At 47.7% G+C, this 142,701-nt stretch overlaps 1 protein-coding gene across 2 annotated transcripts; it reads left to right on the top strand.

Moving 5' to 3' along the window:
* Window positions 1-74,343: 74,343 nt before the first annotated feature.
* USP7 (ubiquitin specific peptidase 7) lies at window positions 74,344-139,892 on the top strand. Of its 2 annotated transcripts, none has more exons than XM_045874952.3 (31): window positions 74,344-74,517; window positions 106,946-107,050; window positions 112,836-113,034; window positions 114,782-114,920; window positions 115,545-115,633; window positions 117,743-117,851; window positions 118,773-118,903; window positions 119,510-119,564; window positions 120,543-120,623; window positions 121,011-121,101; window positions 123,530-123,612; window positions 126,293-126,402; window positions 127,963-128,119; window positions 129,171-129,315; window positions 129,581-129,711; window positions 130,560-130,694; window positions 131,162-131,263; window positions 131,426-131,531; window positions 132,275-132,367; window positions 132,457-132,524; window positions 132,871-132,971; window positions 133,804-133,957; window positions 134,707-134,774; window positions 135,254-135,362; window positions 135,450-135,527; window positions 136,223-136,323; window positions 137,101-137,200; window positions 138,079-138,198; window positions 138,370-138,441; window positions 138,582-138,672; window positions 138,885-139,892. In XM_045874952.3, the coding sequence occupies exons 1-31, from the start codon at window positions 74,436-74,438 to the stop codon at window positions 138,989-138,991; spliced, it is 3,312 nt and encodes a 1,103-aa protein (XP_045730908.1). In that variant the 5' UTR covers window positions 74,344-74,435; the 3' UTR covers window positions 138,992-139,892. The 2 variants fall into 2 exon arrangements, with proteins under 2 accessions (XP_045730908.1, XP_045730909.1); XM_045874953.3 differs by lacking the exon at window positions 74,344-74,517 and adding an exon at window positions 107,794-107,969.
* The last annotated feature ends 2,809 nt before the right edge of the window (window positions 139,893-142,701 follow it).

Below are 142,701 nucleotides of genomic sequence, written 5' to 3'. Positions count from 1 at the left end.
GAAGATAATCCAGAAATGGTCCTCGTAAACACTTGAAAAGATGCCTGAGCTCACTGGTAATCTGGGAAATGCGAAGCAAAACATCAAAAGAGCTATAACTTTCCCACCTCCCTCCAGGGGCCGTAAGCAGAAGCTGTACCCATCCAGCGCTGGCAAGAGTGTGGGGGTTGGGTGCTTATTCGCCGATAGTGGGGTGTAAACTGCAAATCGCTGTGAGTGCCCAGAGACATATGGACAAGTGATGAGGGCCAAAGGATTGCTTGTCAAAATGAAAGGGTAGAAACCCCTTGACGGTTTGTCTGCAAGAAATGGACAGATACATTACAGCATCTTAGTGCTGGGACACCATACAGTACTGTGCTGCCCTTGAAGTGAGGGAAGAAGACCTGTATGAACTGACATGGAATGTTCTCTAAAAGGTATCGAATGCAAACAGCAACATGCCAAGGATACACAAGGTATGATCCCCTTTATGGAAAAGAGAAAATTCTTAAGAGAGTAGAATGCAATGGTTAGGTATATAGAATCTGGGGCCAGGCTATCTGGGTTTGAATCTGAGCTCCTCCTCTCTGAAGCTGTGTGGCTTTGGGGAAGTTACTTCACCTCTCTGGACCTGTGTTTCCTCCTCTGTAAAAGAGATAATAGAGCAGTGCCTGGATGACTCAGCAGGTTGAGTATCTGACTTCGGCTCAGTTCATGATCTCAGGTCCTGGGATCGAGGCTTGCATTGGGCTCCCTGCTCAGCAAGGAGCCTGCTGCTCCCTCTCTCTTCTTTTGCCCCTCCCCCTGCTCATGTTCTCTCTCTTTCAAATAAATAAATAAAATCTTTAAAATAAATACATAAATGGGACGCCTGGGTGGCTCAGTTGGTTAAGCGTCTGCCTTCGGCTCAGGTCATGGTCCCAGGGTCCTGGGATCGAGTCCCACCCACATCGGGCTCCCTGCTCCGCAGGGAGCCTGCTTCTCCCTCTGCCTCTGCCTCTCTCTCTCTCTCTATCTCTCATGAATAAATAAATAAAATCTTTAAAAAATAAATAAATAAATACATAAATAAAAGAGATAATAGAATTTGCCTCATGCCATTGTTGTGGAGATTAAACAAATTAATCTATGTAAATTCCATGGAGCAGTGCCTGACAGGTAGTAAGTGCCCAATTAGTGTTAGCTAGGAGCCCTGTGCACATATCTACATAAATGCAAAGCAAAGAGGCTGTAAGGATGTGCTTCAAACTGTTGATAGTAGAAGCTGATGAAGAGGAACTTCATATTTTGCTCTACATAGATTTGAATTGTTAGACTCTCTCACAAAAATATATTCGTGTATTACTAGGGTAATTTTTTTTTTTTAAGATTTTATTTATTTATTTGACAGAGAGAGACACAATGAGAGAGGGAACATAAGCAGGGGGCGTGGGAGAGGGAGAAGCAGGCTTCCCGCGGAGCAGGGAGCCCGATGCGGGGCTCGATCCCAGGACCCCGGGATCATGACCTGAGCCGAAGGCAGACGCTGAACAACTGACCCACCCAGGTGCCCTTGGATATCTTCTGTTAGAGGCTGTGAATTTTTATTTTATTTTTATTTTATTTTATTTATTTTTTTTAAGATTTTGTTTATTTATTTGAGACAGAGAGAATGAGAGACAGAGAGCATGAGAGGGAGGAGGGTCAGAGGGAGAAGCAGACTCCCTGCCGAGCAGGGAGTCCGATGCGGGACTCGATCCCGGGACTCCAGGATCATGACCTGAGCCGAAGGCAGTCGCTTAACCAACTGAGCCACCTAGGCGCCCTGAGGCTGTGAATTTTTAATGTTTCTTTCTCTGCATATCCCAATTCCATCCGGTCGTGGCCACTTACCTTCTGCTGTCCAAAGCCTCTGGCCTTTCTTGGGATAACAGGCCCTCTGTCCCAGACCCTTTCAAACTCACAGCCTTTGACCTAAAGGGAGCCAACAGGTGCATTCTGGTCGCTGGGCCATGCTGATGGGTTTAGGGCAACGCTCAGGGCCCAAGAAGGGCCAGCCAGAGAAAATAAGTCTCCAATCCTTGACGTCTTTTCAAGCCATTGGACAGAGGCACTCTGTCTTCCTCTGCTTTGGGTTCAGTGATATGGAAAACCTGAAATGGCCTTAGAGCCCCAAGAGGAGCCAGGAAATGAAGACATCACAGAGAAGGCAAAGCTGAGGAATGCAGAGATTCTGAGTCTGGATGGTGTTGTCTGAGCTGCTGGGTCCAGCCTTGTCCAGAGTCAAACTATGCTTGAACTTCCTGGTGGTGTATAAATGAATGCATTTCTTTGTCTTAATTATCCTTATTTTTAAAGAGCTTAAGTTGAGATGGTTGGGTTTTCGTTTTTTGGGTTTTTTTTTGTTTTTTGGGGGGTTTTTTTCCCCCCGTTTCCCACCTTGCAATGCATCCTAATCCATCCTCATGCCCGAAGGAAGAAAACAGATTCACATTCAGCCAAACTCAGTCCTCCAGCCTGAAGGTGCACAGATGTGCTTCTAGGCATACCCAGGAAAAGTTAAGTGCGATTTTTTTTAAAAATGCTAAACCAAATGGAAGGAATGAGCCCCACTGTTTTGCGGGGAGGCGGGGGAGATAAGGTAGGCATAGAAAAGAGAATGCCTGCCTTGGCAGATGCTTGAAGACTTCATTTAAAAAAACAAGAAAACAAGAAAGAGGAGCCTTTGTGATCTGAGCAAAGAGCAGGGGCGGCAGGAATGAAGAGCCAGCCGTTCTCATCACTTTTTTTTGACTCAGGTTTTCTGGCGTGGGTGTGGGCGAACCGTGGGCTGGCCACTCTCCTTTGTGGAAAGAACCACATCTCTCACCAAGGGAGCCTCTTATACATTCTGCAAACAATCGTCTTTGAATTCTGGGTTTTCTTTTCCAAATACAAATGACTGCTCTTGAGATTAGTCCGAGGTTATTCCTAGGCTAGGAGAGGGGAGGCTCCTGACTGCTGACAACAGGGCAGGTTCACCAGGTAGCAAGGGCAGGGAAAAGGCAGAAGGAGAAAGGAAAGAGTCGGCGACTCCCAGTTTCAAACCCTGACTCCCCCACTTGCTAGCTGCTCCAGTCATTATGACTACAACACAATGTACCCCCAAACTTAGTGCCACAGAGAAACCAGTTATTATGCTTACCGACGCTGTGGGTCAAGAATTCAGACAGAGCACGCCAGCGATGGTGGCTTGTCTCTGAGCTTCCTTACCTGCAGGGCTGCAGCTGGAAGACATTGGGAGGCTCCCTCACTCCCATAGGTGGCGGTTGAGGCTGCTTGTAGGCTAGGCCTCAGTTTCTCTCCACACGGGCGTCTCCGCGTGGTTGGTTTGGGTCTTCATATAGCATGGTGCCTGGGTTCCAGGGCCGAACATCCTGAGAAACAGAGGCAGCTGGAAGTTGTACTGCCGTTCATGACCTAGTGTTGCAAGTCACGTAGCATCACTTCCCCCATGTTTTGTTTTATTTTATTTTATTTTATTTTATTTTATTTTATTTTATCTTTGAAAAATATTTATTTGAGAGAGAGAGAAAGAGCATAAGCTGAAGGAGCAGAGGGAGAGGAAGAGAGAATCTTTTTTTTTTTTAAGATTTTATTTATTTATTTGACAGAGAGAGACACAGTGAGAGAGGGAACACAAGCAGGGGGAGTGGAAGAGGGAGAAGCAGACTTCCCCACGGAGCAGGGAGCCCAATGCGGGGCTCGATCCCAGGACCCTGGGACCACGACCTGAGCCGAAGGCAGACTCTTAACAACTGAGCCACACAGGCACCCCTGAGTCTTGGTTTTGGCTCAGGTCATGAGCTCAGGGTCCTGGGGTCTAGCTCCGCATTGGGCTCCCTGCTCGGCGGAAAGCCTGCTTCTCCCTCTCCTACTCCCCCTGCTTGTGTTCCCTCTCTTGCTGTGTCTCTCTCTGTCAAAGAATAAAACCTTTAAAACAAAACAAAACAGGGACGCCTGGGTGGCTCAGTCATTAAGCGTCTGCCTTCGGCTCAGGTCATGATCCCAGGGTCCTAGGATCGAGTCCCGCATCGGGCTCCTTGCTCGGTAAGGAGCCTGCTTCTCCCTCTCCCTCTGCTGCTCCCCCTGCTTGTGCTCTCTCTCTCTGACAAATAAATAAATAAAAATCTTAAAAAAACAAAACAAAACAAAAAAACAAAACCAAGAGTCAGGTGTCCAACCAACTGCACCACCCAGCACCCCCCCCCCCATATTTTATTAATTGAGGCAGTTCCAAGGTCCTGCCCAAGGTCAGATGGAGAGGAAGTAGATTTTGCTTCTTGACGGGGAGTCACAAGGTTCTGGAAAGGCACATGGAACCGGAAATATTGCTGTGACCACTTTTGGAAAATGATAATCTGCCACACTAACTGTATGAGATACCAGGCATTTTGCTTCACCTCTCTGATCTCAGTTTTCTCATCAGTAAAATGGGGATAATAATAGTGTCTACTGTGTCGAGAAAGAATCACATAAAAGGATGTATTTATAGTACTTAGCACTGTGGCTATGATGTACCAAGTGGTCAGTGAAAATTAGAATTTATTGTTCATAATAGCTATTATTGAACAATGAGGCATCTTGGTATGGCTGAAACAGGGTGTTGTGAGCTGAACTCATATGTTCGAGTGTTGACCCCTGATGAATGTGAATGTGACCTTATTTGAAAATTGGGTCTTTTGCAGGTGTAAATTAAGATGCGGTCAAATGGGATTAAGGTGGGCCTTAAGTCCAATCATTGGTAACCTCATACAAAGAGACACAGACACACGCAGGAAGAATGCCACATGACAACGGAAGAAACCAGTGGGATGCAAAGAACTCCAAGGACCACTAGCAGCTCCTAGAAGGAGCAGAGGGAGAGGGAGAGAGAATCTTAAGCAGAGCACGGAGCCCAACTTGGGGCTTGATCCCATGACCCTGAGATCAAGACCTGAACCCAAATCAAGAGTCAGACGCTTAACCGACAGAGCCACCCAGGCACCCCACCACTCCCACCTTAATGTGACAACCACCATTAATAGTTTGGTATATATCATACATATTTCTTTTCTTTTTTCTTTTTTTAAGATTTGATTTTTAAGTAAGCTCTACACCCAACATGGGGCTCAAACTCACTACCCTGAGATCAAGAGTCACATGCTTTTCCGACTGAGCCAGCCAGACGCCCTTCCTTTTACATATTTCTATAAACATGTTCAGTAATTGGTGCCCAATGTGTATTCTACAAAAACGAATGTGCATACAATGTGTTTTTCAACAGTGAGATCAGTCGGTATGTGTTCTTTTCCTACACGTTAACATATGCGGTAGATCAGGCCCAGGGCCACTGAGTTGCCCCACTCCAGAGGGCATATTGGCAAAGAACACGATGTGAATGGATTGGAGACGAAGCATCACGGGAACTACCCAAGCCATGAAGATTCAGCACTGTGGACAGGGGCAGGCTCACTCCTCCACTCCCACTCCTGGTAATAGGTTTATTATGGCAGACACAGGTGACTAAGATGTACCATTGCCCTTGGGGAGCTTACAGTCCTATGGGAGAAATAGCCTATGTGGTTGAACAATGACTTAATAATAATATATGTGGATTACATTCTTTTTTTTTTTTAAAGATTTTATTTATTTATTTATTTGAGAGAGAGAGAATGAGAGACAGAGAGCATGAGAGGGAGGAGGGTCAGAGGGAGAAGCAGACTCCCTGCCGAGCAGGGAGCCCGATGCGGGACTCGATCCCGGGACTCCAGGATCATGACCTGAGCCGAAGGCAGTCGCTTAACCAACTGAGCCACCCAGGCGCCCTGTGGATTACATTCTTATTCAAGAAAAAAATAACACCAATAATGATAATTATTATCATTTCTTGGTGCACTGGGCTAAGCACTTCGGTGCATCATCTCAGCGAATCCTCATAACCACGCTATGGTGGAAATTGTGATCTTATTTTGCAGATAAAGGAACTAAAGTTCTGAAAGGTGAATTAACAGGAGGGAATGGTCATGATCTTACAAGTACACATCATACTGCCTTCCAGGAAAAGCTCTAGACACAGTATTTGGGACACAGATGCCTGTGGCCGGGTATGACATTCAGTCAGCTGGGCTTGGGGGGTTAAGCACATTCCCACAACAGATTTGCCTGTCGTCTGGCTATTTATTTATTCATGCTGCAGTAAGAACTCTGCTGAAACCCACTCATCTTTTACTTATTTCGGCACAGGGACAACGGACACGTGTCTCCTGTAACACCCTTGAGGACAATGGCCACGTCTTGTATGGGCATTTGTCTGTGGAGGCATCCAGAACAGGACACCCTTATTTGGGGTGTCCCCAGGCCTGCAGGTGGACGTCCCAGGATGACCTCTGCTGGCTTCCTCTTGCCCCCTGCTGTCTGTTTTCCATACTGCAGCCAGCGTCATCTTTCTACCAAATGGCTTATCTGACCTTCCTCAGGCCACCCACCAGACTTGGGGCGAAGTTAGAGATCCTCACCCTTGTCCCCAACCTGACTTTCAGGCTGCCCTCGTGCCCTGACCCTGCCTACCACTCCCGTTCTGCTCCCACAACGTGCCCTTGAGAGTGTGGCAATGCCAACCTGCCGAGGGCACCCACACCCCGACACTGGTCAGCCTCATCCAGCCTTGTCCAGCTAGCCTGTCTCCTGAGGGGGAGGCCTTCTCCACAGGAAAGAGTCTGCTCTCTATGGCTCCTGGCAGGCCTCCCAGCTAATTTCACCAAGCGAGCACATTTTGTCATTATCACCATCCCCATCAATAGCGGGAGGACATTAATCTGTGGATGCCTTTCCAGAGCTGCACATCATTCCCCAGGAGGTCCTGAAACAGCCTTGCTTCCTTCACTGGGTCAGTGCCCTGGGTGACCTGGGAGGGCCTCAGGACTCTGGTGACCACAGCCCCCCGACCCCTCTGTGCTTCTTCCTTTCTTTTCCGCCTTCTCAAAGCATCTCCCAACCTGCCTCTACAGATAAACCAAATCCTCAGAGACCTCAGGCCCCAAGGTGGACAGAGGCAAAGGCCAGGCCTCTCCCTACCTAAGCAAGAAATCAAGAAGTGGGACAGAATCAGAACCATAATTACTGTCTTAGTCCGATGGGCTAAGTCCAAGTCCAAGTCTGTATAGGACAGATTATAACAGAAATACCACAGATGGGGGCTAAGAGAACACACATTATTTCTCACAGTTCTGGAGGCTGGGGAGTCCAAGATCAAGGTGCTGGCAGATCCTGCGTCTGGTGAGGGGCTCTTCCTGGTTCACAGACGGCGTCTTCCCACTATGTCCTCACGTGGTGGAGAGAGAACTCTCAGGGTCTCCTTTATAAGGATACTAATCCCAGTCATGGGGGCCCCACCCTCATGACCACTCACCTCCCAAAGACCTCACCTCCTAAAACCATCACACTATGGGGCAAGATTTCAACATATGAATTTGAGGAGGACACAAATATTGTCTTTTTTCTCATAGTGAGTTTTGAAATCCTGTGTGTGTGTGTGTTTTTTCTTTTTTATACATCAGCACATCTCAGTTTGGGGACTCCCCACATTGCAAAGGCTCAGTGTGGCTGGTGGCACCCTTATGGGAAAGCACAGCTCTAGAACATTGGTTCTCAACCAGAAATGACCACCCCTCCCAGGGGAACATTTGGGGAATTTGGAATTTGAGAGGGCCCTTTTTTTGTTTCCACAGTTACTGGGGACCACTGAGTGGGCAACGGCTAGGGATGCTAAGTGTCCTATAATGCACCAGACAGTGCTACAAAATGAAGAACTGTCCTGGGTCCCCTATGTGACTTCTGAGTATCCCACTGAACATTCATTAAACAAACAAACCCCTATAAGCTTTGAACCTACCTCTGTTTTATGTATAATCACAAAGTACCTTTTGTATTGTTTCATTATACATGGAATATTCTAGGAAGTTAACTACCAATAAATCCCGGAAAGATCATGTTTTGGTTTTTGGAGTTTTTTTTTTTTTTTTGGAATTTTACCAAGAATCATCCATCATTCATCCACCATTTTGGAAACACACATCCCCATACATTATATATATATATATATAAATATTGAGTGGCTACAAGACACACCCTTATCACTTGACTCTGACTGCTTGTTTAAGTCTTCCAGAGCAGTTGTTCCTAAGCATTAACTTATAAGGGCACCTGGCCGGCTCAGTCAGTGAAGCGTCTGACTTCGGTTCAGGTTCTGATTCCAAGGTCCTGGGATGGATGGAGCCCCACATCAAGCTCCTGACTCAGCAGGGAGCCTGCTTCTCCCTCTGCCTGCCACTCCCCCTGCTCATGCTCTCTCTCTCTCTTGCTCACTCTCAAATAAATAAATAAAATCTTTAAAAAAAAAAGATAGGGGTGCCTGGGTGGCTCAGTCGTTAAGCGTCTGCCTTCGGCTCAGGTCATGATCCCAGGGTCCTGGGATCAAGTCCCGCATCGGGCTCTCTGCTCCGCAGGAAGCCTGCTTCTCCCTCTCCCACTCCCCCTGCTTGTGTTCCCTCTCTCACTGTGTCTCTGTCTGTCAAATAAATAAAAAATCTTAAAAAAAAAAAAGGTAAATAAACTTGAAGCATTTACTTACAAAAATGCATGCTCTTTTTATTAGAAATGTCTTTCTTTTATTTTTTATTTTTCAAATGGCTTTCTTTTCATTTTTCCTTTTTAGAATATAGTTGGGGAATTATCATGAGTCTTGTAAATTATGTGTAGAGAGAGGCTACCTTATTCACGAATTTTCTTTCAGCATAGTTAAGTGAGGTCATAAAATATTTGCACTAAAAGGGAGCTGTGGATCTAATGAGCTGTCCGCATGACCCAGGCTCTGACTTGGCCCAGCTCTAGGGTTGACCTTGAGGAGCAAAGTTGTTAATTGTCTTTCACATCTGGGTTTCTAGGCTGTCTACTGATGACACACTTTGATTGTATGTTCCAAACCTTAAATGATCTGGGAACAGTAGTCAGACCAGGAAGGACCTCGAACGCCATCCCAAGGGCTTTGAACTGAATTCTGAAGGCAGCAGGAAGCCACTGAAATTTTGCTATTTTTTTCTTTGTTTTGTTTGTTTATTTTAAAATAAACATGCCCAAAGTAGTTCTTCAGTTTTTCCCCATTTTTTCTTTAAGATTATTTATTTATTTATATGACAGAGAGAGAGATAGTGAGAGCAGGAACGCAAGCAGCGGGAGTGGGAGAGGGAGAAGCAGGCCTCCCGCCGAGCAGGGAGCCCGATGTGGGGCTCGATCCCAGGACCCTGGGATCATGACCTGAGCCGAAGGCAGACGCTTAACGACTGAGCCACCCAGGTGCTCCCCCCAGTCTTTTTTTTTTTTAAGACTTTATTTATTTGACAGAGAGAGACAGCAAGAAAGGGAACACAAGCAGGGGGAGTGGGAGAGGGAGAAGCAGGCTTCCCATGGAGTAGGGAGCCCGATGCTGGGCTTGACCCCAGGACCCGGGGATCATGACCTGAGCTGAAGGCAGATGCTTCACGACTGAGCCACCCAGGCGCCCCAGCCCTCCCCATTTTTAAAAATTAATTAATTTATTCTTTTTGGTAATCTCTACTCCCAATGTGGGGCTTGAACTCATGACCCTGAGATCAAGAGTTACACGCTCCACGGACTGAGCCAGCCAGATGTCCCTTCTCCATTTTTTTTTTTAAAGATTTTATTTATTTATTTGAGAGAGAGAGAGATAGCGAGAGCAGGAACACAAGCAGGGGGAGTGGGAGAAGGAGAAGCAGGCTTCCTGCTGAGCAGGGAGCCCGATGCGGGGCTTGACCCCAGGACCCTGGGATCATGACCTGAGCCGAAGGCAGATGCTTCACGACTGAGCCACCCAGGTGCTCCCCCCAGTTTTGTTTTGTTTTTTTAAAGACTTTATTTATTTGACAGAGAGAGACAGCGAGAAAGGGAACACAAGCAGGGGGAGTGGGAGAGGGAGAAGCAGGCTTCCCATGGAGCAGGGAGCCCGATGCTGGGCTTGACCCCAGGACCCTGGGATCATGACCTGAGCTGAAGGCAGACACTCAATGACTGAGCCACCCAGGCGCCCCCCCCCTTCTCCATTTTTAATAAAGTGTTTATTTGGAAATAATTTTAGGCTTACAAAAGGTTCCAAAAAAAATAGTAGAGAGATTTCTCATATACCTTCCACCCAGCTTCCCCTAATGATAACATCTCACATAAATAAATGTAGTCTGTTATCAAAACCAGGAAATTACCACCAGTATAATGCTGTTCGCCAAACTGCAAACCTCATCCAGTTTCACCAGTTTTTATATGCACTCTGTGTGTATGCTCCAACATATGGGATTCTACCACATGTCTACAGATCCCTGTAAACACCACCACAATCGGGGTCTGCTTCTCCACTACAAAATGTGTCTCTCTTTTTAAAAAAGCCCCACCTAATGTGGGGCTCGAACTCACAACCCCTGAGATGAAGAGTCACATGTTCTACTGACTTAGCCAGCCAGGCACCCCAAAATGTCTCTTTTTAACAGTTGTGTGCTTTACTGACGTAAAGGTAATTGTGCATTATTGGGGAGGTCATAAATATGATCAAAAATATTCACAGTAGGGGCGCTTGGGTGGCTCAGTCGTGAAGCATCTGCCTTCGGCTCAGGTCATGATCCCAAGGTCCTGGGATCGAGCCCCGCATCAGGCTCCCTCCTCGGCGGGAAGCCTGCTTAGCTCTCTCCCACTCCCCCTGCTTGTGTTCCCTCTCTCGCTGTGTCTCTCTCTGTTAAATAAATAAAATCTTAAAAAAAAAAAAATTCACAGTAGATCGCTGTATATAATGAAAGGGGAAAAAATCACGCTGCCCTTTTTTTTCTTTTGATCATGGAGTTGGTCGGATCTATTTTTTAAAGGGTTAGGAGATTTGTTTTCACATTTTATTTTTTTTAAGATTTTATTTATTTATTTTGAGAGAGAGAAAGCACAAATAGGCAGAATGGCAGGCAGAGGGAGAAGGAGAAGCAGAGAGCCCGACGCAGGGCTGGATCCCAGGACCCTGAGATCATGACCTGAGCTGAAGGCAGACACCTAACTGACTGAGCCACCCAGGCACCCCTGTTTTCACATTTTATGAAACTAAATCTCCATTCACTGCTCAGTAATAATAACCTTGTTGCATCAAAGTTCCTTATCTTTATCAGAGGACTTCAAACTAGGAACCAAATTATGTGGGATGTCATGACACATCCCCTTGTTGTATCCTTTTTAAAAGGAATCATAAGAGGGGCGCCTGCGTGGCTCAGTTGGTTAAGCGACTGCCTTCGGCTCAGGTCATGATCCTGGAGTCCCGGAATCGAGTCCCACATCGGGCTCCCTGCTCAGCGAGGGTCTACTTCTCCCTCTGACCCTCCCCCCTCTCATGTGCTCTCTCTCTTTCTCTCTCATTCTCTCTCTTTCAAATAAATAAATAAATAATCTTAAAAAAAAAGGAATCATAAGAATAATTAGTGAAATAATTTTTTTTTTAAGATTTTATTCATTTGACACAGAGAGAGACAGCCAGAGAGGGAACACAAGCAGGGGAAGCGGGAGAGGGAGAAGCAGGCCTCCCACAGAGCAGGGAGCCCGATGCGGGGCTCGATCCCAGGAGTCTGGGATCATGACCTGAGCCGAAGGCAGACGCTTAACGACTGAGCCACCCAGGCGCCCCAATTAGTGAAATAATTTTGATAATGATTCAGTAAAGTGAATCTCAGTCTTGACTGTACATTAGAAACATTACACTAAAAAGATTTTTTAAATCTTTTTAAAGATTTATTTATTGATTCAAAGGGGGGGCAAAGGGAGAGAGTCCTCAAGCAAACTCCTTGCTGAGCTTGGAGCCCAACCTGGGGCTCAATCCCATGACTCTGAAATCATGACAGGAGCCGGCTGCTTAACCAACTGAGCCACCCAGGGGCTCCAGTTTTTTTTAAGTAATCTCTACATCCAATGTAGGGCTCAAACCTACAACCCTGAGATCAAGAGTCGCACACTCTACTGACGGAGTCAGCCAGGTGCCCCCCAAAGATATTTATCTAACAGATTCACAGAGACACTGCAACACAGAGGAACTGCCAATTACAGAGGCAGGCCAACCAACAGGTTGGGATAACTGGATAACCACATGCAAAAGTTGCATCCCTACTTCACACCATATACGCAAGATCGATTCAAAGGCTCAATGACCAGGATCACTGTTCTTCCTTCCACACAGCAATATTTCTCAGCACCCACTTCTCTACCAAAAACAGGAAAGTTAGATGACAAGGCTCTTTGGCATTTGAAAATTAACCCTAAGAACTGTATTATGCAAAGTGAGATTACTCAAGGCTCCTTGGCATTTAGTTCCATGAACTTGCCTTTTTGAACTTCAGATTCTCTCTAACACCTGTCAGAAGCTGACAAGATGAGGAGGGAGGGACTGGGTGTGGAGGGAGAATAGAGAGCACGGAGGAGTTTCCAGGACTCAAATTTGGACTGCGGCGACAAAATCTAATATTGGGGCATGAAAGCAAGCTCTAGGAGGCTCTGAGGAACAGGAGGTGGACAGACTGCTGTTTTCTTCAAGCACCCAAACAGAGCCAGCAATTTTGGCAAGCCACTGAGTTGCATGAGAGCAGAGAAGGCATTTCTCAGCAATGTGCCTTACAGTGTAACCACTGGATTCTGTGCATTTTTTCCCCTCTCCAATAAGAAGTAGTGTTAATGCTCCTAAGGATCATTGAGCTGAAAGGTATTTTTTTATTTTTATTTTTATTTTTTAAAAGATTTTATTTATTTATTTGACAGAGACATAGCAAGAGAGGGAACACAAGCAGGGGAGTGGGAGATGGAGAAGCAGACTACCTGCTGAGCAGGGAGCCCAATGAGGGGCTCGATCCCAGGACCCTGGGATCATGACCTGAGCTGAAGACAGACGCTTAACGACTGAGTCACCCAGGTGCCCCTGAAAGGTATTTTTTTGAAGATGTGAGGAAAGAGCAAATAAGAAGGATGAGATTAATCATTTATCTATCACCTAGTTCACATGCTATGCACTTTATATACCCTGAGTTTTCTCCCTGGGTCTCCCCCTTCCTCTTCCCTGAATTCACACTGAAGTAAGCCTGGGGCTCACTGCCTCAGGGGGGAGAGATGTAGTAGGGGACAGCATAGAAGGAATCTTTGGGGCTTTCATTTTCCAAAGTCGAAAGCACGTATGTGGAACAATACCCAAGATACACCGTCTTGTGAAGAAGATGCAGAAGGCTTGGTTAGTTTGCTAGAGTTTGTGTGTGTGGAAAACAGAGCTCTGTAACCCTAGTGCCCAGATGGCTCCGTGGAGAAATGGCTGATTTTAGGTCTGGAGCAGAAAGTATACAAGGTGAGCATGGCAGCTACCAAGGATGACTGGAGTCCTACCAGATCACCTCCGGTGCCAAGTTCAAGAGTCTTCCATAGGCCAAAGAGGGGATGATTTGAGTAGCAATAAGGATAACTCAAACAGGCTGAAATGTAGTAAATATAATTAAATCAATAAACTTGGGGTGCCTGGGAGGCTCAATGGGTGAAGCATCTGACTCTTGATTTTCTCTCTAGTCATGATCTCAGGGTCCTGGGATGAAGCCCCGTGATCAGTGGGGAGTCTGCTTCTCCCTCTCCCTCTGCCCCTCCCCCTGCTTGTGCGCACTCTCTCTCTCTCAAATAAATAATCTTTATTTACTTCTTTTAAAGATTTTATTTATTTATTTATTTGACACAAAGAGAGAGACAGCAAGGGAGGGAACACAAGCAAGGGGAGCGGGAGAGGGAGAAGCAGGCTTCCCAGCTGAACAGGGAGCCCAATGTGGGGCAGACAGTTAAAGACTGAGGCACCCAGGTGCCCCTCAAATAAATAATCTTTAAAAAAAAAATAAATCTATAAACTCATAATCATACTTCAAAAAAAAAAAAAGCCTCACCTTGGCAGATGCCAATAAACTAACTCATGATTTTGAAAACTGGTAAATAAAAGCAAAGAAACGAGCATTTGTTCTGCCTTCTAGTTCTGAGGATAAGCAAAGAGCTGATTAAGGGAAGATCCCACCTAACGCAGGAAGAGGAATAGAGGCAGTCAGCATGTCACGGTTTTCAACTGCTAATGAATTAGTAACAGATGGAGGCAAAGAGCACGAACGGTGTCCAGTGTGACGGACAAGCTGCATGCACCACCCTGAGGAAGCAGTCTCGCACAAAATCTGAATCTGATTCTGATGAAGCCATTAGATCTCTAGATTGTGAGAGAGCCTGGCATGGATTGCGTCGCCAGGAGCCTTGTCATGCGGGTCAGATCTTAAGTGCCAACTTAACGGCAGCACAGGGAACAGAGGAGTATGTGAAGTGACATAACCGGGCATGCAGTCAGCAAACTCTTACAAGGGAAAAAGCCACAGATGGAAGGAACCAATATCAAAATGGACTTAGCCACATGGAGCAATTGTAACATAGGCCCTTCATTTGTATCTTGATCCAAACAAACAGTAAAACAACCTGGGACATTTGAACACTGATGTTTTATTGCATTGAGGAGTCCTTATATATTTGAGGTCCATTCTGAAATATTTACGAATGAAATACTAAAGTGTCTAGGATTTGCCTCAAATTAATCTAGGGGGTACACATGACACAAGGCTGGCCGTGAGTAGACAGTGGTTGATACCGGGCAATGGGCACAGGGTGGGGTCATTATGCTGTTCCCTGGACTTTGGCATGTGTTTGGAATTTCCCTCAAAAAATTTAAATAACGGGAGTGCCTGGGTGGCTCAGTCATTAAGCGTCTGCCTTTGGCTCAGGTCATGTTCCCAGGGACCTGGGATGGAGTCGTGCATTGGGCTCCCTGCTCAGCAGGAAGCCTGCTTCTCCCTCTCCCCACCCCCACTTGTGTTCCCTCTCTCTCGTTCTCTTTCTCTGTCAAATAAATAAAATAAAATCTTTAAAAAAAATTTGAATAACAGTGTGTACACATGGGAGAGGGAGGCTATATAGAACTAGTTGCTAGGATCTGCATGGATTGTCTCTGGAAGGACTAAAGGAGTTGGTTAACAAGGTTGACATCCGGGGTCAGGAGTTGGAGGGAAATGGACAGGCGAAGGAGGAAGGAGGAAGACTTTTCACTGTATCCTTTTATGTATGTTAAGCATATAAATGGCTTTCTTAAAAAAGTAAAATGTATTTACTAGTCAAGTCAGAAAGCCAAAGGCAGAGACAGAAATAAGGGTAGTGCTTCAATCCAGAGCAGAAACAGACTTCCTTTGGCTGAGGGCAGAAGGAAAAGAAGTGGTGGGAGCAGAGGTCTGTGGGTCTCAGAATCGAGGGCTCTGCCTTGGGCAGAGTTAGGGAGTAGGATGCAAGATGCTGGGGAGGGATCGGTTGGGTGGTGCACCCCAGCAAAAAGGACTGCAGAATCTTCCATCCCCATCTCACAGGTGAGGAAGCCAAAGCCCGGAGAGGTGAAAGGACTTGCGAGTGGCAGAGCGACGATTGAACGCAGGCTTCCTGGAGCCCTGAACAGGATGTAGAAGCAGCAGAGAAGTCTGGAGCCTTAGACGCCAAATACACCAAGATGGTGGGTGTCTCCACGGCAACTGGTGTGGCTCAATGACAGAGGGCCACTTCGGCAACGCTTGAGACCCCAAGACCGCAGCACAACCACGGAGAGAGAGGAGTGGGAGTCCCCGGAAGGACTGGGGTTTGGGTGAACCTGAATCCTAGAACACTAAGGAAGTAATTGCTTTTGCACACCTGCATTTGTGGCCTGTATATTGTGGTAATGGGCCCTGGAATTAGACTAGCCTAGGAGACCATCTCTCTGTGGCTCTACTTTCTCATCTGTAAAATGGGATTAATGAGGATCTGCCTCCTAAGATCTGAAAAACTTCAAAGATATAGTGTATATAAGATACTTAGCACACTAGATGAAGGCATAGGTACGAAGGGGGACCTATTTTAGATATGAAGATGTTAGAGAAGACTTCTTTGAGGAAGTGATACTTTTAAATCTTTTTTTTTTTTTAAGATTTTATTTATTTGTCAGAGAGAGAGCACGCACAAGCAGGGGGAGTGGCAGGCAGAGGGAGAGGGAGAAGCAGGCTCCCCGCTGAGCAAGGAACCCGATGCGGGAGTCCATCCCAGGACCCTGGGATCATGACCTGAGCCCAAGACAGATGCTTAACTGACTGAGCCACCCAGGCATTCCGAGGAAGTGATATTTTTATTGAGGTTTGAAGAGTAAGTAGATATTAGCCAGGGAATGAGTGGTATGTTAGTTAGGATATTGGTTTGGATGTTGCAACAAAGGTCAAATTAATGGGGGACAGAACAAGATAGAAGTTTCTCTCTCTCTCTCATTTAACTTTTTTTTTCTCTCTCTCTCTCGTCCTTTCTCTCTCTCTCTTATTTAACTTACCTCAGTCCAGGACTGATAGGGCAGCTCCTCAGTGTCAGGGGTTCAAATTGTTACCTCATAGTCCAAAATGGCTGCTTTAGCATCGGCCATCACACTAACATTCCAGCCAGCACAAAGAAAAATGGAGAGCACACTTTTTTTCTTTAAGACCATGACCTAGAATTTGGACATCACAGGATTCACATTCCTTTAACCACAATTCAATCAAGTGAGAAATATAGCCTTCCTCTGAGTGTCTGTGTACTCCGTTATCACTCAGGGATCTAGTACTAAAGGAATCAGAAAAGAATGAATACGAGAGGGTAGTTAGTGGTCTCTGCCACAAGCAAGAGGAAGAGGGAACTACATGTGCTCACAAGGGCTTTCAGAGCAAGAGATACTTGAACTGGATATTGAAGACGGATTGGAGGTGAACAACTCAGGGAAGATAGTCCAGGTAGAATCATGAAGACCTGAGAAGTGCCAGTCTCCGGGGACATGAAGTCCAGTGTGGCTGGAGAATTCAGAGCAAGAGAAGTCTCTGGAGACGCTGCTGCTGCCCGCCTCCCCCCCCCCCCCCACCATGTTACAGATAATTACAGATCAGGGAGATCATGAAATCTGGCCAGTGTATGGTCTGGCCCCTGTGACGTCCAGGTGAAGTCAGGACCCAAACCCAAGTTTATAGGATGTTTGCGGTTTAAAGCCTCCATTCATTTGTGTTTTCTTCTCTGCATTAGATCGTAGCCCCCAGACTCCTTGGACATAGAATCCAGGCATCAGGATTTTTTTAAGCTCCCCAGGTACTTCCAAGGTGCAGTCAGGATTGAGAACAACTGGGTGGACAATCCTCCTATATCCTAGAGTATGTTCTGGTGATGCCAAATTCCTATTTCCACTGTCCAGATGCTTGCGATTTCATCATACCTGCTTAACGTGGTGTGCCAAAGCAGAGCACCTCACTCTCATTCCTCAGCAGAAGAGGCCTGGCTGATTTATTCCCACGTCTCTGCATCCCTTATGCAAGAAAAGGAACTGAGGGTATCTTCCCTCCCCTGTGTGTGAGTCTTTTTTCCAGTAGGACTCCCACCCAGTGAGAAACCGGGAGTCGGGCTTGGCTGGGCAGGCAGGCAGGCAGGCAGGCAGCTAGCTGCTGGGGCCGCCTCTTCCCTGGCGCCAGCTCCAAATCCTGACTCCCCAAATGGCCCAGCCCCCACTGCCACACCTCCCCCCAGGGGGAGGTTGCACAGATGCAGCGCCACCCAGCTCACCTGCTGCACCTGCCCCCGCCCCAGTGCAGGCGGGGAGGGGAGGGGACAGAAGGGGAGGCTGGAAGGGAGAACCTGTGAACCAGCCCTCTGGCTCTTGCACTCTCCTGCATGAATTCCTCATCCTAAGGAGCACAGGCAGGTGGCCCCAAGGACTCTCCTGTTTGGAACCACCCCTTCCCCTGTCTCAGGCAATATGGGAACCCCACCTCCAATGTAAGGTGTAACAGGCTGCAGCCTACTTCTTCAGGAGCTGCGGGCTCCTGCACCTGCTGCCCCTTCTCACTTACCCAGGGTCTCTGTCTCTCTGCTTCATTCCCACATCACACCATAAGCCCAAGATGATTGTCTGGAGCAGAATGCTCCCCCAGCTTTGAGACTGACCCAAGGTAAGGGCCTCCCAGGGCAGGAAACTTCATATTTAGCCTTAGCACCCTTAAAATGTGGGTGGTTACTTCTGGGTTAGCTAGGAGTCTTTTGGCTACAAGTGAGTTACAAGTGAAACCCACCTGAAACGGGCTTAAGCTAAAGAGGGAAGTGATTGGAAATCACTTAATTGGAAAGTTCAAGGGGAGATTTCAGGTCTGGCTGGATCCAGCACTCATGCGAGGCTTGGCACCTTCCCCCCCCTTCTCTTCTCCTGTCTCCTTTTGTGTCTCTTATCTCTTCTAACCTCTTCTCTCCAGCCCTCTTCTCTTCCCCTTCTCTCTCTCCCTTTCCCCCTCAGTCCCCTCCTCTACAGCACACACATACCCTAGTTGTGGCAACCAAAAACACACCTGAAGCATTGCCGGAATGGATTTGTGTGTGAATCATCCCTCCTTCTCCACCCCTGTTTGAGAACCACTAGTCTGGGGGCGTCTGGGTGGCTCAGTCTTTGGGGTCTGCCTTCTGCTCAGGTCATGATTCCAGGATCTTGGGATCGAGCCCTGCATTGGGCTCCCTGCCAGGCAGGAAGCCTGCTTCTCCCTCTCCCACTCCCCCTGCTTGTGTTCCCTCTCTCGCTGTGTCTCTCTCTGTCAAATAAATAAATAAAATCTTAAAAAAAAAGAACCACTAGCCTAAAAGAAGAAACTTTACCTGTGAGGTAACTATGGGCTGGAATGGTGGGTAAAGAAGTGTTTGGATCCTGAATCTGGATTTCCCTGGAGATAAGATTCCTGGTGCTGATGTGGGGAGAGCCTGCATGCAGGAAATCACTTCTTATCAGTCCCTGAAGCTTTCTGGGTCTTTGCTGTTGTTTGTTTATATTTTAATGCTCTAAGAATAAAAGAGATGTTGATTTGAAAATTTAAAGCAAGGCACAAAAATGACAAGACCTTTTTTAAGGTCAAGTAAACCAGTCCTCGGAGCAGGGTTTGATTGTCATCTCTGCATCAAATTCGTGGCTTTTAAAGACGCATTAAATTGTGCCTTTGATCTGATAATTGCCTTTTGCAGCCGGAATGCCTCCCTGCTGGAACTGAAAGCCACTGTTACTTCCTCCAGCTTAAAGAAAAATGAGATTTCCGAGGAGCTCAAGTTTAGGAAATGACAACTCATCCAGACTTGGGTTTAACGTGACCATTTTCTCCCTGAATTTGGGTTGAGGAAAACATCTGGCTCCCCTTCTGAACTTAATTCCTTTTTCTGACAGCAAAAAAAAAAAAAAAAAAAAAAAAAAAGCCTACGCTCTCTGAATTTCCCTCTTCACCCCGGATTCCTGGAAATAACTGTACGTACAGAGACTATCAAGTTCATTGATTGTCTCATCCTGGGCTCCCAGTACAATTATCCTGCCTTCCTTTTAAGTGGTTAGAGGTGACTCTTTTTTCTTTGTTTTGATGTCGTTGCCCACTTTGGGTCATATTATTTCAGGAAGGAGTATCTGTAGATCCCTTTGGGGAAATGAGTAAGTAAATATGTGACTTACTGGATTCTTAGGCTGAATCCTATGAAATTGACTTTTCCTGAGTCAAAAATAACTGAATATAGGCAATTTCATATGTCACAACTTAGTGTTGAGGGGGCCCTGAAAAGGCCACAGGAAAAAAAAAAAAACAATGCTCCTAGCTTCTGGACACAGGCAATAGTGTTGCTAGGTTAGAAATGGTCCCCAGGAGGGGCGCCTGGGTGGCTCAGTCGGTTAAGCGACTGCCTTCGGCTCAGGTCATGATCCTGGAGTCCCGGGATCGAGTCCCGCATCGAGTCCCGGGATCGAGTCCCGGGATCGAGTCCCGCATCGAGTCCCGCATCGGGCTCCCTGCTCGGCGGGGGGGGGGGGGTCTGCTTCTCCCTCTGACCCTCCCCCCTCTCATGTGCTCTCTCTCATTCTCTCTCTCAAATAAATAAATAAATAATAAAATCTTTAAAAAAAAAAAAAAGAAATGGTCCCCAGGGGCATCTGGGTGGCTCAGTCGTTAAGCATCTGCCTTCGGCTCAGGTCATGATCCCAGGGTCCTGGGATCAAGCCCGCATCGGGCTCCCAGCTTGGCGGGAAACCTGCTTCTCCCTCTCCCACTCCCCCTGCTTGTGTTCCCTTTCTGGCTGTGTCTCTCTCTGTTGAAATATAAATAAAATCTTTTTTAAAAAGTGCAGATGTCTGGGGGGTGCCTGGGGGGCTCAGTCGGTTAAGCGGCTATCTTAGGTCATGATCCCAGGGTGGGATGGAGACCCCATTGGGCTCCCTGCTCACGGGGAGCCTACTTCTCCTTCTCCCTCTGCCGGCCGCTCCCCCTACTTGTGCTCTCTCTCTCTCTGACAAATAAATAAATAAAATCTTAAAAAAAAAAAATCCTCAGCACAGCCCTATGAAGTAGACACTATTGCTATTCTGTACTTTATAAATGGGAAACTGATGCTCAGGGAAGTTAAATGACCTGCCGGAGGCCACACCAAAAGTTTGAATGCAAGCCTTTTGGATGCAAAGCCAGCTCTCTTAACCACCATCTCCCTCCTAGACAGCCCTCACCCTCCTCCGCCCATTCATTCCCAGAATTCCTGAATGGGCCTTTTCTTTGTTCCCTCCCTTGTGGAATGAATGGCACAAGGTCCCAGCCCTGGAGATCTGGCAGTTTCATGCCATAAACAGGTGAGTAAATGGACAGTGGATTTAATCTCCAACCCGAATTCAGCCCTTCAAATATCATGCAGTCACTGAAAATCATGTTTTCCTCAAATACTTAATGACATGGGGGCAGTGTTTATAACAGGAAACTTTTCATTACAAAAATAGTACTTGTTCAACGCAACATACTCAAACAACGAAGACATAAAAGGTTTTCCTACCATTTTCCTATTCCATCTTGCCAGACATACGGACACTATTGACATGTTGGTGTGTATCCTTCCGGACATTTCTCAGTGCAGATACGAATATAAAGTAGATTATGGGGCGCCTGGATGGCTCAGTCGGTTAAGCCTCTGCCTTCGGCTCAGGTCATGACCCCACGGTCCTGGGGTCGAGTCCCGCATGGGGCTCCCTGCTCAGCGGGGAGCCTGCTTCTCCCTCTGTCTGTTACTAATTCCCACCACTATCAGGGAAAAAGTCCTCTTTCTCTCCAAAGACAAAGCAGATGAGTTTTTAGTGTGAAACAGATCACACCAAGAACACCTTTGAGGACAACCCTCTCAGGTCCCCTCCTTCTTTGGGAGGTTTGTATTATTGCTCAATAAATTTTGCTTTGCTGCCCACCAAAAAAAAAGAAGAAGAATATATTTGACTATTCCCCTCCTAGACCTCCAAGCCAATTTGCAGTTCCTTGACACTGTATTATAGATGTTTTGGTTAATCAGAGATGCTTTCCCTGGAAGCCCCTGCACTTGGTGTCATCTCTCTCTCTCCAACACACTTACTTTAAGATGGGCTAATGTCTGCTTAACCTCTGGATGTCTCGAAAATGTCCATTTCCACAGCCCTAAAACCTGTGTGAGCTACCAGGCCACTTGGGAGACTAGCAGCTCCCAGGAGCAAACACTTCAGCTGTGTTTTACTTTCTCCCTCACTGGAGGCAGGTGCCACTGGTTGTCTGGAGTGGGTGGTGGGGGTGCGGGGTATGGGGGGGGAAGAGTGGAAGGGAGGGTCACAAAGGACACGCGAACTTGAGGGGGTGACGGAGATGCTCACCCTCTTGATCATGGCGATGGTGTTGCAGGTGTATGTATATATGTCGAGCTCACCAACAGGTACCCTTAAAATAGGTGCCCTTTATTATATGCCAGTTATCCTTCAAATGAAGTAACTACCACGTTTTGAATGCACATCGAGCACTGTGCTCACTGTCTTATATACATCATCTCGATGAACCCTACTCAGCTCTACTTCACAGACAAAGAAACTGAGGCTCCGGAAGTGAAGGCCATGTGGCTGAGGGCAAGACCATCTGACTTCCAACCCCATTCTCTTCCTATGCTCAGTGGAGAACAGCGTCCCCTGCCAAAGACAGCTGGCCCTTGAACGACATGGATTGGAACTGCACAGGTCCACCTACGCGTGAATATTTATTTCAATAAATATAGTTCAGGGGCGCCTGGGTGGCTCAGTCGTTAAGCGTCTGCCTTCGGCTCAGGTCATGGTCCCAGGGTCCTGGGATCGAACCCCGCGTCAGGCTCCCTGCTCGGCGGTAAGCCTGCTTCTCCCTCTCCCACTCCCCCTTCTTGTGTTCGGCTCTCGCTATCTCTCTCTGTGAAATAAATAAATAAATAAATAAATAAATAAAATCTTTAAAAAAAAAGTTATATGCTGATTTTTGACTTGTGGGGGTCAGCACCCCTAACCCCTGTGTTATTGAAGGGCTAAATGTATACATATGGCTGTTACTAATCGCCACAAGCTAAGTACTTCACACACATCAGCTCATTTCATCTTCACAGGACCACGACTTGGAGAATTTGTGTCTGACTCAAGGCAGACAACAAGTAGACCTGGGATTTGAACCCAAGGAATCTGAGGCCAGAACAAGCCCTAAGCGTGAGACAGCCTTTTTCAAGAGCCCTTCTTGAAAAAAATGCTTGTCCACAAATCTTTGTCACAAGGTCTGCTTCTGAGCAAAGTGGCCTAGACAGCGTGAGGCCAAGAGGCTTTCCTCTGAGCACAGGTATCCCAACCAGCAAGAGGAGGGGGGTACCCCTTCTGGGGTGGGAGTCACTGCCGTAACAACAGAAATCAGAAACACAGCATCTTGAGACCAGGGGATGCTCTGTGAGAAGCAAAGTTCAGGGATGGGGCTGGCGGAGGGGGGTGGGGGACTTGCGGCAAAGCCCACCTCGGATCCCGAGCAGAGGGTCTTTCCCAGTTCCTCCAGCATCGTAGACTACCTCGAGGGGCCAGCTCTGCCGCTGATCAATTTGGCAATTTCAAATTGTCCCCCAACCCCACTGTGGCTCAGCCAGGGGGCCAGAAGGGGGAAGCTCAAATTACAAAGGAGGAGACTCATCTATTATTCACACCACAGCATTCCCTGAGCTCCTACTCTGGGCCAGGTATTGTGTTCGGGCTGGAGGAGTCCCAACAATGAACAGATGCAGCCGCCTGGTCTCAGGGAGACTGGGAGACAGCCCCAGGAATGAGCCATGTCAGCCACACAGTGATTTGATGGAGGAAAGCACGGGGGGCTACGGACATGAGGTGAGAGGCATCTGACTCTTTGTTCCACCAAATTCAGTCCATGGACCAGCAGCGCCGGCATCACCGGGGCATCTGTCAGCAATGCAGAATCCCGGGCCCCACCCCAGACTCACTGACTCCGAATCTGCATCTCAAAGTCCCACAGTGATTTGATGGCACATTATAATTTGAGGAGCATTAATCTAATGGAATCAGGGCCAAGGAAGGCTGAGGCATGGTGTGTGTGTGTGTGTGTGTGTGTGTGTGTGTGTGTGTGGCAGGAGGGGGGCTAAGCCCCTGAGATGTGGGGGTTGATTTACACAGTTAGTTGTCCTCTCCCCACTAATACAGCAGGCAAGGAAGGAGGGTGACTTTTGTTTATCTGTTTTTGGTTTTGGAAGGTGATCAGAGGTAGGAACAGGCTGGATCATGAGGGAGGGAGAGGCCATGCTAAGAAACCAGGATTTTCAGTGATTTTCTTAAACTTTTGAGGGGGTTGGAGTCAGAGACCCCCTACTAGCAGCTGATGAAGACACTCTTCCTCCCCCAATCCACTCAAACAATTTAACAGACGATTTCAGAGGATTCTCTCTCTGAAGCCCATTTGGGGATACTCTGGTGTTCCATGGCTCCAGATTGAGAAACACTTTGGGTGATGGGAGCCACTTGCAAAAGGGAAAGTCATGTCAGATGTATCTAGAGAACGCTTTCCCAGTAGTCAACTAAGAGTTGGTTTTTACGTTTGTTTTGTTTTTTGTTTTTAACTCACGAGAATCCATCTTTGATTTTATGGTGAAAAACAATGAGAAAAGCAACAGAGACACATCACTACATACCTGTTAGAATGGCCAGACTCAGGGGGCAGCTGGGTGGCTCAGTCGGTTAAGCATCTGCCTTAGGCTCAGGTCATGATCTCAGGGTCCTACGATCCAGCCCCGCATCGGGCTCCCTGCTCGGCGGGGAGCCTGCTTCTCCCTCTCCCTCTGCAGCTCCCCCTGCTTGTGCTCTCTTGCTCTCTCTGTCAAATAAATCAATAAATATAATCTTCAAAAAAAAAAAAGAACGGCCAGACTCAGGAACACGGATAACACCAAATGCTGGTGAGGATGCGGAGCAACGGGAAGTCACCTACTTTGCTGATGGGGATACATACAGTAGCATCTTACAAGGTTTCTTACAAAAGGAAACATCCTCTTGCTATATGATCCAGCAGTCTCGCTCCTTGGTATTTACTCAAACGAGTTGAAAAGTGACGTCCACCCGAAAACCTGCACACAGACGTTTAGAGCAGATTTACTCATCATTGCGAAAACTTGGAAGCAACCAAGATGTCCTTCAGTAGGTGGTGAATGGATAACTGTACATCCAGATGATGGAGTATCATTCAATGTCAAAAAGAAAGTATCGAGCCATGAAAAGACACAGAGGAACGTTAAATGCACAACACGAAGTGAAAGAAGGTAGACTGCAAAGGCTGCATACTGTATGATTCTAACTATGTGACCTTCTGGAAAAGGCAAAACTATGGAGACAGTAAAAAAAGATCAGTGGTTGCCAAGGGTTTGGGGAGGGAGGGAGGAATAGGGGATTTTCAGGGCAGTGAAACTAGTCTGCATGATACTGCAATGATGGACACATGTCATTATGCATGGTCCAAACCCATGGAATGCACACCACCCAGAGTGAACCCTGATGAAAACAACGGACTCTGGGGGATGATGATGTGTCCATGGGAGCTCATCCATCCTAACAAATGCCCCACTCTGGTGGGGATGTTGAGAGTGGCCGTGCAGGTGTAGGGGCAGGGGATGTATGAGAAATCTCTGTAGCTTCCCTTCAATTTTGCCGTGAATTTGCACTGCTCTACAAAAAATAATACAGTCTTAAGAAAAAACAAATGAGAAAGCAAGATTCCCTTCACAGCTAATTTATTCGAGAAGGCCGTGGACACCTGCATTCATTCAGCGCCAGAGAAGAGAGGTCTGACTGGGGCCCTCTGTTCTTCTGAATTGTCTCTTCTGTTTACTGGTAGCGCAGGGACAGGAGAGTCTGACTTTGCAAAGTCGGCGGGGACAACCTCCCAGCTCCCCGATCTCCGCGGACCTGTTACCAAGCGGCCCTTTTCTCCCCACGGCCACTAGAGGGTGCAAGGACCACGGGCTGCCGCGGGACCTTGGCGCAGCCCAGGCTGCTGGAGTCAGGCCCAGGGGAGCGATCAGCCCCGGGAGGCCCCCCCACACTGACAGGGGAAGCAACAGCAGGTTCTGGAAAGCCCCAGGACGGCAGGTAAACATTTTCCGCGGCAGAGCATCTGTTGGCGGCTCCTCTAGCCAGGCTGACTGGCAGTGTGGGGTGGCAGTTCCTGGAGACCCAGAGCAACACCCTCTGTGGTCCCCTCACATCTGCCTTCCTGAGCCCGGACCCCAGGAGCAGCCACAGGGCAGCCTGAAACCCTCCCGGGCCCTCTCCAGACTGGCTGCGTCTGAGAGCACGCAGGTCCATTCCGGGCTAGAGTAACCCTGTAATGGATCAGGCTGTGCTTCCTCTCGAAGTCTTGGTTTTCACTTACTGTAAGTAATCCTGCTGTGCCTCTGGTGAGTCTTGAGAGCAAGAGGGAAAAGGGGGCAAGAGCGTAGCTCTGAGTTCGCCTGAACCAACGTGGCGGCCCCCGTGGGCGGCTGAAGCTGCGAGCTGGGCCAGGCCTAGGAGCATAGAGGAGAACTGGCACCGGGAGGTGCTAAGGGCCTGGGGCTCTGGAGGTGGCCGCACTTGGGTTCAAACCCAGCTCTCCCATCTACCAGCAGCTCTTGTCACTTTCCCTCTGCGGGCCTCAGTTTCTTCATCCTGGAAGTGGGGGTGACATTCAGGACAGTGATAGGAGACCATGGCTCCCCAGCACTCCCCACAGCAGGGCCTCAACTCGTGGTAGCTAAAATTAGACAGTGGCTTAAAACAACCGTGTTATTATCTTTCCAGTTCTGTGGGTGGGCCCAGCTGGCTGGTCCCGCCTGGGGTCTGACAGGCTGGGGTGACTTGGAGGCTCCAGGAGGACCCTGAGAAGACTGGGCCCCTCTCCACTCCAAGCTGCCTGTCTCAGGATCTCTCCTGTGCACCAGCTTCCTCCAGCAGGACCGCAGAGCTTTATCTCCTGCACCTGGGGTCTCCCCAAAAGTGCAAGGTGGAGCCACCAGCCCTTCTGAGGCTTGGATCTGGAGCTGACCTCGAATCTCATCTGTCATTGCCCACTAGTAAGCCCCAGGCAGTGCATACTCAGTGTGGGGGGGAGCTACCCCTGTTGGGGTCTGGACACCAGAGATGATGTCCTAGTGTCCCATAGCTGTTAGAACAATGCACCACAAACTTAATGGCTTAAAATAACACGTATTTATTGTCTGACTGTCTTGGAGGTTAGAAGTCCAAAACAGGGGGCGCCTGGGTGGCTCAGTTGGTTAAGAGACTGCCTTCGGCTCAGGTCATGATCCTGGAGTCCCGGGATCGAGTCCCGCATCGGGCTCCCTGCTCGGCAGGGAGTCTGCTTCTCCCTCTGACCCTCCTCCCTCTCATGCTCTGTCTCTCATTCTCTCTCTCTCAAATAAATAAATAAAATCTTTAAAAAAAAAAAAAAAAAGTCCAAAACAGGAGTCACCGGGCTAAATTCAGAGTGTGCCCTGGATGCCTTCCTTTCTGGAGGCTCTAGGAGAGAATCCTTTCTCTTGGCTCTCCCAGCTTCTAGACACCAGCAACATTCCTTGCTTTGTGCTCCCTTCCCCCTCCTCAAAGCACATCTCCAGCCTTTGCATCCACCAACACATCCCTTTTTTTTTTTAAAGATTTTATTTATTTATTTGAGACAGAGAGAATGAGAGACAGAGAGCATGAGAGGGAGGAGGGTCAGAGGGAGAAGCAGACTCCCTGCCGAGCAGGGAGCCCGATGCGGGACTCGATCCCAGGACTCCAGGATCATGACCTGAGCCGAAGGCAGTTGCTTAACCAACTGAGCCACCCAGGCGCCCCCCAACACATCCCTTTTTAATTCTCTGATTCTCCTGCCTCCCCTTAGAAGGCCCCCTATGTGGATCGAACTGAATAATCCAGATATAACCTTCCCATCTCAAGGTGACCTGATTAGTGATCCTGATTCCATCTGCACCCTTAATTTCCCCCTTGCCAAGTAACATATGTCTTCATAGATTACAGGCATTAGGACGCGGACATCTTTGGGGGACGTTCTTCTGCCTACCGTACGGTAGGAAGAGAGGCACTTGACTGCTCTTACTACATTTCTTCCCAAACCATTTTTGGAGATTCGACTGATCCTGATTTGTGTTTCAGGAAAAATGTTTTGCAAGCCTTTCCATAAACTACTCCCTTTGGTTGTTTTCATTCAACTAAACATTGCCGAGCTAGAAGCCCCTGTGCTAGAGACTGTACAAAACTAGATGAAGGAAACACTCTTTCTGTCTTCGAGAAGTTCACCATCATGCCCGCCACCCCCCCCACCACCCCCCTGCCAGCAAACCATTTCTCTTTCTTCTGGCTCACAGCATCCTGATGTCGTGCGGACTGAAATGGGCCCAGCTCCAGTGAATCACACTTGGTTTGGGCCGGGGTCAGAAAACTATGGCTCACAGGTCAAGTTCAGCCTGCCACCTGTCTTTGCAAACAAGGTTTTATTGGAACAGAGCCACACCAATTCACCCACTACTGTCTGTGGCTACAACTCTGTAGAACGGAATAATTGCAAGAAAGCCTGCCCTACAAAGCCAAAGAAATTGACTCTTTGGCCCAGTGTAGAAAAATTTGCTGATCCCTGGTTTATTTTATTTATTTATTTTTAAAGATTTTATTTATTTATCTGACAGAGAGAGCTTACAATTGGGGGAGTGGGAGAGGGAGAAGCAGGCTCCCCGCTGAGCAGGGAGCCCGATGCGGGGCTCAATCCCAGGACCTTGGGATCATGACCTGAACCAAAGGCAGATGCTAAATAAAATCTTTAAAAATAAAAAAAATAAAATTTATTTAGAGATGCAGAAAAATTGCAAAGATAGCATGAAAAGTTCCCATCTACCTGCACTCAGTTTCTCCTATCACTATCTTACATTAGTATGGTACATTTGTTACAATTGATGAACTAATACTGATCCATTTTTATTAACCAAAATCCAAACTTTATTCAGATGTTCTTAGTTTTTACCTAATGTCCTTTTTCTGTTCCAGGGTCCCATCCAGAATACTACTTTACAATTATTTGTCATTTTTCTTTAGGTTCCTCTCAGACTTTCCTTGTCTTTGATGACCTTGACAGTTTTGATGAGTACCGGCCAGGTGTTTGCAGAATGCCCCTCAGTTGGGATTTGTCTGACGTTTTTCACATGAAGAGCCTGGGATGATGGAGCTGGGGAGGAAGACCACAAAGATGAAATGCCATTCTCACTGCATCAAATCAAGGGTGCAGATCACCAACGTAACTTCTCAGTGTTGGTGTTGACTTTGATGATGACCTGGATAAGGTAATGTCTCTCAGGTTTCTCTACTGTCCGTGATTTTGTTCTTGTCTGTGATAAATATTTTTTTCCCACCTTTATTGAGATATAATTGATAGTGATATCTTTTTTTTTTAATTTTTTTTTTTTATTTGCGAGAGAGAGAATGAGAGAGAGCACGAGAGGGAGGAGGGTCAGAGGGAGAAGCAGACTCCCTGCTGAGCAGGGAGCCCGGTGTGGGACTCGATCCCGGGACTCCAGGATCATGACCTGAGCCGAAGGCAGTCGCTTAACCAACTGAGCCACCCAGGCGCCCGATAGTGATATCTTGATGAATGAAAAATGTTTGTCTCAGGGTGCCTGGCTGGCTCAGTTGGTGGAGGATGCAACTCTTGATTTTGAGGTTGTGAATTTGAGCCCCACATTGGATGTAGAGATTACTTAAAAATAAAATCTTAGGGGTGCCTGGGTGGTGTAGTTGGTTGAGCATCCAGCTCTTGGTTTCGGCTCAGGTCATGATCTCGAGGTTGTGGGATCAAGCTCTGTGTTGGGCTCAGCGTGGAGTCTGCTGGAGATTGTCTCCCTCTCCCTCTGCTCCTCCCCCTGCTCATGCTATCTCTCTAAAATAAACAAATAAACAAAATCTTAAAAAGAAGAAAAATGTTAGTCTCAGAAAAGGATGTAAAGTACAGATAGTTAAAAAATATATATATATATGTATGTACTATACATGTTATTTTTACCTACACTGCATTGATTCTTCTTTCTTCTGGTAACACCTTCCCCAGTTTTCTCTGGGGAATGACTGGTCCTTCATTCTCAGCTCAAGTTGTGTTTGTGGGGCTGATCCCATTCCTAGATTCCTGGGGTGGACCCATGACCCAACTTAACCAATAGGGCACCCCATCCTCATAATGGTTTGGGGGTGGACATATGACCCAAGTGTGTCCAATGAGCATCGGCCCTGGAAAGAGATACTGTCTACCCATTGGCCTGGCTAAACTGGTAAGGTATGAGCTTGGAGAACCAATGGGAGCAAAGCAGAGATGATAGACAGAGAAAGACAGATCCCTGACACATTACTTGGCACATGTATCCGACTATGCCCGAAGCTAGTATATTCCTTTTCAGTTGTGTGGGTCAATTCTTGTGCTCCTATTTTAAAAATTATTTTTTCCTGCATTTCTTTAGTTCTTTGTTGTGTTTGTCTATTACTGTCTTCAACTTAAAAAAAAAAAAAAAGAACGAAATTTAACATTAACACCCTACTGTCTTCTGATAGATAGTCCACAAGCAATTTGCCCCAGTTGTTCCCATAATGTCCTTCTTGTCTCCAGTTCAGGATCACGCACTGCACTCTCCTGTCAGATCCCCAGTCTCCTTCAACCCGCAACTTTTCTCCAACCATTTTTGCTTTTTGTGACACTGATGCTTCTGTCCAGAGAGTTATTTTGTAGAGTATCTCAGTTTGGATTTGTAAAATTGGTTTCTACTGCTGAGATTCTTTTTCAAAAAGTTTATTTATTTATTATTTATATTTTTAGTAATTTCTGTGTCCAATGTGGGGCTCGAACTCATAACCCTGAGATCAAGAGACACCTGTTCTTCTGACAGAGCCAGCCAGACGCCCCTCCACTGTTGAGATGCTGATGAAATGTTTTTAGTGAGAGTACTTCCTAGTGATGATGTGTCCCTTAGTTCCTCACCAACAGAGGGCACTTAATGTTGATTTTTCTCACCGTTGGTGATGTTAAATTTGGCCATTTATTGAAGGTGGCATCTTCCAGATTTATCCCCCATAAAAGGCACCTTCTGTCATTGGTACTTGATAGGTAACCTGTGGAGTGATAGTTTAAGACTCTGTATACCTCCACCCCTACACACACACACACACAGCTTTTTATTTTATTTTATTTATTTATTTTATTTTAAATTTTTTTTATTTAAAGTAGGCTCCATGCCTAGCATGGAGCCCAATGTGGGGCTCGAACTCATGACCCTGAGATCAAAACCTGAGCTATGATCAAGAGCCATAGGCTTCAGCGATCAAGCCACCCGGGTGCCCCAACACATATAGCTTTTTAAAAAATGTTATTTATCTATCTATTTATTTAAGATTTTATTTATTTATTTGAGAGAGAAAAAAAGAGAGCACAAGCAGGGGAAGTGGCAGGCAGAGGGAGAAGCAGGCTCCCTGCTGAGCAAGGAGCCTGATGCCGTACTTGATCCCAGGATGCTGGGATCATGACCTGAGCCAAAGGCAGACACTTAACGTCTGAGCCACCCAGGCACCCCCACATACAGCTTTTTAAAAAGCAGGTTTGAATTGGATATCTGTCCCTTGCCACCAGAAGAATTCTAATCATTATAGTGTATGCCAGTTACCAAAATTTATCCTTTTTATTGGCCCTGTGAAAATGGATCTGGGCCCTTTGAAACTTTGTTTCCCAGGCCACCTGGTGCTGAAGCTTTGTCAAGAGAGAGCACCGGAGAGACATTGCAGGAGGAAAAGGCTTTCCTTTCTGGGGCTGTGTGCTTACTTGGCAGGCCCTTGGAGTGTGCCCGGCTACTTCTCCAGGGCCCCGTTCCTCCGGCGTCCGGGGGCTAGCAGCAGCCAGCAGCCGGCAGCTTTGCCCAGCCTCTCAAATGTTAAATGGGTCAGGAATCATAAAATCTCCAAAATGACCAGCAATGCGCGGCTCAGGATATTGAATATGGTTTGATGACGCCTGCTATATCGTGTCTTTGGGAGATAGAAGTATTTGCCAATTTGGGTTGGATTTTACAGTAAATTATATAAATTTAAAACCATGCCACATCTTTAGGAAGGAATCCCAGACATGCAAGGTGCTCCATCCTGTCCCTGTTCCAGGCAGCTGTCGTGACAAATAAGTGAGACTGTGTTTAGGACAGTGTCCAGGGCTGATTCTCCAGTAGGCCTAGGTGCCCTGATACTTTTAGGGGCCTGTGGAACTATTAATTCATTTTAATATCAAGAAAAAATGAACATAATCCCACCTACCTTGGTTTTATCTTTGTATCAACACAGTCACAAGATGTAATATATTTTTTAAAAGGGAAAGGTCCATGAAAGTCTTTTTTTTTTTTTTTAAGTAATCTCTACCCCCAATGTGGGACTTGAACCCACGACCCCAAGATCCAGAGTGGCATGCTCTGCTGACCAGGCCAGCCCGGCACCCCAAGCCCATGAAAAGTGTTATTGTGTCTCTGACAGTGCCTGACACAGAATTGAGTTGTTTTATCATCCTCCTTATGGTTGGGATTATTGGCAAGAATGGGCCACTCCTCCTTAAGGTGTGGTCATGAGAGAAATCCCCGAAGGACAGTTGTGGGAGCTAGGTTTTGATTACACACATCACGAAACTGGGGGCTGGGGGAAGGAGCTAAGTGGGATTGAGGGAGATGAATTTGACAGCGGGGATTGGAGTCTTGGTGGGTTGCCATAATCATTCCAGGGAACATTCTAAGAGGTGTCCAAGATTGGCGAAGGGCCTTAGCCACGCAAAGGTAGGATTCATTCTCTCTGGAAAAAGTCCCGCTGGGGCACTGCTCTGATTTAGTAGTAAAGGGAAGTTAGAGTAATGTCAGCCCCACACCTGCCCAGCAATCATCTGGAAAATGACCTCTTTTAGTACCCTGACTTTGTGATAGGCAAAATGCTATAGACCCCACTCATTACCTGCATGATGGCTCTCCTAGAAATGATTGGGCTTTTATAAATGTTGATCTATTTTATTTATTTATTTATTTATTTTTAGAGAGTGTGCACATGAGCAGGGAGAGAGGGGCAGAGGGAGAGAGAAACTTTTTTTTTTTTTAAGATTTTGTTATTTATTTGACAGAGACAGACAGAGAGAGAGAGGCAACACAAGCAGGGGGAGTGGGAGAGGGAGAAGCAGGCTTCCTGCAGAGCAGAGAGCCCGATGCGGGGCTTGATCCCAGGACCCTGGGACCATGACCTGAACCGAAGGCAGACGCTTAATGACCGAGTCACCCAGGCGCCCCAGGGAGAGAGAATCTTAAACAGGCTCCACAGCCCCCGTGAAGCCCAACACAGGGCTTGAATTCATGACCTTGAGATCAAGACCTGAGCTGAAATTAAGAGTCAGATGCTTAACCACCTGAGCCACCCAGGTGCCCCCCACAAACCCTGATCTAAGAAACAAACCGCCACTACGTGCCTCATTTGTGCTGGGTAGCACATCACCAGTAGTGGGACACAATTTAGAAGACTGTCAAGTCTCTACCCTCTTAGAACTTATCAAAGGAGGGAGTGTGTCCCAAAGGAAACAGATAAGCAATCAAAATAGTAACAGATTGTAACCTGTGCTAGGAAATAAAGAGGAGGCTGCTTCTAGGAGATGGAACAGGGATGACTGGTTGTCTCTCCCATATCTCTTCTTTCTTTTATAGTCATAGAGTCCCCCAGTTTGTAGCTGGCCATGCACATGGCCATGCAACATTTCCCAGGCTCCCTTGCAGCAGGCATGGCCATATGACTGCGCCCTGGCCAGTGAGATGGAAGCTGATGGGGAAGTGTCATGAAAGAGCAGGCAGGTCCTTCTCCCGCTGGAAAGGCGAATGCTGGAGCACCCATCTTAACCATGTAAGGAAGGCTATGCACAGCAGAGCAACAAGTTAGAAGGAGCCTGGGATCCAGACACCAGGAAGCCCCATCCCAGCTCTGCACTGCCCACGTTCAGACTGATAGGTGACAGAGAACTAAATACCTGTGGTTAGAACCCATCTAAGGAGAAAGGGCTTACTCTAGGTGAGGTGGTTCAGGAAGGCTTCCTGGAGGAAGGGGCATTTGAAGGGTGACATCCAATAGAAACATAATGTAAGACATGTATGTAATTTAAACTTTTCTAAAAATAAAACGATAGGGCACCTGGGTGGCTCAGTCGTGAGGCGTCTGCCTTCAGCTCAGGTCATGATCTTGATCCCAGGGTCCTGGGATCGAGCCCCGCGTCGGGCTCCCTGCTCAGTGGGGAGTCTGCTTCTTTCTCTCCCACCCCCCCCTGCTGTGTTCCCTCTCTCGCTGTGTCTCTCTCTGTCAAATAAATCAATAAAATCTTTAAAAAACAAACAAACAAACAAACAAAAAATATATCTTGCTTAACCCATTACGTGCAAAATATTGTCATTTCAACTTGTAATCAGTACAAAAATTATAGAAATTTTATTTTTTTCTTAATGCTAAGGTTTTTTTGTTTGTTTTTTTAATTTTTATTTTTTGAAGCAACCAGCTACTAGATGGTTCGATTAGTCTTTTGCCCAATGCTAAGTTTTTGAAATCCATGTGCATTGAATGCTTACAGCACTTCTCAATTTCTCAATTTGGACTAGCCCCACTTCAAGTTCTCAGGAGTCATACCTGGCTGACAGCTTCCATGTTAAACAGCCCATCTTTGGAGGGTTGAAAGAGCCAATGAGAAAGGCTGCAAAGAGCTTTTTTTTTTTTTTTTTTTTACTTAGGTTTCACACTGGGCATGGAACCCAACACGGGTTTTGAACTCAAGACCCTGAGATCAAGATCTGAGCTGAGGGCGCCTGGGTGGCTCAGTTGGTTAAGCGGCTGCCTTCGGCTCAGGTCATGATCCTGGAGTCCCGGGATCGAGTCCCGCTTCGGGCTCCCTGCTCAGCAGGGAGTCTGCTTCTCCCTCTGACCCTCCCCCTCTCATGCTCTCTCTCTCTCATTCTCTCTCTCAAATAAATAAATAAAATCTTAAAAAAAAAAAAAATCTGAGCTGAAATCAAGAGTCAGATGCTTAACCAACTGAACCACCCAGGCACTCCTGCAAAGAGCATTTTAAGCTGAGGAAATCAGGGTTAGCACAAATGGCCAGATTGAGAAAGATCAGATCTGAGTTTATATAATTCTTCACTTGACAGGATCTTTAGCAAATACAGGATTGGCCCAGAGGTGGGGGATGGTGGCATGCTTGACTACTTCAAGAGCTCCCTGATACCATACAGATTGCACCTTTTTCCCCTTGTAAGTGCAATGCCAGGGTCCACCATAATGAGTGGTGAATCAGACTTTCTACATTCAAATCTTTGCTCTGTTGTGTATTGCTGTGTGACCTTGGTGAATTACTGAACCTCTCTGTGCCTCAGTTTTTTTCATCCCTAAAGGGTGGATGATGATAATAGAACTTGTTTCAGAGGTTGTTTCAAGGAGCATGTGTTGAGAACTTAGAACAGCTCTGGGCCTGTGGGAAGCATCCATTGGACAATGGCTATGGATTTGGAATTGCTTTCAGCTCCGAAGTTAATGATGTGCAAGAAGAAACAAGGAGGAGGGGCGCCTGGGTGGCTCAGTCATTAAGCATCTGACTTCGGCTTGGGTCATGATCCCAGGGTCCTGGGATCGAGCCCCGCATCGGGCTCCCTGCTCTGTGGGAAGCCTGCTTCTCCCTCTCCCACCCACTCCCCCTTCTTGTGTTCCCCTCTCTCACTGTCTCTGTCTGTCCAAAAAAAAAAAAAAAAAGAAACAAGGAGGAGATGAACCTCTTGCCAACTGGGTTTACTGAGCTTCAGACAGGAGAGGGAAGAAGGGAGGTGAATGTTCCAAGAATGTAATTCATTTTAAGTCATAACATACGGAAGTGGGTGGCAGTGCAGATACAAAAGCAAGCTGGAAAAAGCTAGCCAACAAGCAAAATCAACCAGGAAATAAATGGATATAGAAAAATAATGCCCATTATTTTTTGCCTCCCTGTTCTGCATCAAGGTTTGGAAAACTCTATGCCTTTAGGAGCTAGCTGGTTTTGCCAATAAGTGAATAAGCCTGAGTGTAAGGATAGGGTATTGGTGAGGTCTGTGGCCACAAGTTTCTTGGCTCAGCCAAGTGTCAGTCAGTTAAGCGACTGACTCTTGATTTCGGCCCAGGTCATGATCTCAGGGTCTTGAGATCAAGCCCCATGTCGGGCTCCGCACTGAGTGTGGAACCTGCTTGAGATTCTCTCTCTCCCTCTGCCCCTCTGCTCGAGCGTGCTCTCTCTCTCTCTCTCTCTCTCTCAAAAAGAAAAAAAAAAAAGTAACAATTTACAAAGGTGAATCACTTAGAACAGTACCTGGCACATAGACATTCAGTAAGTATTAGCTATCATAATTATTGTTATTGATGTTGTCATTAGTTGCATTGCAGAAATGGGGATAGTGGGACATGGATGCTCAAGCTAATCCTTATACTGGCATGATGGAAGGCATTAGCATGGAAGTCAGACAGCCCCAGATCCGGCACTCACTACCCGAGTGACTCATTTGCGTTACATAACATCTTTGAGTTCAGCTTTCTCAAATGTAAAATGAAGGTAAATATCTACATGCTTCAGTCAGATGTTTTTGTCTGGGAGGAACAGAAATTTATATTAACCATAAGAAAATGTATCATTTCACATAGCAGAGAGCCCAGAGATGGGGTGTCCTTCAGGTATGGCTAATCCAGAAACTGAATCTGGTCCTCAAGAACCCAGAAACTCCTTCTCTATCCAGGCTTTGCCTTCAGGCTAAGGTTGAGCTTCTTTTGTGGTCACTGGGTGGCTTCTCCTGGTAATTGAGGCTATATGCCTTATTCATACCCAATGAGCGATGGAGAGCTCCCCTCTCCCTCCAGATCTTTGCAGTGTAATTGGTCTTATACCTATCCATGGATTGGGAAGTGCCCAAAGCTGATTGGCTTAGGCCTGGATTCCTGAACCAATCACAGGCAGGGAAATAGGATCTTGAAATTTATTTTTTTTTTTTAAGGTTTTATTTATTTATTTGTCAGAGAGAGAGAACAAGCACAAGCAGGGGGAGCAGCAGGCAGAGAGAGAAGCAGGCTCCCCGCTGAGCAAGGAGCCCGATGCAGGGCTCAATCCCAAACCCTTGGGATCATGACCGCAGCCGAAGGCAGATGCTTAACTGACTGAGCCACCCAGTCACCCCACTCGGGTGTTTCACAGGGGGAAGGGAGAGAGTGCCAAGTTTACCCTGATGCTTGACATGGACTCATCATCCTGGGCTTTGTGACCCAGAAAAAAGGAGAAAGGCCTGGTGTCAGATTGTCTAGCAGGACTCTTTGGGGGCTCATCAAAGGCATTTTGTTTAATATACCCACAGAGCCTTCTCCTTGTTGCCAGAGCTGCTTTCCTAGAATAGCTATGGTGCAGGGGGTGGAAGTAGCTAAATTCTCATCCATCATCCACAGAGAATCCAACGTCATTTTTCATCATGACCTCCCGGGACACTAACTCCACCACACCGCTCCCCTTTGTACCCTGGGTATCGTCTGAATCTCACCTCCCAGGGGTGTTCAGCAAAAGAGTCTCCCTGTCAACCCAGGAGAATGATAGCTGTAACCAAATGCTTCCTCCTTTGTTAGGAGTCTGCTGGGGCTGGAATGCAGCTAGCTTAAGCAAAAGGGAGGGCTTACTATAAGGATATGGAGCGTCTTGCAGAACCTAAAGGCCTCAGGAGGGTCCAGAAATGGAAAGCCATCAGAATTGCAAACCAGATTTGTATTTCAGGAGCCTCTTGGCTCTGTTTTTCTCTGCAAGTTGGATTTCTTCTTCTTTCTTTCTCCAGCCTGACTTCCCAAGGGCTGTGGCAGGTCTAGAGCTCAGTCCTGGCCACATGGTGTCTTTCTCTCACTCTCTTTCTCTGTGGCCTGGCAAAGGATGTAGGGTAGCCATGGACAGTTAAGCAGGTTCCACACTGTACAAGGACCCCTGAGCTAGGAGACCCCCCTGTGTTTGTCAAGCCATGTGCACAGGCTCAGGGGGCACTTCCACCCACAGGGAAGGTCTTCCCCTAACTCAACAAAGCTGTTGGGTGGGTTATTGGCACCCAGAGTGAACTCTGGACTCATCTTCCAACCACAGCCCTTGAATCCCTTCAAAGAACTGTTCTCTCCCAGCTACTTGCAGCTTGGTTGGGATTGTCAATCAAAATTTCTAAGGATGTGCTGAAGTTAGGTCTATCTTGGAATTTCAATCTTGGAACCTACTTGCCCAGCAACAGTGCCTGGAGAGACTGTTTGATTCTGCCTCCTGGATCCCCAAGGCTGCTCTTGTCCCTGTTCATCTTTTCCTTTGATTGTCTGATCTATCCTTTCTCCTTCCAACAAATGCCTATTTGTTGCTTAAGATAGTTGGAGTAAAGTTGTATGCTGCTTACAGCCAAAGAACCCTAACTTACAACAGCTGTCACAAGACCAGACGTATCTGAGCACTTTTTATGTGCCGGGCCCTATTCAAAGCACATTTTGTGTAAACTCATTTACTCCTTATGACAACCCTATGAGGTATGTGCTATTGTAATTATCCCCATTTCACAGATGTGAAAGCTGAGGCTGAGCAGGCAAATAAGTTCCTCAGGACCCCCCAGGTATTAAGCTTGGATTTGGATTCAGGCAACCTGGCTCCAGAGTCCAATTCTTATTCAGTCCCAATTCCAAATTCCCAGGGAAAGGATTCCTCTTCACCCCAAAGGAGTCAGACGTACAACCCTAGCCCAGTAAGTGGTACAGGGGGCATGCCATCCAAACATGGCTTCCAGAAACTCTCTGCTAAGGGTAAGGAGGGTCGTGTGTTAAGTCATGTTCCCAGTTCCCCCTTTCTGGGGACACAGTGGGATGGCACTTCCTGCCCCCTGCTGTATGTGTGAGGCTCCCTGATTTGTCCGGCCGCTGAGTCGTGCATGAAAGGGACCGTGTAAGACATTTAGTGGCTCCATTCTCTCTGGCACTGTATCCAGCCATGTTAGCCTGGGTCCTGAGTCACCATGAGAAGCAGAGTCTCTGATGCCTGGCAATGAACGTGTAGTGTGAGCAAGAAGTAAACCTTTGTTGTTTTTGGCTGGAGTCACTGGACTCTCGGGGTAATTTGTTACACAGTGGAACCCTATCCTAACTGATACAGTTAATTGAGTCACCTTAAAAAGCTCTCTCTCTCTCTCAGATAATTTTTTAATTTAAAAAAAATTTTTTTATAAAGATTTTTATTTATTTATTCATGAGAGACAGAGAGAGAGAGAGGCAGAGGGAGAAGCAGGCTCCCAAGGAGCAGAGAGCCCAATGCGGGACTCGATCCCAGGACCCTGGGATCATGACCTGAGCCGAAGGCAGACGCTTAACCATCTGAGCCACCCAGGCACCCTAAAATTTATTTTTTTAAAAAGATTTTATTTGTTTATTTAACAGAGAGAGACACAGCAAGAGAGGGATCACAAGCAGGGGGAGTGGGAGAGGGAGGTGCAGGGTCCTGGCTGAGCAGGGAGCCTGATGTTGGACTCGATCCCAGGGATTTGGGATCATGACCTGAGCTGAAGGCAGATGCTTAACTGACTGAGCCACCCAGGCGCCCTGATAAATAAATGAAATCTTTTTAAAAATCTATCCTATTGTGGGTGGCATTGTGCTGCAAACAAACCTAGTGCTTTTTGGATACAAACTGTGGCCCTGGCCAACCCAGGCCCACACACAGAATTCTCAGCCAATTTCCCTTCCTGGTGGGAATGGTGTCCTTGGGATTGATGGGATGTCTGAGAGATGTCTCTGTGGCCACTGGAGGAAAAGACAAATGAGGTCTGGATGCCAACCCTATGCCCTGGGAAACATCTCCCTGGAATGCCTGTGCTTTCTGTTTGTGGTGCACATCGGAGCCTGCCTCCTGTTCAGGGTGCCCCAGGTAGGAAGGCAGCATGGCACAGTGGTTGAGCACTCAGCCCAGAGTTCAAATCCTCGCTCTGCCTCTTACTGGCTGGGTGACTTTGGTTAGGTTATTTTATTTTCTCCTCTCAAGAAACGGACATGATAATTATAGTACCGTCTCCTGGGAGTGTTGCAAGGGTAAAAATGCAAATGTCATGCAAATTTGCGTAGTCAGTCCTAAATAAATGTTTGCTCTTGGTTTTACTATTATCTCAATAGGAGCGATAGGAAACTAAGAGCGGGTACATTTTCTAGACCCAGGTGGTCCCATCGGCTGGTATAAACATGAATAAAGAGAGAGGAAAATCTATAGCTAGTTAGTTATCCCTATTTAAAATAAAAATGCCAGGGGCGCCTGGGTGGCTCAAATGGTTAAGTGTCTGCCTTCGGCTTGGGTCATGATCTCCTGGTCCAGGGGAGCCCCATGTCAGTCTTCTGGCTCAGTGGGGAGTCTGTTTCTCCCTCTCCCTCTGCCTCTCCCCCCCCTCCCCCGCTCATGCTCTCCCTCTCTCTCTCTAATGAATAAAGTCTTTTAAAAAATTAAATTAGGGGCGCCTGGGTGGCTCAGTCGTTAAGTGTCTGCCTTCAGCTCAGGTCATGATCCCAGGGTCCTGGGATCGAGCCCCGCATTGGGCTCCCTGCTCCGTGGGGAAGCCTGCTTCTCCCTCTCCCACTCCCCCTGCTTGTGTTCCCTCTCTCGCTGTGTCTCTCTCTGTCAAATAAATAAATAAAATCTTAAAAAAAAAGTTTTAAAAAATTAAATTAAAAATTTAAAAATAACTAAAATAAAATACCAATAATAATAATAATAAAATGAAAATCCATGCTGTATTCCTACATTTCCCTAAGCGTGGTCCAAAACCCACATCTATCCGAGTCATTTTGTGTGTGTGTGTGTGTGTCTGGCTGGGATGGGTTGGGTGCTGGTGGAAACTGAAGATGCCCAGACCTCAGCCCAGCCTGATCAGAGGTGGGATGTAGGAATCTGCATTTAAAAAAAAAAAAAAAAAAAAACTCCCCAGAGATTTGTAGGCTTATTGATTGAAAAACTGCTCTCTCTTCGTAAGAACCTCAGTAGGGAGAAGAAGATTACAGCCCATTGTTTGGGATGTCAAGAGCAGCTGGGCATAAGGCAGGCCAGGGAAACTGGACATGCCTGCTCATTTTCGTTTCTCGGGACACTGCTGCCTGGTATCCCTCTGATGGCAGATGAGCCGAGGGGACGCTGAGCGCTGGATCTGAATCACCTCCCGGCCAGCCCACACCAGGAGCAAATGGGTGCTTCCTGCCTTCCAGTCTGGCCACAGCTCAGCCCGTCAGAGTCACAGCTGGTCCCTCAGGGTCCCTGGGGCAAAGGCAATTCGAGGCTCAGCGACCTGTTAGCAGCCTAACAAGGTGATAGCTATGGTGTACAAGGCCAGACATCAAAGAGAAGGCGGGCAGAAGGAGGGAGGGGGATGCTTTCTGTACAACCGCCCTGCTTTCCTGCAAGCCAGTGGGTTGTGTCACCTACAGGGGGCACCTGGAGTGAGCCGAGAACACTGTCCCCTGTTTTCACTTGGGAAACTTGAACTCTTTGCTCTTCCCTGCTTCTGGGAAAACACGTAGGGCTCTGGGTTCACCTGAGCTTGGCATTGCACGGAGCCATCAAGAGTGTGGATTCTGGAGCCAGGTTCAACCCCTGGCTCTGCTGTGTGACGTTAGGCAAGTTAACGAACCGCTCTGTTTCCTTGGTTTCTTCATCTGTAAAACGGGGATCGTGGGGCCTGCACCACTTTGGGTTGAGGTGAGGACTGAATGAGTTAATGAGTGTGAATGTATGTCAGGGGCGCAGAGTGCTTGCTGCCTGTGATTCCGCAAGTGAGAATTAAGTGTTCTTGGTTCGATTGCCAGTACTGCTTAGTAATAATTAAACATACTTAACAAGCCCTCCTTGAACCCCTGAAAGCTTTAGGTACGTGATATAATCTTCATAAAAATCCAGTAGGTTCTGGGGGCACCTGGCTGGCTCAGTTGGGAGAGCATGTGACCCTTGATCTCGAGGTTGTAGTTCAAGCCCCACATTGGGTGTAGAGATTACTTAAAACAAAACAGTAAGTTCTGGAAATGCCAGATAATGTTGATGGTTGCACAATCCTGTGAATGTCCTCACTGCCTCCAAACTGCTAAATGTGTGCTTTAAATGGTTGAAACGGTAAACGCGATGTTATGTCTGTTTTCCCCACCCACGCGCACACACCTGGGCATAAGGCAGGCCGGGGAAACTGCACATGCCCGCTCCTTTCCCTAGGAGCTGTGGTGATCACGCCTATATGACAAATGAGAGGAAGCAAGGCTCAGCTGTGCTTGCCCAGGCTCACGGCGCTGGGAGCAGCTCAGCCTGCCTGGTGTCCCAGCGTGCTCGACACTGTCAGGAACACCAAGCACCATAGGGTGGTACTGCGGCTGCCCCCTCATCCCTTCATCCTTTAGTTCTTTCATTTGAGAAACATGAGCTGCACCCCTGCTATGTGCCAGGTCCTGTACCAAATGCTGGGGTTCAGCAGACAGAGAGAGAGACCGTTCACCCACTCACCCAGATGGATGTGTATTTACAACGGAGACACGTGCTGAGAAGGAAAGTACCTGGAAGAAGGCATGCAAACCAACTCCAGCTAGTCAGGGGAGTTTGGGGACAGCCTCCTGGAGGAAGTGACAGTCAGGAACTGGGACATGAGTAGGAGTCCCCGAGCAGAGGTGGGAAGGGAGGAACATTCTAGGTGGAGGAAGCAGCCACTTGTGCAAAGCCCTGTGGCCTCTGTGGCAAGGACAGGGTTGGGGAGATGGAAGAAGCCAGGAGTGGGAGGACCACAGAGGCCAAGTCACACACGCAGGCTGCCCCCCTTGGAAAGCTTTGTCTTTGTCCTAAGAGTAACAGAGACCTTTAAGGGTGTGAAGCCAGGGAATGCTGGGACCTAATTCGCCCCAGGAAAGACCACCTCTCCCCAGCCTGGACATCCCACCGGCAGCGATGGTGTCTGTCGGGGCTTGGACAAAACTCCCCACATCCTCATCCCCCCACCACACACACAAAGCACCTGACCCGTACACAGCCCTCTACCTCTGCCTCCCCCCAACTGTATTCCTCTCCAGAGACCCCTTGGGACTCTGCACATTTCACCTCTCAGCTTCTCTCTCTCCACCTACCTCAAAGCCAAGGACATTTCTCTTCACAGTGTCCCTGGCACATAAAACAGGGCCTGGCAGGGGCGCCTGGGTGGCTCAGTTGGTTAAGCGACGGCCTTCGGCTCAGGTCATGATCCTGGAGTCCCGGGATCGAGTCCCACATTGGGCTCCCTGCTTAGCGGGGAGTCTGCTTCTCCCTCTGACCCTCACCCCTCTCATTTTCTCTCTGTCATTCTCTCTCTCTCAAAAAATAAATTAAATAAATAAATAAATAAATAAAACAGGGCCTGGCATCTGATAGGTGTTCAATAAACAGACACTCAACTGTTGAAGATGAAGTCCTAACATCACCCTGCAGACGGGAGGGAACAAGAGTACCCATGGGGGCCAGCTAAGAGTCTACTACAGGAGTCTGGGTGGGGTGATGGTGCTTGGATGCTGGGCTGCAGAGAGAGGGAACATTCCAGATATGATTGGGAGCAGCCCTAGGAAGTCTTCTGAGGACCACCTTGGTAAGGAAGAGAAGGACATGTTTCCTTCTCAGAGGAAAGATGGTCCAAGGTCAAGCCCAAGGTGTGGGAGCAGAACCAAGATTAGAAACCTAATCCAATTTCCACTCTGCCACCCAGACTGATCGCACCAACTGACTGAGAGCCCGTCCTATTCTTCCCACGGCTTCAGGGGCTGCCAGAAACCTCCATCCTTGTCTTGCACCTTCTGGCGCTTCTGGGGGTCTTCTGCTCCTTCTTTGTGTAGCTTCAAGGCACAGCTTAAAAGTCAAGTCCTCAAAGAAGCGAGGGGTGGGAATGGAGGAGAAGGGGAAGGGAGGGAAGGGAAGAGAAGGAGGAAACAAGAGAATGAGAGGCGTTGCTTACATTCCAATGTTGTACCTTGAAGTGAGGTGTACGGCCAACTCACCTCTATACATAGGTCCATGATTATAACCATAATCCTCTGTTCGGATAGTTACTTCCCATCTCCCCCTTGACGGTCTGCTCCAGGAGACAGGAAGAGCTGCTTCTGCCTCCTCACCATCTCCTTGGGGCCTGCCCTTAACTGGGGCTCAAAAACTATCTGAAGATGGGAGTAAATGCTCACACATGGGGCACACTAGTGTGCTTTTACCCTAATGCAAAATGGAATAGGCTCCTGCCCTCCAAGGACAGAGAGGACCAAGCAGGACATCCGCTCACTTGCCCAGCACGCATTTATTGAGCTCCTGCTGTATGCTGGGGTGCAGAGAAGGAGGAGGGGGGTGGAGCACACATGTGCCTTCCCTGCTGGAGGCCCTGACTGGTCCTGTCCCCTTCCCCATTCACTTCCAAGGAAAAGAACACAACACATGGGTGTTTTCTCACCTCTTGTCTTAGACCCATCCATTCATTCATTCTCCAGATCAGTTTTGAGCCCCAAATATGGGCAGGCCCCACGGAGATGGTGAAGACGCAGAAGCAGCTCTTTCTGCCTCCTGAAGCTGACAGTCAAGGTGCAGATGGCCATTAACTAGATAGCTGAACAAATTATTATTTAGGACATTCTCTGTAGAGGTGAGCTGACCTCACTTCTTTTTTTTTTTTTTTTTTTTAAGATTTTATCCATTTATTTGACAGAGAAAGACACAGAGAGAGCAGGAACACAAGCAGGGGGAGTGGGAGAGGGAGAAGCAGACTCCCTGCCGAGCAGGGAACCCGATGCGGGACTCGATCCAGGGACTCCAGGATCATGACCTGAGCCGAAGGCAGTCGCTTAACGACTGAGCCACCCAGGTGCCCCGAGACTTGCTCACAATTTTTTTCTTTTTTTTTTTTTTTTAAGATTTTATTTATTTATTTGAGAGAGAGAGAATGAGAGAGAGCACATGAGAGCGGGGAGGGTCAGAGAGAGAAGCAGACTCCCTGCCGAGCAGGGAGCCCGATGCGGGGCTCGATCCAGGGACTCCAGGATCATGACCTGAGCCGAAGGCAGTCGCTTAACCAACTGAGCCACCCAGGCGCCCGCTGACCTCACTTCTTAATCTGTGGGCACAGTGTCAGGATCTGCAGGAAACATCCTGGAAACACAAGGTTCCCTGCCCGATCTGTGTACTCATGACAGTGACAGTGCTCTGGTCGTCTGTGCATTGCTTTGTTGCAACGGCAGAGTAACCCCAGGGGCTAGCATCGGCCATACCTCAGAATTCAGAATCCACGCTGAGGCCCTGGGCGGGGGGGCGGGTTGCCTCCCCTGACAAGTAGCAGGGCTGGTGGGCTGTGAAACCAGGGCTGTCTGAGTGTTGCTTTCTCCGGGCCCGCTTTAGAAGGCAGTCTGGTCCACCGTCTCCCAGAGGACCCCTTCACCACACTGGTCCCCTCAGCCTGCCTTGCTTCTTCCTCTTTACTGATGTAGTCGCTGCACGTCTGTCTCCTCTACCAGCGTGTGAGGCCAAAGGAAGGCTTGTAGATGAGTCATCCCTTGCTGGTGGCATGGTGCACAAGGCCAAAAATAATTGGATTTAGAAAGAAATGAGTGCAACTGACTTTGATTAGCCCTATAAGATCCTTTCGGTTCTGAGAGCTCTCCTATTAACGGAAGTGGTTGCTAGATGTGTGTGGTTTACACACGTTCCCAGGGCCTCGCACAACGCCAGGCGTGTAGTAGATGCTCAGTAAATACTCGTTGAGAGAATTCATTGAAGCTGTTTCAGTTTCTCCTTTCACTGCTAAATCATATCCACGCTGTCCTCATTCTCTTCCTCCCTCCTTCTATACTTCTCCCCTTCCTGCCTTCTTTCCTTCCGCAACTCGTGAGTCCCTACTAGATGTTGCACACTTTTCTCAGAGCCTTGGATCACAGATGAAAAGCGACATGAAGCTCACAATAGTGGGTTCCACAGACATATTTTTTAAAATTCCCTTTGGGGATGCCTGGGTGGTGCCGTCGGTTAAGCGTCTGACTCCTGGTTTGGGCTCAGGTCATGATCTCAGGATCATGAAATTGAGCCCCAAGTCAAGCCCCACGTTGGGCTCTACACTCAGGGTGGTCTTCTTAAGACTCTCTCCCCCTCTCCTTCTGCCCCTCCCCACTGCGCTTTCTCTATCTCTCTCTTTAAAATAAATAAATAATCTTTAAAAAAAAATTCCCTTTAATATCACTTACTTGCCTTTTTTTTTTTTTTTAAGATTTTTATTTATTTATTTGACAGAGAGAAAGAGAGAGTACAAGCAGAGGGAGAAGCAGGATCCCCACTGAGCAAGGAGCCCAAAGTGGGACTCGATCCCAGGACCCTGGAATCATGACCTGAGCTGAAGGCAGACGCTTAACCGACTGAGCCACCCAGGCTTCCCTTACTTGTTTTTTTTTTTTTTTTTTTCAGCTTTTGGATACTTGATCTATGCAAATGGCACTTACGTAATGTACACATCTCGACTCGGCACCTACGCACATACCCGCAATACCAATACTATCAGGGTAGGAGACAAAGTCATCACACCCCAAAGATTTCTTGGGTTCCTTTCCTTTTTTTTTTTTTTTTACTTTTTTCTCTTTTCTTTTTTGGTAGCAAAAACACTTAACCTGAGATCTACCCTCTTCACAAGTTTTTAAGTGCACAGCACTGTGCTCTTCACTACCACAGATCTCTAGAACTCACTGATCTTATAGTTAGAACCAAGTTAAATGGGGGACTAATCGGTTCTTTGGTGTGGGCGGGAGGGCGGGATGTCCTCACTGGGGAAGGCTTCAGAAGAGCTGTGGTTTGAGCAAGACCCTAAAAACTGACTGGGATTTCTCCTCATGCCAGTGCTGGTGGAAACTGCTAGAACAGAGGTGGAGGTGTGTAGCTGACCGCAGAGGACCTGCAGGGGCCTAGGGCAGCAGGGTGGGAGGGTTTCGCAGGGAATAACAGTTCGTCCTGCCGATGAGTCCTTTTGCAAGTAGTTCTTAGTCAAGTGGCTGCAGATTTTACACATCAATAGTAGAAGGGGTTTATTTTTTAACTTTATGGAGGTATGTATAATTTACATATCATAAAATTTACCCATTTAAAGTGTACAGTTCAATGATTTTTAGTATGCCTACAGAGTTGTGCAACCATCACTATAATCTAATGTTAGAACCTTTCCATCACCCTGAAATGATCCCTTAGGTCCTTTTACAGTTAATCCCTCCACCAGCCCTGGCCGCCTTGAATCCACTTTCCATCTCTATGCCTTTGCTGATTCTGGACATTTCGTATGCACGGAATCCCACAATCCATGCATGGTGTCTTGGGTCTGGCTCCTTTAACACTTTCAAGCTTCATCCGTGTTGTATCATGTATTGGTACTCCGTTCCTTTCTAGGGCCGTTGAATATTCCATTGTGTGGATGGGCTCTGTTTTATTTATCCGTTTACCAGCGGATGAACATTTAATGGCATCCAGTTTTGGGCTGTTGTGAATAATGCCATGAGCAATGTTCGCCTGCAAGTCTATGTGGGCAGTATGTTGTCATTTCTTTTGGGTAGATACCTAGGAGCGGAGTGATTGTATGGTGAATTAATACTTGTTACAAAACTGCTCATCCTGTTTGAGAAGTGTTGTTTTGTTTTGTTTTGTTTAAGTAAGCCCTATGCCCAACATGAGGCTTGACCTCGCGACCCAGAGATCAAGAGTCACATGCTCTACTGACTGAGCCAACCAGGCACCCCGCAAGAAGTGCTTTTTAAAGAAGGTGCAGAGGGTGCCTTGTTTGGGCCTCAAGGCGTCACAGCCAGATGGTGTTGGAATTGAGACTCCAACAGAAATTGTTAACCTGTAGGGGTCACACCCTTAACCACACTCACTCTCAGAAGCCCTTTGCGCATTTGGAAACTCGAGATCGACTGTCACTGGCATCCTTCTGGAAAAATCCCAGGCAATAGAGTCTGTTTCCATAAGGTAGAGTCTCTCTCTTGTTAAAGAGTAGCCTCAGGAGCTGTTGAGGAAAGTGATCAAAGTTTGGAAAAAAACCTCCTTTGTAGCATTATCTCCTGCTTAAATTAGGGTATCTGGAGTTGGGAAAGAGCCCACCGTACACACTTTGTTCAGCCTGTATATTTGCTGTTTCAGATTTTTGAGCATGTTTTTAAAAAGATTTTATTTATTTATTTGAGAAAGAGAGAGCCTGAGAAGCGGGGGAGGGGCAGAGGGAGACGGAGAAGCCGGTTCCCTGCTGACCAGGACCCTGGGATCATGACCTAAGCAGAAGGCGGACGCTTCACCGGCTGAGCCACCCAGGTGTCCCCACATTTTTGAGCATTTTTATTGTTTTGTGTGGTATATATAATTTGGTCAGTAGGGATTTTTTTTTCTCTAGACTGGCAGTTTGGACTGAAATGGTATAATCATGATAAATTATCTCCCTGCCCACCACCTCTCCCTGCCTATTAACAGAAGGATTGATAACAAATAGTCTCTGGTGTCACCTACACACATACAATTACACTGGAAGCTAACTAAGCAGGGAGGCCACTGAGAACGGCTCAGGTTTGTATCCATAGGGCTCACTGCCCGTCCCGCGCATGCTCTGCAGAATGACAACATGAATGCGGATAGTGTGGGATTTAGCCCTTCCTGGTGCTGATCTTCAACATTTGTGGAGGCCACCCTGTGTATCAGGTGCTTTGCTGGCTATACACACACAGAGGCACTGTCCTGGCTCCCATAGGGCCCTCAGGCCAGTGGGGAGTAGGTGAGGCCTTCTCTTCAACGATTATTAAGAATTTCAAGATGGCAGGAATGCCTGGGTGGCTCATTCAGTTAAGTAGCTGCCTTTGGCTCAGGTCATGATCCCAGGGTCCTGGGATCGAGTCCCGCATGGGGCTTCTTGCTCAGCGGGGAGCCTGCTTCTCCCTCTGCATGCTGCTCCTCCTGCTTGTGCTCTCTCTCTATTTCTCTCTCTCTCTGACAAATAAATAAATTAAATCTTAAAAAAAAGAAGAAGAAGAAGAAGAGGAATTTCAAGATGGCAACAGCAGAGCATTAAACCAGAGTGAAGCCTGGGAGCATGGGCTTACATGCCCCTGTGCAGGTTGCAAGCCCAGGAAGGTAGCCTTGAGCGTAGGTCTATATATGCATGCAAACTTTCTGAAAGGATACACTATATATTGTTAACACTGTGTGAAGGGGGTCAGATAATATTACTTCTATGCACAAAAATTCTTGGTTGATACCCCATGTCATTCAGAGTAATAGCCAATGTCCTGACTATAGTCTACAAGTCCACCCCACGCACTTCCTAGTTCTTGGCTCTCACCTACTCCTCCTTGCTCTCTCCACTCATCTGCTGTGCCTTGTTGGGCTTTTTCTCCAGTAAACCTTCCACAGTCCTGCCTCAGGGCCTTTGCACTTGCTATTCTTCTCCTCCTGGCCAACTTTCTTTGTGCAAAGGTCACCTCCGCAAAAGCATTGCTTACCTGGTCTGGTGAAAGCTGCCATCCTTTTCAAAACTTTACCTACCCCCCAAACTCCCTAGTTCCCTGATTTCCTTTCCTTTTCTCCATAGACCTGTTAGCTTCTAATAGACTTAATAATTGACTTGTTTTGTTGGCCCCCCACTTGACGTAAGCTCCAAATCCATCAGGGATTTGTATGTGGACGTGTCTTTTTTTTTTAATCTCTGCTATAGCCCCAGTGTCTACAATAGCACCTGGCCTATAATCGGTGCTCAATAACTGTTTAATGAGGGAAGGAAGACAGACCTGCCACGTACAGGCAGGTGGGTTAAGCCTTTGAGTTAAATACTATGATTGGTCCTGTCTTACACGTGAAGAAATGGGAGGCTTATCAGGGAGATCTGCTGCCGAGCCAGCTCAGTTAACTACTGCTGTATGTATTGTACACAACCCTGGGACTATGGGGAAAGCCTTTGTTTTCCTTTCTATGCCTTTCTATAGTATTAGAATTTTGATCTTTCACCATATGTTCATATTCTATTTAAGAAAAAAAAGGTACTATGGTTAGGTAAAGGAGATGTCCACAAGACTGTGTTTTTGATTTCTGAGATTTCTGTCATCGATTTCATTGGGCAGTGTCTTGGCATATAGGAGGTACTGAATAAATTTTTGTAGTGTGAATGGAGATACACTGTACAGTCAGCAGAGGGAGAAAATGAGAAAAGAGATATTTAAGAACAGTGCTGGCGACCAATGAAGTCTTTTCCTTTTTTTTTTTTTAAAGATTTTATTTATTTGAGAGAGAGCGAGCGAGCGAGCATGATTGGGAGAGAGGGGCAGAGGGAGAGGGAGAAGCAGGCTTCCCGCTGAGCAGGGAGCCGGACACGGGGCTCGATCCCAGGACCCTGAGATCATGACCTGAGAGCTGAAGGCAGACGCTTAACTGCCTGAGCCACCCAGACGCCCCCAGTGAAGTCTTTTCCTGAAAATGTATCAGATAGCAAATTTTCTGATGGTGAGAGCCTACACTCTATTTTTTTTTTACAAGATTTATTTATTTATTTATTTGACAGAGAAGCAGCAAAGGGAGAGGGAGAAGCAGACTCCCCACTGAGCAAGGAGCCCGATATGGGGGCTCGATCCCAGGACCCTGGAATCATGACCTGAGCCAAAGACAGACGCTTAACGACTGAGCCACCCAGGAGCCCCAGTTTTGTTTTTTTTTTTTTTTAGAGAAATAGAGAGTGTGAGCGGTTGGGAGGAGAGGGAGAGAGAATCCCAGGCAGGCTCCATGTCAGCACGAGCCTGACGCCAGCTCGATCTCACAACCCTGAGATCATGACCTGAGCCGAAATCAAGAGCTGGATGCTTAACTGACTAAGCCGCCCAGTCTACCCTACACCCTATTTTCTTAAAACTTTTCTCACTGAGTTATAAAATAGTCTGTCTTCATTATTGGTGGATTCTGTATTTGCGAATTCACTCACTAAAATTTATTTGTAACCCCCAAATCAATACTTGGGGTGCGTTTTGCAGGTCATTCCTGCAGGCGCACAGAGCAGCAAAGTAACTGTATCTCCCGACAGGCACGTTCCCGGCCAATGTCCAACGAGGCAGTGATGCTCTGCATCCTGTTTCAGCTCTTGTACTGTGAACAAATGTCCTCTGTGTGGTCTATTTAGTGCCATGTTTTTTGCATTTTGGTGTGTTTTGTTGATTTTGCTAAAAATGGCCTCCAAGCATAGTGGGGCTGGCTCGTGTTCCTAAGTGCAAGAAGGGCCCTCACAGAGAAAATACGTGCATTAGATTAGCATCACTCAGGTGCGAGCTGTCCTCAAATTCCATGTCTAGGACTCAACAGGGTCTATTAAGTAAGGTGTCCTTAATCAGAAACACATGTAAAACAGGGTGATGTATTGATTGGGCAATGTGACCCAAGGCTTGCAGGAACCTAACTCCTATATTTTCCCTAGGAGCAATTGTTCAGTGTTCACTAATGCAGTGCATGCGGTGACCTTATAAAACACAGCTACTGGGAACAAGGAGAATCCGTTCACATGTCGTATAGTGCGCTAAGCTTCCATATCCTGCTTAATGACCTTTACATATGGACACATCCCATAACCTCGTGCGGACCAACACCAACTAACAGAACACTTCCAGGAGTGCCTGGATGGCTCAGTTGGTTGGGCATCTGCCTTCGGCTCAGGTCATGATCCCAGGGTCCTGGGATCCAGCCTCGTCGGGCTCTCTGCTTAGCAGGAGCCTGCTTCTCCCTCCTGTCACTCCTCCTGCTTGTGCACTCGCTCTGTCAAATAAATAAATAAAATCTTTAAAAAAAACACAAAACACAAAAAACAAAAAAAGAAAACCCCAGAACCTTTCCAGGACCCCAAAGCTTCCCTCAGGGCCTAGCCAGGCACCACCCATTCCCCATCCAGTGGTAACCATGATGCCAAGTTCTAGCACCACGGATTAATTTTGTTTCTTCTTGTCTTCCACATAAATAGAACCACACATGTTTGTGAGAGTCATGTTGTGTGGCTCAATGGTTTGTTCTTTTTTATTGCTGTAGAGTAGTCCATTGTAGGATTATACTACAGACAATTTAGCCATTCCCCTGTTGATGGCCACTTGGGTTGTTTCTAGTTTTGTTGTTGTTGTTACTAGGATATCCCATTATTTTAAAAAAGAATAGTGAGTTCTCCAGCTAATAATATGTTCCCAAAACGTATTGCAAAATATTCCTAAACACCCGTGTAACAACCTACTAAGGATTTCTGCAAAATATAAAGCATTTAAAATTACCAGATTAGGGGCGCCTGGGTGGCTCAGTCGTTAAGCGTCTGCCTTCAGCTCAGGTCATGATCCTGGGGTCCTGGGATTGAGCCCCACATTGTGCTCCTGCTTCGCGGGAAGCCTGCTTCTCCCTCTCCCACTCCCCGTGCTTGTGTTCTCTCTCTTGCTGTCTCTCTCTGTCAAATAAATAAATAAATAAATAAAATCTTTAAAAAAAACCCCAAACTCAACAGTAATAAAACAACTCAATTAAAAAAAAAAAAAAAAAGAAGGAGCGCCTGGGTGGCTCAGTCGTTAAGCGTCTGCCTTCGGCTCAGGTCATGATCCCAGGGTCATGGGATAGAGCCCCACATCGGGCTCGCTGCTCAGCGGGAAGCCTGCTTCTCCCTCTCCCACTCCTCCTGCTTGTGTTTCCTCTCTCGCTGTCTCTCTGTCAGATAAATAAATAAAATCTTTAAAAAAAAAAAAGAAGCCAACACTGGGACCCATTAAAGGCTAAGTCCTCAGGGAAAGAATGGATAAGATGAAACATACAATATTGCAATAGCAGACATTTATTTGTACCACAGCTAAATTCATTCTTTCTATCTATCTATCATCTATCCATCTACCTATCTATCTATCCATCTATCTATCATCTATCTATCTATCTAAAAAAGTGTCCTAGTAAATACAGTAGCTCCCCCTTATCTGTGGTTTCACTTTTCAGGATTCAGTTACCCATGGTCAACCTTAGTCCAGAAACAGATGATCCTCCTTCTATGTACGGTCAGAAGGTCAATGGTGGTGAACACATCACAGCCCCTACCTCATTCCCCTCTGCATATCTTGTAGGCATTTTATAATCTCACATCATCACAAGAAGAAGGGAGAGTACAATAACATACTTTGAGAAAGACCACATTCACATAACTTTTGTTACAGTATAGTTATAATTGTTCTTTTTTTTTTTTTAAGATTCTATTTATTTATTTGACAGAGAGAGAGAGACAGTGAGAGAGGGAACACAAGCAGGGGGAGTGGGAGAGAGAGAAGCAGGCTTCCCGCGGAGAAGGAAGCCCGATGCAGGGCTCGATTCCAGGACCCTGGGATCATGACCTGAGCTGAAGGCAGACGCTTAACGACTGAGCCACCCAGGCGCCCCTATAATTGTTCTATTTTATTATTAGTTATTATTGTTAATCTCGGACTGTGCCTGATTAATAAATTAAACTGTATCATAGGTATGTGTAGGGACTCCTGGATCGCTCAGTGGTAGAGCATGCAACTCTGAATCTTGGGGTCGTGAGTTTGAGCCCCACCGTTGCATAGAGATTACTTAAAAATAAAATGTTACCAAAAAAAAAAAAAGTTAAGCGTATCATAGGTATGTGTGTATAGGAAAAAACGGTATATGTAGGATTCTGTGTGATCCATGGTTTCAGGCATCCACTGGGGGATCTTGGACTGTATCCTCCTGATAAGGGGGAGGAGATGCTACTGTATTTGGACTGAAAGTCCTCACCTGAGGGGTTTTTCCACTACACTTCAAGAAGAGGTGGAGTGACGCCTGGCTGGCTCAGTCGGAAGAGCATGGGACTCTAGATATTGGGGCAGTGAGTTCGAGCCCCATGTTGGGCGTAGAGATTACTTAAATAAGTAAATCTTTAAAAAAAAAAAGAAGAAGAAGAAGAAGAAGAGAGGTGGTGTCTTCAAAATTACTTTAGAGTAGCTCCCCCTCTGGTTCTGGAACAACGCCTTAAGTAAATCTTTAGGTTATGCAAATGAAGCAATGATTCCAGCCCCTGTTTTGGACCTGGCTGTGGGGGGAGGGTGGGCCGCTGGGAGGGGGCCTATAAAAGGCTGGAGGTTGGGAAGGAGAGGACCAGATCTCTTTCCCCTTCTTGGCCAGGTCCTTTCTAGTGGGCGCAGAACGGCCTGCGAGGCCCCAAAAACCTTGCTCTCTCTCATGGCGTTTTCCAAGGAGTCAAGGCCATCTGGGAGGCAGATGCCAGGGCAGGGCTGTAAGCCTAGCCGGAGGCGCCGAGCTTGGTCTCTCCCTCGGTGGTCCCTCCCCAGGTGCCTGAGGGAGCTTCCCCCTCACGTCCCCAGCACAAGTTTCCAATCCAGGTTGCTCCTGACTAGCTTTAGCTGGAGGGACAACAGCAAAAAACAAGGTAGGTTTTTTTTGTTTTTTTTTTTTTGTTTTTTTTTTAAGAATCATGTTTTCCAACTCTGCTGCTGGTTCCTGAGAAAGCTGTGGGTTTCAGGGGCGAGGGGTAGGCTTTGCCTTCCTTAGCGGGTTTGCCTCTCATCCGGAGGGTTTTAGGTATGCAAGCATGTGATTTGCAAATGCGTGTTTGACCTCTTCCTTGCAGTAGAGCCTGTCGGAGTTCCCTTCTCTTGCCTTTGGCGGCGTTCCTTTGGAAGTTGATTGGATTAACCAAATTGGAGTTGCGTCCTGGGTAACCAGTGGAAGGATGGATTTGGGGCAGAGGCTAGAGGCCGGGTGGAGAGCTGTTACAAGGTCTAATCAGAAGAACGGCGAAAGGGCTCCCACACCGAACCCAGGCTCTGGAGATCGAGATCCGCACCGATGCAGAAGTGTGGTCATAATTCCCCTTGAAAAATCCCTTACGTGACCTTTATCCAATTCTCTTCCAGAGTAGGAACAGATCACCTTACCAAGTACTGCTGAATTGACTATTGTATTTAGAAATGTCATTACATCTCCCCCTTCCCAAAACAAAACAAAACAAACAAAACCTGCAAATCTGGGAATCACGTCAGTCCAGAGTTGAAATCTTCTAAGTAAGCATTGAAATACTGGACGTTGGTTCTTAGCTCCATAAGCTCGCAAGGTGGTTTCCCTCCCGTGATTTAATCTGAACCCCCGGGGGCCCTTACTCTCGTTCCTTTGTGGAACGTGTTTGCAGGGGAGCCCCTGGGGGGGCGCCTTGGAGCAGGGGGCCGGGCTTCCCCGCTGCAGGTAGGCTCCTGACCACAGCTGTCTCAGACATTCTGGCTCCGGGAAACCTGCAAACGAAATGAATGAAACGAATCGGTTTCTTCCTTCAGGCGATATTTGAGTCTTTTCTGCCCAGGCTACCTTGAACAGATAAGGGCAGTTCCTACCTTTCAGAGGCTACATTTCAATAGCGGAGACAGACTTTTTTTTTTTGAATCTATATTAAGAAAAAATTTCAACTCACATACATTGATTGAGCACCTATGTGCCCCGGGCCTTGGGGGTAGGGGACAGTTGAGGTGGATGCGGCCCTGCTCGTTCAAGAAATTCACATCTAGCCGAAGAAGGGCATTATAAGCACATAATAACACATTAACTCATTGAGGCTTTTAATCCAAACAGTAACAGACAGATGGCTACCAACTGGAACTGCTGGGAAGGAGCAGTTTGAGGTACAGTGGTGGGGGGGACAGGAGGGGTACCCTAAGAATGTGACCCGACTCACCTGGGGCAAAGGATGTGGGAGGCAGGAGGATGGCATTTTGGGGAAGGCCTTGAGGCCAGAGGCACTTCCAAATCCAAGGTGGGGTGGAAAGGCAGGCTGGGAGGGGCCAATCAAACAAGGCCAGATCTGGAATGTTCTTAAGAAAGGGAGTTACTCCATCCATTGGCATTTTGAAAGGATGACTTTGGCTGCCACCTGGAGGGTGGCAACATTGGACAGGCCTGGGGATGCCCTCAGGAAACTTGCACTTGCCCATCGTTGGTGTGGGAGGGTACCTGTCCATTTAGGAGTAGGAGGAGGCAGAAGAGAGTTACAAGTGGGGAGAGAGAGGGAAAGGCATGATGGGAGGCTTGGGTCTTGCCCAGCCTGCCAAGAGTGGGCTTCCTGGAGGAGGCAGCCATGGAAGAGCTACATGATATGAGTATTGAGAACTAGACAGGCATAGTGCTGAGCACTTCTGTCCGTCAGTTCGGCTAATCCCTCGCAATTACCCTCTAAGAGAGGATGCTGAGGAACTTTTTTGTGATGATGGAAATAAGTCTTTTATTTTTATTTTATTATTATTATTTTTAAAGATTTGATTTATTTATTTGACAGAGAGAGTGCACAAGCAGGGGGAGCGGCAGAGGGAGAGGGAGAAGTGGACTTCCCGCGGAGCAGGGAGCCTGATGTGGGGCCCCATCCCAGGACCCCGGGATCATGACCTGAGCCGAAGGCAGACACTTAACCAACTGAGCCATCCAGGCGCCCCTAATTTTTTTTTTAAGTAAGCTGTAGGCCCAACATGGGGCTCAAACTCAGGACCCTGAGATCAAGCGTTGCATGCTCTCATTGAGCCAGCCAGGCGCCACTGGAAATAGTCTTTATCTGGGGTTCCCAGAGTAGGAGCCACCAGCCCCATGTGTAGTTGGGCCTTTGAAATATAGTGTGACTGAGGAATTGAACTTCTAATGCAATTTAATTTTAATTAATTTAAGTTTAAAAAAAACTGGTGCTTGATTTTGTCACTGGAAGACTTTTTTTTTTTTTAAGATTTTATTTATTTATTTTTGACAGAGAGAGAGGGAACACAAGCAGGGGGAGTGGGAGAGGGAGAAGCAGGCTTCCTGCTGAGCCCGGAGCCCGATGCAGGGCTCGATGCGGGGCTCGATGCGGGGCTCGATGCGGGGCTCGATGCGGGGCTCGATGCGGGGCTCGATCCCGGGACCCTGGGATCATGACCCGAGCCGAAGGCAGACACTTAACGACTGAGCCACCCAGGGGCCCCTGTTACTGGAAGACTTTTAAGTACATTTGAAACCATTTGGATATGTGGTTCTACTTTTTTAAAAAATTAGTATATTATCTTCAAAGGAAATTTGAAAATATACATTAAGACACATATTTAAACAGCTCATGATAACATTTTGACTCTACTTTTTCAAAGGTAAGTTTGATGAAATCTAGATGCAGATCACGTATTCCCAATGAAATTTTAACATCTAAGTTGAGATAAGCTGTGTGTAGTATAGACCAGATTTCAGAGACTTCGTAAGAAAAAAATGAGGGGCACCTGCCTGGTTTATTCATAGGAGCATGCAACTCTTGATCTCTTGGGTGTAGAGATTACTTAAATAAATAAAACTTAAAAAAAAAAATAACATAAAATGTCTCATCAATAACTTTTTACATCAAGTACCTATTGAAATGATATTTTGGATACAGTTAGGTTAAATTAGGTGTAGTATTACAATTAATATCACTAGTTCTCTTTACTTGTGTATATATATATGTTTATATATATATATCCTGTGTATATATATCTTATATATGTATATATTTTTTAAGTAATCTCTACATCCAACATAGGGCTCAAACTTATGACCCCAAGATCAAGAGTCTCATGTTCCATGGAGTGAGCCAGCCAGGCACCCCTTTATATATATATATATATATATATATATATATATATATGTATGTATTTTTTTTTTAAAGATTTTATTTATTTATTTGACAGAGAGAGACACAGCGAGAGAGGGAACACAAGCGGGGGAGTGGGAGAGGGAGAAGCAAGCTTCCCACCAAGCAGGGAGCCCGATGTGGGGCTCGATCCCAGGACCCTGAGATCATGACCTGAGCCGAAGGCAGACGCTTAACGGCTGAGCCACCCAGGCACCCCTATATGTATGTATTTTTAATTGAGATATAACTCACAAACCCAGTATTCATCCTTTTAACATGTGCAGTTTGGTGGATTTTAGTATATTCACAAAATTGTACAAGCATTGCTATAATTGTAATCTCAGGATATTTGCATTGCTCCCCAAAGATACCCCTACCCATACCAATTAGCTGCCATTCCCCAATCCTCCTCCCCCAGCCCCGGCTACCACTAATCTACTTTCTGCCTAGGATTGGCCTATTCTGGACATTTCCTATAAAAGGAAGTATATAATATGTAGCCTTTTGTCACTGGCTTCTTTCACTTAATATATTGTTTCCAAAGGTCATCCACAGGCACCTGGGTGGCTCAGTTGGTTAAGTGACTGCCTTCGGCTCAGGTCATGATCCTGGAGTCCCTGGATCGAGTCCATATCGGGCTCCCTGCTCAGCAGGGAGTCTGCTTCTCCCTCTGACCCTCCCGATCCTCCCCCCTCTCATGTGCTCTCTCTCTCAGTCTCTCTCTCTCAAATAAATAAATAAAATCTTTAAAAACAAAAAAACAAACAAACAAAAAAACCCAAAGGTCATCCACGTCCAGCATCTATCAGTACTTCATTCCTTCTTACGGCCGAATAATAGTCTGTTGTATGGATATATTCTACGTGCTGTTTATCTAAGAGTGGAGGGACATACGAGTTGCTTCCACTATTTGGCCATTAAGAATAAGGTTGCTATGAACATTTGTGTGTATGCTTTTGTGTGGACAGAAATGTTCAGTTCTCTTGGATTTATATGTAGTAGAGTTGTTGGGTCATATGGTAACTCTGTTTAACTTTCTGAGGAACCGTGTTTTACTTCTTAAAATGTGACTCCTGGGACGCCTGGGTGGCTCAGTCGGTGAAGCGTCTGCTTTAGGCTCAGGTCATGATCCCAGGGTCAAGTCCTGCATCAGGCTCCTTGCTCAGCGGGGAGTCTGCTTCTCCCTCTGCCCGCTGTTCCCCCTGCTTGTGCTCTCTCTCTCTGACAAATAAATGAATAAACTCTTTTTTAAAAATTTAAAAAGAATAAAATGTGACTCCTAGGGGCGCCTGGGTGGCTCAGTTGGTTAAGCATCTGCCTTTGGCTTGCCAGTCCCGTCGGGCTCTCTGCTCAGCGGGGAGCCTGCTTCTCCCTCTCCCTCTGCCTCTCCCCCTTGCTTGTGCTCTTTCTCTCTCTCAAATAAATAAATAAAATCTTTAAAATGTGACTCCTAGAGGGGCGCCTGGGTGGCTCAGTTGGTTAAGCGACTGCCTTCGGCTCAGGTCATGATCCTGGAGTCCCGGATCGAGTCCCGCATCGAGTCCCGCATCGGGCTCCCTGCTGTCAGCAGGGAGTCTGCTTCTCCCTCTGACCCTCCCCCCTCATGCTCTCTCTCTCTATCTCATTCTCTCTCTCAAATAAATAAATAAAATCTTTAAAAATAAATAAATAAATAAATAAATAAATAAAATAAAATGTGACTCCTAGAGAGGCGCCTGGCTGGCGGGGGCAGTAGAGCATTGGACTCTTGATGTCGGGGTCATGAGTTCAAGCCCCACGTTGGGCGAAGATCTTAAAAATAAATACACAAATAAAATGTGACTCCTAGAAGGTTAAGAATTACAAATGTGGCTCATATGATACTTGTACAGCTGGCCTGGAATGTCTACTTTGGGCCCAAGCATTGTTGTGAAAGGTTGAAAAGAATATACTAAAGACTCCTAGGTGAGGGGAAGGTAGTGCTGGGCAGAGAGGTGGTTGGTACCCTTGGGTAACTTTTATATATTTTTTTTATGTACCTTCCTCATCTCTCTTGATGGTAATTGACAAAGCCTGCTAACTGGTCTCTCTGCCCCGGGGCTAAATCTCCACCCAGCAGTCAAAGAGATATTTTTAAAAGTGTAAATCTGATCACGCCATCCCTTGCTTGAAAACCCTTCAGTGGCTTTCCATTGCAATTTTATCAAATGTAAATTCTTTCCCATGGTCTGGCACTCATTTGCTGCTCCTAAAATATGTGTCGAATAAAAAGTGGAAAATGTTTTATGTCTTTTTGTTCCAAACCTATATATTTTTTTAAAGGCATTTTAAAGTGTAAAAAGGTTAACACATCTAAAATTATTTCGTATTCAGGGAACCATCCCATGTGCCATGAATGTCCATTTTCCTGCATCTTCTCTATCCCTGGGTATTCCATCGTTTTAAATTTTAACCATGGCCGATCTGCAGGATGAAAAAGTGTCTTGTGTTTAATTTGGATTTCTTACTAACTAGGTTGAACATGTTTCACTAGTTGTTATGGTTTTGGTTTGGTTTGGTTTTATGACCAAATAAATGAATATAAGCCTAGTTGGTCTGTATCTAAAATCCACATCAAGGGGGCGCCTGGGTGGCTCAGTCGTAAGCGTCTGCCTTCAGCTCAGGTCATGATCCCAGAGTCCTGGGATTGAGCCCTGCATCAGGCTCCCTGCTCCGTGGGAAGCCTGCTTTCCCTCTCCCACTCCTCCTGCTTGTGTTCCCTCTCTCGCTATGTCTGTCTCTGTCAAATAAATAAATAAAATCCTTAAAAATAAATAAATAAATAAAATCCACATCAAGGATTCCTGCCCTTTGTCTATATCATGAGTATTTTTTCCCCTATTTGTCATTTGTTGGGTTAATATCTCGAAAAATATAAAAGATATTGCATGCTCGCAAATGAATCTCATAGTTCACAAATATAGGAGGTTAAAAAAACTTGGGTGTATATATTGGGAACATTGTTAATAGGGAAGAATAAACAGGAGCTGATATTTATGTATCATGTGGGCTGTTTTACCAAGAGCATCCTTTATTCTGGGGAGCAGGACTTTTTTTTTTTTTTTTAAGATTTATTTATTTATTTGAGAGAGAGATAACAAAAGAGTGAGAGTGAGCACAAGCAGGGGGAACGGTAAAGGGGGAGACTAACCAACTCCCCTCGTAGTGGGGATCCCACCACCCCTAGGTCACCACTGAAGGAGCTGAAATCAAGAGTCAGATGCTCAACCAACGGAGCCACCCAGGTGCCCTGGCAGCCTTTTTTATAAAGGTCCACTAGGAATTGGTCGCCACGAAGTCTGTCCCAACTCTTCGCTCTGCCAGTCTAACAGCCATAGACAGTAAGTACATGAGTGGGTGTGACTGTACTCAAACAAAACCTTGTGAATGGACACTGAAATGTGAAATTAACATAATATTCCTGTGTCATGACATATCATTCTCTGATTTTTTTTTTTCAACCATTGGAAAATGTAAAAACCATTTTTATCTCCTGGGCTCTAGAAAAACAGGAAAGAAACCAGACAAATGTGGCCAATGAGCTGTAGTTTGCCAGTGTCTGCTTTATCCCATTTGAACTTGACTGTCTCTTGGTGAGGTGTACAGGGAGGCGTGAGTCTCTATTTCCAGTACATGCAGAAGCAAGTTCAGACAGATGAGGGCACGGACCTCATGTGGTCTGGCTGCGTCCTGCTCCATCATATACATGCTCCAAAGAAAAACAAATGAGAGCAAACGGGTCAGTGGAAGCCAAAAGCTTCTGTTCAAATCCAAAGTGTTAACAGGTTTTAGAAACTGAAAGGTTACTAAACTCTAAGGTTTTATTTTTATTTTAATTTTTTAAAAAGATTTTGTTTATTTATTTGACAGAGAGACACAGCGAGAGAGGGAACACAAGCAGGGGGGATGGGAGAGGGAGAAGCAGGCTTCCTGCCTGAGCCCGATGCGGGGCTCGATCCCAGGACCTTGGGCTCATGACCTGAGCCGAAGGCAGACGCTTAACGACTGAGCCACCCAGGTGCCCCCAGACCAGATACTTTTAAAAAGGCATACTCTCGTGTCCCTCTGAGAGTAACTGTCTCAATACTTTCCTTGCCCAGCTGGATCCCATCAATGCTGCCCACTTTAAACTCAGCAAAGATGAGCCTTTCAAACAAGACCAGGATGCCTGGAGGGAGGTGGAGCCTTAGGAGGTTGGGACACTGGAGCTCCAGCTTCACGGAGTTAGACAGACTTACTCAGAATCCTGGTTCAGTCACTTATTTGCTGTGTGACTTTGGACAAGAAGTTGCTAATCTCTCCATAAAAGAAAGATAATCGTATAGGGTTGTCGCTTTCAGTGCAAATTTGAATCAGCACAATAAAAATCGGGGTAAGGCTCACTTTTTGTCTTGAAGTGAAATCATGCATGAAATCATGCAAGAATCCAGGAGCCTCAGGGTGGGTAGGACAGAGAGGTCTGCAGCACCCTCCGCCTATACTCCACTCGGGCAATCCCTCCCTGAGCTGATAAACAGAAATACCTGCTCCCCGTGGTCAAAGGTAGTGTTGAATGATTAGCTTTAAATGTTGCCAAGTCTTCAGGAACACCACCCTCCCAGAAAATATGGGAGCCTGTAACCCAACCTGCCTAGCTGCTGTGAAAAGTGGAGTTAATATAGAAAAAGTGGCTGACACAGAGTGGACCAGGCAAAACAATGGCAACTTGTGTGCATTCAGTGGCAGAGTTTTAATTTAGGAATTCCTTGGATGTGGGTTTGGAAATATTACCAGGCCTGCCTGGGTGAGGGCAACCGGCGCGTCTGTTAAGAGCTCCCACGGCGTGGCGTGCAGGCTGTCAGAGCTGAAAAAAAAAATTTTTTTTTTAAATAACAGCTTTATTGAGATGTAATTTACATGCTACATAATTCTCCTATTTTAAGTGCATAATTAATTCAGTGGTTTGTAGTGTTTGTAGGGAGTCGTGCAACCATCAGCAGAGTCAATTTAGAACATCTTCGTTTCTCCCCCTGATCCCGACCTACTAGCAGTCACTCCCCATTCCCTGCTCCCCCACCCCCAGCCCCTGGCAATTTCTAATTTACTTTCTGTCCCTATGGATTTGCCTATTCTGGACGTGTCCTATAAATGGAATCATACAGTATATGGTCTTTTGTGTCTAGCTGCTTTCACTTCAGTGTATTGATTTCAAGACTCACCCATGTTGTAGCAGGTATAAGTGTGATGTTCCTTTTTATGGCTGAATAATATTCTGTTGTATGGAGAGACCACTATTTTATTTATCCATCTGTCAGTGGACATTTTGAGTTGTTTCCAGACGTGAAATCTTGGTGCTTTATTGGATCGGTTCTTGGGCCAGTTAACCTCCTACTGCCTTGGATTCCTCATCTGTAAAATGGGGGCAGTAAAACACCCTGATCATAGGCAGGGCCACTACCACCCTCTATAGACGCCCCCATGCAAATTCAAAAGAGGTGCCCCTCTTGGCAGACACCTGTCTCATCCCATGGGAGGGTGAACAGATTGAGCCTTTGTTGTCAGAAGCAAGGTTAGCTAGGGCTTCCTGGGCTGGATTTCGGCCCTTCCCTCTTAAGTGTACAGTTTTTTGATTTTAGCTTTATAGTTTCCATTAAAAATGCCATTTTCCAAAGTCACTTAAGTCAGCTTCTTCTTTCCTTTACCTCCTTTAAAGAGGTGAGAGCTTCTTTGTCATATACTTATTTGTCACTGTCTGCATTCCATTTTGGGATCCGCCAATATCTCCCTTGACTTTTTTTTTAAAGATTTATTTAGGGGTGCCTGGGTGGCTCAGATGGTTAAGCATCTGCCTTCAGCTCAGGTCATGATCTTCAGGTCCTGGGATCAAGCCCCATAGGCTCCCAGTTCAGCAGGGAGTCTGCTTCTCCCTCTCCCTCTCCCCACTGCTCATGCTCTCTCTGTCTCAAATGAATAAATAAAATCTTAAAAAAAATAAAAATAAAGATTTATTTGAGGGGGGAGGGGCAAAGGGAGACGGGGAGAGAGTCTCAAGCAGACTCTGCACTGGGTGCAGAGCCTGATTCCACGACCTGAGCCGAAACTGAGTCAGACACTCAACTGACTGCATCACCCAGGCACCCCAACTTTTTTTTTAAGGTTTCATTTTTTTAAGTAATCTCTACACCCAACGTGGGGCTCGAACTTAAAACCCTGAGATCAAGAGTCCTGTGCTCTATGATCTGAGCCAGCCAGGCATCTCTCCCCTCTTGAGGTTTTTTTTTTTTTTTTTAAATATTTTATTTATTGACAGAGAGAGTCACAGTGAGAGAGGGAACACAAGCAGAGGGGGTGGGAGAGGGAGAAGCAGACTCTCTGCTGAGTAGGGAGCCCGATATGGGGCTCGATCCCAGGACCCTGGGATCATGACCTGAGCTGAAGGCAGACGCTTAACGACTGAGCCACCCAGGCGCCCCTCCCCTCTTGAGTTTTTTTTTTTTTTTTAAGATTTTATTTATTTATTTGAGAGAGAGAAATGAGAGAGAGAGAACACATGAGAGGGGATAGGGTCAGAGGACGAAGCAGACTCCCCGCCGAGCAGGGAGCCCGATGCGGGACTCGATCCCGGGACTCCAGGATCATGACCTGAGCCGAAGGCAGTCGCTTAACCAACTGAGCCACCCAGGCGCCCCACATATGAGCTGTTTTAACTGTCAAAGATATCTCAGAGGCCACCGCCTGGTGGGCTCTGTCCACCGTGGGGTGGGGGTGCTAGAGACCAGCAAAGTAACTGTAGACACTGAGTCAGCATCACCTGGGGGCACTTCTGAAAAATGCCCCCCTCTGGCCGTACACTCAACCTACAGAGAGTCTCCCTGGGTGGGATACTTAATGGAGCCTTTTCTGGGCTGGTGGCACAAAAGATCATGGGACTACACACACCCTGAGAAGTGGCTTTGGCTTGCCTTGTGTAATGTGGATCAGAAAGCACTGGAGAAATCCTGGTATCTCTAGGGTGAAAGGGAACAAAGGAAGTGTCTGCTATCTGCTCTGGCAGAACCTGGGGAGCCCACTGTACCCAGAGAGTCAACCAAGAAAAATGGTTATGGAGTGGAGATCTCAGATGACGGTCACCTGGATTCTCTCCACTGCTAACCCACTCTGAAGCCCTGGGTAATGCCTGTTTCCTGGGCTCTCAGCCTTCACCATCTTGGAGGTTCCCTGTAGGTCTGCTCTAATGTGATAATGTTGGTGTATGTTTCCTCCAAATGTTATTATTAAAGTATTATATGCACGTGATAAAAGAAAAAATTCAAACAGTACAGCAAGGGTCAACAAATTTTCCGTAAAGGGCCAGACAGTAAATATTTTGGCTTTGCAGGCCACACGGTCTCTGGTTCAGCTGCTCAGCTCAGCCTTTGCAGGGTGAAAGCAGCCACAGACAATACGTAAATGAATGAATGCAGTTTTCCAATGAAACTTTATTCAAAAAAGCAGGCACATGCAGAATTGTCCCACGGGCCATAGTTTGCTGATTCCTATAGAAGAGAAAAGCGTAAAGTGAAAGATAGACATGGTACCCCCCCAATTCTTGTTGCCATTCCTCAGAAGAAACCTATGTTAACAGTTTCTTGTGCATAGTATTGAGGCTAAAAGTGGGGCTTGGAAGTCAGATGTCTTAGATCCTATCTGGGCTCCTGTGTGCCCATGGATATATAAAATGGGGATACAATTAATATTAGAGTTATTGTATAAAAGAGAAATAAAACAAGCCAGGTAACATCATAATTTATGGTAAAACAGAAAAAGCCCGGGGGCGTCTGGCTGGCTCAGTTGGTAGAACATGCATATGACTATTGATCTCAGGGGTTGTAAGTTTGAGCCCCATGTTGGGGGTAGAGTTTACGTTAAAAAAAAAAAAAAGAAAAGAAAAAGAAAAAGCCCAGTCCACTTCCCACCCTCACTGCCTTGAATATAATAGACATACAAAAATGTATTGTTGAATTGATAAACCAAATCAAAGAGTTGAGAAGTAACGAAGATGTTCTACCATAAATAGTTGATATAGTTGGGTTAATGACCAACTCAATAGATGTTCCAAAAATGTTGCATTATTTGATTTAAAATACTCCCCGCCCCCCCCCCAAAAAACCCTCCAGAATTAACAATCATTCTCCTCAGGCAGGAATCAGGGCAGTTCAATTTAAATTTGGCCCAGTAAATTAGGGTCGCCTGGCAGGCTCAGTCGTAGAGCATGTGACTCTTGATTTCAGGGGTTTTAAGTCTGAGCCCCATGTTGGGCTTAGAGATTACTTAAAAATAAAATCTTAAAAAAAAAAAATTGGCTCAGTAAATTAAATGCAAAATCTGAAACAGAGCAATAACAACAATGTAGATTCATTAATTGCGTATTTGTATTCTTTTTCCTCTTCTCTTGAATTTCCACTCTGAGATATCTCTAAGAATTTCATTCCATATTCTTAGTTGTATTTTACCATTGCTTCCTTTTTGTTTTGTTACTTCAAGCCAATAGCAGAATTCACCTCTGAATAAATAAGTAAACAAAACAAAGTGGTTACACTGGGAGTCTGCTAAAAGGTCACTCTTTTTAGGGCCTCAGTTTTTCTTATTGTGAGAAAAAATACCTAAATAACACCCAATCCTGGTGTGCCTGGCTGGCTTAGTCTGTACAGCGTGAGGCTCTTGATCTTAGGGTTGTGAGTTCAAGCCTCATGTTGGGTCTGGAGCCGACTTAAAAAATAATGATAATAAAATAAAGTCCTTAAAAATATGTAAGTAAATAACACCTAATCCTGAAACACATTGTTCTTTGCCATTTCAAAATATTGTTACTGTTTTTAAAAGAAATTCCAAAGGATCTCACGAAATGTAGATAATTGAATTATACACAAGAACCTCCTTTATGCCTTACTTTGGTAGACATGGGTGAGGAGCAGCAGAGATTATTTGTGAACAAAAATTACTTTCTAAAGAAATGTGACAGTTATTAACACGGGACATTATCTTTCTGTATTAAGTCTTTGGGGGTTCTGGGTTATTAAAAAAGCCAGGGAAAACACTCACCAGGTTGCCTGGCACACAGTAAGTGCTTAATAAATGTTCTCCATTGCTTGCGTGTAATTTTCTTTAATCCAGAAGGGATCTCGATGTTCTCAAGCTTGCTTGTTGCCCTGAGAACCTGAGACTGAAACTCTTTCCCTATCAACCCTGATATCAAATGCCATTATTTTAATTAATTTAAATTTCCCGAGTTCCCATCTGGCAGATAAAATCCAGTTCCTGTTTGCAACAGTCACTGAACTCTTCCTGTAGTGTAAGAAATCTGCCTGCATGTGGTATCAGTGTGTGTATTCATTGATTCGATAAAAAGTATTTCCTGTGCAAGCGCTATGAAAGGGAGGACCTGCTCCTTGATTGGCAACAAGAGCCCAGCCGCCTTGTGTCCTGTGTAAGTGCCCAGAAACGTGGGACGAGTGGTTCCAAGAACGGGTGTTTCCAGCTAGAGGATGAGCCACCGTCTTACGCGACAGGGGACCCACCTTGCTCTCTTGCAGCAGTATTTCTTTTTTTCTGCTCCTGGTGGAGCAGCCTCCAATCTAGACCTTGAACACCCAGGCCAGGAGAGGCGCTCTGCCCATGTTTGTTGAATGAATGAATGTGTGTGAGGTTCAGAAGTGTTGAATTAATTTTACTTTTTTTTTTTTTTAAAGATTTATTTATTTATTTGAGAGAGAGCAAGCACATGAGAGGGGGGAGGGTCAGAGGGAGAAGCAGGCTCCCTGCCGAGCAGGGAGCCCGATGTGGGACTCGATCCCGGGACTCCAGGATCATGACCTGAGCCGAAGGCAGTCGCTTAACCAACTGAGCCACCCAAGCGCCCAAAAGTACATCTTTTTTTTTTTTTTTTAAGATTTTATTTATTTGCGAGAGAGACAATGAAAGAGAGACAGAATTAATTTTACTTTTAACACATATTCTCCACCCTCCTTGCCAAAATGTCTTTGAAAATAATGTAATTATCCAGGTCAGCAATTTTATTTTTGGAGTTAAAAATAGGAAAGTAAATTGAGTCATTGAATAACCCAGCGGCAATTCTAGAGGCATTTTTGGTTGCCACAGCTGGGGTTGGGGGTGCTCCTGGCATCCAGTGGGTGGACCAGGGACGCTGCTTAACATCCTACAGTACACAGAATGACCCCCCCCGCCCGCAAAGGATTAGCGGGGCCAAGTGGCAGTCATGCCGAACCCATCCTAAGCAAGGAGCCTGGGACATTGGTAGGCAGCACATGGTGTCTCAACCTTTGCAGCCGGCAGAGTTGTTTGAAACCCTTTTCCACCACTGCCTACCTATGCCTCAGTTTCCTCTTCTGTATGATAAAAATAATGCTTTCTACCAGAATGCAAAGATATGACATAGTGATTAAACATATGCTATGGGGGGCGCCTGGGTGGCTCAGATGGTTGGGCGTCTGCCTTCAGCTCGGGTTGTGGTCCCAGGGTCCCGGGATCGAGCCCCACATCGAGCTCCTGACTCAGTGGGGAGTCTGCTTCTCCCTCTCCCTCTGCTTCTCCCACTGCTCATGCTCTCTCTCTATATATATCTCTGTGTCTCAAATGAATAAATAAAATCTTTAAAAAAAAGAAGAAACATATGCTATGGGATAAGAGAATATCCTACTTCAAATCTTTACCTTATTTTTTTCTTAGTGTAGTAAAATACATACAGCAAAATTTACCATTAGTAACATTATGTACGTTTGTGTTATGTAGTTATTACTGCTCAATTTCCAGAACATTTTTATGACCCCAAAAGGAAACCCCCATAGCCATGAAGCAGCCACCTCCCCAGCCCCATAGTCAGCCCCTGGCACCCACTAACTTGTTTTCTGTCTCTATGGATTTGTCCACTCCAGATATTTCATATAAATGGAATCATAGAATATGTGGCCTTTTGCATCTGGCTTCTTTCATTTACTAACATTTTTTTTTTTTTAAGATTATATTTTTAAGTAATCTCTGCACTCAATGTGGGGCTCGACGTTACAACAGTGAGATGAAGAGTCGCACGCTCCACAGACAGAGCCAGCCAGGCACCCCCTCACTTCCTAGATTGTTTTTAAGGTTAATCTGTCTTGTAGTGTGGACTGGTACTTCATTTCTTCTAGCGGCTGAATGATGTGTGGATAGACCCCATTTTGGTATCCATTCATCTGTCCATGGACATTTGGGCTATTTCCACCATTTTAGCTGTTGTGAATAGGGCTGCTATGAACATTTAGTGTGCAAGGTTTTGTTGGGGACCCTGTTTCCGGTTCTGTTGGGTAGAGACCCAAGAGTAGAATACCTGGGTCACTCCCTTGCTAGTTCTGTGTTCGACTTCTATGAAGTAACCCTTCTACTGCTCTTTGTCACCTCTGAGACACCAATCGCCTTCCTTCTCTTCTGTCTTGGTTTTGTCATTTCTTTAAGAGGGGTGCATGACAGTTTTATTTCTCAGGGTTGTTGACAAATTAAATGAAGGAGTTAATGTAAAGTCCTTGGAACAGTGCCTGGCAGGACGAAAGTACTCAATAAATATTAGTGATGATTATCATGCTTACCTGGTTGTGAGGATTAAGCAGGATAGCCACTTAACGCGTGTTACCTGGTGAAGCGACCAGTGACTTACTTGGTTTACAGTTGGAGCTGAAACAGTTGTGTGAAGAATGTACCTAAGGTGACAAACTTCTACATGAATATTGGCCAAATAAAAACACAGAGCAGTTGCCTTTGAAGCAAAGGGTGCTTACTGAAGATTTTGCACGATTCAAGAGCAGTTCTGTGGAAAGGTGGCCTGTGTCTGTTTTCCAGCTAACTTGGACGAGAAAATGGTGTAAATGCGGTTGGGAAGTGATGGGACTCCTGATCACATTTGGGGTATAAAGTAAATCTCTTATTAATATTTTTCTATTGGGTTCTATGGAGCCAGATTGCCTGGGTTCAGATGTGGGCTTGTCTTTGGCTAGCTGTGTGACCTTGAACTAGTTACTTAATCTGGAGACTGTACCTCAGGGACCTCAACTGTAAAATAGCACCTGCCTTGTAGGATAGATGTGAGAATAAAAGAATTATTATACAGAATGCTCTAAACAGTCCTGGGCTCACAGAGAGTGCTCTTTATTTTTTTTTTAAAGATTTTATTTATTTATTTGACAGAGACCCAGCGAGAGAGGGAACACAAACAGGGGGAGGGGGAGAGAGTGAAGCAGGCTTCCCCGCCGAGCAGGGAGCCCGATGTGTGGCTCGATCCCAGGACCCTGGGACCATGACCTGAGCCGAACGCTGACGCCTAATGAGTAAGCCACCCAGGTGCCCCAGAAAGTGCTCTTTAGTGGAGTGTTTCTCTTGTCTTTTCCCCCAAAATCACATAATTGAAAATATCCCATTGTTCCCTATTCTTATCCTTAAAGATTTTATTTTATTTTATTTTATTTATTTGACAGAGAGAGAGAGAGACAGCTAGAGAGGGAACACAAGCAGGTGGAGTGGGAGAGGGAGAAGCAGGCTCCTGGCCGAGCAGGGAGCCCTATGCGGGGCTCGATCCCAGGACCCTGGGATCATGACCTGAGCCGAAGGCAGACGCTTAACGACTGAGCCACCCAGGCGCCCTTCCATATTCTTATCCTTTTAAGAGGGTCTGACCAAGAGGGATGGATAATGGTTTGACTAATTTTCCTAAAAACAGACAAACCAACAAAATGAAAGAAAAAAAAAGAGGAAAAGAAAACACTGATGTCTGCCCATGTTTTCACGGCCTCTTATCAGTGGATCTTTGTTTTGAGTGCCAGGTCACACTACCAAAGCATCTTTTTTTTTTTTTTTTAAAGATTTTATTTATTTATTTGACAGAGAGAGAGACAGCGAGAGCAGGAACACAAGCAGGGGGAGTGGGAGAGGGAGAAGCAGGCTTCCTGCTGAGCAGGGAGCCCGATGTGGGACTCAATCCCAGGACCCTGGGCTCATGACCTGAGCCGAAGGCAGACGCTTAATGACTGAGCCACCCAGGTGCCCACCAAAGCATCTTTGTGAGCTGTTTTTCAAAAAATAAAAACAAGATGCTACCATCCACACGCACACGTGACCAACTGTGGGCCGTCATTGTAGCAAAGAGCTTGCGTTAACGTCTTGCCTCTCCTTTCCCAAAATACAGCCCAGGAAAATGTTGGTCATGGGACTTTGTTTTAATGAGACACCTGTGCTCATTTCTTCTCATTTTCCCTGAAAGTAGCCCAGTCCCTGGCGCACAGTAGGTACTCAACCTGTGAAAGGATGGTGGGTCAGGAACTGGGGGCTGGGGTCTCCGGTCATTCTGCCCTTGCTCTTCCAATAACTATCTCACAATCTCTGGATCTTGAAGTGTTTAAAGTTTATCATTTCATTTGACTTCCAACGGCCCCTTTAGATAGAAACTGTCTTCCTCATTTCCCTGGTAAGAACCTTGAGTTCAGAGAGGTTGTAAGCTTCCCAAGTTCAACTTTGCAGAACCTCCTGTGAAAACCTACGTCTTTGGGTTCTGAATCCTATAACCCCTTACCCTCCCACACCGCTTCTGGCTTCATGACCTTGACCTTGGCCAGCCTTATCTCCTTTAAGCTCATATCCTCCTTACTAACCCAGTGGTTGTGGGGTTAGGTCATCTTTCCAGGCATGGATTATCTAAGAATTTAGTTATCCGGAGAAATAAAAAGCTCCTGTTAATTCCATTTTCCCCTCTGACACTTCCATTAAATTTTTTTAGACCCTGGCCAACATCACTGCCAGGTAGATAAATATTTTGGTTCTCAAGAAGAAAAACCAGCCGGCTGTTTATGCCAAGTCATGGCACGGGCCCTGAGAGCGGCAAAAATATGTTTTGCTCAGGGAGTAATGATAGGGTGGCCCCTCCCTGCACCTACTGACTCTACCTAATGACAAGTCAGCTGCTCCAGCGGTTCCTGTCTCCCTGGTTTTCCTGTCCCTTTCTTAGGTCCCCAGTTTCTGAATCACGGTGAGGGTTGTGAAATTTAAACAAAAAATTGGCAATGATTAGAAATGGTGCCCCGAGTTGCCTTGCCCTTCGCAGCTCCAGGCCCTTTGGAGACATCTTGGCATTCAACCTCCCAGGAAGACAGCATTACTCAGCTGATTTGCGTCTTCTATAGCGTTCTTCCCTACACACCCCTTCTGTGAGCAAATGGGCTTTACAGCTAATGCAGACAAGATTCTACCAGGGGAAGATGCAGACAGGCTAGCTGGAGCCTCTGGAGTAACTGAGTCTGGGCCTTCTTCATAGGCCTCAAAGGGCACTGGTACTGCTTTTTCCTGGTAGCTGACGTGGCCTAGAATTGAACTCCCCACCTACCAGCTATTCCTAGAGCAAGGCAGGAAAGAGCAAAGCAGTAATGTCATTGAATCCTTATGAAAGGCCTTTAAAGCGAGCAGGCAGTCTTTTGTCTCCCAAGCAAACCCCTAGCTCCTGGCAGTTAGTAAACATTAGCTGAGGTGAAACCATTCACTCCTTCTTTATTGAGCATTTACTATGTACCAGGCACTCTGCTAGGTGCTGAGGATACAGCTGTGACATTTCTCTCCTTGAGATGCTTCTAGGACAGGAGACAGATATTTGTTTTCATGGTTTATTATTGTGTAATAAATTACCACAAACTCAGAGGCTTAAAACAACCTCTCCCCCCCCCCCAACTCCAGCCTATCAGCAAGTCCAGCCAGTTTGACCTGTCCGCACACCTACACCTGAACTCTTTTCTCCATGTCCACCACACCTGTCCAGTTCATCTCCGTCTCTCCCCTAGACTGGGACCAGCCCCCATCCTGGCCTTCCTCACTCATTTTTGTCCTTCGCAAGATACCCTTTTTAAAAAATCAGTTTTACTGCGATATGATTCATGTATCATACAATTCACCCACTTGAAGCGTATAATTCAGCAGTTTTTAGCATATTCACAGAGTGGTGCAACCATTAGCAGAATCAAATTTTAGGATATTTTCAGAACTCCCCAAAAGAAGCCCTGTGCCTAGGAGCCGGCCCTGCTCAAACCCTCCACCCCTCAGTCCTCAATCTACTTACTGTCTCCATGGATTGCTTTGCCTGCTCTGGATGTTTCACGTACTGGGAATCGTTCACTATGTGTCTTTTGTGTCTTTCATTGGGCACCATGTTTTCAAGGCTCATCCACGTGGTAGCACGTCACAGTGCTTCATTCTTTTGAATTGCCAAATAGTATTTCATGGGATGGGTATACCCCATTTAATTTACCCACCTTGCAGGGCATCCTTTTTACTCATCTATTTCCCTGGTTGGTTTTGAACCCAGCCATGAAGATAAGGTTGGGCGGTGTGGAACCCGGATAGGCATTGTGTATCACTCCCTGTCACCCCTTTCTCCGCCGGAAAGTTCCTTTCTGCCCTCCCCCAAGCCTCGAGAGAGCTGGAGGGGAGGATTCCTTTGCATCTGAGAATGTCTCATTAGCATTTGTGAGAATCTGTGTGAATAACAACACCTCTTCGGGACCTGGGGGTGACCCAGGGACTGGGATTGATTTCTGGTGAAGTCACTCCTTCCCTCTTGTTTGCTGCCTTCCTTGGTCTATCAAGAAATTCCACTGGTGGGAAACCTTCGCGTAACTGAAATGCTTGGGGGGCGGGGGTGCCCAGGCACATTTGAATCATACATTCATCGAACAAATATTTATCGGGTCCTTACTATGTCCCAGGCATTTGGGACACCACAGCGCCCAAGACGTTCTTTTCGGGGTGGGGAGATGTATGTCCTTTTTGCCCATTTTCTTATTCACCTACGCTGCCTCGGTTCCCATAGAAAAGCTGAGGCGCGCTACTCACTAGTCTGGGCTGATGTGAGGGGAACCGATGAAGGCCACGTGAAGAGCTATTTGGGCCGGTTCCGAGAGACTAAACTTTTCTGCTTTGGACTATGGCGAGAACCTAAGTTCTCCCACGTTCGGTTCTGGGTGTGTACATGACAGCTCGGTGAAGGGGGGGTGTTAAATACTGCTAGTAGTACCAGTGACCACGACAGTCACGGTGGTACGCGTCGTCCCACCTCTGTCCCGGGCCCTGTTCTAAGCAGCCTGGTCAGCTACACGCCCAAGGTCACACGCCGCCGCTCCGAGGGCCCCCGGGTCTGTCGGGCCGGACCCGGGCCCCCGCGCGGGCAGGGCACCCGGCGCTCTCCCGCTGAGGCCTGGAGAGCCGCACCTGCGCGCCCCGGGGCTCGGGGGCCGGGGGGCGCGAGGGGCGCGAGGGGCGCGGGGGGCGCGGGGGGCGCGGCGCCACGGGAGCGGGAGCCGGAGCGAGCGGGCGGGCCGAGGCGGCGGCGGCGGCTGCGGGCGGCGGGGCGGCGGGCGGCGGGCGGCGAGCGGGCGGGCCGCTCCCTGCTCCGCCTCCCCTGCTCCGCCCTCCGCTCCCGCTCCGCCCTCCGGCTCGGCGCCCGCCCGCCCGCTCTCCGCTTGCTCGCTCGCTCGCTCTAGGGCCCCCCATGCGGATGTGACATTTCACGCCGCCGCCATTTTGAGAGCGAGCCGAGCCGAGCCGCCGGGCGCCGCGTCCGCTGCCGGAGCCCCGACGACGACGCCGAGGAGGCGGAGGCCGCAGCGCCCCGAGCGCGGCCGGCCCGTCGCCCGCCCGCGCCGCCGCCGCTCCCGCCGGCCCCAGGCCCCGCAGGCCCGCCGCGGCCGGCCAGGCCTCCCGCCCGCCGCGCCCGGCCCGAGGCGGGGCTGACTCCGCGGCCCCCGCCCGGCCGCCCTCCGCCCCCGGCCGGCCCGCGGCCCCGCAGCCCCGGCCCCGGCCCCGGCGGCGGGAGGCGGGCCCCGCGGCGGCGGCGGCGGCGGCGGCGGCCGCAGCGAGCGACGAGGCCGCCCGGCCCGGCCCGCCGGCCGCCCGCCCGCCTCGGCGCCGAGATTGGGCGAATCGCGAGCAAGTACGTGCGCGTCTCCTTGCCGCCGCCGCCGCCGCCGCCGCCCGCCGCGGGCCGCCCCGGGGCCGCCGCCGACGACGCGCGGGAGGAGGAGGAGGAGGCCGCCCCGCCGCCGCCGCCGCCGCCGCCGCCCCGGCTCGCCGCCGCCGCCGCCCGCCCGCCGGGCCCGCAGCCCGGGCCCCCGGCCGCAGGCGAGGCCCAGGCCGCGGCCGACATGAACCACCAGCAGCAGCAGCAGCAGCAGCAGAAAGCGGGCGAGCAGCAGCTGAGCGAGCCCGAGGACATGGAGATGGAAGGTGAGGCCCGCGGGCCGGCCGCGGCAGGGCCGGGGGGCGCCTTCCATTGTGGCCGGGGGGAGCCGCGGGGGCCACGCGAGGGGCTCGCCATCTTTAAGCAGGCCCCGGCGGCCGCGGGCCTGGGCCTGGCCGGGCCGGGCCCGGCGAGGCTGCACCGTCATGCCGGGCCCGCGCGCGGGGGGCGGCCGGCGGCCCCCTGCCCGGCTCATTGTCCGGGGCGCCTCGCGGCACAAAGCGTCCGCAGCCCGGGCTTGTGAATTAGGGCGCCCCGGCCGCCGAGGGACGAGGCGTGCTCTGGTTGCTGGCGGCCGCCGGCTCGGGAGCCGGGCTCCGGGGGGCCGTGCCCCTTCGCGGGCGTCCCCGGGGCCTGCCTCGTCTGGCCTGGTTCCGGCCGGCGAGCTCGGGGAGCACTCTGGCCCTCCGTGGACGCGGGGCTCGCCCGCACCTGCTCGCGTGCGCTCCCCCGGAGAGCCCGCCGGGGCTACAAGGCGTTCCCTGGGATCGCTTTAAACCGGCACTTCTTAGCGTCGGGCTTCATTTTGAAACACCTGCAAGGAAGGCACATGTTCTCAGCCTTTGGACTGGCCCCGAGTTCTGAACCGGGCGCTCTTCGTTTCTAAGTTACCTCTTTTGGGGGGCTGTTTGGTGACCTGACTCTGTGCGGTGCAGTCAGCATCCGGCCAGGTGTGCGTTTGAAACTGCGCGAAAGCCCCCGCCGCACATGGCTACCTACAGCCGAATCAAAGGTGACTCCGGAGGTAACTTAATTTTCTGCCCATGTGGCAGCAGTTTTCCCAAGTACTTTTAGCTACAAGGTCTTGGTTGTAAAGGTTTGATGTAAAGAGCCTTTGGTTTACATGGCTCGGGCACAGGTGGCCATTGGAAGGCATCTTTTCTCATGGCCCCAACTACTTTAAGGGCAAAGCCAAAGAAGTCTTAAAAGATAGCTTTCTCACCTGCCTTGTTGGGGTGAGACTGGCAGGAGTCAAAAAGGGGGTACTTGAATGAGCGGGGCAGTGAATGTTCTTATTTTGCTTTAAGCAGAGATCTTGGGTTGTATAAATGAATGGAACCTTGCTCAGGAAGCTGAGGCAAAGCACCATTTGTCTTGTGGGGTGGCTACATGTGTGGGGCACTGCACCCTGGTTGGTGGGAACACTTAACCATGACTGGTAATCCCCTGTGGATAACCTACTGCCAGTAACTGGATGTTCACTGAAAAAATGCTTGCCAGATTGCAGAAGGCAAAGCGGTGGAAATGCCTGCAGACAGCATTTCCCAGTGGTACTTAACAATGGCAGTAATGGGGGACAGGAGAGCCGAGTCCACGCCAAGGACCTGGGCTGTGTATTTCGCTTGGCCTCAGCAAGGCAATAATAGCTTCACCAGAGCTTTTGGCCCGTGTGATTAAACCAGCTAGTCGCAGGAATATGTTGCTGAGACAATTTTGTATATTCCTTTTATGCCACATGACAGAAAGGGTTGCTTTTTCAGTTTCCTTTTTGCATATCACTTCGTCAAGACAGAAGTCCAGTACTAGCATACTGATTGCCCGTTCCATTGTCTCACCACTTTCCAAGTGTTTTTGACCACGAGTGAGAAGTAACAAACATGGACCTCACTGAAGAGCCTATTTCTGGTACAGAACTGTGTGTTTGGGGAAAGAGTCCTGCCCACAAATTCCAAGGACTTTTCTGTAAGATTGGAGAGTAGAAGGGTGGTGGAAGAATGTTCAGAAGTCAATGCATGCTTCCAGTACAACTTTCTTTCTTCCTGGAGTTGTTTTTTTTTTATTTATTTTTTTTCAAGATTTATTTATTTGACAGAGAGAGAGAGAGCGCGAGAGCAGGAACACAAGCAGGGGGAGTGGGAGAGGGAGAAGCAGGCTCCTGGCCGAGCAGGGAGCCCGATGTGGGACTCGATCCCAGGACCCTGGGATCATGACCTGAGCCGAAGGCAGACGCTTAACGACTGAGCCACCCAGGCGCCCCTGGAGTTTTATTTTTATATCAAAGTTTGCACTGGAAATGTCACCCCTAAAATCATTAATATGCAGATGCACTAAAATCTCAAAATTGGATGGCGAAGGTTGCGGTTATTAATGCTGATTCCTTAAACTTAAGCTCATTTTTTTTGAGTGGACCTCTGTCCCAGACTCATTATCCAGAAGGTACCCTGTCTCTGTAGGACTTCTGATTGTCAACACCCTGTGAGCACCCACAGGTGTGTGATTTAAAAAAGCTGCCTGTGTCTTAGGCAGTCTATGCCAGCCTTTCTTTTTCTTTTTTTTTTTTTTTTTAAGATTTTATTTATTTATTTGACAGAGACAGAGATAGCAAGAGCAGGAACACAAGCAGCGGGAGTGGGAGAGGGAGAAGCAGGCTTCCCCTCGAGGAGGGAGCCCGATGTGGGACTCGATCCCAGGACCCCGGGATCATCACCTGAGCCAAAGGCAGACACCTAACGACTGAGCCGCCCAGGTGCCCTATGCCAGCCTTTCTTAGCCTTCCCACTGCTAAATCATGGTGCTAGGTGTAGATATTGTAGTTGAGGATCCGGAAGCATGAAAGAAACCTTGCTATTAAAAAGCCAGAGGGGTGGGATTTAGTGAATATTAACTCCAGTTGGCTTCATATGCCAGGCTGTGGTAGTGCCTTGAACCTGTTTGGTGTCTTTGCCCTGAGTCCAGTTGAATCAGCAGCTGGAAACTGTCAGGGTTCTGATCAGCTTGAGGAAAGGAAGGCTTTGTCAATGAGGAGCATCATACCCGCCCCTCCTGGGCAGGGCAGGTTTCGAAGGAGCTTGGGAGACTGGTTTGGTTGGTTGTTTTTTTTCTATCAATAGGTCAATGTTAGTTTGCTCTCCTGCTCCACTTTATTGGGATAGCATTTGCTTTCTACTGAACTCTGCACAGTCCTTACATATCCGCTGGAGAATAACAATGCTCGGGATTAGTTATTTTAAAAATGGCTTGCTCTGAGAAGTTGGGAAAATTAAGAAGGGTGAAGGGCAGAGAGGAGGAGATGGGGGGACATGCCGAGCAGTTCATCGGGGTCGGACCACATGCTTCCTGTAAGGCCTGGAGCAGTTGAGCCCCATGTTTCAGGTCGGGAGGCAAATAGAACCGTGGAGAGTGGCATTATTGGGTCTGGCCAGGAAGGAATTTGCTTAGCAGTTTATTCATTGTCTAACTCAGAGGCGGTGCAGGCCGAGGGGCTGAAGGAGTGACTTGCGCAGGCCTCTGCCCCCTGAGTACTTGGAGAGGTGATAATCTGGTCTGTGTTATGCCCGATCCAGTCAACAGGAAGTTTTCCCAAGGCCTTGTTTCTGCTGCATAGACTGGCTAGCACAAACGTAAATACCCTGATGTTTGTTCCCTGGTTCTTCTGCCCGTGTGAGCAGTCTCTTTCAGAGTGTAATCTCTGCGACTAATGGGGACAGACAGTTTTGTTTGACTTTTTTTTTGTACAACACTCAGACCACTGCTCTCAGGACGCCAAGCTGGGAGCACATCAATGAGTTGTCTGCAGTTTTTGCAAAGAATTGATCATTGACGTCTGTTTTCTGTCTGGGGGGCAGCAGCCCTGGTGGGTTTGTTTCTTTCAAACTCGGGTAGGTGGAGTTTCAAGTTACTCTACTGCTGAGGCAGGTTAGGGAGTTGCCTTGCACACATGCACCCAGGTAAACCAAATGTGTGCATTTTATTCTATCTAAAGTGCAAGTTTCCACTTCAGATTGCACCGTAACAAGACAAAAATCTATGGAATATGAGAGTATTGATTTTTCTCTCACGTTAGTTTTGGTTGGTAAAAGAACTCTTCGAAGCTACAAAATGAAAATCAACTCAGAGAACCCAGAAGAAATATAGAAAAAATTAGGCCAAACCTAGAAACATCTGACTCTGAGCCTGTCAGGTTTTGATAGGGTTGGAAGTTACTCCCCACAAGCATCAGCCCTCCTGATTTTCTTTGGCTGCTGATTTTGAGTATTGGTGAACAAATAAAAGACTGATAACAGCAAAAATGGGAAGGAAGCGAATATTTTCCTCCTTGATTTTTATTTTTTTGGAATTAGTTTTGTGGAAAGGGAGAAAGGGGCCATTGAGTAAATAGCTCTTCGTGGCAGGGCTGTGTGGTGCCTGAACGTAGGCTTCGGGCCAGGCCTGAGTTTGAGTGTGGACTTTGCCTTTTAATTGTGTGACCTCATGGTGCGTTACTTAAGCTCTTGGTGCCTCAGTTTTTCTGCATCGTCAAAAAGGAGGTCAGTCCTATCTTGCAAGGTAATTGTGAGGGTGGAGGCACAAAGCACTTGTAAAGTGCCACACACAGAATTGGGAGCGTGGATGTTCAATTCATGGTGTTCCGTGTGGATGGTAAGCGTCACACCCGAGGAAGGGATCTACTTAGGAACAAAGCATGTTGTGATTTTCGGTGGTGTGCAGAAAATGCCCTACGTAATTATATTCTAATGTGGATTAGGAAGAAAACATAACGAGCCTCAATTTAAGCACCATTATGGAATCCTGGGCTTGAGATGCCTCAGTAGCTACTTAAGGTTAATGGTCTAATATTTTAAGAAACATGAAATGGGTAATGGAGGAGACCAGGGGACTCAGGGCATTGTGACATGGGTACTGAAGTGTGCTCAGCTCAGTAACCCTCTGATAAGAGGATTCTTGTTCTTGGATAACTTGTAGAGCATCTAGTGATGAATTTGGAATTGAGAATCAGGTCACCGGGTCTCCAGACTTTGGGAGTCAGCCTTGCATCCTTCTCTCTGGATCCCCACATCCTGTTACCAAGTCCTTTGGGTTTTCCAGCCACCACCCTAAATGAGGCCCCTGTTGCCTCATGCTGGGACCTTGCAATAACCTTCTTACTGGTCTCTGCTTCCATCCTTCCTAAAGCTGACACAGCTATGAAAACAGACTGCCCACAGACTTGCCATGCCCTGTCACCCCCCTGCTTAAGAGGGCGCAGGTGTGGCTGTCTTCCCTGGATGTGGGAAGTCACACAGTCCAGGCTAGGCCATCAGGATCCTCAGGATTGGTCTTGGCCACCTTTGTGCTTTGGGCTCCGAGCACACAGAGGTTTGTGCTTCATGGGGTGCAGCCCCGGCTTTGGGGCCTCACGCTTGCATAGACCGCGATGGCTCCTCCTTCTGGAATGCAAACAGAACAGATAGATACCCCAGGATGGTGGTTCAGAACCTGTTCCAGTGCCACCTTCTAAACCAGAAACGTGGTGTCAGCTGCTTGGCTTGCATTAGAGTCATGTAGATCATGTGGTCACCACACTTTCCCACCTCTTCCTCGATGGTGGTTTGTGTGGAAGGTGACTGTCGTTTTTTGTTCAGTGTATTTGTGGGAGCTCCTCATTCAGGAAACAGCAGTTCTAAGTCCAAACGGTAGAACAGGCGCTGGCTGGCTGGCTGGCTGGCAAGGTGGTGTGTGAAAGAGAAAGCCGCAGCCGTAAACCGATGTTGCTTTGATAGCTGCTAATTCAGTTTTATTGCTTTGAACAATGGCATTTTTGATCCTTTTGGAAAGAAAAGCTTGTTTTCCAGACAAGGGCATTGATGGACTTTCATAAATTACTGAAGGCTTCTTCTGAGTATTTTGAAAGGTGTTTTTGTTGTTCCTGGTATTTTGGATGAGTAGTATGTGTGTAGCCTGGGTATTTCTGTTTGATTTCCAAGGCAAAGGGATCTTACTCTGGAGACCAAGCGTTGTAACGAGGTATTTAACACGTACTGTGACAGTTAAATGGTGTCATCTGCTTCATGAACTTGTTCTGAACTAATTTGGACTTAAGAAAGTTGGAGGAAGCAGGCTTTTGAGTGTCATGCGTGGGCAAGGGTCAGTTATGCCATTTTTCTAGTAAGTTAACACATGCCTTGGCTAATGAGAAGTCAAACGTGTTGAAATTCTCTTGAAGAGAAGCAGGCCTACTTCTGAGGGTTGGTGAATTTAACTTGGGAGTTGGGAATGGGGGTAACGAGAAAGTTTCTTATGTCAGGAAATACACTGACCTGGGCATGAGCTGAGTGCTTCCAGAACATGATGACGACACGGCTAAGTGAGAGACTAGCAGGAGACTGGGGAGGGAGAGCAGCGTCTGGGAGGACACACCCTGAGAAGTGGTGTCACTGCACAATGTTGGGTTGACGTTGTTGGGTTGATGGGAGCTGGGGATAGAAACCTCCAGGGGGTTACAGTGAGTGCAGAGCTCAGTGCCTGGTGTGGGCTGGGGCCTGGCATGGGTTGGGCCCTCGCTGGGCTGTGTATATGCTGCCTTATAGCCAATTCTGTTCTTAGGGCAACCTTGAGGTGTGCAGCCCTCCGTTCTGAGGTCGCAGCTGCTAATAGGGACTGCCCAAGTGTCCTTTAGAAGAGCCCAGGTCACCTGCCTGAGGGACCTTTAGCTTACCCAGTGTTTGAAGTGTGAGTGTTGAGTCTGAGTCTCAAGGTGGTGGTCAGTTCTTTTTATGGGGGGGGTGTGTGTGTGTGTGTGATTGAAAATCTAAGAGCTGTAGAGAAGGAGGTTCCCTTGTGTGCCCACACACCCAGGTCCTTCTCTGGTTTGAATTCCATGCCAGTGACTAAATCAGTTTTCCTGACATCCTGATACTGGTAGGGCAGTGTCTTGCATTATGTGCCAGCCCTCAGAATATCCACCTGGACAAGGTCTAGCTCTCACAGTGAGTTGCTAAACTGGCCTCTGGTGTGGAAATCGGTTGTACGAGTTCATTAAGGTGACCCATATTGCAGAGTGTGATACGCCCCAGGGTGTCTGGGTGGTAATTGAACTTCTCTCGGCTCCCCTTCCTGCCACCTGATTCCTAGTACTTTGAGGAGTTGATGGGGGCTTTTTCAGGGGAAACCACGTGCTGTTGCTGTAATATGTGTGCTGAGCAAACCGTGTTACTGGAGGGCCCCCCTTATAAACAGGCTTATGGGCCGTGTGCCTGGGGTTGCAGGTGTATTTCATCAATGCACTTCGGGAATACTTTCTATCTCAAGGTGCTTAATTGACCCTGTGCGGTGGCTGTCTTAAAACAGGTACCGGTATCCCTTCTTCACTGTTCCTGTGGTTACAGAGCCCAGCTCCTCCTAGTGCTTGCTGCTTACGTTTGGTACTTCTTACATTCTTACCTCAGAGGAGACATTATTCAAAGAAACTGTGAAGTGGTTAAAAACATTCCTCAATCCATATTGCTGTTTTTGTAACCATCATAGGCACTTGTAAGAATTGCCCCCAGTGATTCTCAGCCATTCTCTCTTTCATTTTGAGGAGTGTGTTAAGGATTAAGAGGGTGCGCAAATAGGGTGGAAAAAGCCTGACTAGCAGAATGCCCTCAGAAGCATCTGGCGGGGGCAGTGGGCAGGGTGCTGTGGCCCCTTTTTGAGCCCCAGCCTTTGGGCTGACCCTCCCTCTCAAGACTGGGAGCTACGGTGGCTAAGGATCTGCTTCTCCTGGATGGGAGCGGTGTGCCGCCCTAGCCAGAAGGAGCCCTCATTTCTCTGAAGCACTGCAGGTCTGGTTCTGATGAGAACAAATCGAGATCATGTTCCTACTTTAGACCCATCTTTCTCCAGAAATCGACTTGTTTTCATGGGGGGGCAGGGGGAGCCGCATGTGGGGGTGAGACCTGTGCAGTGCCTTGTGGCGGCCACTAGCCGCGGGGCAGCGATTCTTGGTTTAGGATAAAGTTGGGGCACCTAGCTGGCTTAGTCAGTGGAGCGTGTGACTCTTGATCTCAGGGTTGTGAGTTTGAGCCCCATGTTGGGTGTGGGGCTTACATTAAAAAAAAAAAAAAAAAAATCCCATTCCTCAACCGACTAGCCACATTTCAAGTGTTGAATAGCAACACGTGGCTGGTGGCCACCACATTGGGCAGCGCAGGTCCAGGGCACGTCCGTCAATGGCAGAAAGTGTTAGTGGTGGCCAGCGCTGGCCTACATGGTCTCCTCGGTTCCTTGGCTGGAGGGGTTTCTGGTAGCATTGCTATTGCATTGAAACTACAGTGTGTCTTGGAAAAGCTCAGGGAAAATGAACAAAATAGTTCTCGGGGCAAACCCTGTACAGCAGGGCTTGTCCAGTTATTTGTGAAGAACCAGGTTTTTTCCCCTTAATTTCTAGTCCATTGTGGACAGTTTCTAAAACGTTTTTTGTAGAAATACAGTGCAAACATATTACTTACATGAAATAAAATAGACCCACAAAATACAAGCCCCGGTTGATTATTAAATTCAACAAATGTAAAGTTAACTGTTGAAATCAGTTATTAGAACAAACACACATACGGAGAAAGAAAATTGCAGAAACTGTTTATGTTCATTGAAAGTGTGTGTATAGGCCGTTAATATAAAGAAACTCGATTACACTTGAAACTTTGTCGTTCCACCATGGTAACCAAACACAATTTTGTGTGAAATAGCAATTCCCCATATTGAAAGCCTACATGCACACTTTGAAGGAATGCAGCATACATGAGTAGTTCTTAAAGTAACAAATAATCTTGCTTCCTGCTTGGATGGATGGCATGTCTACTACTCATAGGGGATGATGTTTATTCAGACCATTTCTCTGTTTTGCTAATACTCCTGTGAATCCAGCACTGCGGATGTACACTGATGAGAATGGGGGTGGGGGTTTAAAGCGATTTTCCAGAATTTTTCTGTGGACAGCTTCAACTGTATCCTGTTAAATGTATAGCTAAATTACCTTTCAAAGGTATTCAAAGAAATGGGTTGCAGGTGATACCTACTTTTGGGTTACAGTTAATAAATGAACACGACACTCTCACAAGGTGTAACGTGATCCTGTTTGACGTACCACACCAATTTGACAACACCCCAACTGTCCCATGCTTCGTGTTACAGGAAAGTCAGATTGCTGGAAAGTTTCCACGCTGGTTCTTCATTGTGCTTTAGGTCCACAGAGGGGCGCCTGTTTGTGGACTCTGCGCAGGGCATGTCATTTTTAGCCCTGTCCTCTTTGCTTGCTTGTTTGGTTTTGGGATCGAGCCTTGCTCCTGACTCCATTGCACCCTAGTGGCAGCAGAGGTGTGCTTGCTGTGGTGCTCACAGAGCCCAGTTTACAGGACAGACATTTAGGATCCCCTTCTCATCTGGCAGGTATGGTGCTGGCAGAACCCCCCCCCCCCCCGCCCCCGCCGTGTGACTGCCTGAGCACAGGTGCCTGGAAACCATGTGCAGGGAAGGCCCTCAGGGGAGGGCTCTGAAGGAGCGGTGGACAGGAGGGGGCTGTGCCACACAGTAGGGAGGGGACTGGCTCCCCTGGGGAAGGGTGGGTCAACTGAGCCTTTGCTGAGGAGGGGACCACAGCTCAGTTTGAATAGGGGGCCGCTGGGGTCGTCAGAGGCTGATGTAGAATAGCACGATGAGGTTGGTCGGATCGGGACCTGAATCTGTGGCAGAGGTTTAGGATCTGTGGTAGGTGGAATAATGGCCCCCATAGATGTCCATGTAGAAATCCCTGGAGCATGTGACTGTATTCCCTTACATGGCAAAGGTGATTAAGGATCCCTAATGGGGAGATTATCCAGTGCTACCCAGGTGGGCCCAGTGTAATCGCAAGGGTCCTTACATGTGAAAGGAGGAGGTCCAGGTCCAGTGGTGTGGTGTAGGTGTGGTGTGGGAAGGCCGTTGCTGGCTCTGAGGACAGAAAGGGGAGCCAAGGAATGGGGAAGGTCTCTAGAAGCTGGAAAGGCAAGAAAAGAGATTCTCCCCTGGAGCCTCCAGAAGGGAGGCCCGGTGAGCCCCATTTTCAGACTTCTCATCTCCAGAACTGTAAAAGAATAAGTGTGTGTTGTTTAAGCCACTGTTTATGGTAATCCATCCCAGCCGGGATCAGAAACTAATGCAGGATCCAGGGAAGTGGGTGAGAAGCAGCAGGTGTGTGCCCGATATATGTAGCTGGCCTCAAACCTGTAGGAGGCTTTGGAAAGGCTCGATGAGTGTGTGGCAGCTCACCCTCACTGCGTGCCATGCTGTCCGTGTGTTAACTCATGCGCTTCCTACTACAACTCTGAGATAGATGTGTCATCATCCCTGTCTCACAGCAGAGCGCAACCGGGCACTGACTTGTTACTCAGGGTCAGTGAGGCAGGTTCAGGATTTGAACCCATGCGGTCTGGCTTCACGGCCATTTGCGATTCATCATAGCCAGTAGGCCCCGTTGGTCATAGAAGTTGTGGTTACTGCTGCTTAGTTGAAACCCCTCTGCTGCCTTCTCCCACGTCTCTTACCTCACCGCCCCAAAGTGGTGCGCTGTAATTGGGCTTCCTAGTTGAACGTTTTTGTGTGGTTCACCACATGCTTTGAATATAGAAAGTACCTTACTGCCAAGATAGGCTGGGGCCACATGTACAGTTCAGCAAGAGGAATATGGTGGCATAAGAAGATACAGAGTAAAATGGTATGAGTTTTTAAAGGTAGATGCCTCCCTCCTTTGAGAATGGAAGTAACTGAATCAGGTATTCAGTAACATGTTAGAATAAGATCCTGAGCTGAAATGAATCATCCCAAAAGCAAACCATTCAGGACTCTGGGTATGTGGAGAAATGAAAAATTGAGAAGGCTTAATATGAGAAAAAACATACTGCATTTCAGAGCCCCTGATTATGTGGATCTGGGTACCAGAGCCCCGGATTCCTTGAGGGCAGGGGCTGGAAGAAGTGGGGTGGCCTGAGTGGCTACTCTTTGACCCATTAGCTGCCACCTAGCTGTGTGGCGTTGTTTTTGTGGCATATTTTGAATATTTTCCTTTTGGGCCTCTTTCCCTGACAGGGAATTTGGGGGAAAAAAAAATACACACACACACACACACATATATAGGCTATTTTGGGAAGCATGTTTGGTTTGGAAAGTGATTGTAGCAGTCAAAAACTATAGAACAGTTTTAAATAAAGAAACCCTTACGTGGCTGGGTGCTAGCTAGTCTTTGCCTATTAAGTAACTGATTGAAGAAAGCTCAAGTGAATGTGGCCTTTTGGTTTTAGTTTTCCTGAACGTCCCCTCTGCCCACACAGCACAACACAAGACTCTGCGTTGTGTGAGCACAGGATCTTTCATTTCTTTCTTTTTTATTTTTATTTATTTGACAGACAGCGAGCGAGCGCAGGAATACAGGCAGGGGGAGTGGGAGAGGGAGAAGCAGGCTTCCTGCCGAGCAGGGAGCCTGATACGGGACTCAATCCCCAGGACCCTGGGATTATGACCTGAGCTGAAGGCAGACGCTTAACGACTGAGCCACCCAGGTGCCCCCAGGATCTTTCATTTGTATAGTTTCCTCCGAAAGCATACCTTTTTGGTCATCACGTCAGATGGATGATTTCACTCATGGTGCAGATAATAGATTTAGGATATTTATTGGTCATCGTTGGTGCTTGAATTTCTGCAGGGAAAAAAAGAGGAAGATGGGAGACACAAGTTCTGGCCTCAAGGGACATGGCCAGGGGTGAAGATGTCCAGAAGGAAGGGTAACATGCAGTAAGGCCCAGGCAGCTGTTACCACATTGAGCAGCGCATTAGCAGAATTGAGGCCTTCAAGCGAGTTGACTTGGGGGTGTCTGCAGAAGATGCAGATTAAGTGAGTGGCTCGCGGGTGTCCTAGTTGGGGGTTGTGTGTGCGAATGATCTTTGAGGTGAATGTCACGATGCCTGGTGCCAGTCCCACAGCTTCTGTATCCGGACACAGCACTATGTGCTCACCAACCATGGGCGGGTGCTGGTGGTCATCTTGATGGGGAAGTCAGTCCCAGCACCGTGGGGTGATCTGGAAAGCATGGTCCCTGCCACACTTCTGTCTTTAGGACGATTCTAGAGTTGGTTATGAATTACCTTGGCAGGTAATTGGGGAGAGGGAGAATTACTACTGCAAATCCCAACGTTTTAGGGCCAGTATTTCTGTGGAAATCAGAGGCTGTTATTTACAGTCTAATTTCTATTTTGATGAATTAAGTTCTTTCAGTTTTTTTTTTTAAGTCCTTTATATTTTTCTTGAAATTCTGTGTTCATTTTGGGTATGTTATCAGAAGGCACTGGTCATAGAATTTGGCTTTCGAGCAGAAAGTGTCTGTCAAGCCCCCTACTCTCATGATGAAGAGACCAAGGCTCTGAGGGATGGAGCTTTTTCTAGACTTACAGCGTCCAGTATTGTAGCCTCTCGTGGCTAAGTAGATTTAAGCTAATTAAAATTAAGTAAAATTAAAAATTCAGTTCCTCAGTCTGACTAGCTATTTTCCAGAGCCTCCATAGCTGCCGCATGGGGGTCGTGGCTTTGGTATTGGATGGCGCAGCTAGGGAACGTCTCCATTAGCACAGAATATTCAGTGGGGCAGGATGCTCTGGAGCCAGCCTATGAGCTGGATTTTAGCTCTGCCTCTCCAGTGCATGCTGCCTTGAACAGGATCGTCTAACATAATGGAAAACCAAGCATTTTCTTCTGTTAATTACTGAGGAAGAAGTTTCCCCAAACCAGCTCGGCAAAGTATAGACTTGCTGGTAATCTCTCGCAATCACCGCCTCAGGCACTGAGGGTGGGGTGGGGTGGGGTGGGGTGGGGGTGGTTCGCAAAGACGCAGAAGTGATAAGATGTCTTTGCTTAAGGAAAGTCAGCGGGACATAGATAGGTCCTCTGAGCACATAATTACTGCAGGGTAGAAAGTGAGTGCCACCGGAGGTGAGGAGGTAGGGTTCTGGAAGCGAAGAGAAAGATTACATCGGCTGTGGGGAAGCCCCGAGGCCTGGTGTGGTGGTGCTGGGGAGTGGGTTGTGAAGGACAGATGCCTGGATGCCTAGCATGTGAGTCCGTGGAATTGGAGGTGGGAGCCAGAGGCAAGGCTTCCAGTAGGCGAAAAGAGGCACCTTTGTATTTCCTGGACATGTTCATGGTAGTGTAATTAACACATTGTGTGCTGTTTCTTTGCTTTACTCCCCATCAGACTTTGAGGTCAGAGGACCAGGGGGGAGCCTGAGTAATTTTCTGTGCCTTGAACAGCACTTTCTCCCCAGTAGTACAGACAGTCCAGGTGCACTGCATTTTTGTATTTTATTTTCAGTCAGGTGGGAACATGCTACAGTGTTTAATGCAAACTCTTCATTTTACTTGCTTTGGTAACAGTTATAAATGGTTAGATTTCCACCTGCCTTTCTATAAGTCTTTTCCGTAAAATGTGTTAGTCACCATGATTTTTTAAAATACCAACTTCTGTTGGGATGTAATCCACATCCATCACCATCTACCCATCGAAAGCATACTGTTCAGTGGGTTCTGGTATATTCACAGTTGTGCAACCCTCAACAATCAGATTTTGAACATTTTCATTACCCCCAGATGAAATTCTGTATTCATTAGGGACACTCCCCTTCTCCCTGCAGCCTCAGCAACCACCAGTCTCTTCTTTCTTCAGATTTGCCACTTCTGGACATTTCGTATAAATGGAATCATACAGTATGTGGTCTTTTGTGTCCATCTGTTGCACTAAAAGTCCCATCATCAGGTTTCTCCACATTGTAGTTGTATCTGTGCATGTGGAACCTCACTGTGGTTCATGTTGGGTCTTGAAGATGCGTGGGCTCTCATGGTTCTGCCATCTGCAGTAGGTTTTATTCAGTATGTTTTAAAGGGACTTGGGGGATGCCTGGGTGGCTCGGTCAGTTAAGCATCTGCCTTTGGCTCAGGTCACGATCCCAAGGTCCTGGGATCAAGCCCTGCATCTGGCTCCTTGCTCAGCGGGGAGCCTTCTTCTCTCTCTCCCTCTTCCTGCCGCTTCCCCTGCTTGTGCTCTCTCTGTCAAATAAATAAATCTTAAAAAAAAAAATAAAGGGACTCGGAACTTTTTGTGGTTATGCATGTGCTTCATTACTAAGATGAATTAACTGGGTGGTGCAAGGCGGGGATATTACTGTCGTTTGAGGGTTCAAGCAGAGCTGCAGAGTAGCAGTAGAGATGAGGATAAAAGATTGTATTTATTTAAGAGAAAGAGAGTGAGGGAGCACAAGCAGCAGGGGAGCAGCGTGGTGGGGGGAGGAGAAGCAGGCTCCTCACTGAGCAGGGAGTCCAATGGGGGGCTTGATCCCAGGTCGCTGGGATCATGACCTTAATCGAAGGCAGACGCTTAACTGACTGAGCCACCCAGGCATCCCGGATTTATTTGATTTTACCATGCACAACCGTGGGAGCTGCTGACAGTCTGTTGCTAATGGATCTGCTGGAGGCCATTGGGCATGTAGTCTGCAAGGGAAGATGAGTGGGAGGCAGGGTAAGTGAGGCTGAGCTGGAACCATATCCATGTGAGCCTCTCATGACTTCCAGGTGCCCTAATGACCCAGAAGGCAGAGAAACCCCCAGCCATAAAGGAATGTGGGCTTCTTGACTCCCGCCTTCCAAATTGCTGGCATAGTGCCTCCCAAGTGGGAACTGCGCAAAGTAGGGCATGTAATTCCAGCTTAGCTAACCCGGCACACTACAAATCCACCATTTGGTGTGGTCTTCGGACTATCAAACCTTTTGCTGTCAGGATCCTGTTAACAGTTTAAACAATTTTTTTTTTTTTAAGATTTTATTTATTTATTTGATGGAGAGAGACACAGCAAGAGAGGGAACACAAGCAGGGGGAGTGGGAGAGGGAGAAGCAGGCTTCCCACGGAGTAGGGAACCCGATGCAGGGCTCGATCCCAGGACTCTGGGACCATGACCTGAGCCGAAGGCAGATGCTTAACGACTGAGCCACCCAGGCGCCCCTACAGTTTTAAAATTGATGAGAACCAAAAAAAAAAAAAAAAGATGAGAACCCCAAAGAGCTTTTAGGTGGGTGGGTTATATTATTTGCTATCTTAAACGCTAAAACTAAGACCAGTCTTACTTATTTAGGAATAATAAACCAGTAACATGGTAACACAAATAACATATGTATTATAGGAAATAAATACTTTCCAAAACGAAAAATTTAATGAGGAATGGCATTATTTTTACATTTTTACAAATTTCCTTATTGTCTGCCTTAATAAAGATTTATTTATTTATTTATTTGAGAGAGAGAGAGAGAATGGGAGACAGAGAGCACGAGAGGGAAGAGGGCAGAGGGGGAAGCAGGCTCCCCGCCGAGCAGGGAGCCCGATGCGGGACTCGATCCCGGGACTCCAGGATCATGACCTGAGCCGAAGGCAGTCGCTTAACCAACTGAGCCACCCAGGCGCCCATTGTCTGCCTTAATAGAAGATAGCTGGATTCTGCTTTCTCTCTGCCTCTGCTTTCTGTCAGTTGCAGTGTATTTTAGTAGAAGTAGAAAACCTAGTCTCTCAGGCGTGTAGTTCATAAAGGGAGCGGTAGTTTAATAGCCTTTTCAGATAATTGTGACAGTTTTTTGATATACACCAAATTTGGTAGCTTCTTAAGGTTAATTGCCATGTGTCAGTTTGAAATCCTACGAATTAATTTTTCTATTACGTTGAAATTCATTGGTCTTTTAAAAAAGATATATTTTTTTAAAGATTTTATTTATTTGGCAGAGACACAGTGAGAGAGGGTACACAAGCAGGGGGAGTGGGAGAGGGAGAAGCAGGCTTACCTCTGAGCAGGGAGCCCGATGCGGGGCTTGATCCCAGGACGCCGGGATCATGACCTGAGCCGAAGGCAGATGCTTAACAACTGAGCCACCCAGGCGCCCCGAAAAAGAGATATTTATTTATTTATTTGAGAGAGAGTGAAAACACAAGCGGGGGAGGAACAGAGAGAGGGAGAAGCAGACCTGTGCTGAGCGTGAAGCCTGGGACCCTCAGCTCATGGTCTGAGCTGAAATCAAGAGTCAGACGCTTAACCCACTGAGCCACCCACGCGCCTGTCTTGTACTTTGAATGGACCTTTTCTGTACCATTCATTGGTGATTTGGAAGAGTTTGATTCACTGAGTTACCCAGATCTTCTGAATGTTGACACATTGCATACTGCAGTTACATTTTAAAAAACTGAGTGTAAGTCCCTAAGTCACGTTTATGTGTGGTAGCAGCCTTGTGCTGTTACTTAATTGGGAATAGCGTTGTAGTTATATTTCTAGAAAGCTCACTGGGACAAAGAGAGCTGTGACTTCTGTTGTGTATGAAAAGTCTTAATACCAGTTGGCAGCATGGGTGCAGATGGTTGGGTGGTAATTAGGGCAGCTAGTAGCTGTCCCCTGTCCCAGCAGCAGGGTGGCCGCTGCCATGGGGTGGAAGCAGGCCCTCTTGGTTGGTCCCCCTGCAATGGGAAAGTGCCATGGACTGGGGTGTGGGCACCAGATTTGTGCGCTTTCTACACAAATCTAGCCCTTGAGGGCTACATCAAGGTGTATATAAGACGATCCTGTTAAGGGGGCACCTGGGTGGCTCAGTTGGTTAAGCGTCCGCCTTCGGCTCAGGTCATGATCCCAGGGTCCTGGGATCGAGTCCCGCATCGGGCTCCCTGCTCGGCAAGAAGCCTGTTTCTCCCTCTCCCATTCCCCCTGCTTGTGTTCCCTCTCTCGCTGTGTCTCTCTCTGTCAAATAAATAAATAAAATCTTAAAAAAAAAAAAAAAAAAAAGACGATCCTGTTAAGATGAGTCACAGATTTCATGAGAATTCAAGGAGGGAGCACTTAAACCAAAAATAATTTGTGATTTTGATTATTTTCCTTCCTAACCCTTTATAACAGCTACCATTCCTCTTAATATTTATTTTGTTTGTATTGTTCCCCCCCCCATTCTCTCCATTTCCCAGTGGCTTGTGTGGAACAGTTGGTACTCACTGGGAAATTATTCTGGATTTAAACACGATTGGTAAAACAGCACACCACCATGTTTATGCACCTCAGTTTAGTGGCACATAGTATGTGCGTATTCTTAAACCAGTGTTTCAGTACATACGTGCTTTCAGTTCTGTTCTCATCTCCCACTTCCCTGGATCCTTGACATTTGCAGCTCCCTCTCCCCCAAAAGAACAGATTTTGATGCAGACATTTGTGTACTGCTTTGTACAAGACCATCTGAAGGTCTTGGGGCAAAGAAGAGTCAGACCGTACACTTTTTGGTATAAAATCCTTCAGTTCTCTTTTCCCAAATAGTTGAAAGATCTGAAACCATATATCAAGGGAGTGTTTATTTATTTATTTAATTTAAACAACTTTTTAAAAGATTTTATTTATTTGTCAGAGAGAGAGTGCGCACAAGCAGGGGGAGTGGCAGAGGGAGAAGCAGGCTCCCTGCTGAGCTAGGAGCCCGATGTGGGACTCGATCCCAGGACTCTGGGATCATGACCTGAGCCCAAGGCAGACACTTAGCCGACTGAGCCACCCAGGCGCTCCAAGGGAGTGCTATTTAAAGAGTCAGTGAGGGCGCCTGGGTGGCTCAGTTGGTTGGGCGACTGCTTTCGGCTCAGGTCATGATCCTGGAGTCCCGGGATCGAGTCCCGCATTGGGCTCCCTGCTTGGTGGGGAGTCTCCTTCTCCCTCTGACCCTCCTCCCTCTCATGCTCTCGGTCTCTCATTCTCTCTCTCTCAAATAAAATCATAAAAAAAAGCTCACTTACTTAAATTTATTAAAAAAAAAAAGTGAATTATTTCTTCTCTCTGCCCTATAGGTGTTTTTTTTCCCCTTTTGTTTTTTAAATTGCTATAAAGGAAAATTGACTTTGGGGGGGGTGTTCTGTGAATTTAACATCTGTATAGATTTGTGTAACCACTACCACAATCAGGATACGGAGCAGTTCCCTCGCCCCAAAACACCCCTTCGGCTTTTCCGGGTAGTCACATCTTCCACCTACTGCAAACCCCTGGCAACCACGGATGTGTCCTCGGTCCCTTACCGTTTGCCATTTTGCAAATGTCATGTAAATGGAATCGTATAGCATGTAACCTTTTAGATGGGCTGCTTTCTTCAGAGTAGCATCCAGGCTAGGTGTTTAAATACTTCATTCCCGTCTATGGCGAGCAGTGTTCCCGTGTACATGCACACCACACTTTATCCCTGCTCCCACTGAAGGACATCTGGCTGGCCTCCACAGTTGGGCCGGTATGAATGAAGCCTCTCTAAATATTTGTAGCAGGTTTTGTGTGGATGTGAGTTTTCCTTTCTGTAGAGTAAGGTGCAGAATTGTTGGGTTGTCTGGCACAGTATGCTTAACCTTACAAGAAACTGCCAAACTGTTCCCAGACCACTGTGCCGTCTTGCGTCCCATATCAGCGTATGAGAGAGCCAGTTGATCCACACCCTTGTCAGCACTTGATATTGTCAGTACTTTGAGTTTTAGGCACCGTAATAGTTGGGCAGTAATATGCTATTGTGGTTCTGATTTGCACACAACTAACAGCTGCCGGGCATACAACTCTCCACATGTGGATTTGCCATCCCTCTGTTGTGTTGGAAGTGTGTCCTGAGTATTGGGTTGTTTATTGCTGTCAAGTGTTGAGCTCTTTATCTATTGGGGACACAAGTCCTTTGTCAGGGGGGTGATTTGCACACATTTTGTCCTAATCTGTAGTTTGTCCTTTCTCATGATGGTGTCCTTCTGGAGCAGAACCTTTTAGTTTTAAAAGTGAAGTCTAGTTTGTCAAAATGTTCTTGTATGGATTCTTTGCCCCACCCCATGTGTTTCCTTCTTAAAGTCTTAGGGTGTTAAATTTTATATTTATATCTAAGATCTGTTATCAGTTACTTTTCACATAAGGTATGGGGTTGAGGTTCCTTTTTGTCGCCTGTGGACGTGCGTGCACCTGTTGCTTGACCATTTGTTGTAAAGACCATTCCTTTCCATTGAATTGCTTACTCCTTTGTCAAAAACAGTAACATTGTGCAGGTCTGTTACTGGGCTCTCCTGTGCCATTCGTGTGCTCATCCCTTTGCTAAGACAACCCTCTCTGTGATTATTCTGGTTGCCATGTTGATTACTGAAGCTTTAGAGTGAGTATAATTAGGTGGTGTCATTCCTCAGACCGTGTTCTTTCCAAAATTGTTTATTTGCTGTATTTCCTTCATTTTTCCATTAAAACTTAGAATCAGCTTGTCTGTAAGTGTAAAAAAATCCTCAGGATTTTGATTGGAATTGTGTTCAGACATAAAGATGAATTTGTAGAGAGCTGATATTTGACTAGGAAGGAGTCTTTCCACGAACATGGTGTTTCCTATTCTAATGACCCTTCCTCTTGAATGTCCAGTTCTCACAGGGGATGTTGCTTGCCCACAGCAGATGGTCAAGGTTTCCACTGGTTTGTAGACTGAAGTGTCACCTCCCCATCATTTTTTTTTTTTTAACAAAACCCTGTTTCCTTTGCTGTTCTCTGGGAAACTAGTCTTCCTCCCAGGAACTCTTAAAACAATTTCTGTGGCCACTAGAGAGAGAGAGTGAGAGACTGAGAGAGCACAAGCAGGGTGAGCAGCAGGCAGAGGGAGAGGGAGAGGCAGGCTCTCTGCTGAGCAGGGAGCCCGATGCGGGACTCGATCCCAGGACCCTGGGAACACGACCTGAGCCAAAGGCAGCCGCCTAACCGACTGAGCCACCCAGGCGCCCCCCCCCCCCCACCTTTTAAAAGATTTTGTTTATTGTCAGAGAGCACACAAGCAGTGAGAGTGGCAGGCAAAGGGAGAAGCAGACTCCCCGCTGAACAGGGAGCCTGATGTGGGACTCGATCCCAGGACCCTGGGATCATGACCTGAGCCGAAGGCAGACGCTTAATGACTGAGCCATCCAGGTGTCCCGCCACTAGTGTTTTAAAAGGTCTTGAATGTGGCTGTTTCTTGATAGCCCTGGTGGGTCCCCTCAAAAGGAGGGTGAGGAGGAGGTATGGTGAGTGGTAGTCTGCCTGCACCAGTTTGTCAAAGAAGCCAGAAACAACTTAGCGTTCTATCCTACATTGCTATTTATTTGTTTGTTTGTTTATTTTTAAAAGTTCTATCCCCAACCTGGGGCTTAAACTCTTGAATCCACAGAGATCAAGAGCCCCTTGCTCTGCCAGCTGAGCCAGCCAGGTGCCCCTCTAGGTTGCTGTTAGTGGTTTTATTCAAATAGAGGAACCCATTTGAAATGGCTGTGTTTGACTACTTTTTAAAAGGTTTAATTAGCACAATCAAGTTTGCTTAAAATCTCTCCTCTGTATTTGACCAGCCCCAGCGCCTAGACTCCCCCCCCGCCCCTTTTTTAAACTAGTTCTTAAGGAAAACTTGGACATTTAAGAAGATGCTGCCATCTGCCAAGGTGTAAACAGACTTTCCAGGCCACACATAGTTGAGGCAATCTCTTTGTTCTGTGACTGTTCTAGGACCCCCACTCCCTCCTGACTCCAGATACGCAGCTGGTGCGTCTTCTATGGACTCTTGGGCTGGTGTCATGCCTTAGGAAGTACTTGGTTTGTACCTTTTACACCATGGTTTGCTTTGCTCTGTGTGTTTGTTTACTTTGTTAGAAAGTAGTGCATATTCTCTGAACCATTCATACAATATGGAAGCAAGAAGGCAAGAAAGAAAGACCCCATTCCTCAGAAGTAAGCGTTGTGTACTTAATGTATGGTGGGTCTTTGTCCCGGGTACGCGCATGTAGCCTCACTCATTTCGGGAGGACATCCTGGTGACTCACTCAGTGACTCCTCTCTGGGTGGGCATTCTCCCTTACTACAGTTTACTTTCTTTAAAACTAATGAGTGTAGAGTGAACTTCCACACATAAGTAAATTTTGTAGATAATTGAAATTTTAAAATACCAAAATGTTTAGTACTCTTTTTAGAGAAATACTGCAAAAAGTGGAACAAATATGTTCCAGCTGACGTGACTCAGTTGTTTAGTATGCACATCATTTACTATGCAGGAGCCCTCAGCAGTAGTTGTGATTGTGGAACTCTTTGCCCCATGCAAAATGGCCCGTTCTATTAAGTTCTGTCTCTCCAATATTTTTGCTTTTTATTTATCTATTTATTTTTTTTTAGATTTTATTTATTTGACAGAGAGAGACACAGTGAGAGAGGGAACACAAGCAGGGGGAGTGGGAGAGGGAGAAGCAGGCTTCCCGCCAAGCAGGGAGCCCGATGCGGGGCTCGATCCCAGGACTCTAGGCAGAAGCTTAACGACTGAGCCACCCAGATGCCCCGTGTTTTTTATTTATTTTTTAAATATTTATTTATTTGAGATAGAGCGTGAATGAGCCGGGGGAGGGCCAGAGGGAGAAGCAGACTCCCCGCTGAGCAGGACTCGGGGATCATGACCTGAGTTGAGGGCAGATGCCCATCTGACTGACTCTGTCTTCTTAAATACAGCTTCATTAAGATATAATTCACCTTGCACTTCACTCATTTCAAGTGTACGATGCTGTGGCTTTTCGCATATTTACAGAGTTGTGCAGTTGTCACCACAGTCAGTTTTGCAAGATCCTTAGGCCAAAAAGAAATGCTTGCACTCCCTAGCCAGGACCCCTCCTGCCTTCCCGTCCCCTGGCTCCAGGCAGCCGCTGCTCAGCGTTCTATAGATTTGCCTGTGCTGGGCACTTCCTACTGTATGTAACCCTTAGTATTGATGGGCGTTTATGTTGTTTTTAACTTTTCTCTAAAAAATGGTGCTTCAGTGTAAGAAATATGCTTGTGTAGATCTTCGGGCATGGATGCTGGTTTTCTTTGGAATAGGTTCCTAGCAATGACATTAGAGTAAAAGGATATTTGGCTTTTTGGTTTTGATACATACAGCCTTTGGGTTGAATAGTTGACAGCCATTTGACACCACTGATTTAGTGAGACCCTCCGCATCAGTGGGCATTTTCAGTATTTTTCTCTGTTAATCTGGTAGATAAAAAGTGGTATTGCCTGAGTTAGGGAAGCTGAGCATATATATTAGTCGTTTGTATTTTTTTTTTTTTAAGATTTTATTTATTTATTTGAGAGAGCGAGAATGAGAGAGAGCATATGAGAGGGGGGAGGGTCAGAGGGAGAAGCAGACTCCCTGCCGAGCAGGGAGCCCGATGCGGGACTCGATCGCGGGACTCGATCGCGGGACTCGATCGCGGGACTCCCGGATCATGACCTGAGCCGAAGGCAGTTGCTTAACCAACTGAGCCACCCAGGCGCCCTAGTCGTTTGTATTTTTTAAGAATTTCTCCTTTGTGGTAGTTGGGCTGCTGCTTGCGTTTTAGGAACTGTGTGTATTCTGGGTATTAATCCATTGTGTGATGCAAATACTTCCTACCTTCGTCCTGTGGCTTCCCTGAAGCTCCGTCTCTGCTGGGTGTGCCAGGACTTCCTTTTCTTTCCCCCAAGTGGTCTGTGCTATGCAAGCTAGCAGATGATACCGTTTCTCTTTTTCTGTGGAACAAGACGGTATGTGTGAGCAAGCAACACAGACAGAATTGCAGGCTCTTCGGTCGTGCAATTGTCGCTCCTCTCGGTGCCTGCCGGCATTCACACTCACACCAGTCACGGAGTGTGTGATAAGACTGGCAGTTAGGGCAGGCCTCTCGGGGACCGATGAGTTTTACATAATCAAGCCAAACTGGAGGCCACAAACAAATCTTTTTATTTAAGGTACACAAATTCATAGGTGGCTGTCTTTGGGGATTTTATTTTTACATATCTAATTTAAATCTGGATTATTTCAGAGTATAGAACTAGCTGTCAGGTCTCAACACAGTGTGTCTGCTTTGAACTGTCAGGCTCCATGACTTAGGAGCGGTGTGGACACTGCCCTTGGCCTCTGTAGTGGCCCACCAGAGGCAGAAGACCAAGAAATCCCTGGTTAGTAGGACAGGACTGCCACCTGGAAGTGGGCTCCTAGCCAGCCTCAAGGGGGATGCATGTGGCCAAATTGTATATAAAATCATACAAGTCATAAAACCAGACCACTTTAGAGTTGCGGTATTGATTAAGCCATGGTTTCATTGTTAACAATACTGCCAATCTGGCAGGCTAGCCCTGAGGGGCAAGATAGTAAAAAAACAATAATAAAACCAAACCACCTCATCCGCATCCTCTGGGGAGTGGCCAGTGGAGCTCCTGCCTGTGATAGCTGGGACAGGCTCGACCAGGTGGGTGCTTGGTGGTGGCAGCCCTGGTCTGAGCACTGGGACCATCTCAGGTTGAGCACCAGGAGGTTGGGTCTTTTGTCTCAGTGCCCTGAAAGTCCTGGGAGGCTTGCCCAGCGAGCGGGAACATTTGAAAACAGTCCTTATCATAGCCTTCAGGGCCCTCCATGGCCTTGGCCCTGCCTGCCTTCTGTCTGAACCTCATCTCCCACCTTTTCCCTCTCCCAGTGCCCTTGTCCCTGTTGGCTCTGTCCACAGAGTGTGCTTCTCTAGGATCTCTTCCAGCCTGGCTCCTTTTCATTCTGTGGTTCCACCCGGATGTCACCTCTTCCTTCAAGGCTAGTGTTCCTGCAGCTCCGTGACCGGACTCTGTTTTCCCCTCTGTTGCAGTTATCCCCTCTTGTCTCCTCCCACAAGAAAGTGAACACCAGGACACCAGGGGGCTTATCTCTCTGTTCCTCCTGAACCCCAGGGCCCAGCCCAGCTCTGGGCACATAGGAGACACTTGATAAGTAGGTTGACTACCTACTGAGAAGGGAGCTGGCTCTGCCCAGCCCCACTGGAAATGAAGGCCTTTACCTCTCAAGTTATTCCCGCCTGGAAAAGACAGTGCGTGCAGCAAGGAAGTAATTAAAATATTGTCTTAGTTGGTAGTTACTGTCTTTGCAGGCACATTGGGCATGCCAGTGTTTTAGGGAGATATGTTGAATCCTGGTAATGTAATGATAATGGATTAGAAAGGATCTTTTTTTTTTTTTTTAAGATTTTATTTATTTGAGAGAGAGAATGAGAGAGAGAGAGAGCATGAGAGGGGGGAGGGTCAGAGGGAGAAGCAGACTCCCCGCCGAGCAGGGAGCCCGATGGCGGGACTCGATCCAGGGACTCCAGGATCATGACCTGAGCTGAAGGCAGCCACCCAACCGACTGAGCCACCCGGGCGCCCAGAAAGGATCTTTTTGAAGCGCAGTTGGAAGTTTTCCACTTAGGACCACATTCAGAAACTGCTTCTGAGAGGCTCCCCTCTCCTTGCCAGGCACGGAGAGCAGTCAGGGGACCATCTGTGTTTCCTCGCGGCTCCTGGGTGTGTGGTCTTCGTGACTGGGGAGGCAAACATGGCAAACAGGCAGTGTTCCTGGTCAGCACCCGCTTCTTGCAGCCCTGTGACTGTGAGGGGTGTTCACCTTCAGGAACCACCGATTTCTGGAAGAGAGAAGGCCAGTTGCAGCTGGGCTGTGAGCAGACCCACCATCCTCACTTTATTGTCTCCTTGGGAGACTGTCACCCCTTTGTGACCCCCAGGTTCTGTCCAAGGTCTGGAGATGGTCCATTGTTCTGCCTGAGGCCCTGTGTTGCCTTAGAGGAATCCCCCCCCCCCCCCCCGAGTCTGGAGTTGACTCCACAGCCCCCGAGGCTCCCACGTACTCTGTTTGCCAGGAGCTCTGTTTGCCAGGAGCGTTCCCCGGCTTTCGGGGGTTCTGGTTTCTTAGGGAGTGCACCATCTTACCGCCTGTGAGACCCTGATTCCAGGGATACCCTCATCCCCTTGGAGCTCCCCACCTCTTCTTCCCCTGCAGGGGCCTTGACAGGACTGCCTCCTCACTGACGCTTGCTGGGTCCCACACATCATTCGCCCAGTCTGTGTCCTGGACTGCCTCCCTTTATAGCTAGCCCCAACAGCTGCACTCTTCCCCTCACTGTTGGGTTCTCAGCTGTCACTTTCCTCTGCTCAGTGAGCTTAGAGCTAGGGCCTGTACGTTAGGATTTATACTGTGGACCACAACATCAGCACATGAATTTTATTTGAATTCTCCAAAGGAAGAATGAAGGAGTTGTGTCTAAGAGTTGGAAGAGCTCTCCTGAACGATGCATGCATGTTGTGCAGGACATGGGTCATCTGATGGATCGCTTGGTGTCACTTGGCAGCCTTGTGGTCTTAGATTGCTCTGCTCTGCCACTCATTGCCATTGGGAAGAGTTTGGCTAACTACTTGGGGGGGCGGTTCTGATGTGTTTGGGAAAGATGATCTGGTGATAAAATGCAGCAGGACAAAAATCATAATATAGATGGTCACAACATTCAAGTGGCAAAAAACAAAAATAGGTAACTGGAGGCAGTCATGGTTGGGGAATGGTTGAGTAAAGCATGGCATGTTATGGCGCTATTCAGAATTAAATTCCTATGCATATTTATACCTACTTGGGGTAGCTCTAGTTTATTTGTGTAATGTGAATACCATTTTTTGTTCATGAGAAAATGCATGTACGTTGTTGCATATGCATATATAGGAACAGGGAGGACGCCTGGAAGGGGATGCATGAGACCGTGGCTTCCTTCATGTTAGGATTGGGAGTGGAGGAATCATTTCCCCTTATTCATCTCTGTACTGCTTGCTTTGCTACTGTGAGCATTTCATTCTTTCAAATCCAGAAGTAAAAATACAGAACCAGGACTTGCACAAAATTGTTTATAGCAGCTTTATTTGTGATAGCCTCAAACTGGAAACAACCCAGATGTTTGCAGGTCACATGGTGTGTCCCTGCCATGGAATCCTGCTCAGCAATATAAAGAAACCAGTTGTTGACCTGAGTCTCAGGGGAATTATGCTGGGTGACCGAAGGCATTCCAAAAGGTTATATACCGTGTTCATTTATATAACATTCTTAAAATGAAAAATTATGGGGATCGAGAACATGTGTCGTTTCCAGGAGTTATGGGAGGGGAATGTGCACAAGAGGGGTGGGGGTTTCTTTGAAAGGGCCCAAGGGTCCTTGTGTTGGAACTGTTCAGCGTCTTTCCTGGGTGGACACACATACACGTGTCTTAAGAGTGCAAGTGAACAGGAGTAGGATTAGTGTGTTGAGTCAACGTTGGCGTCCTGGTTATGAATCGTACTATGATTTTGCAAAATGGTACCAGGGGAACTGGGTGAAAGGAAGTGGATCTCTATTATTTCTATAATAATTGTGAATCTACGTTATCTCAACAGTATGTTTAATAAAGAATGAAATCAGGGCGATCTAATAGAAATTTGCAGGGGTATAGGTTATGTTGGGAGTAGGCACTTAATAGAGCATATACAGAAATTCAGCCTTTAAAGCAGCATTATGCTGGGGTGCCTGGGTGGCTCAAGTCAAGTTTGGCATCCAACTCTTGGTTTCAGCTCAGGTTATGATCTCAGGGTCGTGAGATGGAGCCCTGCATTGGGTTCTGCACTCAGCAGGGGGGTCTGCTTGACGTTCTCTGTCTCTCTGCTCCTCTCCATGTACTTGCTCATGTGCTCGCTCTTAAATAAATAAATAAATAAATCTATATCAACAACAACAACAACACAAAACAGCATTGTGCCTCTTTACTCAGGACTTTTTCCTTCTTCATTTCTTCCTGACTGGTGCCTCTGGGTTCATTTGGGGCCTCCATCTAACTTGTACTTTGACTGAGGAGTGAGTGCTCCTCCTGGAGGACAGACCATGTGGGCAGATGTGGGCAGAGCCGGTCTTTTAGAGGAAGAACAGAGAATGTGGACCCGGCTCCCCTAGGGGCAGTGCCCCTCACATCCAGCTGTAGCCTTAAGCCAGTGGGTAAAGTGAGCTTGTGGTCATCACCTGAATGTCTGCACTGGGCCCGGCACTCAAGTAGGGAGTCAGTAAATGGAGTTACAGATTCGTGAAACACTTGAGGCAGACTTTACATCCTGTTTGCTCTGCTGGTCCTGCACCAGCACAGACCCAAACTCGCTCTTAGACTGCCCTTTTCTACCTTGAATTGTGTGAGAATTACAGACATGCTGAGGTACATGTTGCATGGTGAAGTTTTCCACGTGTAAGTTTAGTATCAGTTATATTCCTTGCTTCTTAGGCTTAAGGGTTTTCTGTTTTGTCTTTTTTCAAGTAAACTTTTAATTTGGGATGAATTTTAGATTTACAGGAGAGATGTAGTTCGTGTGATGTGTGCCCATGATCCCCTCAGCCAGTTTTCCCCACTGTTAACAATTTACATCAGCAGCTAAGGAACTGGTAACCCAACTCCCGACTTCTTTTTTTCCCCATTAACATCCTCTTTCTGGACCACTTTGCCTTTTGGAAGTGATTATCTAAGTTGATGAGGTTGCTTGAATATGTTCCTTGTCCTAAACCCAAGAATTCTGTGTGCGTGTTGGGGGGGCTTTAAAAAAAAAGAATGCTGAGGTAGAGCTCCTAGAGATTCTATGCAGTCACTCTGATGTGGAAGAGAGAACCCTCCCCTCCCCAGCCCCCGCGGACGCTACTCCAGAGCCATGCAGACATGAGGGGAAGCACAAGCTTGGACGAGAAGGTGACTCAGGGGGGTTCAGATGGGGGTCCATAGGCGCTAATGGATTTCCAGAACCAGTACTGACATTTCTGAATTGTCCTACTGAAATATATTTGGGATTGTTAATTAAGAAATCAGTATGCAGGAAGATACCAGTGTTCTCATTTACCGTGATAACTTCTACTTTATGTAATATTCTTTAAAATGGGTGTCAGGAGAGGAGACAAGGGGAGGAGGACCACCAAACAGAGGCCAGAGGGCTTTTGACTTGGAATTCCAGGTGAATTGGTGGTGTTGGGAGTTTAGACCGTGTACTCTGTGTTGGCACTCCATATATTCTGGCCTTTAACTGAGCTGTGGTTTTGCTCACTGGGTTGTATCACTAGTTGGAAAGTTTGAGGAGGAATCAGGGGCCTGAGTGGAGACTGAATCTGAGGTGTGGCTGGATCTTTGTGTCCTAGGCACCACCTGGTGGCAGTATACAAACTTCTTAGTTAGAAGGCTGTAAAGTCTTACTGTGGTGGTTTGTCCCCTCAAATCTGGCCTTTTTGGGAGAGGTTTGAGTAATCTTTGTGAAGTGACCGAAAATGTCAAAGCCAGCAAATTGAAATTCTGCTCTTCATTACTTCATCCAGGAGTGAGATTCAGCACTGAATTAGCGCCACATCATTTCCATAGAGATTGACTAGTGTTCTTTGTTGAATAATCCTGTGTTATGACATCACAAATGGAAGTCAGTGGGAAGGGAAGCTGAATATAAGCATGGCCTCCTCAGTAGAAAGAGGAGGAAATATATAGGCTCCGTAACCAGCCACGTTAGCCTCTTCTGTGTGTTTCTAGACTTTAGAAAAGGCATTTTGTGTCCTTTCGTATATATATATTAAAACTGCGCCTCTGGGACTTATCACAGGGTTTAGGCATCAAAAGCTTTACCAGTCACAAGTAATGGAAATGATCTTTGATTGTATTTGGGTGTCATAAATATATTTTGGAACGATAACTGCTTCTCCCCCCCCCCCCCCCGATATTTGGCATATTTTGGAGGTTTTGTTTTCTTACTTGAAGCATGCCATATTGTCCTTGGTGCTTGCCAAGCATGTCCCCAGTCTTTTTTTTTTTTTTTAATTTTATTTATTTATTTGAGAGAGAGAGAATGAGAGACAGAGAGCATGAGAGGGAGGAGGGTCAGAGGGAGAAGCAGACTCCTCGTTGAGCAAGGAGCCCGATGCGGGACTCGATCCTGTGACTCCAGGATCATGACCTGAGCCGAAGGCAGTCGCTTAACCAACTGAGCCACCCAGGCGCCCCGCATGTCCCCAATCTTACTTGAGACCACTGTGTGTCAAAAAATGAGTGTTGTAGTTCACAAATGGCCAAATGAGAGTTAACACATCTGGGGAAGTTCCAGTCAGTTGGGACATAAAATTCAGGAACAGGATCACTTTATATATAGAGATAAATGCATATACACACACCAGTCATGCACTTCTTTGACAATAATGAAGGCAGTCTTAACCATTGAAGATATTTCTGGAAGTCTAATACAGAGTTTTGTGGGCTTTGGGTACTTTCCTCATTGAATTCAGGTCCAGGGATTTACTGTGTCTTAATTAAATTTTTAATCCTCTTGCTGAACTAACTCATTTATAAGGAGCTTTTTTTAACTGGATATTCAGTCCCTTAGGAGCTAGACTTGAGTTGCCAACTTTTTCTACCAAGGCCCCATGGCAGTTGATTGGGAGCTTCATGGGGCCTGTCACTGGCCAGATTTCTCATGTATGTGGTGGACCCACCAGGGACTTTTTGTCATTTCATAGCCGCTGGCCTGGACCAGCATCTGCATGCTTAAGGAGGGTGGAAAAGAGCAAATGGAATAGCCCAGCACAAATGTGTAAAAAGGTGGGATATTGCTGAGGAGAACCCAGTTCAAATGTAGAGCTCTATCTCTTTTGCCTTTAGGGACCAACTGCAGAAAATCCTGTCTTAATTAACACTAGAATAGTATCCCTCATTTATAAAATATTAGACTTTTGTCAGTCACTGCATTGCAGTTAATCCTACTTCTGAAAAACTGTGGCCCATTTTTTCCCATACCCTACACAGTAAGGTGCCGGGGATGGTGATCCATAGATCTTTTTGACTTGATCTTCATATTTTTTTTTTTTTAAAGATTTTATTTATTTATTTGAGAGAGAGAATGAGATAGAGAGAGAGCATGAGAGGGGGGAGGGTCAGAGGGAGAAGCAGACTCCTCGCTGAGCAAGGAGCCCGATGCGGGACTCGATCCCGGGACTCCAGGATCATGACCTGAGCCGAAGGCAGTCGCTTAACCAACTGAGCCACCCAGGCGCCCTTGATCTTCATATTTTTTTAAGATGTATTTTACAGAGAGAGAGCGTGCGCGAGCATGAGCCCGTAGAGGGGCAGAGGGAGAGGGAGAAGCAGACTCCCTGCTAAGCGGGGAACCCACCCTTGATCCCACGACCCTGAGATCACGACCTGAGCCAAAATCAAGGGTTGGGCGCCCCAACTTGATCTTGATTTTTATTATTACCATAACTTTTGGTGAAAAAGTACTCTATTTCAAGTCACCAAGACCTTTAAAGATACCTTGTTTCAGCTATAATCTGAATTCACTTGGATCTCAGAATCTTCAGGATTATGAATCAGTTGGGGAATTCTATGACCCGCTCTGTAGTTCAGACTGCTTACATCTACAAAGCATCCTAGTTTTAGGTGTGATGCTGTTCTGTATACAGAGGTTTTTGTTTTTGCAATCATGCACTAAAAACCATTTTTTAAGGCAATTGTAGTAGGGCAGATTTGAACTGAGGAACTAAATTAAAATACCAAGCCTACGTCAAGCAACTTATTTTAAGATTTACGGTGCATTCGTGTGATGTGAGAGTGTGTATAGTGCAGACTCACACTGTTGGCACTTCTGGAGAGCCTCTTAATAGTTGATGTGTCCTTCCAGTGTTTGTTCATCATGTAAAGGGAAATTAGAATTTATTTGCTCTTATTCCAACATACTCTGTCTCTTTTATAATGGAGGTTGCATGTGAAGATATTTATTGCTTGGTATCTTTAATTTTTTTTTTTTAAACTTACAGGTTAGAGAACTTTCCACATAGGTACATTGAAACACTGCTTTATAAGACACTGCTGCATAATATTCTATTGGTGGAATGTGCCATAATTTATTTCATAGGCCTTTATAGGGGTTTTTCCTCATAAAATATTTTAAATGATGGTTTGTTGTTAATTTAGGAGGATAAATGTGGATGAAAGACATTTCAAAGTACCTTTTTTTATGTTGCTTTTTAAGCACATATGTTTTAGAGTTTAAGCTAATTAATCAACAGCAAAAAGAATTTCTCCTCCCCACTCCAGTTTTTTTTTTTTTTTTTGGTGAGTGTGTGATGATTGAGGGACCAGTTCAAAAATGTATATGTTTTTAAAAATAACTTTTAACACATTTTTAAGTGTATGTATTGATAGTTCATAAAACAAGAGTATCAGGATTGGAAGTGATATAAATTCGGTAATACCTGTTTCTTGGCCTCCAGGGATTTCTAAGGTGTGTTTTGAGATGCTTAAGGGAAAAAACATGATTTATATTCAGGAATTACTTAAGATGTAATCTGGTAATTGGGGGTTTTGGAGAGTGTCTAGAGGGGACGTGGAGGGCGCTGTCCGTGGTGCTGAATCAGGCCGACTGCCGATCCAAATGGGGGAAAGGTTCTGAAATGTCGCAGGCCTAGGACACACTGAGGTAGCTGTTTTTAAAAACCGCATCTCCTGTACACAGCTAAGACTGCTGATTTCAGTCAGCATGTGTAGAGGCAACATAAAGGGGTCACACTAGTTGCAGTGAGCTCTTCTGATATCTGGAGGCAGGAGTGGGTTTGCATATGAAGGATGGACCCTTTTGGCTAATGAAGGCTCTTTAAGTCCCAAGTCCTGACTTGGGCGTTTTTTTCCTTTTACATCAAGGACCTATGTCAGCGTAAGAAAATTGTTTTTAAATAGAGATAAGAATGTTACATTTGGAGTTTACACTTTATAGTTGCCATTCATTGCTGCAAAGTTTTTAATCCATGTCTTTGATTATATGTAAATGTTTGTCAAGCCACATTTCAGCAAGCATTTAGGAATCTATATCACAGGGGCACCTGGGTGGCTCAGTTGGTTAAGCGTCTGCCTTTGTCTCAGGTCATGATCCCAGGGTCTTGGGATCGAGCCCCATGTCGAGCTGCTCAGTACGGAGCCTACCCCCCCACCCCCCGCCCCGTACACACTCTCTCTTAAACAAATAAAATCTTAAAAAAAAAAAAAAAAAAAAAAGGAATCTGTAGCACATCTTTTTATGTGTTTCTCAATCCTTTCCAGACTCTTTATAAATGACAGTCTTCCTAGGGACCCCCCTTTTCACACCCCCTCTGCCCCCTCCCAACCTCCATTTCTGGTTTTTGCATGGATTTATACTTCAGTTGTTACAGTAATTGTCCAGTGACACTTTGAGACTCAGGCTGTGATGTTTTAAAGCACTGACATGTGGTAGAAAGTTCTAATGCACACTGCTATGTATATATTTAGTTAACAATGTTTTCTCTGGGGTTGAGTTTTATTTTTATTTTTTTAAAGATTTATTTGCGAGAGAGAGCGCGCGCATGCATGAGCAGGGTGAGGAGCAGAGGGAGAGGGAGGAGGCTCCCCACTGAGCAGGGAGCCCGACGTGGGGATTGGGGCTTGATCCCGGGACTCGGGGATCCTGACCCGAGCCGAAGGCAGACGCTTAACCCACTTGATCCACCCAGGCACCCCATGGGTTGAGTCTTAATGAGTAGGAAGCCCATTTCAAAATATCATTGCAAATGGAGCAAATGTGGTATAATGATTGTTTGCATCCCATTTAGCATTTTGAAAGCCCTGAAAGTTCATGTTTAGTAAACGTATTAGTATATACCCTTTGGGTTAGAGCATGTTGGTTATGGCACATTTGGATGGTATTAGTGACTAGAAATCGTCAGAAGTACAATATGTTTTTATTTATTTAATCCAAGACCTGAAGGTAAAAACCATGGAATTTCTTTGTTTTCTTTAAAGCTGGAGATACAGATGACCCACCAAGAATTACTCAAAACCCTGTTATCAACGGGAATGTAGCCATGAGTGATGGGCACAACAACACAGAGGAAGATATGGAGGATGGTGAGTATGTGTGGTTTGTTTACTTGCATTGGGCAGAAAACTTTCAGAAACACAACTAGATGTGCTATAGATTTCTTCCTTGAGTACTTCTGAGTTTCGTAGGAGTAGCTAGTTTTCAGGAGGTTTGTATCTGAGGAAACTTTAGGAGACTGTTTTGGATTTGAATTTCAAGATTACCTACAAATTTCAGGGTAAGGTGGTTCTCCCCAGCCTAGGTGAGAAGGTTTAAATACAGAAATTTGTAATAGATGGGGATTTACTCAGGTTTGCAATTTCCCAGCCACTGCTAGTGTTCAGAACAAGTTTATCTTACTCTCCTTTCCTTTTTGTTTGCAGCAAGATACTTCTAAACATTGGAACTTGGCTTTCCATTGCATTCTTATTGTAGTGTGTATATCAGTTGTCTGTAGCTGATAATCCCTCCCCGCTCCCATTAGGTGTGAAATCAGAATCGAGCTTTGGGCTTCATTCTCCCACACTAACTTTTGGTCTGTATCTTCTATGCAAAAAGTGTATGCATAGGTATATGCATGGACATTTTGTGCCCAGGAAATCATTTTCTTTCGAGGCTATTTCTTCTTTATAATTTATTACATAGGTGACCTGTACACTTAGTCAATGTCCTGAGACGGTAGCAGCGAGTAATCACTTTATGCAGTCCCTGGAATCTTGCAGTGTAATATGAAACCGTGTTCTGTCAAAAGCATGTCCATCAATCCTCATGAGGGTTGTGTCCTTCCCAGGGGAGTAACGGGGCAGTTGAAAGAAACCGTCAGTCACGGGCTGCACCACCAGAAGGACTGCTGTTCAGACCTCCTGCCAAAAGTTCAGCCTCCATGAGAAACTGCAGCCGTAGTTGAGAGTTCTCTCACAGTGCGGTTTACCCCCTGGCAGCTGGCTGAGGCAATATCTGAGGAAGGTAAAGAGGCGTGGTCTAAACCCCGCTGCTTTGTTACCTGTGGAGTGCGCTTTCCACTGTAGATCAAGGGCAACGGTGTGGGTGTGGTCTCTTTGGTTGCTGGGCTCTTGGTTTTATTGCAGACACCAGAGATGCCGAAAGTGATTCAGAGAGTGCAGTTGGGAAGGTGTGACTAGGCCCGATGTGCCAGGTGTGAGGTAGAGACGGGTGCCAGTCCCTTGAGGAGCAGTAACTGGTCCACCACCCCAGGCAGACAGCTCCCTGTCTAGTTCCACAGAGCAATTCCAAAGGAATATTTCCTCGCGTGTGTTTTTGGGGAGGGCTTGGGAGGAGGTGCAGGTGTAGATAAAGGGCAGGGCTTCTTGACCTTGGCACTGTTGCCTTTTTGGACTCATCATTCTTTGTTGTAGGGGCCGTCCTTGGCGTGATCGGATGCCAGTGTCATCCCACCCTTATGCCCTCTCCCCGCAGTCCTGACAACCAGAAATAGACACTGCCAGACGTCTCTGGGGGTCCAGATTGCCTCATTTGAGAACCACTGTTAGGAGATCCGTAATGTACATAAAACCCCTTTCCTTAGCAGGCAAATTTTACTAAAGTGGTAGTAGTAAATAATGGTGCCAAACCATAGAACCTAATAGTGGAAATATTCCTGTAGTGAGTTACCAAACAGGGAAAGGGTATATTATAGGACAAAGCAGAGTGGTCTTCAGTAGCACCATGTTCCTGGCTTGGGATTTTAGGTGTCTTTTGAAAGGCCCAGCATAAGAGAGTGAAAAGATTTTCTCTCTTTGATGGTAAGGGGACGGGAGGGAGATTGTTTTGGTTCTAGGAGTAGAAGCCTTAGTATAGGGCAGCATTTTCCCGGTTGTGCTAGGTATTCTGAAACTCTCTTCTGTGGGATGTTAGCATGTGGTGAGAAGTCTTGAGTGGTCTAGGAAGTTTGAGGGGTGCTGGGCCAACCAAATGTCTGTATCGCGGGCTTCTCTGTGCTGTCCGCACCTTAATGTCTTTCTCCAAAAGACTTGTTAATGATTCCCCAAGACTCTCAGCTTTAGAAATCCTTTTCAAACTGAATCCTTCTGACCTGGTAAAGTAGGACACACAATCTAGGAAATGCTAGATTAGGCTTATTTACTGGGCAGAGGGGCCTTCTTTGGGAGGGGGGTTTCTCCACAAAAGTTGAATGGCTGAAAGCACAGACAGACAGGTGTTGGGTTGAGATAGAGAACATATTTAAAAGTCTTGGTAACATGGGATTACGGGCAAGTGTCAGAATCATTTTCTGGTTGCACCTACCTATGCTACTTTTAGTTTCTTACTCAGTCTTTCCTTAGATGAAAATGAGAAGTTTCAGAGTAAATGCAGCCTCTGCAAATAGAGATTGTTGGTACCCATGAAACAGGGGTCATTTCTTGAAAGAAAAATAGAGGTTTGATAAAATTACTGCAAGAGTGCCATTTGGGAATTCTTTAGGCTAACCTTCTGATTTAAAATTAAAAGACTATATCTTACTCTACCTTTTTCATGCAACTGGACCCTAGTCTGGTTCATTGGCCTTTGCCCTGTGAAGATAAAGTGGGAGTACGAATGGGCACGGTGGCGCTGCTCTGTGAAGGCAGGAGTGGAGGTGGTGGGTACTGAGTCTTCCAAGTCTTCCGGCTGAGGATGTATGGTGACATCAGGTAGCAGAAACTCATCATCCTGTCCTTGACAATAAAAAGAGGTGTGGAGTGATGCACTACATGTGGCATTCAGGCAGGTTATAGAGTCTCTGTTCAGATTAAACACATTCTGCAGGATGTGGGGCATCCTTCAGAATCCCAAGTGTACTGCTTTGCACTTTTTTTAAATTTTTAAGTAATTATAGACACAGGGAAGTTGCAAAAATAGGATCTTGGAGTACCTTTCACCTGTTTTCTTGGGGCAGACATTTATATCTCCTGTAATTCCTTATGGGAGTGTGATCAGGCCAGGCCTTTCTGCCAGAGATGGGTTTCAAGCCTTCTCTGCTCTTTTGTAGACCCTCTTGCCTTGACCTTTTGGTATATAATGTTATTTTTCATTTATGTAATTAGTTACAAAGAGTTGAGAAGCCATAAGGCAACATTTTTATTTGCATGAAATCTCATGTTAAATGTCCTAGTTAGCATATTTCAGAAGTTAAGTCTGTCCTAAGGATGTGCCTTGAATGTGAGGTGGAATCTCACACCAAGTGTATAAATCCCCGCGTGTGAGCTGAGCTGGGTGAGGCAGGACGGTGCCAGGCAGGAGCCGCTGAACCTCTCTGCCTCTGAAGGAAGGGTTGGCCATCTTGTGGACGCAGTGCCATGCTGAGGTTTGTGGGTCCTATTTAATATTTAAGATTAATTCTGGAATTTGACTAAAGTGTGGGAGAGAACAGAAAAGCATTTATGATATGTTTCAGTTTTTGTCTATGTAAAAATCTAATCTGACAAAGAATGGAATTGTATCTGAAAACAAATAGTTGAGTTAGAAGAGAGGCAGAACTTTGGGACATTGAACTCTTTAGGGTCTCATGAGTGCGTGCCCTGAGTTGATGTTTATTTGGTTGATTGCATTTCTTTGGTCTCCATAAAGCAGGCCAGTTTGATTGGGCTCTGCATTTGGGGGGATGTTAAACTCTAGAATATGGCATTTTACAAACCAGAGGCAAGGTCACCATTTAGGGGCCACAGATCTTGGGTACTGAAACCCACTGTGCTCATTTTGTGAAACACCTCAGATAAGATAAACCACTTAACCTCAGTGAACCTCAGTTCCCTCATCTGTAAAGTGGGAGTAACATCTGCCCTTGCCTACCTTGCAGGATTGAAATGTTGCTCACATGTGATTTGAGTCTGTGAAATAATGGCCCACTTTCTTCTAAGCCATTACATGACCTTGAGCCCATCTCTTGGCCTTTTGAGTACTTTTGCCCCTTGAAGGGGTTAAGGTCATAGCTGCCACTTGAGGAAGCTCGAGTACATGCTGCATCTCTTAGACGGGACTCACCCCCTTGAGCAGCCCTTCCTTCTGAAGGGCCTGTGCAGTATGCTGAGCAAGGTTACATGTAGCAGAAAAACTGGGGAGGAAGAGTGTTGAAACAAGGGATCAGGGCCAGCTGTCACGCTTACTTTTGGTTCTTATTTCTTTGGTAAAGAATACTACCCTCTCATGAGGATTGATGGACATGTTTTCTTAAGAACAAATTCCAATAGTCCCAAACATAAGCAATTTCCATACCCTGAGAAGTCCTTATCCTAAGCGCACTTGGTTGGCTTAGTGAAGTTTGGAGACTGAAGGATGAAGGAAGGCAGTGTGTTCTTCTTAACATTCTATTCCTCCAAGCTTGAGAGCCTCCCTTGGTGCTTCAGGAGCCTGGGGGTCAGTGATGCCAAAATAGCCCCTGATGGCAAACCAGGAAAAGCCTTCTTCCATGTACCTTAGAGTGTTCTGTAGACCAGCGGTGCCTCTTCACAGTGTGGCTCTTGGTCCCCTTCCACCCAGTGAACTGTAGCCTGTCTGCAACCAGCTAGGTACCGAAGTGCAGAGAAAGCATGTAGAGACTTGTGGAGCACCTCGACCTTGCTGTAGCAGCTTCCCGATGTTCTGTAAAAGTGCCAGCCAGTAAGATGGGCGCGGTGGCCTGGGGAGGGCTGCTGCTTCACTTGAGTTTGAGAACCATCTGTGAAGACATTGCTGGGCTTATCAGGGCTAATCAGAAGCCAATGTCACTTGTAAATGAATAGTCCACATCAGTCAAAGGTGGAATTCTAGAGTGTGACTTTCTGAATTTTTTTCCAAGATTTTGTTTATTTGAGAGAGAGAGGGAGGGAGAGAGAAGCAGACTCCCTGCTGAGCAGGAAGCCCAGTGTGGGGCTCAGTCCCAGGACCCAGAGATCATGACCTGAGCAGAAGGCAGACACTTAACCGACTGAGCCACCCAGGAGCCCCTAAAGTGTGACTTTTTTTTTTTTTTTAAAGATTTTATTTATTCATCTGAGAGCACAAGCTGGGGAGAGGCAGAGAGAGAGGGAGAAGTGGACCCCCCTGCCCAGCTGGGAACCCAACATGGGGCTCGATCCCAGGACTCGGAGACCATGACCCAAGCCGTAGGCAGATGCCCAACCATCTGAGCTACCCAGGCGCCCCTAAAGTGTGACTTTTAATTGAAAGTCTGCTAAGAGAGAGGCACTATATCCACACTCAACTTTCTGTCGGAGAAAACCTTAATTCCCTAAATTGGCCTTCAAGTCTTGCTGAGTAGATTTAATGATTTTTATGATTTATGTGGAGAAGAATCCCAGTTTCTTTGAGTCCAGGCTGGTATTTCACAAAACTTGTGAACTGATGAAGTTAACATTGATTTTGGGGCTCACTTCTCAGCAGTCTTGTCTGCGCTGCTGTGGCCATGGCTGTGGCACTCTCTCCGTGCTCCCACAAGCGCCTTGCCCCCCTCACTGCTCCTCTGCAGACCTGGCCCAGGTCAGCCCTCCCCCACCCCTCCCCGGGCCTTGGCCTCTGCCCAGCCTGCCCACTCACTGAGGAGGACTCGGGAATTGCCAGAGTAGAGTAGACGTTCAGACGATTCCGAACTCTGGACTCGAGGAGGGCAGGCAGGTGTGTGTCGTTAGCCCTCTGGGTTTTGGATTTCATTCACACATAAACTGTGTGTTACCTCACTGTTCTAGGTTATCAGTGCTCGGGAAATGACGCTCTCGCGTTCCCCAAGAGTCGGGTCTAGCAGTTAGGTTGCAGTTGCCCGCAGTCGTTGGTTGTCCCACGCGGGGTCCCACGGTTGGCGGCCGTCGGTGCTGTTTCATGATGCCCGAGCCCTGTGATTGACACGGCCTTCTCTTGCAGACACGAGTTGGCGCTCCGAGGCGACCTTTCAGTTCACTGTCGAGCGCTTCAGCAGACTGAGTGAGTCGGTCCTTAGCCCTCCGTGTTTTGTGCGAAATCTGCCATGGAAGATTATGGTGATGCCACGCTTTTATCCAGACAGACCACACCAAAAAAGCGTAGGATTCTTTCTCCAGTGCAATGCTGAATCTGATTCCACGTAAGACAGTTTAAATGATGCGATTACAAACCCACAAATAGTTATGCTACGTGATTGGAGGCCCGATCTGATCAGCCTCTTTGAACTTAACAGTTTTGAGTTTCCTTGCTGCCTCTACATAGCCCTTTGATTTTACATTTGATGAAATACATTTCCCTCTTTAAAACTCACTGGTAGGTATTCTATCCAAACTAGAAAAGGTGTCTGTTTTTCTTGCAAATGAGAGTGAAGCTCACGGGTTAGAATCTACCAGCCCATGGAACCTGGAATCGGGGCCCCTTTGGACAGGCTCACTACCGGATTGCAGGCTTTCATACTCTACAAGTCACTGCCTGAGGGGAAAACTGTAGTCCAGGAAAATTCCTCAGGTCCTGTGGCCTCCCCATTGTTGTATTAAACAGTTCCTGTGTGTTGATTCAGAAAGATCAAATTAAAACATTCTTTGAGAGTTTTACAGCATGGGCCTCTTCAGCTTATTTTAGGAATATTGTTTTGTTCCTATAATTTTTAAAAAGAAGTATGTAATAAAATGTCTTCAAATTGAGTAAAGCTTCATGGTCCCTTTATTCAGATGAAAGTAAAGATTAAGTCTTCACATCTTCTACCCATTGATTCATTCTCAAAAGTTTGAGTCTTCCCTTAATTAAAAGCTGTCATTGTTCAGCATTTCTCAGAAGCTTAGTTGACATTGTTTGAAGGGGTCCCCGGATCACTGGGTCGTCGTGTCCTTCTCGTTCCATATCGAGGAGCCCGTGAGAAGGCTGCTTCCTTCTGCGGTCACCCCCAGACTAGGACCCTTTGGAGTTTTCAGTGGCGGCTGTTCCCCTGGCCCTTGCTGTTCTGTCCAGGCTTCGGGGAACGCAGTCCGTTTCCTTGAGCTTTTGATTTGAGTGTGTAAGAGGCGCGAAGCCAAGTGTGCTGCAGCCAGGGCCTGTGTGTAGGTTGAACTTTTTCTTCCTGTGTTCCCATTATGGCCTGATTACACGTTAGTCTGACAGACCACTTCAGGCTGGCAGTCGTTTGGGGAAACAGCGAGTGGTCCGTGTCCGGGGCGGGGGCCCAAGCCAGCAGACGCGCAGGTGCCTCGAGGCTGCGCTCTTGTGGGTTCAGCTCTCCTGTAGCCCCAGGCACTTAGCGGACCTTTAAAGGGCTGTATCCTTTCGGGTTTTAAACATTGATCCAGAGGCCCTTTTGAGATCTGTGCCCACCTTGACAGTAGCGGGGACGCTTCTGCCGTGCTGTGATTGGGTGGCTCTGCTCAGAGCCCCGGGCGCGCGCGGCACAGCCCTGCCTGGGAGCCGCTGGGAGAGGGGGCTCCTGGAGGGCACGACTTTGATCTTCCCTTGTTCTGTTCTTTCGCGTAATACCCAGGTTAGACACTAAAACTACCATGTGCCCAGAAAATAGAATCTCATAGAATCTAAAGACCAGTATCTAAAATTCAGAAACGTCTCTGTTTTATTGATAGCAATAAAAAAAAGAACCGGACCTAAAACTTTTTAAAGAAATTAAAAGTAATAAAACCATGGGTCAGATCACTACGGATGGCCTAGGGGCACCCCCAGACCCTTTTAGCTGTTTTCACCATTAAAGGTAAATATGTCCTTCCCCCAGCTCCTCCCACCCCTCCCAAAAAATAAAAGACAAAAAAGGAAAAAAATGTGGTAATTTTTGTGTGCTGTGTTTTTTGAAAGTGTGCAAACATCAGTTAAATAGGTCAACTGAGGCTTAGATTTTCTTTGAACAGGTCGTGGTCTTGCCACGCGCAAGCTGTGCTGAAGATAATAAATTACAGAGACGATGAGAAGTCATTCAGCCGCCGCATTAGCCACTTGTTCTTCCACAAGGAGAACGATTGGGGGTTTTCCAATTTCATGGCCTGGAGCGTAAGTAACCGAGTATTTATGCAGAATGATCTGAGCCTTACTCCTTCCCGAGTTCCTTCATTCTTCAGAGCCTTCTGTGTGTTCTAGAATCAAAATGTGTGCTTCCTAAGTGGGACAGGTGTCCGAAAATGTGTTTCCCCCAGTTGGCTAGCTGAGGTTTTTAAGCAGCTGACAAGGCAGTATTGGTGGGGGTCCCCCTAAGTCAGGCATGGTTTCAGGTTACCTCCTCAGTTCTCAGCCCCGTCTGTTTTGGCTGCTCTTGGCAGAGGTGGAACCCAGGAGCGCGTTGTCAGGAGTGTCCTGCTGGGTCCTCCAGTGCGGGTTCTCCGGAACTCTTGGAGCCCTTGCTCTGGGGAGCAGGCACCGATGCCTCCGGGCCGTGCCTTGGACGAGCCCCCAGTGCCCCCTGGATGCTTCCTAGAGGATCCAAGCTCTTGTTGGTTTTGTTCGGAGGACACTAGTTAAAGCAAATCAAAACACTGCAAAATCAGAAGCACTATTTAGGGGTTAGAAAAAGTAGTATTTTCCTCTTAATACGTAGAGGGCACTAGGGTTATTGTCTCTTTGGAACGAAGCAAGCATTCGTGTGTTCTTATGGAAGTTGGATATTCTTATTTTTTATAGGAAGTGACTGATCCCGAGAAAGGATTTATAGATGATGACAAAGTCACTTTTGAAGTCTTTGTACAGGCGGATGCTCCCCATGGAGTTGCGTAAGTTTTTCTTTAATTGGGTGCTATTAAGAAACACCTTTTGTGCTGTGCTGAGAGAAGCACTAGCATGTGGACAGAGATGCACATACTTAACAGATACGTACTCTCCTGCGCTTGCCCACACATACGGGGGGTACACGGCTCTGTATGTTAGCGTCACCTTCACCCCTTCGCTTGGCGTGTTTTCTTGAGTGGTTTCTGTAGGCCGGACACTGCTGTGCACTAGGAACGTGATGATGCTCGGCAGGACAGCCGTGGGTTCCTGTCCTCAAATGTCCAGACTGGTGGGGCGGTTCATGGATCCTACAGAGGAAATGCCCTGGTTTTACTCTGAAGAGGGCAGGGATGGGAAGGCCTGGGAGCGGAGGGTATGATGAGGAAGCAGGGGAGGAATGGGTGGGTTGGAGGTGGTGAGTCCAATTGACCCGAGCTCGGAGGACCCATAAGAGATGAGATGTCGCTCAGCGGTGGGAGGTCTGTGTGCATGAGGCAGTGTTCGGCCTTACAGGAAGCATGGGGGGAGGGTGGATTACTTGACAAGGAGGGTGAGGGGTTGGGGCAGGGAGAACAACAGGAGCGAGGACATCAGCAGGGAAAGGTGGGGTTGGGCGGCACATCCAGAAGGTGTGGAGGTTGAGCTGGAAGCTGGAATCAGGCTGTGGGGCCCTGCTGACGGGTCGAGGCCTGAGGGTGAGGCTGTAGGTGCAGTCTGGGAAGAAGTTCAGCGGCAGGCACCTCTTTCTTGCCCACCTTATTTTGTCTTCACTTGGCCTTGCTCTGGCAAGAGTGCGGGTGTGGCTTGACCTGGATGGACTGGGGCAGGGAACCGTGGGGCAGCCAAGAAGGAGCTGTTACTTAGTCTGGGTCCTGGCTGCTGTGGCCTGGGGTGTGTACAGGAGGAATCCAGCTTTTCTTGAGGGGCCTTTTCAGAGCTCAGATCGTATTCAGATACCAGGAGTGGGGGCAAAAAGAAGAAAACTAGGTTTTTTATGGGTATTTCCTCTCCATTTTGAAAAACTTCCCTTGTTTATGATATACTTGACTAAAAATTTAGATTGGTTTTCCAGCCTTACCAATCAAAACAGATTTCTTGCTTTAGTCTTACTTATCAAAACCTGTTCAGCCATTATCACTTAATTTTTGATTATAGTTTTTAAAATAACCATCTGTAATTTAGGATTCTTATATTTTCTTGCCAAGTTTTAAAATTATCCACAGATGCACTTGCACGCACAGACACTCACACCCACCCATGCACACACTTTAACCAGGGCCCTTTGGTACACCCGAGCATGTCAGCAGGGTCACAGCCTAAGCCCTGGAATCCCAGAGTAGTAGTATTGACCCTGACCTCGGCCAACAATAAACATCTCTAGTGTTGGTCATGCTTGGTGGCGATCGTGTTCGTTCATGTCTTTGCATTACATTCAGAGGGAGATGGGGAAGGGGGGTGACTCCAACTGGCGTTCTCTCTAGCTTCCTGTTATGATGGGGGGAGCATGCAGTGGGGGCTGCTAACTCTGAGAAAATGTACCTTTTCTCCTCAGCACCCAGCACCGTAGACCAGGGAGAAAGAGCACTAGGAGTTTAGAAGCCTGAGCTAGAACTTGCCCCAGTGTACATGCTTGTCTTTGCTTATGTGTATAACTGCAAAAAGAGGGGTTCCGACTGTTTGCATTTCTTGCTCACTCCACATGTGACCTAGTGTGTGTGCGATGGACCCACACTGGGAGCCAGTCCCATAGAATTCACGATTGTCTGTCAGTGCTGATCTCGGAAGGAGGAGGCAGGGCTGCCGTCGGTGGCGTTAAGCCACTTTTCCAGTGCTGGGTTCTTGCGCTGGGGCGAGCAGAGCCCGTAACCGTGCTAAGAACTCCTGGCCCTGGTGCCCTCAGTGCCCTCAGTGCCCTCGGTGCCCGGGGGCCTGGCGGTGAGTTTCTCCCTTGGAGGGGTGCGTGGCTGTCATTCCTGCGTCAGGCTGGTGGGAAAGAGGTGATGGTGCACGGCAGTGCGGGGTCTCGCCGGCGTCTCGCCAAAACGCTCCACACACATGCAGAAGTGAGGAGGTGTCCTGTGCGGTTTTCCCTCAACCTCCGACTGATCTTGTAGGTGGGATTCAAAGAAGCACACGGGCTATGTCGGTTTAAAGAATCAGGGAGCGACTTGTTACATGAACAGCCTGCTGCAGACTTTATTTTTCACAAATCAACTACGAAAGGTAAATGGATGGTATTTCTCTCCCTCAACCTTCCACCCACCCTCTTGCTCAAGTCCTCAGGGACAGGCAAAGTCCTGTCACCCGACTTTGCCGTGTCTCTCCCAGTACCACAGTGCTGCCTCCAGAGAGGGCCCCTCTTTTATGCGAATGTGTATCTTTATTCCTCAGCGTGTGGACACTTGTAAAGCTAACTTGGGTGATCAAAAGTTGGCTGGCTAACAAACCTAACTTTATGGGGCTCTGTAGCTCCATAATAAAGTTTTTGTTTGTTTTTAATATGAAAGCCATTAGCAGCGACATTTGAAAGTTTTTATCAAAACTGAATTTTTGGAAAAGCCCCTGGTGGTGAAGTCTAATTTTCACTTACAGGTAAACCTTAGGTTCGTGAGAATACTAATAAAAACCACAGACATCCCTTGACTGTAATGTAGGATAGCTAGTCGTCTGTCCCTTTGGAATGCCGTGTGAACAGCATGGAGCAGTGCAGGCAACACGGACTCCTGGTCGTTGGGGGCGCCGCTGGCCGGTCTGCTGGCTTTTTCCAGTTCCGGCGGCACTGTCACTGCCCCGACAGGACGGTGTCGCGGGGACAGGCGGATGTGGATCATTGCAGTGGCACTTAGGTCTTACCACAACCTCTGTTCACAAGTAACGTTAAGCTAAAAAGTTTGGCTCCAAGAGGTAGGAAATAAAGGTGGTTCTGTTTGGATGGTGAGCCGTGGGAAATTTTTAAATTCGTTTTTACTTTCTTGTGTTTTTTTATATTGCCTCCAAAGACTTTCATGATTACTTTTTAAAAAAACTTCCTGACCTATTTTGGGGGATAGTTAGAAGCCCTGTCAACTACCTTAAGCCATTGTGATACTAGAAATGATACTTTCACATAAAATTCCATTTTTATTTCTTAATCAATTATTTTAGGCTGTGTACATGATGCCAACAGAGGGTGATGATTCATCCAAAAGCGTCCCCTTAGCATTACAAAGAGTGTTCTACGAATTACAGCACAGCGATAAGCCTGTAGGAACAAAAAAGCTAACGAAGTCCTTCGGGTATGTATCGGAAATCTGCCTTTCCCTTCTTCCTTCTGTAAGGAAGACTAATGAGCATGTAGTAGGGGAATCGAGAGCAGAGTGTAGGCATTTAAGTACGCCGAGTGTTTTTATCACTGTATTTGGTTTGTCCTTTTTGGACGTAAAGGCTCTGTTTTAGAATTTTGCTTGAGACCTAATTTACCACGTAATGATGTCCTCTCACACACAGCAAGATGTTCAGAGCAGGACAAAGCTGTGGTGTCCTGATAAAATCCAGTGTGTCTTTTAACCAGGCGCGCTCCCCCCACCCCAAAAAACCTCAAAAAAAGAATTTTTTTTTTTTTTAAAGATTTTATTTATTTATTTGACACAGAGAGACATCGAGAGAGGGAACACAATCAGGGGGAGTGGGAGAGGGAGAAGCAGGCTTCCCGCTGAGCAGGGAGCCCGATGTGGGGCTCGATCCCAGGACCCTGGGATCATGACCTGAGCCGAAGGCAGCTGCTTAACCGACTGAGCCACCCTGGTGCCCCTGCAGTTTACTTTTTTAAGTCTGAGTTGCTTAATATGCTGTTATTTGAAATGTGGAAGTTTAAATATAAATGTTCCTTTTCTCTTTCCAAGGTGGGAAACTTTAGATAGCTTCATGCAGCACGACGTTCAAGAGCTGTGTCGAGTGGTAAGTCCGGCGCTGTAATTGTACACTCCTTAACATTGACTGCTGCAGAGCACTGTCAGAAGCGGTAACCACGTCCAAGCCCAGACCTGCTTCACGCCAGTGCGCCTTGTGCAGGACAGAACCAGGCCAGGAAGGAGAGGCATTTACGAGCCAGAAAGAATGAAAACAAAATTGCTGTTGGAGAGGGCAGTGTGAGGGGAAACTTGGATTTACATAGCAATAGGTAGTATGGTTTAAATTTGTTAAATTGGCACATCTGCCTGAGTTACTAATCCGAGAAACCGCACATTGGCTTAAGTAGCTGTCCCGATCATCCTGCTTCGCTGTTAGAATCGTGACTTCCATTGTTACTCTGGAGAGTCCAGACTCCTCCTTGGCACAGAGTTTCTAACTGAGGCAGCCCTCTGTGCAGGTGATTCTCCCCAAAACCATCTTCAGTCGCTAGCAAATTCCCGTCCTTCCAGTTGTGAACAGAGACACACAGATACGCAGACATACACACACAACATGAAATGGTTATTCAAGGTGATTGGCTGGGCAAGGTGTGTTTTCTTTTTTGCAGCACTAGCTGGATTGAATCCAGTTCATTAAATATCCATGGACAAACCAGTCAATCCTGTTGACAGGCTCAACCTCATTAATCTCTTGGTGTGGACCAATACGAGTTAAGTTTAGTGCTCAATTTACATGCTTTTCCACAGAGGTAAAATGAATATAAAAAATGCTTCTAAAGGCACTACAGATTACTAATTCATTCCAAAGGCTGTATAGAGGTTAATCTCAACTGTTGCATGTAGATATTTTTGTAAATATCCAACCAAGGAAGAAGACTTTGTATGTTTTCATAATTGCATGCTAAAGGTCATAATATTTATAGTCTAGAACTTCTTTGACCGTTGAAATTTCCTAGTTAAGTTTCAAATTATTGTATGTTAATTGAGCATAACATTTTCTTAGAGTCGAAACTTTCTCTTCCAGTTGCTTGATAATGTGGAGAATAAGATGAAAGGCACGTGTGTGGAAGGCACCATACCTAAATTATTCAGAGGCAAAATGGTGGTACGTGTTTACCAGCTTTCAACAATGATTTTAAATGATTTAAGAATGCTAGTATTTTGGGGGAGACGAACCATGAGAGACGATGGACTCTGAAAAACAAACAGGGTTCTAGAGGGGAGGGGGGTGGGAGGATGGGTTAGCCTGGTGGTGGGTATTGAGGAGGGCACATTCTGCACGGAGCACTGGGTGTTGTGCACAAACAATGAATCATGGAACACTTCATCTAAAACTAATGATGTAATGTATGGGGATTAACATAAGAATAAAAAAATAAATTAAAAAAAATAATAAAAGGGAGCTTTGGATTCCCATAGTTTCCTTAAAAAAAAAAAAAAGAATGCCAGTATTTTGACAATACTTAAGCCATCTTATTTTCCTCATTTGTAGTCCTATATCCAGTGTAAAGAAGTAGACTATCGATCCGATAGAAGAGAAGATTATTATGATATCCAGCTAAGTATAAAAGGAAAGAAAAATAGTAAGTCCTGTGTACATACTGGCATGACCTTTTGCTTATTTCTGTTTTGTGCTAATGCTTCATTTACCCAAGTGGTTTTCGTTGAAATGCTGCACAGAGAACATTGCCCAAGTGACGAGTGTGCGTCACACAGGCTCGGTTCCCCCCCTGGGTCAGGCCCCATGGCATTCACGGCACGGATATTGGCGCTTCCCGACCACGACCTCCCCTTCTCAAAGGAATCCACCGTTTGGGCCTTTAACCTCCCCTCCTAGGTTATTTTTGCATGTTTGAAATACTTACAGAGATGAGCTCATGTAGCTTACAGTGTCTGCTTTGCATTTCTTCTCCTCCACATCCTACCCACGAGTAGTGATCGTGTGACCGTTTTCGCTGCTTTATAGTATTCCACATGGGGCGTAAACTGCAGGTGTTCTGAAACCATTCTTTCCTTGATGTTTGGGTTTTCAGTGTGGGGCTATTGGGCTGAAGGCTCCTTGACCGTTCTCGTGCCCGGCTCCGGTGCCCGTTTGTGTTCGTGGTGAGTGGAATTGTTGGCTCCAAGGGTCTGTATACATTCAGTAGGTGAAGCCAGCGAGTTTCTCAACTCAGTTTATCAAGTCTGGTCCCTCCAGCAATGAGTGAGAGCTGCCATTGAGCCACACTCCCAGCAGGACTGTCAGCCGTCCCAGCTGTACGTTTTGGTGGGAGTATGGTGCCATCTCGGTTTTAATACACGTTTCCCTGAAGGTCAGCGACATTGTCACCCTTCCAAATGCTTACTGGCAGTTAGGGTATCTTCTTGAACTTCAGGAATGTATTTAATAGGGACATAATGTCATCGTTGAGCAGTTCTGTCACCTGTGATTTATGGATCTGTGTGGATTTACTTTTCATCATGGGCTCTGTTTTCCAGTTTCTTTGCATCCTTATTGGATGCCTGCCATGGTGATTTTTATACTGTTGGGTATGGGATGTTCTTAACCTTTGTTCTGGGGCACGTTGAAGTGACTTGGACATAGGGTGGTTCTTCGGAGGCTCGTTTTTACGCTCTGTCAGGTGGGAGCTCAACAGTGTTAGGCTACTTGGGCCCACAGCTGAGGCAGCACCGTTCTGAGCCTTCTGCTTGGGGCTCCATGTGTGAGGGGGCTTTTCACCGTGGCTGGAGGGAGCGGAGCAGAGACCGTTCGCAGGCCGGCATGAGCTCTGGGGACTGCTCTCCCGTCCTTTGGGCACTTCTTTCCCTGGCCCCAGATAGTATCTTCCCTCTGTCAGGGAGACACTGGGCCTTGTTTGGGTTTCTCTTCTGCACAGTGAGCGGGGACAGGTGAAGGGCTCCTTCCAGATCCCGGTTCTGTAGTGCCCATCGTCCAGGGTGTGACCTTGTTGAGCACAGGACATGGAGTCCGGGCAGGAGCAGGGCAGGAGCGCTGCCGCATGCGCTCGGGGTGCTCGCCCGGCGGTGGGCTTCTCGGGGCTGCTCCGCGTGGGGCTCGCCTCTGTTCATTCTTGTTGAACGGCATTTCAGAATTTGAGTGAAATCAGCCAATCATTCTCTGCTTTTTGTGTTAAGAACACCTGCTCTGAAGGCATAAGCTATTTTATCTATTACTGTTTTCTCTTTTCTCTTTATCCGTAATCCACCCGGAATGGATTTTTGCACGTGGTAGGACGTCAGGACTGATCCCCCGCATATGGGTCTCTCTTGAACCCGTCACATTCTTCCCTTGTTCTGCACCTTTGTCAGCAGACGTTCCTATCCATGTGGATTTGTTTTTAGCCTCTGTCTTCTGGTCTGCTGGTTGTCCTTGGGCGAATTCTCTATCTTCCCCCACGCGCCCCAGCTTTGTTGTGGTTTAACTGACAAAATCGTAAGCTAATCACAGCGAGCATTGTGATTCTTCTGGACACACTGTGAAGGGAGCACTCCATCCCCGTGAACGCATCTGTCCCTGCACATCGTCCTCTTGTGTGCGAGTCAGAGCGTTTGAGTTCTCTTGTAGCAACAGGAGCTTCCCGGCTCAGTCCCCGTGTTTGATATTAGGCCCTTGTCCCGATTCATTTTACTTATGTCCCATCCTGTCCCTCTTATCCCCACAGTCCTGCTCTCTACCTGCACTGCCTCAATTGTAGCTTTATGATAAGTGGGTCAAAATGTGTACTTTAAGGTTCCTTGATTTTGTTAAAGTGGGTAAAACATTTGACTCCGCATGAACGCTTATCACACCCTTAGGAAACCATGTCAGTGGGGTTCTTAGAGGTTCAGGGCTTCTGTTCTGGAGCTGTGGCAGGCGTGGCGGGTGTCGGGCAGAGGCCGGGAGCCGCTGCTCTGGGCTGCTCTTCTCTCCGCTCTCTTTCCCAGCGTGCCGAAGCGTGTTGGGGTGGCTGCGTTACCATCAGGGCTCTAGTGAAATCATCGGCTGACTTTCTTCACTTTCTCTCTTTCAAGTATTTGAATCATTTGTGGACTACGTGGCTGTGGAACAACTAGACGGTGACAATAAATACGACGCTGGGGAGCACGGTTTGCAGGTAACGTGGGAACTGTGTACCGCCTTTCCCATCACTGTGTTTTCACATCCTTTGCTTCAGTTGTGGACGGGAAAGTCACTTGTACCTTTTCATACGCTGTTCATATTTAGAGCTCAAAAGATTTTACTTCTTAGTGCAGACACTATATTTTGGGGCCTCCGATTGTGCAGCTGGTGGGGCTGAGCTGGGGGCGGGAGGTTGACGTTCAGCATCTTGGGTAGACCCGTCACCCAGCACACGGGAGACCCCGTCCCGCTGTAGGGAGGCGTGTTCTCCACGGCATCCAGGATCCTGCTCCTCGCCTCACTGGTTTCCGCTGGAGCTTTTCCTCAGCTTCTAGTTGCAGTAGAAGTTCGTTCTTTCTTGGACTTTGGACTCATGGGTGGTTTGCACTTTGGCGTGTGTGTGTGTGTGTGTGTGTGTGTGTGTAAGATGGGGTTAGTTTTCTAAAGGATCTAAAGGATCATGACTTGTAGAACGAGGAGTGCATTTTCTGTTCCTTGTTCTGTGAATACGTGGTGTCCCTGATTGTTTTCCACAAAGCCCCGCGGGGACTCTAAGCTTCTGGCAGAGCACCAAGCACTGTGGACAAGTGACTGGTCAGTCCGTGGCCGGGTGGAGAGACACGGACTGTGGCGTGTTCCTGGCTGCCAGTCAGTAAGTGGGTCAGTAGCACCTTCACGGATGCAGCGTCCAGAGTCTGTGTTGGACTCATAACCTGGACACATGGGCTCAGCCATTTTATGATTTTCCACACCATCCTGTGTTTACCAAGCTGGCTACCTTAGAATTCATGGTGCTGGTGTGCCCATGTTTCAGTGAGCCGCAGATCTGCTCTTCTGCTTGGTCAGGCCGCTCAGGATGCTGCGTTGTGGATCAGAAAGTGACTTTGCAAGCATGTGACTAGATGTGCTTAGGAAACAGTCAACTCACAAGAATTTCCCTTGTCCACACTGGACGGTTTGGGGTCTGGGTGAGCAGAGTATGTATTTTAGAATCATAGCCTCAATGGACTGTGGTAGAGAAACAATTCTTTTATTGTTCTTTTAAGTTATATCAAAACCATGCCGTTCCTTTGTATGGCAGGTTCCTTGGGTTTTCATTTTTCTTTCCAGAGCTACTTTGTCATCTTAGGCACGCTAATGCGACATCAGAGAGCCTTGTCTTGTGGCTTGTCACAGGCACAGTGCCTCGGCTGGATGTACCCGGCCCCAGAAGGAAGGTCTGAATCAGAAGCTGAGCTGTGTTGAGAGCCCGGTGGTCTGGTAGTGGTGGGGTTGGGCAGAGGCTTATTTTCGTGAGGAAACCAGAGGCGGCTGAGGCGGGGCCAGGCATGTGGGAGCTGTGGAGTTGGGGGCCCCCCGCCCCGAGGAGGCCTTGTTGAGAAGTGGGGCACGTCCCGCTGCAGCGAGGCCGCGTTGCTGATGTGAGGGTCTTGCTGCTCTCGAGTGAGGACCGTGTTCAGAAGTGGGTTGGAGTGTAAGCGCCGAGCGCGTGCTGTGCATCATGTGCTCTGAGGTGAACGTGCTCCGAGGCCAGGGGCAGGAAGCCGCTGACCGGTTGCCGCCCCGCCCCGCCCCGTGCCTGTGAGCAGCCGCACTTGTTGCGGCCAGGTGTCTGTAAGCACGCCTGGTCTCGCCTCCCTGCAGTCCCCGGCGTCCGCCTTTCCAGTGCATGGTTTTCTGTGCTTTTCCATATTTCCCGTCGTGTTTAATGACTATAACACACCAGCAAGTGATTAAGCCCTAATTTACTTAGCTGTTCCTCTGTCGTTGGGCATCAGAATATAATCCAGAGTAAATCGCTCACACACAAGCTCTTGCAGCAAACCTGAGAAAGAGCTAAGCAGAACATTTTACTTTTATTTTTTTTAAGATTTTATTTATTTGACAGAGACACAGCGAGAGAGGGAACACAAGCAGGGGGAGCGGGAGAGGGAGAAGCAGGCTCCCCGCCGAGCAAGGAGCCCGACGCGGGGCTCGATCCCAGGACCCTGGGACCATGACCTGAGCAGAAGGCAGCCGCTTAACGACTGAGCCACCCAGGCGCCCCTGACTTTATTTTTTAGTTGAAGCGTCGTTGACGTGTGCGGTATTACACTTGCTTCAGGCGTGCCGCGTAGTGATGTCGTGTTCACATACATCATGAAGTGCTCACTACAGAGTTCGCATGGTGCTGCTGACTCTGTCCCTACACGTACTTTGTATCTGTGACCTGTTTTGTAACTGGAAGTTTGTATCTCTTGACACCCCTCATCTGTTTCGCCCCTCCCCCACCCTCTGACAACCACCAGGTTTTCTCTGTTTGAGCTTGGTTCTCTTCTTTTGTCTTTGTGTGTGTGCATTTAAGATTTTATTTGTCAGAGAGAGGGAGGGGGTGGAGAATGTGCAAGTTGGGGGAAGGGGACGGGAGAGGGAATTTCAAGCAGACTCTGCTCTGAGTTTGGAGCCCAACGGGGGCTTGATCTCACCCCTGAGATCATGACCTGAGTGAAACCAAGAGTCGGATGCTTAACCAACTGAGCCACCCGTGAGCCTGTTTCTTAAACAACATTTTAAAAGCACCCCAGCTGGATACCTACCCTTCCTCTCCCACCAGATCTCTCCAACCGCTATTGCTGTCCTTGCTTCAGGGACTAAGTAGGGCTGAACTAAACTTGCATTTCTTTTTCAATGTTCAGGAAGCAGAGAAAGGTGTGAAATTCCTAACTTTGCCACCAGTGTTACATCTACAGCTGATGAGATTTATGTATGACCCTCAGACGGACCAAAATATCAAGATCAATGATAGGTAATTTATAGTGGGATGTGAAAGTTAAGATTGAATCATCGCCTGACTTGGGGTTCAGTCTTAGCGCTTTGTTTAGTCTTTTTATATTTTCAGTCCATCTCTGATGTACTTAGGTCTCTCTCTTGCCTCACTGTCCCAAGAATAATGGTTTTAAAGGGATAATTTCCCTTACGAGATTTCAGAGGCTGTTCCTCCCATTGCTCCCTCTTAGGGAACCCCAGTCCCCTCCACACTGGGGCAGATGGAGGTCTGAGGGGAGAGGGCTTTCTGCTCCACCTGTTTTGCACTCACCAGAATGCCGCTGTTAACCTCAGGAGTGGAATTTGATGTTGCTGTATTTGTTTGAATACAGTCCTCCAATATTTTGTAATCTCTCAGTTGGTATTCTAGAATGTGTTGGAATTTTCAGGAAGATGATGTAGATGTATGTGTGTGCCTTATTCTAGGTGTTTTCCCCGTTCTTAAAATGCCAGATAAAAAGAATGATAGTAAATACTACTTTACCTGGTTTAGAATACAGAACTTTGGTACTGGTTAGTTTGGGCACAGGATAGAGGTTGGTTAGTCACCCATCAAACTTGAGGGAGAATGGACCCAGTCAAATTATTTGCCACCAGCCGGGTCTTTGCTCTTTCATTCTTGCCCATCGCTCTGGAATCTGTATGAAACAGTCTCCACCAGACCTCACAGATTGGCGTCCCGCAGACCAAGGCCAGTCTGCTGGTGTGTTTTGTTGGGTCCCCACCTTGCTTTTGTTTCTGTTTTTATTGGCATTAGTTGCCAACATTAAAAAACAACAACAACCCCCCCCCCCCGCCAAAAAAAACCCCCATCAGATTTCACATAAAAGCCCAGATTTCTGGCATCCTTTAGGAATTCTGAACATTTGGCAGCGCAGCCAGGATTGCTGAGGGCGGCACTGGGCTGGTGCTGGGGCGGCTGCCCCTTCAGACTCTGTGAGCTCACTCTCCGAGTCCTCGACCACCCGCCTCTCAAGGCACTGCTGATTAATTTCGACTGTGTTGTTAAAATGTTTATGGACCCAGTCATTGAAAAGCAAATCAAGTTCAGGATGTCTTTAGAAATCATGGGGTGTAGGGGATCCTTGCTTACATGTCTTCGTTGTTCAGATCCGATTTCCTGTGTTTCTCAGACGTACAGTATATGCTCTGTTCTAAGTTCTGGACAGCCAGAATTATTCATTAATAACATTTGGAATTACCCACATCCTAGAAGAGTCACGGTGTACATCTATCACAAGACTGGCTGTTGTGTAATACCCTGAATTTGAAATTCTGTCAAGCATCATCTCAGTGCATTTAGAGCATTTTCCTCCTACCTAGCTTCAAATTTTTTACTGCTGTCTGAATAATTAACTTGTTCTAATGAATGGGAGCTGCCTCCGAAGTGTTCATGGGGTCTCCCAAGTCACATTGATACTTGGCTTTCCAAATGAAGATGAGCCAATAAATTAGAACGTCTAGCAATAAATAAAGTTTACCTTTAAACTATTTCACGTGTGAATGAAACCTGGATTTCTTTAAAAATGTTTTTTAATAGGTTTGAATTCCCAGAACAGTTACCACTCGATGAATTTTTGCAAAAAACAGATCCTAAGGACCCTGCAAATTATATTCTTCATGCAGTCCTGGTTCACAGTGGAGATAATCATGGTGGACATTATGTGGTTTATCTAAACCCCAAAGGGGATGGCAAAGTAAGTGCTGGGCAGGGGTGGAGTCGGATGTGATGGTGTGTAGGGCATTCACCCTGGCACTCAGCTTCACCTTAGCCCAGTCCTGCCCGATGGCCTGGATAGCAAAAGATCCCCCCCGGGCTCTGATTTCTCTCTGTGCTCTCTTGCGCTACTTGCTGATACTTTAAAGGTGAATAGTAAATTAGCAATTATACTGTATTATGTGTCTCTTTATCAGTATTGAGCATTGAACCTTGATCCCTTCGTATGTAAAGTGAGGCACCTATTTCCCACTTAAGAGCACCAGCAGAGTCATCATCCACGGCCGGGGAGGCAGTGCGGGGGGCACGTCATTCTGCAGGCCTGGTTGTCCGCGCTCTGTGACCCTCCGTCTGACCCAGGTTTGCGTGGATCTGCTCTCCCGTAGTCGTCCCCAGGGGACGAGGGTCTCCTCGGGCTCTGTGTCCAGGACTGTAGGGCCAGTGAGGAACAGCGCAGAGGCCGAGCCCACCTCGCTCGAGCTGAGGAGATTTGGTGGAGGGACCCACATAGCACCAGACCACGATGAACCTTTTACTGTAAGATTTAAGTACCGTTGAAAGTGACTCGATCCACAATGAAGAGATTGGAAGATAAGTATAATGTACAACTCTGCTGACTTTTTAAAGTCAGGCCCTCACTTGCTGTGAGACTATGTCATGAGATAGGATCAAATGTCCCCATTTAATTTTATAACTGTACCATAAAACTTCGATTTTACTAGCAGCGTAGGTGTGCTCTGTATGGTTTTCTCAAATGTGTAAAGAGTTGTACTGTCAGTCGATTGAATGTAAATTGAAGTGGGCTGTTGGAGGGTAAGGATTGCCAACAGACGCGCCTTCACAGCCCGCCCCCTACCCCGCCTACCCCGAATGCGGGCCGGAGTCGGCTGCGGTGCCGGGGAGCTTGGTGAGAGGCCGGCTTACCTGACGCGGTGCCCCGGGGCCGGCACATCCTCAGATGACTCGTTTTAGGAGAACACCGCCTCTTTGTGTGCTTCATCTCTGCCGCGTCTCCTTGCTTTCCTTGTCAGTGGTGTAAATTTGACGACGACGTGGTGTCCAGGTGTACGAAGGAGGAGGCCATCGAGCACAACTACGGGGGCCACGACGACGACCTGTCCGTGCGGCATTGCACCAACGCGTACATGCTGGTGTACATCAGGGAGTCCAAGCTCAGTGAGTAGCGCCGCTCGCTCGGCTCCGCGCTGCAGGCCAGAGTCCCCGATCCCTGGGTGCTGCCCAGCTCTGCTGGCTGTCCCCACGCGGTCGCGGTCTTGGCTCGCACGGCCCTGGTCCCTGCACCTCCAGGGGACTCGCGGTCCTAAGTAGTTTTCACTCGAATAAGATTGCTGTATTGACAACCACATGGCATTGGGGCCTTCTGAGGAAGGGAGCAGAGAACCTGCATACAGGTGAGCGAGAAGGCACGTTTGTCGTGCAGGTGAGGTTTTACAAGCGGTCACTGACCACGACATCCCTCAGCAGTTAGTAGAGCGACTCCAGGAGGAGAAAAGGATCGAGGCCCAGAAGCGGAAGGAGCGGCAGGAAGCCCACCTCTACATGCAAGTGCAGGTCAGCCTTGCTTCTGCGGCGTCGCTGCCCCCGTGGTGGGGGCTTGCTCCCTGAGCATTTGTGACTGAGGGGCCGCTCAGGGGAAGGGCCCCCAGACTGAGCCACGCTCTCTCAGCGTGGGCATGGAGGAGCTCAGAGGGGGGAGGGCCCCTGGAGGCGGGGGTGGGAGGGCGAGCTCGCGGTGGGAGGTGGCGCTCCAGGCCATGGAGAGGTGTCACCGGTGATGGGGAAGGAAGGAGAGCTGGACGGGGAGGTGAACTTCCAGAAGGTTTGGGTTTATGGTTTGGTTGCTCTGTTGGGAAGTGGGTGCTGCTTTCAGCAGGTTGGTTGCCTGGGAAGAGGAGCTAGCTTGGCGTCCTGGCTGGGCCCGGGCTGTATCCAGAGCCCGCCACGCACTGGGCTTCCAGCTCGCCCTCCAGGGAAGGGGTGGGGGTGTGTGGAGGTGCAGGTGTTTGTACTTTTTTTTTTTTAAGATTTTATTTATTTGCGAGAGAGAGAGAGAGAGAGCACAAGCAGGGAGGGCAGGGAGAAGCAGGTTCCCTGCTGAGCAGGGAGCGCAGTGCAGGGCTCAATCCCAGGACCCTGGGATCATGACCTGAGCCGAAGGCAGACGCTTAACCGACGGAGCCACCGAGACATCCGTGTTTGTACTTTCTAACTAAACACCTGATTTCATCCTTCGTCATCTTGATACTTTTCTCTTTGGGTCTCTGGAAGAATGGTCATTGAAGCCAGAGACTAACTCTTCTTAGCTTGTTACTGTGGAAACTTTGTTTTGCTTGGAGGGGTCTCACGGCATCTCTGCGTCTGTTGGAAACTCTGTTGTGTGTTTTCTTGTGTACTTTCAGATAGTTGCAGAGGACCAGTTTTGTGGCCACCAAGGAAATGATATGTACGATGAAGAAAAGGTGAAATACACTGTATTCAAAGTATTGAAAAACTCCTCACTGGCTGAATTTGTCCAGAACCTCTCTCAGACCATGGTGAGTGCCAGCCCTTCTGGGGATGGTTGTTTTCATCTCCAGGTTCTGTCTGCCTTCCTCACTAACTGGACAAGCTGGGATTGGGCATTTGAGCCCAGGTGTCCCGGGAACCCTGGAAGTGGGGGGGCTCTCTCTTGTCCACATCAGCAGGGAGAGCTCAGACTATCATTTTGTTTCTTCTTATCCTAGAATCATTTACATTCATACGGAATTAAAGTATGAGCTGATTTTTTTTTTTTTTTTTTAAGGTTTGATTTATTTATTTGACAGAGACAGCGAGAGAGGGAACACAAGCAGGGGGAGTTGGGAGAGAGCGAAGCAGGCTTCCCGCCGAGCAGGGAGCCCGATGTGGGGCTTGATCCCAGCGCCCCGGGATCATGACCTGAGCCGAAGGCAGACACTTAACGATTGAGCCACCCAGGCGCCCCTGATTTTGTTTTAATTAATTTAGTGTTAATTTTTTTCAGGGATTTCCACAAGATCAGATTCGATTATGGCCTATGCAGGCAAGGAGCAATGGAACCAAACGGCCAGCAATGTTGGATAACGAGGCGGATGGCAACAAGACGGTGAGGGCGCATGAGGGTGGCGGGCACCGCGCACCTTGGTCAGAGTCGCTCTGCGCCACTGTCGCTTGTCTGCCTCTGGCCCGCTGAGCGGCAGGCAGCCGTGCTCTTCACTCTCACTTAGCCCCGGAAATACTCTAACACCAGCATCTCTTTTGGAAATAGATGATTGAGCTGAGTGATAATGAAAACCCGTGGACGATATTCCTGGAAACCGTTGATCCGGAGCTGGCTGCCAGTGGGGCCACGTTACCCAAGTTTGATAAAGATCGTAAGTGCCCCCGGGGCAGCAGAGCTGGGGCCCAGGACCAGCGTCCAGACACACACGGGCTTAGCATGCTTCCCTTGCCAAGAGGTCCGGTTCCAGAAATGCCCCTGAACCCCTTTCCGTGTTGAGGCTTCTTGGCGAAGCTGGGCGGGCCTCACTGGCTGCCGGTGGCGAGCAGGCCGCGGCTGCGCTGAGTCCGTGTGGTTCGCCGCGCGCCTCACAGGGGCCCACAGAGCCGGGCTGCAGACCCTCCCTGCCCAGGGCCAGGTAGTAAATGTCTCACGCCTGTGGGCCGTTGGCGGCCTCTACCGCCCGAAAGCGGGTGCAGAAATTCAGCAACGAACAGGTTGGTCGTCTGCTGGCACAACTCTGCCAAAACAGGTGGGTCAGAGTCTGCTGACGGTCGCTCTAAAATGGTCAGTTCTTACTGCTGTAAAGATACACAATATTAGCATTTTCTCATGGCAGCACTCAGCTAGCTGGTTAGTACCTATCCTTGAAAATAAGATGCCTCGTAAGTTCACTGCCCTCGGTCCCATCCTCACTGTCTCGGATTACTGTTGCCCGGGGGCCCGACGTGCCGAATGATGCTGTCCTCCTAGGGTCAGTCAGCGTTTTGATGAACCTCACCTGACACGGTAGCTTTTGGGTGCCAGACGCTGTCACTTGGTTGCCTACTATTAATATTTTTAGGACATTGTCCCAAGTGTTAAGATCCTAACAAAACCTGTTTGTTAACCTTGTAGATGATGTCATGCTATTTTTGAAGATGTATGATCCCAAAACACGGAGCTTGAATTACTGTGGGCACATCTACACACCAATATCCTGTAAAATACGTAAGTCCTAATGCCCTCACCGTTGGAGTTGGTTTTGCTAAAGTCTTGGTCCGTTACAGCTCTGGATTCTTTGTTTTTCTCGAACGCAGGTGACTTGCTCCCGGTTATGTGTGACAGAGCAGGATTTATCCAAGATACTAGCCTTATCCTCTATGAGGTTTGGATGGCTTGTTTTTCTGTAATCAGTGTATCGTTTGTGGTTTGGGGAGGGCTTTTCTTGTTTGTTTTGCTAGCCCTGACTTCCTTGTTGTGTGCAGTCTGCAGCTAAGTGGTGGGGGCCCCGGGTGGTGTCTAGTAGAGGGTCACGTTTGTAGATGTCTGATTTTTCCTCATTCGGGCTCAGTGATCATTACGTCTTTGTGGATAGTAACGTTCCCATTAGCACTCTCATTAGAAACGTAGGGCCGAGAGAACAGAATTCTCGGGGAGAACACCTGTGGCGTCTGGTTATATTAAACATTAGGCAGACGTTCCCCGGTAACCATTCATCTCTCTTACTGTAGGAAGTTAAACCGAATTTAACAGAGAGAATTCAGGATTATGACGTGTCTCTTGATAAAGCCCTCGATGAACTAATGGATGGTGACATTATAGTCTTCCAGAAGTAAGTACTTTTTGAAGGACTGTTTCACTTTGTACTAAGAGTGAGTTTCCCCATAAGCCCCAGAAGCAGGAAACAAAACTGTGTCAAGACGCTGAGTTAGATTTTGTTTAAGTAGCTGAGAATGTTGACAGAAGTCGGCCTCTCCCGGTTTGGGGATCGTGGGCAGTGAACCTTTTGCTCATGTTAACGAATGGTCTCATTTCCTAAGAATCCGTGATGAGCACGGCAGCTCTTAGTGGGGTGGCAGAAGTCCTTCCAACAGTAGCAGGCTGGTTTTCCTTCCCCTCAGCATGAGCATCCCTGGCACACACCTGCATAGGCAGTTTGTTTAGGGCCCGTCGGACCAGCAGGTCCTTGCCTGGGCTCTTGCAGAAGCCACCTGGCCGTGGCGGGCTTGAGCACCGGTGATGGGGCCCCCGAGAGCAGGGGTTGGCAGACTTGTGTTTGGAGGACCAGGTAGTAAATATCTGCTGCCTTAGCAGGGAGGTGGTCGCCTGCCAGCTCGGGGTCAGAGAGTGGGCTCTGCTGTGAGGCCCGTCATGCCGAGTCCTTCCCTGTGTATAAAATGGGAGGACATGGTTTCGTGCCCTCGTCAGGATGCGAAGCAGGGGGCGGTTTGCACTAGCACGTGGGAGCCTCCGAGCACAGCTCCTGTGTGTGGTGGCCTTTCCTTAACTGTCCTGGCTACGGACTCGCTGGGACAGACTCCTGGCATCCACACTCTTAGTCCGTGTCACTGTGGGTTCAGAGGTGATGCCTTTTTTTTTAATAACCATTATCCCTGGCCTGGACTTCGATTCAGTCTGCAATCTGTTTCTTTCTCTCCCCGCAGGGATGACCCTGAAAATGATAACAGTGAATTACCCACTGCAAAAGAATACTTCAGAGACCTCTATCACCGTGTTGATGTCATTTTCTGTGATAAAACGATCCCTAATGATCCTGGATTTGTGGTTACATTATCAAACCGAATGAATTATTTTCAGGTATTTGACAAATGGTCTTTCCCCTTCAGATTCTATACCAGAGAGACCAAGTTCTTAAAAAGGAAGGGTTGCTGAAGAGAGAGAAGCTGATGGATTTGGTTCTGGAGGAGGGTGACGGCCCCATTGTCTGAGCGGTTCTTGAGGCGATTGGTGCTGGCGCTGCCCCCTCCCACCCCCACCTCATCCACCCCGGCATGATTTGGTTTCAGAGATGCTAGTTTTTACCGCAGCTTTGCTTCAATTACAACTTGCCATTGGAAAATAAACCTGTAGACCTCACCGTTAAAAGTGAGAAACCCTTGGGGCCCCTGGCTGGCTGGGTGGGAGGAGTGTGTGGCTGTTGATTTCAGGGTTGTGAGTTGGAGCCCCACATTGTGTGCAGAGTTTGCTTAGATAAATAATCTTTAAAAGGAAAGGTGGGGCACCTGGGTGGCTCAGTCGGTTAGGTGTCTGTCTCTTGATCTCCGCTCAAGTCGTGTGTTCAGGCTACTTAAAAAAAAAAAAAAAAGGCAAAAAACCCTTTAACAGGTGATTTCGCTGATGTGCCGCCCCCATGGAGCATACACTGGGGAGTATAGTTTATTCTCAGTCGGTGGTAGATTTTTAGGCCATGTAAATTCAGGCTATTCATTTCACATTTCTTTAAGAATATTCGGTAAATAGTTAATGGTAGAGTTTATAAGCAAATTTCAGTTCACTCCCCAACATGGGCCTTCTTTTCTGACTTTGGATCCCTTCCCTCCTCCCAGGTTGCAAAGACAGTGGCCCAGAGGCTCAACACTGACCCCATGTTGCTCCAGTTTTTCAAGTCTCAAGGGTAAGGCGCTCCCCGGGCCCTCGCTGTTTGGTCTGTACTGCATGCCCTCCATAATTGATCTTGACATCATGGAACTAATTTTAATAATAGCTGGCTGCAGCATCTGACAGGCCACCGCTTAGTTTCCGATACAGTGATCACCACGCACATCCTGCCCACACTGCTCCCAGATGTCCGAGTAGTTGGCAGTCTGCCTCATCTAGAGCCAGACTTGTTTAGATACATCACCAACACCTCTCCCGAGCATCCAGCCGGGGCCACCCCAGCCAGGCTCGCACGTGCCCTGTCCCCATTGCTGAGAGCGCATGTGGGACCACCAGGGGACTAAGGGCTCGGGAAACAGGAGTATGGAGGGAAGCCCTGTGCCAGGCCCACAGTTTGAATCTAGGCGTACGGGCAGTGGTTTGTGTTTATGCTAACTCACGGATATTTGTTTTAGGCAAATAAGTCATTTGTTTATATGCTGTTTTCTTGTGCAGTTATAGGGACGGCCCAGGTAACCCTCTTAGACATAATTATGAAGGGACTTTAAGAGATCTCCTACAGTTCTTCAAGCCTAGACAACCTAAGAAACTTTACTATCAGCAGGTATGAGTCCGAATTCATGTAACCGTGGGTCATAAGGAGGTTTGGGTTTTGTGGAGACATATCTGATAGTCTCTCTTTTCTCAATAGCTTAAGATGAAAATCACAGACTTTGAAAACAGACGAAGTTTTAAGTGTATTTGGTTAAACAGCCAGTTTAGGGAAGAGGTACGTGCTTTTTAATGATACGAATTTTTATTCTCATTGGTGTGTGTTTAGTGTTTGTCTAGCTCTTGAAAACTAAAACAACGAAATAAAGGCGTTCGAGGCCCTCTGTCCCCCTCTTGCCAGCACCACTGCTTCTGAACCATTTCTGCCTCTGCCTGGCCCTCTGGGCTCTAGCGGCGGGCCTGAGGGCAGGGTGGGTGCTGCCTGCCCACTTGAGGTGGTGGTTCTAGAAAAGTCTTTCCCTGCTTGCACCCTAGTGTTTCGCCTTTGTAGCTCTGCCGGTTTTAAGGAAAATGCTCACCGTGTGCCATAAAACATGCTCATCTGGGTGGAATTGACAGGCTGACATCCTCAAGTCCAGCCCTGGTTGTTGTCTCGGCTGACACTGTCCTGTTGTCACTTTGCTGAGAAGAGCCGGCTAGGAGCTGGCCTTCTGTGGGAGAGTTTGCCGAGAAGCTGTCCTGTAAACGGCAACCTTTTGGCATCAAAGTGGCATTTCTAAAACTCCCCTGCACGCCTGGGCTGGGGCCGGGGGTCCAAGTTCATGCATCAGGGGCCCTCAGACTGGGGGCGTCGGTGATGTGGTGGGGAGCTAGGGACAATTGAAAATCCCTTGCAGGTTTTTCCCCTCTTCCAGCATCGAGGATGTACTCGAGCAGACCCCTTACGTTTTCTTTCATCTTGTCATTTCCTAGGAAATCACACTATATCCCGATAAGCATGGGTGTGTCCGGGACCTGCTGGAAGAATGTAAAAAGGCTGTTGAGCTTGGGGAGAAGGCGTCAGGGAAACTTAGGCAAGTATCTCCTGTAGCTGGGGGAGGCCTGCGCCCTGCGGCCGTGTTCCCGGGACCCGCGCAGCAGAGTGGCAGACCGGCTCTCCGCCCGGCTTTTGTGGCGGTTTATAAATATTTCACAATTGAGCCATGTTTTTTTCCTTCCTGCCCTGTCTCCTGACTGTTACTAAGCTGTAGAAAGATGAGATTCGGGTAGAAAAGTCACCCACAGTAAAGAGAGGACTCAAATGGAGCATCAGCTGAAACGGCAGAAATCCAGGTGCTTCTGATCCATGAGGCTGATACTTCGGCTGCAGACAGAAGCCCCAGACTTGACGGGCAGTGTTTGTTTCGGGGTCGGGCCTTCTCATCCCCGTGCCCTGCTGTCTGCTCCTAGGACAAAACAAGCCTTGGGGCTCTTTGCTTCCCGGAATGCGTGCTCTGTGATATCAGTAAAAGAATGAGATCTTTATTCTCTAAAGAGTGCACGAGAAAAACACCACAGGTCCTGCCCAGCTGGGAACCGTTGTGGACCCGATGTACACAGTTCTTGGAGACTTGGTTTCCCCTCCATCTCTGTGCCCACACGGGGCCGCGTGGCCTCAGACTGCAGGGGCCGTTGACGGGGCCTCTGTTCCTCCCCGAGGATGCCCTCTTTGGGCCTTTCAGCTCTCCGAAGAGGAAGAAAATAAGCAAATATAGATAGCTTTATAATAAAGAATTTCTTTAGGAAGCTACTTACCCGTCCTTTTTTCTCACACGAACTGATGCAGGTCATTCCGCCCTTGTTTTGTGCAGGCTGCTAGAAATCGTAAGCTACAAGATTATTGGCGTGCACCAAGAAGATGAACTGCTGGAGTGCTTATCTCCGGCGACGAGCAGAACGTTTCGAATAGAGGTAACCGGCCCTCCCGTGTGGGCGCCCTGGCCGGTGGGATGGCCCCCCGCCCCTCTCCTCAGATAGCCCTGACTTGCGGACATGGCCTAAGTGTTGTGTAGGATACCAGTAGATGTGATCCCTGCGGTTAATTGTACTCTTACACATTTTGAGGAATTAATACTTTATTGAAATCTTCCTCTGCAAGCACATCAGGTGTGTCGGGTTGAGCGGCATGAGGCCCGCTGACAGCGCTGCTCGACCTTGCCCGCCATCCGTCACACAGCGTGCCGGCCTGCTCTGCTGAAACCCGCCTGACCCCCCCTGCCCCTGCCACAGCGTCCTCCTTGCTCTGGGTCTGACTGCGGAGGTCCCCAAATACGTAGGATCGCAGAGGACTTGTCCTCAGGAGTGAGTTCTAAATATGGGCCACCAAGCAAGTCTGGTTAGAAGCTGTGGCTCCCTGTTGATTGAGGAGTGTTTGAAATTTCCAGTTACTAGACTAGTACATCATTTGGTCTCCAGAAACACAGAGTTTCCTCTAAAAATGCAGATACCTGGGGCGCCTGGGTGGCTCAGTCGTTAAGCGTCTGCCTTCGGCTCAGGTCATGATCCCGGAGTCCTGGGATCGAGCCCCGCATCGGGCTCCCTGCTCGGTGGGAAGCCGGCTCCTCCCTCTCCCACTCCCCCTGCTTGTGTTTCCTCTCTCGCTGTGTCTTTGTCAAAAAATAAATTAAAAAATCTTCAAAAAAAAAAAAAAATGCAGATACCTTCCAACTCGGAGCTCTCCTCATTCTAACAAGACCCAAACCTTGTTGGAGCATCGAGTCAGAAGCACTTGCGGAGTTTGTTTGCATAGACCGCGTCGCTCAGCTCTGTGTATCTCCTTCTGTCCCCAGGAAATACCTTTGGACCAGGTGGACATAGACAAGGAGAATGAGATGCTCGTCACCGTGGCGCACTTCCACAAAGAGGTGTTTGGGACGTTCGGGATTCCATTTTTGCTGAGGATACACCAGGTGAGGGTGTTTGGTAATAGGTCGAGGATCCTCTGTCTCGTAGTGCTTTGGGATTCGTGCTGCTGAATCTGGGCTCCTCTGGGCTGATGATGAGCTTTGGTGGTGTCCACGGGGGCCACGGAGGGGCGCTCACAGATGAGTGTGCACACACGTGTCCTTTACCGTTCATAGGGCGAGCATTTCAGAGAAGTCATGAAACGGATTCAGAGTCTGCTAGACATCCAGGAAAAGGAGTTTGAGAAGGTACACACATCTTGGGCACTTGTGAGGGATGTCGGGCAGCACCCCGAAACCTTGGCTCAGGAAGCAGCCGAGACTGTGGCCAGAGGTGTGCGTTAGCTCGTGCCCAGCGTTCACGGAGGAGGGGCCCTTCTGTCTTTCAGTTTAAATTTGCCATTGTGATGATGGGCCGACACCAGTACATAAACGAGGATGAGTATGAAGTGAACTTGAAAGACTTTGAGCCCCAGCCTGGTAAGCCCGCCCCGGGTTCCAGGGGCGTCTGTGAAGCAGGGAGGAACAGTGCGTGACCAGGGTTGAGACATCGGTGGCCTGGTCCGTGAGGGTGGGCAGTGCTTGGGTCCGAGTCCCAGCTTCCCGGTAGCCACACCTCGGGTCAGCCACTGGCCCTGGGCTTCTGGGACTTGCTCTCCGTCCGGTCTCAGCTGTGTCTCTCTCTCCACCAGGTAACATGTCTCATCCTCGGCCTTGGCTAGGGCTCGACCACTTCAACAAAGCCCCAAAGAGGAGTCGCTACACTTACCTGGAAAAGGCCATTAAAATCCATAACTGACTTCCTTACCCAGTGTGTGCAAGGCGAGGGGCCGTGCGTGGGTGTGTGCCCCCTTTTAACAGCCTAGAACTTTGGTACACGTGCACTCTATCCGAAGTCTTCAGCAAGGGGATTTGCTGCTGATGTTAATTTTATTTTGTTGAGGCTGTTCAGTTTGGCTTCTCTGTATCTATTGACTGCCCTTTTTGAGCAAAATGAAGGTGTTTTTATAAAGCTTGGATGCCAATGAGAGTTATTTTATGGTAACCACAGTGCAAGGCGACGGCCAGCATTGCGGGGGAGAAGAGGTGAGGGCCGTGAGGCTCTGGCGAGAGGCCTCTGGTCTGTTCCTAGCCGGCGGAGGCCGCCTGGCTGCCTTCCTAGGGTCGCGGTCACCAGCCCCGCGGCTGGTCTTGCGTGTAGGCTCGTCTGACGTATTTTCCTCTCAGTTCTACTTGCCATGACCTTTTGTGCATCTGTAAAGGCAAAACAGAGAAACTCACAACCTAATAAATAGTGCTCTTTCCTTCACTGCGTGTACTGTCCCCCTTCCTCGGTCCTCCTCCCGCTGCCTGGGTCTCAGTAAACGTGTCTCACCCTGCCAGTCACCACCGTTCCGCAGCCTGCTCGCAACGTGGAGGCACTGAATACAAATACGGGCCTGCCAGGCGGTTCGGGGTCTTTTTATTCAATTGAAAACACTGTCCAATGCGGTTAAGGTGTATCTGCTGCCTCTCGGCAGACCTAACGATCTCACCCACTCATACAGGCAGGTGAAGCAGTTACCAGTAGAATTTCTTCGAAACCGAACAGACGGAAGGAGAAAAGGAGAGCCTTTTAGCAAAGAGGGCATGCTCACTAGTGGTCAGTAAGCTGTTGACTTTGTAAAAAAGGTAAAAAAAAAAAAAAAAAAAAAAAGAAATGAAATTGTATATTTAATGAATGAACATGTAAAATTCGCCACTGGGAGGAGGTGACTTTGTTGGGTGCATCTAAGTGACTCTCACTGATGTTGATATTCATTGTGTGTAGTTTTATTTCAGTCCCAGCCTTGTTTCCTTTTATTTTGGAGCTAATGCCAGCTGCGTGTCTAGTTTTGAGTGCAGTAAAATAGAATCAGCAGATCACACTTATTTTTCATCCTTTTCCAGGATTTTTGTTTGTTTCTGTAGCAGCAATGTACACCAACTCTTCCTGTATATTGCCTTTTTGCTGGAAAATGTTGTATGTTGAATAAAATTTTCTATAAAAACTATAAATCAGTGAGTGACGTGGAGGTCGAGGGAGGTCTGTGTCCCCTCTGCTGGTCGTGTTGCTCTCGGACGGTCCTGGTTTCCTGGGGGTTTTGGGATTTTGCTGCTTCCTAGTTCCGTGTAAGCTCAAGCAAGAGGAGGTTTGCTAGGAGGAAGCCGGGCAGGCAGGAGGAGGCTGGAAACACTACGGGAACAGTGGGAGGTGCTGCCCCGGGGAGCCGTGTGCGGCTCACTGCCCGGGCCCACTGTGCCACCCCGCGTGGGTTCCTGGGCTCTGGGCTGGTCTCTGCTGCGGAAGGACTTCGTTTCCGGGTTTCCACGGCCCCGTGTGTGCCTTCGTTCCCCAAGAGCTGCCTCCCGGGGCGTGTGGGCGGCACGTTGCAGGGGTGCCCTCCATGCCCGAGCCCTTCTGCTGGAGGAGGAGGAGGTACGGGCAGGCCAGAGAGGATCTTTTTCTGCGTGTTTGACTTTGGGCATTACACGGTCGATCTCGTGTTTCCGCTTTGGCTGTGGGTCGGTTCTCGTTGGGTAGCTGGCACAGCATTCTCCCTGGAGGTACCAAATGACTACGGAAGCCTGATGGCGTGGACGTGTTCTGCGTTTACTTCTTCATTCCGTCCCAGCTGTGGGGTTGAGCGTCTGAATTCGTAGAACGTTTCTTGGGGTACGGGGTGGAACTGCCTTTAGCTCATTCTAAACCCCGAGGACTTTCCCATCTGTTGGCGGCCGTCAGGGTCCCCAGACGGAGTCCCTTGGGAAGCATGCTGTAACAGGACTGTGACCTGCACGTGGGCGCCATGGGCGGAGAAAAGGCGGGAAGTGCCTTCCCGTGGGGGCAGTGGGGGCATCTTTGGAACGCGTTGCTGGCCTTTCTCGGAGCTCCAAGGCGGCGGTCTCGGGGACCACCGCTTCCGCAGGAAGGGGCGAGTGTTGCTACGGTGGTGAACGGCAGGGTCTGCGTGTGTGCCGCTGGGAGGTGCGGCTTTGGTGTGGAACGAAGCGCCAGGGTGAGGCGCCCCGACCCCAGGTGGGCGATCCGTGCCGGACGGTGGTGAGCGGGGGACAGACAGTGGCGTCTCAGGACCGTGTCTTCCCAGGCAGGCCTCAGCCAGGGCTTTCCCGCCGCCCGGGGACGGAGACCCGTGAGGACGTTGCCGAAGTGCCCGGTGCGAACGCGCGGTGCGGGCGGGGCAGGCGCTGGCTGCGGGGGCCTGTGTGCGGCTCCCGGGCGGCTCTGCTCGGCCCCGCTGCTTGTCTGGGGGCCGCCACCCGCCATACGGCACGCGGGGGAGCCGGGGTTCCAGCAGAACGTGATCAAACCGGGCAAAAGTGGTCAGAGCTCACCGACCCTGACGGTGTGTGTGTGGGGGGGGGGGGGGGGCGGCCCACGCGGGAGAGGCTGCCCGAGAACACCCGTGGCGCCAGGCACGGCCCCTCACGGACACCCCGGGCGCCCGTGTCAGATGTTGTGGAGACCGTCGTGCCCCCGCGGAGTCCCGTTGGGGGCCCCCAGCCTCTCCCCGCATCTTGCCGTGTCTGTGCGAGCTCCGCGCTGTGGAGGAGCCCCCCCTCCTGCCCGCCCGCGTTGGGAGCTCTGTCTGCGCGACCCAGAGCACCGGCCCCGACCCCGAGCACGGGCCCCGGCGGGTGTGCCTGCTGAGCTCCTCGGGTGTTGCCCAAGGGGCTGAGTGGTTTTTTTTTTTTTTTTAAGATTTTATTTATTTATTTGACAGAGAGAGAGATAGCGAGAGCAGGAACACAAGCAGCGGGAGTGGGAGAGGGAGAAGCAGGCTTCCCGCCGAGCAGGGAGCCCGATGCGGGGCTCGATCCCAGGACCCCAGGACCCCAGGATCATGACCTGAGCCGAAGGCAGACGCTTAACGACTGAGCCACCCAGGCGCCCGAGAGTGGTTTTAATTTAACTTAAATCGCAACAAGGGGCTAACCTCTACAAGGTTGGAAAAGGCCGGTCTTTGTTTTTTTAGATTTTATTGGACAGAGCGAGAGAGCACAAGCAGGGGGAGCAGAAGGAGAGGGAGAAGCGGGCTCCCCGCTGAGCAGGGGCTCGATCCCAGGACCCCAGGATGACGACGTGAGCTGAAGGCAGACGCTTAACTGAGCCACCCAGGTGTCGTGGAAACGGCCGTTCTAACCAGACTTTCCCCATGTTCTGGGTTGTTCCAGCAATTAGCTCATTTGGAGCCTCAACTTAAGACCTAAAACACTAGTGGGTTTGCCTGACCTTTTCATGAGAGAGCCTTCCAGAGCTTTCCAGAGCTTTCGTGTACTGGATGGGAGCAAAATTAAATAACCTTTGCCTTGCCGGTGGGGAACGGGAACTTGCGCAGACTCACCCTTCCCGCCTTTCTCTCGGAGGGAGGCTTTGAAGCCAGGCCCGTGGGGGATTTTCAGAGGGCTCAGAGCAAAACTGCAGGGAGGATCCCTACGCATCTGCCCTCCAAACCGCCAGTGGATGGA

This window comes from Mirounga angustirostris, unplaced genomic scaffold (assembly GCF_029215605.1).
Source record: "Mirounga angustirostris isolate CCGP_5_RB_7025 unplaced genomic scaffold, mMirAng1.0.hap1 SCAF_5, whole genome shotgun sequence".
Taxonomy (NCBI): domain Eukaryota; kingdom Metazoa; phylum Chordata; class Mammalia; order Carnivora; family Phocidae; genus Mirounga; species Mirounga angustirostris.
Note: the sequence above shows the minus strand (reverse complement) of the source record. Positions and strands in the feature narration are given on the sequence as shown.

Excerpts from the sequence above, each read along its gene's own strand:
- USP7 (XM_045874952.3), top strand. The coding sequence starts at position 74,436 with ATGAACCACCAGCAGCAGCAGCAGCAGCAGCAGAAAGCGGGCGAGCAG. Across the intron at positions 113,035-114,781 it reads AATGCTGAATCTGATTCCAC|GTCGTGGTCTTGCCACGCGC; the intron begins GTAAGACAGTTT and ends TTCTTTGAACAG. Across the intron at positions 118,904-119,509 it reads AAGCTAACGAAGTCCTTCGG|GTGGGAAACTTTAGATAGCT; the intron begins GTATGTATCGGA and ends TCTCTTTCCAAG.